Source organism: Dendrobates tinctorius, unplaced genomic scaffold (assembly GCF_039654945.1).
Source record: "Dendrobates tinctorius isolate UK_male_01 unplaced genomic scaffold, ASM3965494v1 ptg000029l, whole genome shotgun sequence".
NCBI classification, from domain to species: Eukaryota; Metazoa; Chordata; class Amphibia; order Anura; family Dendrobatidae; genus Dendrobates; species Dendrobates tinctorius.
Window position 1 is genome coordinate 18,647,241 of NW_027361697.1, and position 144,179 is coordinate 18,791,419.

The 144,179-nt window shown below is 46.4% G+C and overlaps 1 protein-coding gene across 1 annotated transcript; it reads right to left on the minus strand.

Moving 5' to 3' along the window:
* Window positions 1-33,409: 33,409 nt before the first annotated feature.
* On the minus strand, window positions 33,410-98,520 carry ABCD3 (ATP binding cassette subfamily D member 3). The gene is made up of 23 exons (XM_073571412.1): window positions 98,364-98,520; window positions 81,475-81,511; window positions 80,843-80,941; window positions 80,663-80,751; window positions 79,314-79,383; window positions 75,674-75,771; window positions 75,178-75,301; window positions 73,079-73,135; window positions 72,860-73,002; window positions 72,248-72,317; window positions 71,913-71,982; window positions 70,940-71,037; window positions 70,765-70,856; window positions 54,268-54,359; window positions 54,109-54,181; window positions 52,883-52,946; window positions 40,532-40,609; window positions 39,502-39,567; window positions 39,318-39,407; window positions 39,081-39,200; window positions 37,812-37,916; window positions 36,614-36,670; window positions 33,410-34,764 (listed from the first exon to the last, which is right to left on the minus strand). The coding sequence occupies exons 1-23, from the start codon at window positions 98,465-98,467 to the stop codon at window positions 34,687-34,689; spliced, it is 1,974 nt and encodes a 657-aa protein (XP_073427513.1). The 5' UTR covers window positions 98,468-98,520; the 3' UTR covers window positions 33,410-34,686.
* Between the last annotated feature and the right edge of the window lie 45,659 nt (window positions 98,521-144,179).

Consider the following 144,179-nt stretch of genomic DNA (forward strand, 5'->3'; position numbering starts at 1 on the left):
TATCAGTGGGCCTCACACAATCCACAAGTGTCCAGTGTCCAAAAGTGTGCGCAGAGATTCAAAATCTCCATTATCCTCTCGTCACTTTTGTCACAGGCAGCTGTGCCATCGAGCCTGTCACATAGCGCTCAGATATCAGTGGGCCTCACACAATCCACAAGTGTCCAGTGTCCAAAAGTGTGCGCAGAGATTCAAAATCTCCATTATCCTCTCGTCACTTTTGTCACAGGCAGCTGTGCCATCGAGCCTGTCACATAGCGCTCAGATATCAGTGGGCCTCACACAATCCACAAGTGTCCAGTGTCCAAAAGTGTGCGCAGAGATTCAAAATCTCCATTATCCTCTCGTCACTTTTGTCACAGGCAGCTGTGCCATCGAGCCTGTCACATAGCGCTCAGATATCAGTGGGCCTCACACAATCCACAAGTGTCCAGTGTCCAAAAGTGTGCGCAGAGATTCAAAACCTCCCTTATCCTCTCGTCACTTTGGTCACAGCTGTGCCATCGAGCCTGTCACATAGCGCTCAGATATCAGTGGGCCTCACACAATCCAAAAGTGTCCACTGTCCACAAGTGTGTGCAGAAATTCTAAATCTCCCCTTTCCTATAGACACCTTGTACCTTGTTTTACATTACTATATAGTTTGTTGGATTTTGTCTACATTTCTGCCAAAAATGAGGAAGGCTGGTGGAAGAGGCCGTGGAATTGGGCGGGGGTTGGCAGCTGGTAATGATGGTGTTGGTGGTGGATCTGATGGTAGTGGCAAGAGCAAAATAGGACCGAATGCAGGAGGTGCTGACCCTGCGTCATCGTCTGGCTACATAAGGCCTCGAACGCTTAGTTTTCTAGGAGTTGGCAAACCGCTTTTAAAGCCAGAGCATCAGGAAAAAGTTTTGTCTTACATTGCTGACTCAGCCTCCAGCTCTATCGCCTCCTCTTCTTCAGTTGTAAAAAGTAAAAGCACTGAGTCGTCATTGGAGGCTCATGTTCATGAACCACACCTTTCCTTGTGTCCTTCACCCCAACCAAGATTGAAGGATGACGCAGGCCATACTATTGATTACTCCATGGAGCTGTTTTCACATACCATGCCTGGATTATCAAGTGAAATGGTGAATTACCCAGGCCAAGATGAATCTGACATGGAGTGCACTGATGCACAGCCGCTGATGGATGATTCTGCTGGTACATTCACTCAGAGCACTACATTGTCCTCGCAGTGTACAGAGCCAGATTCTGACCCTGATGAGACTCAGGTGCCCCTTCCCGCACACTATACCACCATACACGGTGACACAGAGGAAGGTGCACATGACATAGAAGAGGAGGTGATGGATGACCCAGTTGTTGACCCAGATTGGCATCCATTGGGGGAAGAGGGTGCTGCTTCCAATAGCTCAGATGAGGAGCATCCACAGCAGACATCGACATCGCAACAGCTGTTATCTGGCAGGCCCGGAGCACTCCAAAGACAGGTTCCAAACATCAAAAGAGTTGCTGGACAGCTTGTCCAGAGGGTCAAAAGATCACAGCATGCTAGGCCACAAAATGTCTGCCAAAGTAGGAAGAGTGCAGTGTGGCACTTTTTTGAACAAAATCCTCATGATCAGGCCAAGGTTATCTGTAAGAAGTGCGCAAAGACCTTTAGCCGAGGGAAAAATCTGAAAAATTTGAATACCAGTTGCATGCTTAGACATTTAACCAGCATGCACTTGCAAGCGTGGACACAACACCAAACCTCAAGTGCCACATGTGCAACTGATCACAACGAAGGTAGTCAGCAACGCTACATTGTTTCCCCCACTGTAAGCCCACCGGTTAGCACAGCAGCAAATGTTGAGGTGTCGTTGCAAGACCACAGCAGTCAGGGAATCCCACTGTTATATCAACGAAAGACTGATTCTAGGCCATCAGAAAGAACACCAACTCCATCACCATCATCAACCCTCTCTCAGTCCGCCCTGTCCACCGCTACTTCCACCATATGCAGCTCTCAAGTCCAGCTCACCCTCCCAGACACTATGAGTAGGTCAAGAAAGTACTCAGTCTCTCATCCGCGTACACTGGGTTTGAACGCCCACATTGCCAAACTAATCTCGTTTGAGATGATGCCCTTTCGGTTGGTGGAAAGCACAGCTTTCCGCGAACTCATGGCCTATGCAGTACCACGCTATGACCTACCCAGTCGCCACTTCTTCTCTCGCAAAGCCATCCCAGCCCTCCACCATCATGTGAAAGACCGCATTGTCCATGCACTCAAGCAGTCAGTGAGCGGAAAGGTGCACCTCACAACTGATGCATGGTCCAGTCGGCATGGCCAGGGCCGTTACGTGTCCATCACTGCGCACTGGGTTAATGTGGTGGATGCAGGGTCCACAGGGGACAGCGGTGGTGGGACAGTGCTGCCTAGCCCACGGTATAGGAAACAGTTGGCTGTAGGTGTTCGACCCTCCTCCTCCAGAAGCGAAAGCTCGTCCACAGAGCGCAGTCGTACGAGCACTCCATCTGCAGCTGCCACTGTTGCACACGATGTGTCCCCCTATCGAGCAGCTAGTGGAAAGCGTCAGCAGGCTGTGTTGCAGATGATGTGTTTGGGCGACAGACACACCGCCGAGGTGCTGGCCGAGTACTTGAAGCGACAAACTGAGTCATGGCTGGGCAGTGTACATCTTGAGGCAGGCAAGGTAGTTAGTGATAACGGCCGTAATTTTGTGGCAGCCATAGCCCTTTCAAAACTCAGCCACATACCTTGCTTGGCTCACACCTTGAACCTGGTGGTGCAGTGCTTCCTCAAAAATTATCCGGAGTTAACAGCCCTGCTCCAGAAGGTGCGAAGACTGTGCGCGCACATCCGCCGGTCGCCTGTACACTCCGTTCGTATGCAGAAGCTGCAGCGATTGCTCCACCTTCCCAACCACCGCCTCATTATCGACATTGCAACAAGGTGGAACTCCACCCTGCACATGGTGGAGCGGCTGTGCGAGCAGAGGCAGGCCATAATGCATTTGTGGGAGGATACACGGCCAGGCACTTTGAGAGCAGACATGGAGTTGACAGGCGTGCAGTGGTCGAAGCTGAAAGACCTTTGTAAAGTCCTTCAGTGTTTTGAGGAATGCACACGGCTGGTAAGCGCAGACGACGCCATCCTAAGCATGAGCATCCCACTTATGCGTCTGCTCATGCAAACTTTGACGCACCTTAAGGAGCAGGCGTCTGCAGCCAATGTTGATGAGGAGGAAGAGGAGGAGGGAATCCTTGATGACATTCAGCCATTGTCTGCTCAGGGACCTCTCCTGGACGAGGTGGAGGAAGAAGAGGAGGAGGAGGAGGATGATGGGGATGATTACTTAGGGGAGGAGGATGCATCTCGTGGGGCAAGTGAAAATGTTGGCGTGGCAAGGTCTGGTACAGGGTTTGTGCGTGACTGGAGGGATGTGGATTTGCCAGAAAGTGCTCCTCCACCCAGCACTCGCAGTGCATCATTGACACGGGAACATTGGCCCACATGTCAGATTATGCCTTGCGGATCCTAAAAAGGGACCCCCGCATTGCCAAAATGATGAACGATGACGACTACTGGTTGGCCAGCATCCTGGATCCACGCTATAAAGGCAAATTACAAAACATCATGCCACAGGAGAACCTTGACCTAATATTGGCTAATAAACAAGCAACTCTGGTAAATCGGTTGCTTGAGGCATTCCCAGCACACAGCAGCGGTGATGGTTCTCACACGAGCCGTACGGGCCGGGGGCAGCTTGGCAGAGGTGTTCGTGGTGCACACAGCAGAAGTGGCGTTGGAGACAGGGGTTTCATGACAATGTTGTGGACTGATTTTTCAAATACCGCTCACACAACTGGTAATACTGCATCGATGGAAAGTGACAGGAGACAGCAGTTGTCAACTATGGTTACAAACTACTTTTCCTCCCATATCGATGTTCTCCCACACAGGTCATTCCCCTTTGACTATTGGGCCGCTAAACTGGACACCTGGCCTGAATTGGCCCAATATGCCTTACAGGAGCTCGCTTGCCCAGCTGCAAGTGTGCTATCGGAAAGAGTCTTCAGTGCAGCTGGATCAATCCTGACAGAAAAAAGGACCCGTCTGTCAACCCAAAATGTGGATGATCTAACCTTCATTAAAATGAACCACGCATGAGTTTCCAAGGATTTTGTCCCACCTTCCCCTGATGACACATAGGGTGACAGAAAAATGGCTTGCTTTGGTCCACCTCTTCCTGGTACTTCACTTATTTCGCCTTTTGCATCAGCTGAATGTCCAACATCAACATATGCCACTTTCTAAAACTCCCTAACTGTGCTGCCTCCCCCCCCATGGCCGGGGTCAACACCTAGCGCACGACACCGTGCGAGTGCCGTTGCCCTGGACAGGTGGGTAGGCCGACTCTTGGGCGCGGGCACTGGCACAGGGTCCCTCATAGTGCAATCAAGTGTCTCTGACGGTGGTGGTGCACACCCGCCGTCAGACACACCGCTGTACTATGAGGGGCCCAGTGCCAGTACCGACGCCCACGAGTGGGCCCCCCTTGCTTGGGCAGGGCCCCAGCATTTGCAATCTTTACCTCTCCCTGCTCCTCCGCTGTGTAATCTGGGCCGTCAAATCCATACTGGGCCTAACACCGTCTGAGCCTGCCTCCTGAGACATATATTTTGAATGTGTACGCTATCCATACATGTTATCCAGGGATACGGTACCCTTTCTAACCTTTGTGCAATCACGTGCAATCCATACTGGGCCTAACACCGTCTGAGCCTGCCTCATGCTGTATAGACATATATTTTGAATGTGTACGCTATCCATATATGTTATCCAGGGATACGGTACCCCTTCTAACCTTTGTGCAATCACGTGCAATCCATACTGGGCCTAACACCGTCTGAGCCTGCCTCCTGAGACATATATTTTGAATGTGTACGCTATCCATACATGTTATCCAGGGATACGGTACCCTTTCTAACCTTTGTGCAATCACGTGCAATCCATACTGGGCCTAACACCGTCTGAGCCTGCCTCCTGAGACATATATTTTGAATGTGTACGCTATCCATACATGTTATCCAGGGATACGGTACCCTTTCTAACCTTTGTGCAATCACGTGCAATCCATACTGGGCCTAACACCGTCTGAGCCTGCCTCCTGAGACATATATTTTGAATGTGTACGCTATCCATACATGTTATCCAGGGATACGGTACCCTTTCTAACCTTTGTGCAATCACGTGCAATCCATACTGGGCCTAACACCGTCTGAGCCTGCCTCCTGAGACATATATTTTGAATGTGTACACTATCCATACATGTTATCCAGGGACACGGTACCCTTTCTAACCTTTGTGCAATCACGTGCAATCCATACTGGGCCTAACACCGTCTGAGCCTGCCTCATGCTGTATAGACATATATTTTGAATGTGTACGCTATCCATACATGTTATCCAGGGATACGGTACCCTTTCTAACCTTTGTGCAATCACGTGCAATCCATACTGGGCCTAACACCGTCTGAGCCTGCCTCCTGAGACATATATTTTGAATGTGTACGCTATCCATACATGTTATCCAGGGATACGGTACCCTTTCTAACCTTTGTGCAATCACGTGCAATCCATACTGGGCCTAACACCGTCTGAGCCTGCCTCCTGAGACATATATTTTGAATGTGTACGCTATCCATACATGTTATCCAGGGATACGGTACCCTTTCTAACCTTTGTGCAATCACGTGCAATCCATACTGGGCCTAACACCGTCTGAGCCTGCCTCCTGAGACATATATTTTGAATGTGTACGCTATCCATACATGTTATCCAGGGATACGGTACCCTTTCTAACCTTTGTGCAATCACGTGCAATGCATACTGGGCCTAACACCGTCTGAGCCTGCCTCCTGAGACATATATTTTGAATGTGTACGCTATCCATACATGTTATCCAGGGATACGGTACCCTTTCTAACCTTTGTGCAATCACGTGCAATCCATACTGGGCCTAACACCGTCTGAGCCTGCCTCCTGAGACATATATTTTGAATGTGTACGCTATCCATACATGTTATCCAGGGATACGGTACCCTTTCTAACCTTTGTGCAATCACGTGCAATCCATACTGGGCCTAACACCGTCTGAGCCTGCCTCATGCTGTATAAACATATATTTTGAATGTGTACGCTATCCATACATGTTATCCAGGGATACGGTACCCTTTCTAACCTTTGTGCAATCACGTGCAATCCATACTGGGCCTAACACCGTCTGAGCCTGCCTCCTGAGACATATATTTTGAATGTGTACGCTATCCATACATGTTATCCAGGGATACGGTACCCTTTCTAACCTTTGTGCAATCACGTGCAATCCATACTGGGCGTGAGAACGGCTGGCGAGCTGTTAAGCAAGCTACAGCACCAGTCCAGACAAGTACAGGGATTCCCTAGCGAGGAGACTTATTTGATTGTTTTCAATGTTGGGACAGCAATTTTTGGGGAGCACTATACTCTGGAGAATGATAGATGGGGCCCACCATACACTGGAACATTCCAAAGGTGGACATCAGACACTGGAGCAGCATTTACAGGGCCCATTATACACTAGAGCATTAGAAATGGGGCCCATTATGTTTGGAGCATTATTTGGGCCCATAAGACAGTGGAGCTTCATCCATGGGGACCAACATATACTGTAGCATTATGTCGAGCTCATCATATACTGTTTCAAACATTATATGGGACCAATGATTCTGTATGGAGAAATAGATGGGCCTCGTCATGAGATGTAAAAAGTGAGGTATTTTTCATTGTACTATACCGCTATTTATCTGCCGTATCGGAGCATGATGAGTTGTGATATGTGTTAAAGGGGCGCTCTTTCGCCCAGGGCACATGAAAACCTGCAGCCAGCCCTCCCCCCCCACAACTTTAGCCAAATAACCCCCATTTTTCAGTGCGTAACTTGTATTATGAAGTTAATTAAGGTTGACAAGCTTAAGTAAGAAGAATTGATGCTTTTGGCATTCAAATGGGCACTGTAGGTGTGTTTCCTGTCCTCCTCTCACTGCCGACTTTTATTCCCCATTGACTTACATTGGGTTTCGTGTTTCGTGACGACCCCGACTTTTCCCTATAATCGGACGATCTTGCTCGACCCGACTTTTGGAAAAGTCGGGTTTCACGAAACGAAACGCGACCCTAAAAAACCAAAAGTCGCTCAACTCTAATAGGGACCTGATAGTACGCACTCTTCAGGTAAAGGGTGCACATGACAGCGTCCCTGTCTATTAGCTGTATTGCGGACCGAATTGATTCCATCCGCAACCTCTTGTACTTGACCCAGGCATTTAGAGGTTTTAAATTTATAATAGTCCGGGGCTCGCTGGTTTTGCAATGGAGAACAGGGAGGAGTAGTGTCCCTTTCCCCTTTCTGTCAGAGGAACCTGTATTATAACCTCTGACCTGATCATGTCCTGTATGTCCGACCACGTGGCAGAGTCCGCCCTCCGCTATGGTTCTGAGGACCCACTGGTTGTGGGTGATTCGGGCCCAATTTACTGTCAAGCAGAGAAGCCTTCCCCCGATAATTATGGCATCATTGCCTCCTAGACCTGGAGGTTGACGCAAAAAGGAAGCCTTTGCTTCTCCCAACCTGGCTGTGGGGGCTTCTATATGAGCCTCTATTGGACCTGGCTTGGGTCCTAGAGTCGGCCTGTCTCCTATAGAAGGGGCCTCTCCGAAAGGGCTGGGGCCGCTTAGGTTTTTCTTCCGGGAAACCTTTATTTTTGTCGGACACTAGCTCTAAGATATTATCTAGGGCTGGTCCGAATACCCTTAGGCCCGAGAAGGGGATGGAGCATAGCTTCGCCTTAGAAGCGTTATCTCCTGACCAAGATTTAAGACAGACTGCTTTTCGAGCCGCATTAGAAAGGGAGCTGTTTCTGGCTGCAAATCTTACTGATTCGGCCGACGTATCCACAGGGCCGTTTTTAGGGGGGGACGGGGAGTGCGATCGCCCAGGGCGCCACCCAAGCCAGGGGGCGCCTGCTTAGTGCCTAGTAGTGATGTGACGTTCATGAAGGATCCGATTCAAAGAGCCGGCTCCTTGCTGTGAATGAAATGAGCCGGCTCTGCACTGTGAACGAGCTGTTTTTTTTGTTTTTTTTTTCTGGCGCTAGGCACAGGCAGTGACTCATCTGGGAGGAGCTGTCAGGAGAGAGGGGGAAATGTGTGCTGTCTGTGCTGGAGTGGAAATATTAAGGCTATGTGCCCACGCTAGTGTTTTTAAACGCTCAGGAAAAGGATCCCCTTTCCCAGAAAACGCGCGGAAAAAGACGCACGTTTCTTGCGCGTTTTTGACGCGTTTTTTGACACGCGATTTTTGGGAACATTGGGGATGGCTAAAAATGCTCAGCAATGCGGAAAATAATGTGCATGCTGCGTTTTTAGCCGCTAAGCGATTCCTGAGCGGTTAAAAGCGCATGCATTGGCACAAAAAGGAAAAAACGCATGCAAATTAATTAGAAGCATCTTGTAAGCATTTCTGCAGCGTCTGAGCCGGCACAAACGCTGCGGAAACGCTTACAAAAATGCAACGTGGGCACACAGCCTTAAAGTGATATACTCCTCCTAGCTTCAGACATGCATGCATGGCATACAGTACATGGCATGTGACTGTAGAGGGGTTAAACTCAAGTGACTCAGCAAGTTGGTCTCATGTTCTCACATATACTATAGTATACTTTACTATTAGTTAATAGTCAGCTCAGCAGCATCAGCAGCAGTGCAGCACTGAGTGAGTGAGGAGGATTCAGGACAGTCACACAGGACAGGAAACCTACAGGGAGAAGCGTCAGTTCTTGCTGCGGGTAGGGTAAGCAATATAATAAAGTGATATCAGGCAAAAACCTGTGGAGAGATCTAGGTCCAGCCCCAATAATTAGGCCATGTGCACACATAAGTTTTGGTGCTGCGGATTTGGAAAAATCCGCAGGTAAAAAAGAGCTGCGGATTAGCCCTGCGGTTTCACACCCAATGGAGAAGGTGTGAAACCGCAGCGCATTCCGCACAAAGAATTGACATGCTGTGGATTTGAACTCGCAGCAAGTCCTCGCGGAAAAATCCGCAGCATGTGCACAGCGTTTTTCAGTTTACCATTGAAAACAATAGCACTGTACAATGCACCTAAAGCTGCTGCAGAGCCTGAAACGCTGCAGATCCGCAGCAGAATCCGCAACATGTGCACATAGCCTTATGAGGTTAAGCTGGTTTCACACTTGCATATTTTGGCTGCACACGGATCCATTTTCGTCTCCATTGACTTTCAGTGGTGATGGATGGGACTTGCATGTGCATCCAGTTGTCACCGTTTTCCCACGGATCCGTGTGTCTGTATATTTTATCAGATGCACAAAAGCGCAAGTTGTTGCAGTTTTGTGTCATCGGAAAAACACGCAGGCACATGGAGACGCACGGATCCGCGGCTACACGTCTGTAATTAAAATGGAGCTCTATGGAGCACGGATCCAGGACAACACGGGTCCGTGTGCAGGGATCCGTGTTGCGGCACTGATGCTCAGAAGTGAGGGATGTGCTATGGGAAAGTGATGAAACACTATGGGAACAGACTGCAGACATAATATAGACTATCTGCATGCTGCTCTGTCATACAGTGATCTCTCCCAGGGGCGTATCTAGGGGGGGGCAGCCGGGGCAGTTGCCCCGGGCGCAGCCAGCAGGGGGCGCAGTCCGGGCCGCCTAATGCAGCGGTCTGCAGTGTCCTCCCTGGCAGCTGCGTTCTGCCGCCCCCCCCCCCCCGGCCTGAGAGTCGGCGGTTCTCTGTGTCAGCTACATAATGTGTGGGGGGGATTTGGGAGTGGGGATGGGAGTTATTTAATGTGTGGGGGATTTGGAGTGGGGATGGGGGGTTATTTAATGTGTGTGAGGGATTTGGAGTGTGGATGGGGGTTACTTAATGTGTGTGAGGGATTTGGAGTGTGGATGGGGGGTATTTAATGTGTGTGGGGAGATTTGGAGTGGGGATGGGGGGATTTAATGTGTGTGGGGAGATTTGAGGACACAGAGTATGTATGAGGAAACAGTATGGGGGTTGGGTGCAGACAGTATGAGGAGCGAACGGGTTAATGTATGTTGACACAGTCTAGGGAGTCAGGGGTATGTGTGAGCAGACAGTATAGAGAGTGAGGGGGTAAATATATGATGAGACAGTATGGTGAACAGAGGGATGTTAGAGGAGGGAGGGGAATAGTGTGAGGCAACAGTATATTGCAGACATTTTTATTCAGGAGCATTATAATGACACTTCTATCTTTAAGGGCGTCTTGTGGAGATTTGCTGCAGAAGACCGGAGAAGATGGAAGTCTGCAGAGGCCACTGTGGATGAGAAAACTCATCATGGAGTCTGGACAAGAAGAAGAAAAGGAGAACAACTCCAGAGACGGCATCTATAAGGTACTTGGATGTAAATGTTATTTGTGACACTGACTAATTCTCATGTTTTTATTTGTTAGGAACATTAAAGGGGTTGTCCAGGTTTGTACGGAGTCTGCAGTCATTCTATGTGACTGCAGACTTCTGAATTCTCACAGTGCTCACTGAACGCTGTCAGGATTCTCTCATGCCGGTAATTTACATACATGCGGTCACATGCTGACTAGACATGTGTGGCCTCACTCAATGAAAATGAACGGAGCGAGGCCGGGCACGTCTAGTCGGAATGTGGCGAGAAGTATATAAATCACATACTTGTGCTGACATGACTGTACATCGGCAAGGGAGAATCCTAAATGTGTGCAGTGCATTAGTTGTGAGAATTCAGAAGATGCAATGTCAGGATTCAGCTCTGCAGGTTCCAGTAGTCATCACACGGACACTTCACTCATATGCGATTTTCATACTTGACAACGAGTTTCTCTTCCTGCTTTCAGTTTTTTACTGAACATTGAGAGCGTTAGGGAGAGCAACTCGTGGGTACATGGCTAAGTGTGCAAGTCGCATATGTACTTGGTGTGGGGGGGGCGCCAAACCAAATTCTTCCCCCTGGTGCCAGGAAGCATCTTTCCTGCTTCACTAGAAGGGCTTGTGCTCTATGTTACAGTGTGGTAATGATAATAAAATGTATTGGGAGCGTGCATATAACATGGGGGCTCCTGATTAGGGGCTGTACGAGTGGGGCTGCGTTCACACTAGCGTTGTGGTATGGTGCGTTGTGATGCGTAGCAATCCTGATCCAGATCACATCTCTATACTTAACATAGGGATGCACGGACCTGCGTTTGCATCAGGATCAGGATGCATCAGGATTTTCCATGTTCTCCCAAAACGCAGCTTGTTGCGAATTTTGGGTGTTAAAAAAAATCTGCAGACATCCTGATATGTGTCAGCAAAAACATATGATTGTCAATGTAAACGCACCTGAATCAGGATGCCTGCGTCCAATCTGCATGTGGATTTCATACTGCGCAGGCGTTTGGGGGCAATATCTGGGGTGCTTACCCTGCTGTTTGTGTTTGTTATATTGGAGGGGAGGGGATTTTGTGGTAATATCTGTGGTGCATAAGGTAAGACACGTTTATCTAAGTTTATCTAAAGTATTCAGCATGTTAATGTTCGGGGGGGGGCGCTTTTTCAATGTTCGCCCTGTTGGCAAAATTCCCTAGAAACTGCCCTGCGTCTCCGACAGGAACGCCGTGGCCGACTTCATGAGGGGAAGGGATGCTAGGTTCTCGGATCCAGTGGTCTTGTTGGTAAGGTGTTCCTCCAACTGCCTCATCCACAGAAACATAGACCTGGCCACCGAAGTGGCTGCTATGTTAGCCCTAATGAGAGCTGCCGAAGTCTCCCATGTCCTTTTTAATAGAACGTCCGCCTTTCTGTCCATCGGGTCCCGGAGACTTGATGAGTCCTCGAACGGGATGGCGGTCTTCTTGGTGATCTTGGCTACAGGAACGTCGATCTTCGGAACTTCCTCCCATGATCATGTTTCCTCAGGATCGAATGGCAGTCGACTTTTAAAGTCACGGGATAGTACAAGTCAGCGTTCCGCCTCCTTCCACTCCTCGAGGACCATTGTCTTGATGTGTTCACTTACAGGGAACACTGTCTGCAACCGAGCCACGAGTCCTCCAAACATCAGGTCCTGTCTAGATTGCGGCTTAGGAACTTCCTCAATCTGCATGGCATTCCTCACCGCCTGGACCAACTCGTCCGTGTCCTCTAGCCTAAACAGGTATTTCCTGCCTTGATCCTATCTGTCCACCGGGATCTCTCCTTCCTCCTCTGGATCCGAGTCCCGGAAGTCAGACCCCTCATTAGAGCTTGGTTCGGACACAGACTCTGCCTCCCACCTCGGACACTTTCGGCTTGGCCCTGGACTGGGGGACTGCCGCTGTGCGAGACTGACTCTGGAGGCCTGGACTTCCTCCCGTATCAAGGATCTCATCTCGGATAGGAGGGATGACTGCTCATCTCTTATGACTCTTGACGTGCAAGGTCCACAGAGGATTTTGCTATAGGTGTCTGGCAGCTTTACCCTGCATACCGGGCATCTGACCGACTTGGATGTAGTCACTGTCGGGGGGCTGCTGGGGTTCTCTTATTCTATTGATTAAAGATAGGGTAGTCAGATCCCTTGTGCTGGGCTGTGGAGGATGGTGTGGGGAGGGTGACCTGTGCCAGGCGCACTTACCCCTCCATTCGCCGGTTCAGTATCAATTCTCCCGCTGTACGCACTTCCAGAGAGACGCTGGGCTCCTGGAGCGCGTGCCGAGATTCAAACCCGGCGCGTGACGTCACCGGAAGTGACGCACATCCTCCCGCGATAGGCCAGGAATTGCTCCGGCCACTTCCACCTGCTTGGACGCTAGCCCTGCCTGCGCCTCCGACGTCGCTCTCATCCTGATGCCAGTGCCCACCCGGCCAGCTGCCTGCGGGGGACCGGCCTTCGCCTGCCATGGCGATCACCGACTGGAGCCGAGAGCCTCCCACCGGGAGGAGCAGCTCCCTCCAGGAGCTTCATCCTGCTCCTGGCCTTGGGCAGAGGGACTCCCCACCGGGAAGTATCGGGCCCGGGCGTCTTGACAGGGGGAAGGATTGGACTGGCTGCCCAATCCCCCTGGGCCCTCCGGTAAGCACTGCAGTGCTTCCTCTCGCATGTCCCTCCATGCAGGGACAGGAAAAACACTGAGGGAAATGGGGTGGGACGGAACATTTTAACCTCTCGTGTGCTTTTCCTGTCCCTGTAAGGAGGAGGAGGACGTCCTCCATGGTGCTGTCAGGGGGACGTCCTGGAAAACTATCCTCATCTAATTTCAGAGAAGTTTAAGAAAATTATGTTTGATACCTTCAGTACCAAGTAACAATGTATTGCTTAGTTCTTCTAGACTTACTGTGCTTTATGATAATGTTATCAGTATACAATTGCCAGTTGAATATATATTTAAAAGAATAGGTTAGTGATGTGATAGGCCTGCCTAAAAAGATTTGTTTGGGGGCATGCCTAAAACTGCGGACATTGAGAATTAATCAGTTTACCTGGGGTAGAATATTCCGGAGAACTAATGCAGCTTAAGAAAAGTTTTGGAGAGGAGGGTGGCAGATTCAGATAATGGAGGATGTTAGGAACATTAGCAGAATGGAGAACACAAATGGGGTAACCAGTTTACAGACGCAGTGACATACTTTGAAGTGCTTTGTGGGTAAGAGTGATACATTTATATGTACCATATTTATTTTACTCACTGACATAGCGCCATTAATTCCACAGCGCTTTACAGACATTATCGGTACTGTCCCCATTGGGGGCTCACAATCTAGATTCCCTATCACTATGTCTTTGGAGTGTGGGAGGAAACCCACACACACATGGGGAGAACACACAAACTTTTTGCAAATGTTGTCCTTGGTTGGATTGAAAAACAGGACTTCAGCACTGCAAATCAACAGTGCTAACCACTGAACCACCATGCTGCAATATTATATTCCATAGCAGAAAGGCAACTACAGTAATGACTGGCACAGGGTGGAGGCATCGCTGTAGTGGATGGATGGAAATATGACCCTGGCTACTGCATTTGGGAAATGTTGGAGAGGGAAGAGTTTAGTAAGAAGAGGGCTATATGCAGTACCTTAAATGAGAATTAATTTGAGAACCCATGTGTTGTCAGCCCAGAATATACAGCAAGTTATACAGGTGTTTGGACTTGAGCCATATCTCTGGTAGTGCCAAAGGCAGATGCTTATCCTGCTTATTCCCAAAGTCTGCCCTTACCTATGAGATGAGAGTTAGATGTTTCCCATGGATGTCAAGCGTTGTTTCATCTATCAGTAAAGACAAGCTGAGAACATAAGGTTACACCTTCTGTATATTTATCCAGGGCTTAATATGCCACTCTGTGGCTGAAACACTGCATTAAGGCATGATCAGTGATTAGTAGATTAATCAGCTAGTGGGGAAAATAAGTATTCTGTCTCTCACAGGTCAAGTGTACCTACAATAAATATCACAGACCTCTCCATTCTTTTTAGGTGGGAAAACTTGCAAAATCGGGAGTGTATCAAATACTTATTTTCCACACTGTACATGCATTAGTACCTTTTGGTTTTAAAATGAGGCTGCCTTCCGATATAAATCTGTAAAATCTGTAGATGCTCCAAAAATTATAAGGATGCTACTACTCATACTAAAGTCCACAAGCCTGCAAAGCACATGACCCCTCTGTAGAGCTTCTCAGCCATCCAAGGTTACATATAGTAGAAAAAAACAGAAAGGTGTTCAGACCAATCAATACTTAAACGTTGTCTGTCAGCAGCATAATATAGGGTGAGAGCCTGATTCCAGGGATATGTCACTTGTCCAGCAAATTCCTATAGTGTCACCATCTGATAAAACTTCTTTCCCAAGGTTGAAACGTATTAATTGGGTAATACTTCACGTTTCCAAACGTATTCTTGGGTGTCTGTGAGTATTACAGGTTACTTATCTTTCCAACCTTCATCGCAATCCAGGGCTACATGACAGGACGTGTTTCGCCCTCAGGCTGTTCTTCAGTTAGTTTCACAAGAGAAATGGGAAGCAGAAAGTATGGAAGGCAGAAATTAAAGGGGTTGCCTCAAGTTCTTAAATGGTTAAAATTGCAAAGTGCGCATAAAAACAAGCAACTTTGCAATTTATTAAAATTCCCTACAGGAGGAATTTTTCATTCTATAGTGCAGGGTTCCCCAACTCCAGTCCTCAAGGCCCACCAACAGATCAAGTTTTCAGGATTTCCTTTGTATTGCACAGGTGAAACAATTATCGAGCAATACTAAGGAAATCCTGAAAACATGATCTGTTGGTGGGCCTTGAGGATTGGCGTTGGGGAACCCTGCTATAGGGCACAGTTTTTTGGCTACGCTACCAACACGAGCCACCCCGCAGTCTCAGAGTGGTCAATTACCTAAATAAGGAGTGCTCGCTCCTAGCAGGGTCTATGCTTTGCAGCCCGCAAGTGCTGTTCTGAATCTGGTCAGATCGTTGGATCCAGCCAGCTTCAGTCACCCTGCGCCTCTCCCATGATGCAGAGGCAAAGCTAGCTCTGCTCGCCTCTTTGTAGAGTGAAACATTTGGACCAGGAGCCCAGTCATGCCACTGGTTGGAACTGCCAATCTTCAGGAGCGCATTGCCCCCAGGAACCAGAGGAATCTGGGAGGAAGAGGATGATCTAACTAATCATGTGGCAATCTCAGTACCATTAGGTGAATCTGGTGATTTATCAAACACTTTACAATATAACATGGTGTGTTACAGGATACATTTCAAGACGTCAGTTGTAAAGTGCTGTCGAATATATTAGAGCTATAGGAAAAAAATATTATACGAGACCCAATATCGTATTTAGGGCAGCTAGTATATACTAATAAAACATAGAGATGCAGATTTTCTGTTCCTACCATGCAAATTGCTTCTTCAGAGAGGGAGAGAACTAGAACTCTAGCGCCACTTATTGGAAGTAGCAATCCTAAAATTCAATATTGACCCTTTGACGAGCCTTTCCATATGACTTTGGCTTTTATCCTAACCATTTTCTCAACATGCTCGGGTGCTGAGTATCTTCACCGTGCTCGAATACTATGTTTGAGTCCCCGCGGCTGCATGTCTCCCGGCTGTTCGACAGCCACAACACATTGCAGGGATTGACTGTAAATCTGCACGCCGAAGACACTCTGTTAGCACCCGAAAATGCTTGGATAACACCTTTGCTCATCACTACTGTTCTCCAAATGAGTCCTTTTTGATACAAATGAAGCTAAAGGCAGGCAAGTTGATTGGGGAATAGCCAGGGTTTGGAAGCCACTTGGAATTTTTTTTTTTCATTATTATAGGAATGAAGACAATTTCCGCGATCAAGAGATTTGCAAAGTTTCAAAACTTTCCATGCTGGACAAAACAGAAAGAAAGTTTAGTTTCTCTTTCGATCATATGTTTCCAGTCCGGCTGTAGAAAAAGAAAAACAAAGTGATCTCGCAATTAATAAGCGTGTCCTAGTTACTGGCCGAAAAATAAACCATGAATAAACCCCGAGTACTTATGCCCCGGACAATCTGTCATAGTTCGGGTAAACCGTATCATAACAGTTTACGCAGCTTGTAATTAAATTTTGTGTCTTATTTTTTAGAACTTTAAAGCCTTTGACCCAGTCCTGACGATCTCTTGCATAGCTCAGAATGCCTATCCATCTGTGAAATACTCTGGAAATAGATGGCCATAGTGAGGAATGCAGTCAATATGTCACCGTCCAGTAACCGGCAAAAATGTTTCCCTGTGAGAAGACTTTCAGAATCTGCATAAAACGAAATATTACAGCAACTCCAGCTTCGTCTATTACGTGACCATAAAAAGGAAGTATCACCATAGTATCCAGTCATTGCTCTTCACTCTTAGCTTTTAGAAAAGAATATTAACCCATTTGGCCTTTACAACAGAATTTTGTCTCTGTTTTTTTTTTTATTGTGATATTCTAGCAGCCATAACATTTTTTATTTTTTCATTATTTTCAACAGGTTTTTAAGGGCTTTTTTCAGGATGAGTTGTTTTGTCAGTGGCATTATTTTGGGACATATATCACTTATTACACTTTTAAGGGACAAAAATAAACAAAGCTGCAATTCTGGCATTTTTTTGCATTTTAAATTTGACGATATTCGCTGTGCTGCACAAATAAAAAGGTAACTTTATTCTGTGGATCAGCATTCCAAATTTATATTGCTTTTATTTTTTTTTATTGCTCTCGCATAAGTAATAGTCTGTAAAAAAAAATCCTTTTTTGTGTCACCATATTCTGACAGCTCTAAATGTCACACTTTTCCATCAGCATGGGGGCATATTTTTTTTTGTAAGACAAGCTGTCATTTTAAATTCTGCCATTTCATGCTAGATGCGACAATTTGATCATTTTATTACACTCTTTGTGATGCATAAAGAAATAAAAACAGTAATTCTATGTATACAGATATATATATATATATATATAAATATATATATATATATATAATTGTGATGCAGTGACCCCTGTGACAGCTAGGGGGCACTGTATGGCCTTCCCAGGACATGCATGCAGGTGTTTCCTTTATTGTGATGGGGAAATGATGAGCGGCAGGGTTGTGAATGGCTGATATGTATCACAAGGGTGGGTGCCTTGTGGTGGAAGCTTGAATGTGTGTTGATCAGCATATAATACTGCTGAGGGTTTGTTGCTGTGTATTGGTAAAGCTTCCAGGTGACTTGGTGAGATGGGTGGGACCAGTCACCTACAAACCCACCCAGGGGCATGTGTCTGAACGCCAGGATAAAGCCTGCATGTGTGTGGCTGTGTGAAATAGGACCTTTAGTGAGGTCATAACCATGTGATCCATACCTCACCGGTGGGTGTGGTTATGGACCATATAATGTGCCTGAGGTCTGGTCACAAGGGGAGAGTGTATAGACCTGATTGGTTCATGTGGAAGGTCCTGGAAAACCTATGTTTTGGAAGATGTGCTACCTCCCTGAAGAGCACATGGAGGCTTTGGACCTGGTGGCCTGGCAGTGTTTCCAGAGTCAGTAACGGCTCTGCATTGGGAAGCTACCGCCCCCGGCTGAGGATCTGAAACTGTTAGGCGGCTTGTGAACAAGGCGTTGTCTGGGATGGTGATCCCAGTTTGGCAGCTTCCCTGACAAACGTGAGTGATACTGACCAAGGTCAGAAAGAGACTGGGTTCAGACTATGGAGCCAGCGTCTGGAGCAGGAGCTCCTAAGAGGTAACCCCGGACAGGGGGAAATAACTGTGTTGAGGCTATACAGCCTGTTTACTGGACATGGCACAGCCTGTGTGGCCACAGGCCTGAGAGAGCGGAGCCCTAATATGAACACTGACCTGTCTGATGTAAGACTGTTGCGTTTTATGCTGTATAATAAACCACATAGACTGTTTAAGTGGAAAGTGTTCCTGTGTGCCGTGAATCCGCTGCCAAGTGAGTGTTCCCCAACACTAACAATAAGTGCAACCTTACAATATATACATACACACAATAATATATATATAGTGTATATCACACAGTCATTGATGAAAGTGTTGGCACCCTTGAAATTGTTCCAGAAAATGAAGTATTTCTCCCAGAAAAATACTGCAGTTACACAAGTTTTGTTATGCACGTTTATTTCCTTTGTGTGTTTTGGAAAAACACAAAAGAGAAAAAAAAAGACAAATTGGACATAACTTCATACTAAACCCCAAAAATGGACAAAATTGTTGTCGCCTTTCTAAAATTGTGGGTGAAAAAACTTTGTCTCGATCATGTGGTGCTCATTCAAACTCACCTGTGGCAAGTAAAAGGTGTGGGCAATATGAAAATCACACCTGAAGCCGGATAAAAATGGGAGTTTACTCAGTCTTTGCGAGACCCAGGAATTGCTGAACTTTCAATGGTTGTAAAACGGGATTTTTCGGAGTTTATCAGCCAACCTAAGTGCTCTAGAGTGGACATAGACCTTTCTACTTGTGAAAGGCAATGATCAACAGAACTACCTATAATCAAGAAGTCGTCTAAGTAGGGGACAATCAGGATGTATGACTCCCGAAGGTGGGTCATGACCTCGGCAACTAACTTCGTGAAAACGCGAGGGGCGACTGAAATGCAAAAGGGGAGGGCCCTGAACTGGAAATGACGAACTAAGCCCCCTATGGATATTGCCACTCTCAGGAAATGCTGGACATCCACGTGGATAGGCACATGATAATACGCATCTTTTAAATCTACAACCGCCATGAAACAGTTTTGAAATAGCATCTTTATTGTTGAAGGACTATGTTATGTTCCCTCCACTTAGAACTTTCCCCTTGAGTCAGGGACTTTATAGACTCCCTCACTTCTGTTCTAATGATGTCCTTTAAACTTGCATCAAAGTTGAGTTTCTTCTGCAACCATTTGTTGGACACAGGGGGGACATAACTTTTTTTGGGCACAAGTCCGGTAGGGGGCATCCACAGAGGATGCATTCCCTGTGCTTTCCCTTAACCATGCACTACTTCCCTAGAAGATTGAAACATAAGGGGAAGGCTGCATCACCGAGTGAACATTCACAAAAATCACTTACCAGTGACTGCAGAGAACAGGTATCAGATCATGAGGGGGAATCTCTCAGCCAATGTTACCGACTCCCGTCTGGAAGAGCTCCTGCGGCTGGAACAGTCACTTAACTGGCCACGACCTGTACCCTCCCGGGACTTCTGTCCAGCCTGAGGCTTCTGCGTAGCGTGCTAGTCTGCAGCCTCTTCCTGCTGCAGATGTTGCTGCTCTTGCTCGCCTTCTTCCATTATGACAAATGGGAAAGAAGCGTGGGCATATAAGCATCCCCCTCAAACTGGGTCATCAGGTCATGCCACGCCCCTCCCCAGAATGCCCCCGCAGGTGCCCCAGCCCTCACAGAGATCTGTAGCTGTAGTGCAGCCCCCCCCCCCCCCCCCCCAAGTCTTACGGTACCCGGCAACAGCACGAACGCCCACCATCAGGTGCATATGCGCATTAGAGCCGGCGTCGGCAACCTGGACGTACTAACTGGCCCACCCCCCGACATCACCCACGACCCCGATGACGCAGAACGCATCAGATCTGCACAGGAACGTCCGGAAACGTGCCAACCGCACATCCAAGGCCTCAGGGGCGCTCAGACACCACTGGACCCAGCATGGAGCCCGCAACACACTGCTGGAGCAGCAGGGATTCAGGGAGATACCTCGGCACCGGCTTCTTCCTGGAGACGGCCATCCTCCAGACCCCGCTCCCTGCTGTTCGCTCACCGTCGTGAAGTCCAACTAGGACCACCGTGGCGCTTCCAGGAGCTCCGTACTGGCCGAGGTAGGAGACCCCCCCTGCTACCTGAGTCGACCTGCCGGGCCTTCGATCCGGTGTCTCCTGCAGGTAACTGTAGGACCTAGTCCCATCAGGAACAGGAAACCAACTGATGCATGGGAGAAGTGCCGCCCTTTTGTATCTGTATGTTTCTTGTTCCTGAAGGGTGGATCCCCTCTCGTGGTGCGGTCATGGGAGTTCAAATAAAATTAAACCTGCCCTCCTCCGAGTGCCACTAAGGACCAGACTGGATGACAGGGCAGGGGACATCTTTTTGCTCAACACTACACCTGAGACATTCATGTAGAGCGGTTTGTGGTTCAGTTGTCTGATCGTCCAGGCAAAGATGTGTTGGCCGACCATGTGCATTGGGCACATTACATAGCGTCTCCACCATAAATCCTGTTGCACCAGCTGGTTTCTGGTGGGCACTGTGCACTTGTAATAATTTACATGTAAGGCATTGTGCAAGAATTACCTGGAGCTGATGAACATATGATGCGACGGTATAGCTAGAAATGTACCTGTAAATTTTACTTGAGCTCCATGTGCTGGTGATGTATATATGTTGCTAAGGAGCAAACCAGATTTGGCATCATGAAGAAGCCACCGGTGACCACAGCAGTTACTGAAGTCAGTGCAGAAAGAATAAGGCTCAGGCTTAAAGGGTTTGTCTACTACTAGGACAAGCCCTTCTCGATCTGAATGTTTGCCCCCATGAAAATAAAGAAGCTTGTTTTAGTGTGCAAGTAACAGTGATAATACATCATCTCAGTCGTAAAGATGTTATCAGTCTACTCTGAAAAAAATATATATCTATATACACTTTTCCACAGACACTTATTCCGCCTGTGTATCTGGTACAGTCCATGGTTAGAGAACCAGAGGTCAAAATAAAATTGCTTATAAGTGCGCCATCTAGTGGCAGTAAAAGAATGTATGCAACAAATTCGGACCCACTAATTCCGGTAGTAATATCATTGTTTATTTAGGCCAGATTCATCATTTGCAGTCGTTTTTTGTTTTTTTAATTATGCAAATAGCATCTTTTGAAGTAAGACGACATGATCTTTTTTTTTTAAAGTCTCTTTTCCTTTTTTTGTCACGTATTTGTTGACGTTCTTTACCCCCAAATTCTTCATAAAGTTGGTTCATTCATTTTATGGAAAATCAAAAGCGCCTTTAAAGTTTTTTCTTCATTAACCATATAAAATTTACAATAAAATTCACAATTGACAAGTCAGCCAAAGGCATTTGGAAACCACAAAGCCTACACTCGAACGCCCACAAAACACATAAAATGTATGTAATGGACTATAAAAAAAAAAAAACTGGAAATTTAAAAAAAAGGGTCAAAATACACCAAAAATTAGATTAAAAAATGGATGCAAATGCATAAACTAATCCAGCCCTTTGTTTTTCAGCTTTTTTTTTTTTTACTTTCAACAAAAGATTTTTGCTTGTTTCATTGGTACAAAATTAATCCCTTTAGGACCCGCCCTTAGAAAGAAGCATTATTTTGTATGAATTTTTGTTGTTTCAATCCAAGAACCACAACCTTTTTTTTTTTTTTTCTCATTCGTGACCGGCTGAGTTTTCATTTTAGCGTGTTCATTTTTTCTCCTTTCTTCCATGAACAATGTCTGTTTTATTTTTTTTTTTCTTGTGTCGGGCTTGCTTTTTTTTCCTGCAGGAAGTTGTAGTTTTAAATGACACCATTCATTTTACTATACAATATATTGAAAAACTGGGATGTGTGTAAATTTTGGCGTCCGCTAACATCACCGGACGGACAATGCAACGTCTCTCTCTCTCTCTCTCCCTTCCCCATCCCGCGATATCCCGGCTCTCCTCGTCCAGATTTGGATTTCTGGATCACGGAGTGAATTACCTATACGATGGACTACTTGCTAGAGATGGGGTGCACCTTACGAAGACTGGAAAACATGCATTTGGAAGTCGCCTTGCTACACTTGTAAGGAGAGCTTTAAACTAGAACAATGTGGGAAGCGAAGCAAAAGACCAGAAAAAGCCATACACCTGACAAATGCTATTGAGAACTCTGCTATTAGAAGTGGAAAGGAAGAACAAAGACAAAAGAATCTAATAAAAATATTGGAGAAAGAGAAAACAATCACAAACTAAAATGTTTCTATACTAATGCACAAAGCATGGGCAACAAACAAGGAGAATTGGAACTACTAACACAGGAAAAGAAATATGATGTCATTGGAATCACTGAAACTTGGTGGGACAATACACATGATTGGAATACAAGACTAGAAGGATACAACTTATTTGCAAGGAACAGACTTGATAAACGAGGAGGAGGTGTCGCATTGTATGTTAGAAACGCGTATATCTGCACAGAGATTGAAGCTTCAGAGACTGGGAGTTCTGTGGAAACTGTTTAGGTAAGAATACAAGGACAGAACAATGGAAAGGACACCATTGTAGGCATTTACTACAGGCCGCCTGTGCAAGCTGAAGATATGGATGAACTCTTTATGCATCAAATGGCCAAGTTCTCCAAAAAATATGACATAGTTGTCATGGGAGATTTCAACTATCCAGACATTTGTTGGGAATCTCTCTCAGGCAAAACTAACAGGTCAAGGAAATTCTTATCCTCTCTTGCTGACAACTTTATCTTCCAAAACGTAGGGGAGAAAACAAGGGGAACTGCTACCTTGGATCTAATCCTTATAAACAGGGAGGAAATGGTTAAGGAGGTAAAAGTGGCTGGGACCCTAGGAGGTAGCGACCATGCTATTTTAGAATTTTGGATAACTAGAGGAGGAAGACCTGTGAAGACTCAGACGTCAAGGTTAGATTTCAGAAAGGCAGATTTTAAGGGATTCAGAAAGAGAATTGGAGGGATCCAATGGCTGGATATCCTTAAAGACAAAATGTCCAGGAAGGATGGGAAATCTTGAGAAATGAAATTCTCAAAGCACAATTAATTCCGAAAAGAGGGAAAAATAGGAAGCAATTAAGGAAGCCAGGATGGATTAACACAGAACTTAAGCACATGCTAAAAAGGAACAAAGAAATGTTTATAAAATGGAAAGAGGGAGGCATATCTAAAGAAGAATATAATGCTCTCTGCAGAACCTGCAGGGCACAAATCAGATTATCTAAAGCTGAAAATGAATTGAGGCTTGCAAGAGATGTCAAAAGCAATAATAAAGGATTCTGGAGATATGTCAAAATTAAAAGAAATGTCAAAGATGCTATAGGATTTTTACAGGATGAAAATGATGAAATGGTAAGACAGGATGTTGAGAAGGCCGAACTTTTAAATTCCTATTTTGCATCTGTTTTCTCTCAGAAAGGAAATGTAACATCAACTGTTCTTCACTGTCCTATTAAGGGAATAGAAGAATCCAGGATATCTATAGACAGATAGTGAGGAAACACTTAGCTAAACTAAATGAATTCAAGTCTCCAGGTCCAGATGAATTACACCCCAGAGTACAGAAGGAGATAGCAGAAGAAATTTTTGAACCCCTCTCCATAATCTTTGAAAATTCTTGGAGAACAGGAGAAGTCCCAGAAGACTGGAGAAGAGCAAATGTTGTTCCTATCTTCAAAAAGGGGAAGAAGGTGGACCCAGGCAACCATAGGCCGGTGAGTCTGACTTCTATATCAGGAAAGATCTTTGAACAAATTATTAAACAACATGTATGTCAGTACCTGGATAAGAATGAAGTGATTAAACAGAGTCAGCATGGGTTTGTAACTAACAAGTCATGTCAGACTAACTTAATTTCCTTCTATGACGGAATCACTGATTGGGTGGATCAAGGAAATGCTGTAGATATAGTATATCTTGACTTCAGCAAAGCATTTGACAAAGTATCCCATACAATCCTTATTGAAAAAATGACTAAGTATGGAATGGACAAGGCAACTGTTAGGTGGATTCATAACTGGCTTAGTGATCGGACCCAAAGAGTGGTCGTAAATGGCTGCACATCCAGTTGGAAGAATGTCTCAAGTGGGGTACCACAGGGCTTTGTCCTGGGCCCTGTATTGTTCAACATCTTTATCAAGGATTTAGATGAAGGAATTGAGGGTAAACTGATTAAATTTGCTGATGACACAAAGCTAGGAGGGATAGCTAATACTAGAGAAGAGAGAGAGAGGATTCAAAAAGATATAAATAAACTGGAGCAGTGGGCAGCAACTAACAGAATGGTTTTTAACAGGGAAAAATGCAAAGTACTACATCTGGGCAATAAAAATGAAAAAAGCATATACAGAATGGGAGGAATAGGGCTAAGCAACAGCACATGTGAATAAGACTTGTGTATACTAATAGATCACAGACTGAATATGAGTCATCAGTGTGATGCAGCAGCAAAAAAGGCAAATGCAATTCTAGGATGAATTAACAGAATCATACAGTCTAGATCACGTGAAGTCATTATTTCCCTCTACTCCTCTTTGGTCAGACCTCATCTGGAATATTGTGTCGTTTTGGGCACCACATTTTAAAAAAGACATCAACAAACTGGAGCAAGTTCAGAAAAGAGCGACCAGAATGGTGACCGGTCTGCAAACCCTGTCTTATGAGGAAAGGTTGCAGGATTTGGGAATGTTTAGTTTGCAAAAGAGAAGACTGAGAGGAGACTTAATAGCTGTCTACAAATATCTAAAGGGTTGTCACATTGTAGAAGGATCATCTTTATTCTCATTTGCACAAGGAAAGACTAGAAGCAATGGGATGAAACTGAATGGAAGGAGACACATTAGATATTAGAAAAAACTTTTTGACAGTTAGAGTGATCAATGAGTGGAACAGGCTGCCACGAGAAGTGGTGAGTTCTCCTTCAATGGAAGTCTTCAAACAGAGGCTGGACAGACATCTGACTGGGATGATTTAGCGAATCCTGCTTTGAACAGGGGGTTGGACCAGATGGCCCAGGAGGTCCCTTCCAACTCTACGATTCCTCGTCCCACGATATCCCGGCTCTCCTCGTCCCTGCAATATCCTGGCTCTCCTCATCCCGCATTATCCCGGCTCTCGTCTGCTACATCAGCAGTATTTTTTTTATTTTTAAGTGCGGCTCCCTTTAAATTTCCCAGATCGGCGGATCCCGGCGCACCAACGGTCCGGTGGCTCCCGTTGGCATTTCGACGCCTACGGATCCGTTCTCCGCCTTTTTGGCAGATTACAACTTACAAGAAAAACGTAAGTGTGAAACAGGCCTAACCGCCGAATGTGTTGCGGCTGTCGAAAAGCTTTGATACATGCAGCCGTGGATGCTCGACCGTATGATCTGAGCGCGCTGAAAATGCTCGGTTAGCACACGAGCATGCTCGGATAAGGTGGGCCAATTGGAGAAGTTTCTCTAGCGCACCGGCGAATGCGTCACTGAAATGGTTAAACAGCAGTGAACGGGGTAAGCTCTGGTCGCTGCTGCTGCTGCAGACAATTGCAGGCTATGTAACCACTACATTCACGCGCACCCTGTGATGTACACTTGCACCAGGGTTGCGAGGAGGAGTCAATTAAATACTGAGATTGTTTTATTTTCTGAGGAGGCAGCTGTAGGAGCTTGATTTTTGTACCTTTGTCGAGACCATATATGAATTCTTAATCACTTTTTATTACATTTTTGGGCAGTAAGAATGAACAAAAAACAAATGTGGATTTTTTTTTCATGCTGTATAATTGATATGTTAATTTTATTCGGGGGTAGCTACAATTAAGGCAACACCCAAGAGATTGATTTTAATTAAAAAAAAAAAAAAAAAACTCTTAAAATAAATTTTTGCACTTCTGAGAGCCATAACTTTTTACATTTACAATGTTTTTTTTTTTTATTTTAGCACCATTGTGGAGCTACCTTTTTTTTGCGCAAGGCAAGATGAGCAAAAACAGCAAGTCAAGCTTGGATTTTCATATTTTTTAATGTGGGATTAATAATAATAAAACTAGTTCTATAGCGCAGTGTATTATCCCAAGATGTCAATATTAGGGCTCATGCAGACAACCGTATAACCCGGCCTAGTGATATCCATTCCCATGTATGCACGTCCTCGGAAGACTCGGTCAGAGGAAAAAAAAAAAGTGCTGCATGTACGATTTGCCTCTGATAATCGGATACCACTTACCCATTCATATCTATGGGTCTGTGGAAAACATCGGACTGCACTCTGATGACATCCGAGTGGTGTGCCCGAATTTCAAGGACTGACATTACAGAGGAGATGGTGAAAGTGGGCTCAGCCTAATCGGACTGATTTCCAAGATGTGGGAAAAAGATGGATTTTTGGTTCTTACCGTAAAATCTTTTTCTTGGAGCCTTCAATGGGGGACAGATTACCATGGGTGTAAGCTGCTGCTGCTGCTAGGAGGCTGACACTATGCAAAACAAGAAAAATTAGCTCCTCCCCGGCAGTATACAGTTGGTGAAAAATCTGTAGGAAAAAAACCATGTAACTCTAAACATATGTACCAACCCAACAAGGGACTCAAAGGCCCAAAACGGTACAACGTAAACAGGAAGGGTGCTGTGTCCCCCAATGAAGGCTCTAAGAAAGAGATTTTACGGTAAGAACCAAAAATCCATCTTTATCGCCTTATTGGGGGACACAGATTACCATGGGATGTTCCAAAGCAGTCCCAAGGGTGGGAACAGCAAGAAGGAACGAAAGAACAGGAAGGGCTTAGGTCGGTCGGTGCATCACCGCCGCCTGCAGAACCTTCCTACCAACAACTGCATCAGACGAGGCCTGGGTATGAACCCTGTAGAACCTCGCAAACGTGTGCAAGGACGACCAGGTTGCGGCCCTGCAAATTTGCAGAGCCGAAGCCTGGTGTCGACCGGCCCACGAAGCTGCCACAGCCCGGGTGGAGTGAGCTCTCACTCCCGGAGGGGGCCGTTTTTCCTGAAGTCGGTATGCTTCCAGAATTGTAGAACGAATCCAGCGAGCGATCGTGGATATGGAAGCCGGAAGCCCTTTCCGGTGACCTTCAGAGATGACCAGCAATGAATCGGATTGACGAAGTGAAGCGGTCCTAGCGAGGTAGACACGCAAGGCTCTAAAAACATCCAGATTGTGGAGTGACTTCTCAAGAGGGTGAGAAGGAGCAGGACAAAATGATGGAAGAACGATATCCTCATTGATGTGGAAGGAGGATACCACCTTTGGAAGAAAGGAAGGAACGGGCCTGAAGACGACTTTATCCTGATGGAGCACCAGGTAAGGAGAACGACATGACAAGGCCGCTAGCTCAGAGACTCTTCTGATGGATGTAATGGCAATCAAAAAGGTTACCTTCCATGACAGACGTGACAAGGGAATGTCCTGGATGGGCTCAAACGGCGCCTTTTGGAGAGCGCTAAGAACGAGATTGAGATCCCACGGTTCTATCGGTGAATAATGAGGAGGAGCCACATGAGCGACCCCTTGGAGGAATGTCTTAACCTGCGGTAAGGAAGCGAGGTCTCTTTGGAAGAGGATAGACAAAGCGGAAACCTGGCCTTTAAGGGTACTGAGAGACAGACCCGAATCTAAACCAGACTGGAGAAACCCCGGTATGGACAGAATGGAAAAGGATATTGGAAAGACCTTTTTATCGTCGCATCAACGGAAAAAGGCCTTACAATGCCTATGGTAAATGCGGGAAGAGGCTGGTTTCCTGGCCTTGATCATCGTTTGAACCACCTGGTTGGACAAACCTGATTCTTTTAGGATTGCGGCCTCAACAGCCATGCCGTTAAATTCAGAGACCAAGAATTCTCGTGGTAAAGGGGGCCTTGCGAGAGAAGATACGGACGGTCTGGAAGCCTCCAGGGAATGTCCGTGAGCATGTTCACCAGTTCCGCATACCAGGGCCTTCTTGGCCAGTCTAGAGCCACAAGAATCACTGTAACGCCTTCTGATTTTATTTTCTTGACCACTCTTGGGATCAAGGCAAGAGGTGGAAACAGATAAGGGAGTTGGAACTGGGACCACGGAATTACCAGGGCGTCCCAAGCGACAGCTAGAGGATCCCTGGACCTGGCTACGAAGCGCGGAACTTTGTGGTTCATCCGAGATGCCATGAGATCGACATCCGGAGAACCCCAGCGATGGCATATCTGATCGAAGACTGTGGGATGAAGAGACCATTCGCCCGACGCCAGGCCTTGCCGACTCAAAGTCGGCTGCCCAGTTTTCCACCCCTGGAATGTGAACGGCGGAGAGAGCTGGAACGTAACGTTCTGCCCAGCGCAGTATCCTGGACACTTCTGACATCACTTGGTGGCTGCGCGTGCCGCCCTGATGGTTTATGTACGCCACAGCCGTGGCGTTGTCCGACTGAATGCGGATCGGCTTGCCGACGAGAAGGGATTGCCAACGAAGAAGGGCCAGGAAGATTGCTCTGATCTCGAGAAGATTGATAGGAAGAAGCGCTTCCTGTGGATTCCAGTGGCCTTGGGCCGTTCTGTGATGGAAAACCGCTCCCCAACCTAGCAGGCTGGCATCGGTGGTGATGACTTGCCACTGAAGCGGAAGGACCTCCCCTGGAGGACTGACGTAGGCATTGTCCACCAAGTCAGGGATTGCCTCACTTTGAGAGGGAGGAGAATGGGACGGTCTAAGGACAACGTCGTCTTGTCCCAGGCTGAAAGGAGGGACAGCTGAAGGGGCGAAAATGAAAATGCGCAAAGGGCACTGCTTCCATGGAAGCCACCATCTTCCCCAGAACTTTCATGCAGAACCGAAGGGGAATGGGCGATGGCCGTTTCAGGGCTCGAATCCCTTTGGACAGACGCGCAAATTTTTCCCTCGGAAGAAACACCCGGGCCAGATTCATGTCGAATTCCATGCCTAAAAAGGTCAGACGTTGAGTGGGATTGAGGATGGACTTTTCCTTGTTGACTAACCATCCGAGACGGTCGAGAGTATCTAGAGTTATCTGAAGACTTAGGAGACAGTCTTGACGGGACAAGCCCTTGATTAAGAGATCGTCCAGGTAAGGGATGATGAGAATCCCTCTGGATCGAAGGATGGCCAAGACCGTCGCCATCACTTTCGTGAAAACCCGAGGAGCGGAGACTAGGCCGAAAGGAAGAGCCGTGAACTGGTAGTGACTTTCCTGAATCGCAAACCGGAGATATTTCTGATGCTGTAAGCACACAGGAATGTGAAGATAGGCATCCCGTATGTCCACAGAACAGAGAAATTCTCCGGGTTCCATTGAGGCTATCACCGATCAGAGAGACTCCATTTTGAAGTGAAGAATCTACACGTGGCGAGTGAGCAATTTTAGGTCCAGGATTGGCCGTAGAGAGCAGTCTTTCTTCGGGACTATGAAGAGATTTGAGTAGAACCCTGAAAACCGTTCGTCTGAGGGAACGGGAACAATTACTCCGGCGGAAAGAAGGGAGGAGACGGCATGAAAGAACCCTAGAATATGGGACCGTTGTCTTGGAGGTCGAGACAGGAAAAAACGTCTGTTTGGCAGGGAAGAAAATTCGATCTTGTAGCCGGATGCGATGATCTCCCTGACCCAAGCGTTGTCGACAACCGACAGCCAAGCGTCCACGAAAAAGGAAAGTCTGCCTCCCACCCTGGAAAAACTTCCAGGTGGGGGTGCCCCGTCACTTGGAGGACAACCTACCGGAACGGGCACCTGAGGACCTGGAATACTGCCCTCTAGATCGCCAGCGGGGAGCAAGTTTGTAAGATGGTTTCTTCTGCTCTCGCTCCCTAGATGCGGAAGGCCGCTCTTGCTGGGTAGATCTCTCTGTAGACGAGAACGGACGAAAGGGCCTAAACGGGCGAAAACCTTTTCTGTTAAAAAGGCGTTTTGGTCGAGACTGGGGGAGAGAAGTGCTTTTCCCCCAGTGGCATCGGAAATTATTTGATCCAGCTTGGCCCCAAAGAGTCTAGAACCATGGAAAGGCAGATTGGTAAGCGACTTCTTAGAGGTGGTGTCCACATTCCATGACTTTAGCCAAAGAACTCAGCGTACAGCCACTATATTGCTGTCAGCCCTTGCTACGCACCCGGCCGCCTCTAAAGAGGCGGCTAAAAGGTATTTACCCGCATGATTAATTTGATCTGCTAGATCTGCCAGCTCGTCCTGGGGAGCTGCCGCTAAGATACCCCTGCGAAGAGTTTTTGCCCAAGCCGAAATGACTTTAGCCACCCAGGAGGAGGCGAAAATAGGGCAGAGGGAGGCGCCGGAGGCCTCAAAAATAGACTTCGCCAGAGATTCTATCTGCCTGTCTGTTGGATCCTTAAGTGATGCCCCGTCTGGAAGGGACAGAACAGTCTTAGAGGCTATGCGGGAAACGGGAGGGTCCACTTCAGGGGCTTTGGCCCATTTTGAAAGCAAATCTGCATCAAAGGGGTACAGGACATCTAAATACCTGCGGCCCGAAAACCGTTGCTCAGGGTGCTCCCAATGTTTGGTTAGAGTAGTATCGAATTCCTTGTGGTTTGGAAAAGTTTGGGATGGAGGCCTTGATCGTTTAAATGGAACAGAACATTCCTGAGGAAGGGGCTTGTTCTGCTTAATCTCCAGGCTTTGGAAGATAGCCGAAAGGAGACTATCGACCATATTCCGTGTTTTAGACATGTCATCTGCTTATGAACTAGATCCCGATTGGGGATCGTCGTCTGACCTAAGCTCGTCCTCTGAAGGAGACGGACACCTGGGTGAAGCAGACGGGCCTAGTGAACTGGAAGACGAGTCCGACAGAACACGCTTCCTAGCAATTCTACTCGGCCTGTCCCTCTGAAGGTCGCGGTCAGGTGCAGACGACTCACCTTGAGAGACGGTCGGTGCAGAGGTGGCTGTAGATAGCTGAGGCAAACGTTCTAGGACCTGGACCAGGGACTGAGAGACTTTGGTCAGATCGGAGACCGACTGAGACATTGCAACGGCCCATTCTGGGAGAGGGGAAGTACCCTCATCACGGGAATCTGTGTGCTCCTGAGAGGCCGACATAGCTGAAGGACTGCAGGAGGAAAGGAGACGACTGACCCGAAGCCCACTTCTTTTGACAGCACGCACAGGCGTAATGAGTAGCGGTGGGCCTGAAACAGAGATCCCTTGTAGAGTTGGGCATAAGGAAACTGCGCTGAATGGCCGCAGGAATTGGGGAAGAACTGCGGAGAGGAGCCAATATTTCTGCCTAGAGCAGAGCCTACCTAGTTCCGACGAGCAGCAGAACCGCTGCGTCCCCCAAGCAGCGCAGAAATCCAGGAGAGGAAAATCAGGAAATGCTTGATGAATGGAGTGGGGGGCGGAGCTTAGCGGCTGAGCCGTGATTGGAGTGACAAGAGAAAGAAGCCCTGTGATGGGCTAAGAAAGGCGCGAAGGAAAGCGCGCTCAGAAGGAGGAGGCGGCGCTCTGAGAGCGGGAGCTGAGATGAAAGTGAAAGTGAAAGAGACGGCACCGCAGCCCTGTGACTGGAATCGCTCAGAGGAAAGGAGGACAGAGAAAAAAAAAAAAAAAAAAAAAAAACACGGTAAGAAGGTACTGTGCTCGCAGAAACCTTTGAATACCCCTGCCCTGGCTGTGAAAGGGGGGAGAAAACCCTGTACTGAGCCCTCTTGAATATAGATGGGAGAGGCGCGCGGCTCACGAGAGCGGCGCCCGACAGGCAGGGAAGAAGGGCGGGAGATTCAAACCGAGAAGTCTGTGATGATATTGCTGATGGCTTGTCTGGTAATACCGCGGGGCTGGAGGGATCGTACAGGCACTTACCTGACGTCCCTTAAGAGGATGATCACAGGGGCCACACAAGGGTAGGGTAAGCCGCTGGGGACTGTCCTCTGTACCCGCATCCTGCAGAAGACGGCATTAACCTCTTGTTGGTGAGGAGCATCTTGCGATCGCCGTCTTCCTCTCAGCCCTGTCCCGAGAAAGGGGTGAGGAGGGGAATTTGGCAAGGACCAGCCACCTGTCCGCATCCCATAGCACCAGAAGTGATATGGAAAAAGTCCTGCCAGCGTACTGAGAGTTGCGATGTGGTATCAGCCACACTGCTCGCTCAGCCGCCTGATATGGGAAAGCAGGGTGAAACTTACACCCTGTTTCCCAACTTGAATCTGCAAAACAAAAGAGCAAGAATTAAAAACGTTCCACTAGAACACCTAAGGGAAAGAAAAGTTAATTGCGGATCTGGGGAGATCCCGGTCCGCCTCCTACAGACACTAAGCACAAACTGAGGTGCTTGGTGCCTGTCGGTGGGTGTATACTGCCGGGGAGGAGCTAATTTTTCTTGTTTTGCATAGTGTCAGCCTCCTAGCAGCAGCAGCATACACCCATGGTAATGTGTCCCCCAATAAGGCGATAAAGAAAACTATTGTGTGAGCTTAGCCCTTATACTGAAAAGCCATCAGATCTTACCTCTGTCAGGATCTAATAGGTTGCCAATGCAAAGCATGTGTGTGACTGCATGGCAGCATGGATGGGGACACTTTTCATGTCAGACTTTTTAGATGCTGCAGCAGCTATTAATTGCGGCATCTAAGGTGTTAACAGCTTGAAGTGCACATACTGTAGGTGCAATCTTAGTCGTTGCATTGGGAGCCCTGCTGTATGTGAATACTGAAGTATGAGTAATGGAATCCCACTTTTTCCCCAAACCTTTGTACGGTACCTCAATAATAAGCGTGCATTCACACTGCGTTCCGGCAACCGTTTGGTGGCCCTGTCGGTGATTATGTCAGAACCACCCGCATAATGGGATTCGGATATGTGCGCCAATGGGTTTCATAGACTAGAGCGAATATGGGCTCTGCCGTGCATCATTTTTGGGCATATGTGCCTACTGGAGACTGAGACCCAGATGAAGTCTACACGTTTGCTCTCCCGGCACCATTATACTCTACTCGTCAGCGCATTCATCTAAATCCAGTTTTCCGGAGTATTCGGACATAAGTCCCAAGCAGGCCACGGAACGGTGCGGGAACGCAACACGCACCCTGAGAAAGAAGTATATCTAGTACAAAATGTAAATTTAATTAAACAAAAAGCTCAGAAGACACAGCAAAGAGGATTTACACAGATCCCATTTATTGCATTACTCAGTGCATGCCATTATTATCATGTTCCAATGTTTATACATATCCAGTTAATGCCCTTACCTTCCTGGTCATGTGTACAATAAATGGTCTATTACCTTGCTCAGTGCTCTCCTGATAGACAGCTTAGAATTTAGCCACTTTGCTACTATCTTAAGTTAATAGGTTACAATAAATCACATGGAAAGTATCAGAAAAAATACACTGAAATCTGCATGTGGGACGTGTAAATCTGTTACATATAAAATTGGAGACAGAAAGCATCAGAGTAGACATACTCCATGGAATACAAGTATTCTACGCCTGCCCGACTTTTCCTGTATACTGGCCGAGTTCTCAGGGACTTGCAAAGCCTGCGTAGCAGACATTACAACCGGTGATGAGCGAGCGTGCTCGGATAAGGTGTTATCTCAGCATGCTCGGGTGCTAGTCGAGTGTCTTTGGCGTGCCAGAATAATATGTCTGAGTCCCCATGGCTGCATGTCTCGCAGCAGTTTGAAAGCCACAACACATGTACGAATCCTCTGTTAAGCAATCCCTGTGTGTTGCAGCTGTCGAAAAGCCGCAGGGACTTGGACATATTTTTTGAGCACGCTGAAGACACACTGTTGGCATGTGAGCATGCTCAGATAACGCCTTATCCGAGCACGCTCGCTCATCACTAGTTACAACCTGGCAAAGCAATAACCGCTCAGTGTGGAATCCCTATCCGCTGTTTTTTTGGCATCATAATAACAAGAAATATAGTAAATCCTATAATTAAGTGCATGTTGTCCATTTTTATCTGCATTATCTCAAAATATAACCTGAGATCAGTTTTAAACAATAAGAAAAAAAAGACGCTAAACGTTTTTTACTGCGATCACAAGAAACCCTTCCAGTCCCAGGCCACAGTGCAGTCAACGCTTAGAGAGGAAGCGCAGGAGCAGGCCCACCGTATCCCCCCCTTAGTCCTGCAGAACATGACAAGCTAAGGGGGGCAGATTTCTCACTCCTTCCTGGAAATTAGACGCATTTGTCACTAGCCGAGAAAGGCTGAGTAATTTATTTTTAGAAAGACTATTCAGTTCCACTGATTTGAACCTCATGGAGGACTTCATTGTACCTTCGTACAGTAGTGTTAATTACATTAACGTATTAGACTTAAATTGTGTAAAATTAGGCAAAAGAAAAAAAAAAATCACTAAGAGAAAGTAAACTAGGTCGTAGTTTTGTTTTCCCATAAAGTTGGCTCCGAATTACAAACTCTAGGATCCAAACTCAATTGTATCATCTGTAATTGGCTTGAAATCGTAGTTGCCTCGTCCGTCCATGTGCAGGTAGTACTGCAAAGAGAAGAGAAAACATACCCAAACACGTTACTTTATCATGACTAGGCACTGAAATATACTAGAACACAAAATATAGAGCAGGGGGCTAATTCAGACGTCTGTTCTTATCACATATGAGAAAAAACAGTCCTTGTTTCATCACTGTTTTGATCAGAGTGACCGCCACAGAGTGACCGCCACAGAGTGACCGCCACAGAGTGACCGCCACAGAGTGACCGCCACAGAGTGACCGCCACAGAGTGACCTGAGGTTATTTTCAGCTGAGACAATAAAAAAAGTTTCTCCAACTTCTCCCATCTAAGGGTCCATGAAAAATGGACGGCAATCAGATACTTGTCCGATTTTTTTAACGGACCAACAGGATTGCATTGCCGATTTTGAGCCAACATTCAGACTACGATATTGCACGGACCGCAGATAAATGAAAAAGAAAAAAAAAGTAAAGTGAACAGGATTATAGACTATATATACTATGTACAAGTTATATCCGTGAAAAACACGGATACAACTTGTATGCGAAAAACAGATGTCTGAATGAGCCCTAAAGTCTTTCAGGCATTAAAGGGAACATAAGAGGCACCACGTGCAGCATGAATCAGAGACCAGCTCCTTTATTGCAGCCATGTAGGTTTCACTCAACTCTGCATTTTAGAGAAAAGCCCAGCTTGAAACAGAAGACAGGATCCATGAGACTAGGGCGAGCTAGCTCTCCGCCGTGTCTCCTTACACTGACCGGTCTCTCTCTAAACACACACGTATGGAGAGACCCATCAGTCTATGACAACATGGCAGGGGAGGAGGCCACTGTCTCAAAGTAGGTTTTTTTCTGACGCAACATAGTGTTTCAGCGTGACACATACAAGGCTGCAATAACGGAGCCATGTGTCTGATCTATGCTGCCCGTAGTCTGGACAGTATGAATAAACTGACAGGTTCCCTTTAAAGTGGATTGCAATTGCCAAAGAGATTGGACGATCATTGTGGATTCACCTTCTCATGTCCTCTTGACTAACCGCTGTTTTTCCCAGAAAAAGTGGCTGTTGGCGTTCTATTTCACCAAGGGAAAACAGCATGAAAGGAATCTATCAGCAGATTTTTGCTACGTAATCTGAGAGCAGCATGATGCAGGGGCAGAAACCCTGATTCCAGATGTTGCTGGGCTTTGTTTTGCTGATTCAATAAAATCAATGTTTTATCAGCAGGAGATTATCACTACCTTATACAAGCAAATGCAGAGGTGCCACATGCCAGGGGTTCACCCCTACTAATCAAACCAGCCAATCAGTGCCAATAGCACATTATTTATTGAGGGTCTGCTGATAATGAGGAGGGTCAAGGACTAAAGGGCCCGTCACACTAAGCGATATCGCTAGCAATATTGCTATAACGTCACTGGTTTTGTCACGCAGCAGCGATATTGCTAGCGATATCGCTATGAGTGATACTTACCTCCGACCGGCTCCCCCGCTGGTTATCGCTGATCGCGCGAGGACGTCCTTGGGCCGTTTCTCGTCGTCTGCTTCCTGCTGGGCTTTCTGCTGTGGCGACGAGCGACGCGGGCGGGCGGACGTCTTCATCGCCGCGTCCGACAGGTAAGTAGCGACCGCCGACCGCTGCTATGTCGCTGATGAGATCTGCCTGTTTGGCAGCTCACCAGCGATCCTGACCGGGTCATATCGTTGTCGTGATCGCTAAGTGTGACGGTATCCTAACACTTCACCTGCTTTCCTGGAATGGAGGACCAGACGAGGACTGTACATTCTGCTAGATTCATACCATGTTTTATGTGGTCAGATATCACGGATGAATAGCGTTGACGCGAATAATTATTACTCGCACTTACCTCATGGTGTTTCCACAGGGACTTTCTGTGTGACACGGTGAAAAGGGTGATTCCAACCTAGGAAGAAATAGGGCTTGTTTATTGAAAACTAGAAAATTCGACACAAAGATGCTTCACTTTTTAAAGTTGAATGTCCCAGATAAAAACAATTGTTGATCCGGCACCAGATGACATAAAACAGCTACCGGGCGGTGAAGCCACGTGGGTGTAAGTCACCATGTGAGTGTTTGATGTGACCACTGACATCCTCCCAGCGGGAATCACAATTGTAGTAATTACCGCAAAACTCCAACTGATCCATTTAAGCCAGGAGACAGATCATTTGCTCTTATAACCCCAAACCCTAACCTTGTAAATCTTTATCTGATGTAAGAAGATTCGTCATGGCTTCCTTGCTACTAATACCCGGAATCACAGCAGGTTCATAGTGGACAAAAAGTTACTAATAATGACGTGCTGGAAATTCATGCGCAGAATATCTCCCAACTACAGGATAATACCCTAAAATTGTTTATAATGGTAGTAAAATAAAGGATAAAATGGAGGTTCCTTTTTATTAAATATTTGAATGCAGTGGCCCTGTTGGGGCTTACATCCGATTCCCCCCCCCTCAAAACAGGATTTGGATGTATGCGCCAACATGGGCCACAGGCTATATTGGTGTCAGCAGTGTGAATGTGGGCTTTGACATGCGTCGTTTTCGAGTGTGTACTCATATGTAGAAGAAAATGATGCATGTCATAGCGCACGTTCACTCTGTTGACGCCATTATAGCCAGTGGTCCCTGTTGGCACATACATCAGAATCCTGTTTTGCAGGAAGATCCGACGTATGCCCTACTGGGGTCGCTGAATAGATGCCTGAACGCAATGTGAAAGCACCCCAAGAGGTAAATTCAGAGTTACTTCTGATTATAATACTAATGAGTATCTCTTATTTAGTATCTTAATTATAGGTTGTTACTCTTTGTTTGGTATTAGTATAATAACTATAATACAGTTCCTCCATACGCGACCATAACAAGAACAGCAGCTTGTGTGCCAAGCTCACAGTGGCGGTAAAGGTATAAGGTAGTGGAGGCAATTAAGTGGACAATGAAGTGCTCATGGCCCGCCTCTGCCGATCTAATCTATATTCTGTGGTTCAGGGAGGAATGTTCCCCATCAGAATATCCCTCTGTGTCTCTACGGTCACTCACCTTCCTACAGTGGCTGTAAATGTAACCTTCAACATCTACGCTGACCGCGCTCGTGCACTCATCCAATATGGCAAACTGAGGTTTGTGGTAAAATAACCGAGCCATCTGAAAGCACAATTTGAATAATATAGTAAAAGCTTTAGATATTAACATGTTATTTTTTCATACAAGTAATGGAAACAGGACTTGGACATTTGGAGTGACAGTAATGGAATATCAGAATATCAGCGTTCAAGGGGACGGGCGTTTATAGCTTTACTTAGTTTCATGTTAAATTAGATATCATTGCAAGGTCAAAACGATCTTGTGTACATCTTTGGCTGCACTGATCAACAAGACGAGCAGTTATTTACTAGTTAGTAGTGATGAGCGAACATGCTGGGATAAGGTGTTATCAGAGCATGCTCTGTGCTGAGTGACTTTGGCGCGCTTGAAAAATAGGTTTTGAGTCCCCGTGCCTGCATGTCTTGCGGCTGTCAAACAGGGAGCACGTCAATTTATCTTGCGGAGACTCGAGTCTCTGCAAGAAAAATTGACATGCTGCGGTCTGGAAAGACGTGCCGCATGTCCGCCTCCGCAAGTAAGCTACGGGCGTCGGTGTACACATAGTGGGCATGGGAGTTCTTGAAATCCCATCCACTATGTTGTAACATCTGGCTGTTGCAAGTTGGACGCTGTGGATGTACGTAGCGTCCTACCCGCAGTGTTTAATGACCATTGGAACATACCCAGGCAATGAAAAAAACCAAAAACAGGCAGAGATGCTTACCTGTATAGACAGGCCTCAATACAAATGCACTATCAGGGTGCACTGGACCCAAGTAAAATGGCAACTGCACAGGTGCAATAATACCTAATGAAACAGCCAGCCTACACACCCAGGCAATCCCTGCATGTGTTGCGGCTAACAGCCAAGAGACAAGTATGTGCGGGGACTGAAAAACATATTTTTCGAGCATGCCCAACACACTTAGCAGACAAGCATGCTCGGATAACACCTTATCCGAGCATGTTCGCTCATCACTATTAGTCGGGTGATCAGATAAGACATGTTTGATTGTAGATCAGTCCAAGAAATACAAACTGAATATGGCCATCTCCAGGGACAACCTAATGATTTTGTCTTTCCTCCTCCATAATTTCCTCTGAAGATCAGAGGCGTCCATGAAATGCAGTAGATGATCCCAAACTTGAATGTTATCTATGATCACCTTTAAGGTGGCCCTTTAAAATAAAAACCATGGCAATGACCCATTATTTATTACATACCGCCATCCTTTGCTTCTCTCCTCCACTGAGAACATCCATCCAGTCCTGGACGCTGTCCCAGCCGCCCTCACGGTCCAGAATCTGTCCTAACTGGACATTATCCAGGTATTCTTTCAGGACCTGTGTTCAGTTATAAACAAAGAAACAATTTAGATCAAACTAAGGTTGTAACTTAACAAAAAAGAAAAAAAAATTGAGGTCTCAGAAAACTAAACCACCAATAATAATTCTTCTTACCTTATCAGATATGCCTTTGCGTTTCTGATCTTCTTGGGTGTCTGGATAGATTACTTGGTCCCGTAATGTCCCCAGAGTCATATATGGCCTCTGTTATGTAAATTATGGAGATAAAAATCACCACTCGTCTCCCCTTAATATTATCACACAATGGATTAAATCATACATGTGAGAAAAGCTTTACCTGAGGAACATAAAATAGTTTTCCCCGATCAGGTTTTGTAAGAGATCCACCGAAAAGTGGCCATAACTAAGAGAGAAAAAAGAAACACAACTTGAAAAACTAAAAAGAAATCAAGCAATAATATGCTGTATTTTTCACCGATTCCTAAAGATTACTTATTTTTAAATGAGAACACAAAGAAAAACTACATTAAAGCCCGATCAATGCATATGAGGCTGTGTGCACACGCTGCGGATCCGCAGCGGATTTGGCCCTGTGGATCCGCAGCAGTTTTTGCTGCGGTGTACAGTAGCATTCTAACCTATGGAAATCAAAAACCGCTGTGCAGATGCTGAGGAATTTTCTGTGCGGTTTTTGCTGCGGTTTCAAATCCGCAGAAAGAATTGCATGTCAATTCTTCTGCGGATTCCGCAGCGCTTTACCATCTGCTCCATTGTGGAGATGATAAACCGCAGGGCAAAACCGCAGGTTAGTCCGCAGATAAACCGCAGGTCTTTTGACCTGCCGATTTATCTGCAGATTTTGCAAAATCCGCGCGGATGAATCCGCAGCAGAATCCGCAGCGTGTGCACACAGCCTAAAGGTGTGCAATTCTTGAGAAAGTATCCCTGTGATAAGTGGGGCCTAAACAGTGACCGGTAACAAAAAAGGGAACTGAAAACACTACCTAGGCAACAAAAGACATACTCGCTTCCTGCACCAGCACCCTTCCAGCTCTGAGTGTCGCGTAACATTATGTCATGTGAGCCCTGCAGCCAATTAGCGGCTGGTTTTGGTCTAATTTATTCTGGATGTCCAAAGTTCATCCGAGGGAGGCATTTCGGAAAAAAATATACCAGGCCAATCGTGCAACCACACCCCGATTCATGCTGCCAGAAGTTTGGGTGGCTTGAATCAGGTGATAAGTTCCCTTTAAGTTTACCGATAGTAGCATTATTAAAACTAAGAATATAGGAGAAATGTATGTGTGTGAGCTTGTATTCCATCCAGAACCATAAGGAACTACAACCTCAGTTAGGTGGACACTTACCTCTCCCAATACACGAAACAGGGAACTCTTCCCGCATCCATTTGGCCCACAGACAAGAACATTGGTACCAGACTTCACCTATATAGAGGAATACGTGAAGTTCAACCTTTTTCATGTAACCAAATACGAATAATGATATTAAAACTGCCAAAACAAAAGCTAAGAAAATCAACACATAACATGATACTAATTGCAAAAGAGCCGCAGAGTAACGCCTGCAGAGAAGGAAGAAATGGAGAAGGTGCCAGGACAGCGGACATACATGCCAGCTCTCTAAGCTCCTGCATATACACACACTGGGCTCAGCCGAGTATATACGCATCTTCAACAGGGAGAGTGGAGTAAAACCCAGAACCCCTTTGGAGGCAGCTTATCTTAAAGGAATTGGGCTTTCTAAGGTAACAGGCCTAAAGCCCCAGTTACACACTGCGATATCGCTAGCAATATCGCTGTAAAGTCACCGATTTTGTGACGTTATAGCGATATTGCTAGCGATATCGCTCCATGTGATACCTCCGACCGGCTCCCCCGCTGGTTATCGCTGATCGCGCGAGAAGCTGCTGGACCATTCCTCGTCGGGCAGTTCCTGCGGCGCTTCCTGCTGTGACGAGCGACACGTGGAGCCGGGCGGGAGGACGCAGGATCGCCGCGTCTGACAGGTAAGTAGCGATCCTAGTCACCAGCGATGTCGCTGGTGAGATCTGCCTATGTGGCAGCTCACTAGCGACCACCTAGCGATGCACCAGCGATCCTGACTGCGTCATATCGCTAGTCGGGATCGCTGGTGCATCGCTAGGTGTAACGGTACCCTAATCCTTCCCCGGAAAAATTCTGTTGAAGGAGTCAGGAGGCTAATGAACACCTTAGATGGTTGGCAAGTGTGGCCATTAATAATGGGTAAAGGATCTTAACCTTTGGCAGATGTAGGATGTACTATTACACTCCATGTTTGGCAAGGGCACATGGAGTGGGCTCTGGAGCCAAGTCCCCTCCACACAAAAATGGGTGCCAGCTGTGCAATACAGCCACCAGCCCCTTCTGGACAGCAGCCACCAGAGCAATTTATCATCTCTGCAGTTTCATCACTTTAAGGGAACCTGTTACTGGCAAAAATGCGATTAATCTGCAGGTTACCAGAGTTCTTATGCTGTTCAGCGCCTACACTTAGCTGAACGCTGCAGGGAGAAAAACATGGATTTTTGTGAGTACTCACCGTAAAATCCTTTTCTCCGAGACGCTCATTGGGGGACACAGAGACTGTGGGTGTGTGCTTCTGCCGTCTGGAGGCTGACACTAAGTATACAAAAAAAGAGTTAGCTCCTCCTCCGCCGCATACACCCTCGCCCTCAGACCGGGCGTAACTCAGTTTAGTGCATAAGCAGTAGGAGAACGCGCCTTAAATTCAGGCAAGAAATTATACATCTGGAAAAGGGACCACCCTGATCCTTACATAAGGATTTGTATAACTTAAAATAAGCAAAAACCAACTGGCTAGTAGGGTGGGTGCTGTGTCCCCCAATGAGCGTCTCGGAGAAAAGGATTTTACGGTGAGTACTCACAAAAATCCATGTTTCTCCTTCGTCTCATTGGGGGACACAGAGACTGTGGGACGTTCTAAAGCAGTCCCTGGGCGGGATCTTAGCTCACCCAATCCATGCTATTTTGCGCCCCTGATTAGAGGTGCGCAACTGCTGCCTGGAGAATCTTTCTTCCCAGGCTTGCATCCGAGGATGCCTGGGTATGTACGTTATAATGTTTGACAAACGTATGCAAACTGGACCAGGTAGCTGCTTTGCACACCTGTTCCGCTGAAGCTTGGTGTCGCAGTGCCCATGAGGCACCCACTGCTCGAGCCGAGTGTGCCTTGATCCCTGCCGGAACCGGCGTGCCACTGATTTCATAAGAGTCTTGGATCGTCAGGCGAACCCATCTGGCCAAAGTCACTTTGGACGCAGCAAGCCCCTTCCGCCGCCCTTCTGGGATCACGAATAGAGAGTCTGTCCGGCGGAAAGGTGCTGTCCTTGTCACATACCTCCTAAGAGCTCTTACCAGATCCAGGGTGTGCAAAGCCTTTTCTACCCTGTGCACCGGTGCCGGGCAAAACGAGGGTAAGACAATGTCTTCGTTGATATGGAATGCAGAGACAACCTTCGGCAAGAAGGGAGGAGCTGGCCTTAAAACTACCTTATCCTTATAAAAAGTCAGGAACGGCGGTTTACAAGATAAAGCCGCCAATTCCGAAACCCGCCTAATAGACGTAATAGCTACCAGAAAAACGACCTTCCTGGACAGGTAAGGTAAGGAGACTTCTTGTAACGGTTCGAAGGGAGGCTCCTGAAGGGCCCTGAGCACCAAGTTCAGGTCCCATGATTCCGTCGGCGCCTTATAGGGGGGTACTAAATGTGCGACCCCCTGCATAAACGTCTTAACCTGCCAGACCGAAGCGACCTTTCGTTGAAAAAGGACCGACAGGGCCGAGATTTGCGTTCTGAGCGAACTCGGAGCCAATCCTGCGTCCAGCCCTGCCTGCAAAAAAGCCAGTACGTTGGGGATTGAAAAAAACAGAGGAGCCACTCCGCGATCCCTACACCAACGGAAAAAAACTTCCCAAGTCCGATGATATACTTTCGCCGAGGAAGGCTTTCGGGCACTCACCATCGTGGCCACCACCTCGCGCCTGAATCCTGCCTGTGTTAACAGCCAAGATTCAATGGCCACGCCGTCAAACACAGGGCCCCTAAGTTCGGATGGTAGATCGGCCCCTGGGACAGCAAGTCCGGCCGATCTGGTAGACGCCAGGGTACGTCCACCACTAGCTGAACCAGATCTGCATACCAGGCCCTCCGAGGCCAGTCTGGGGCTAGCAGAATTGCTGGAACCCTCTCTCTCCTTAACTTTCTGATGACTCTTGGAAGCAGAGGTAGCGGGGGGAACAAGTACGGGAGACGAAACTGGCTCCATGGAAGCACCAGAGCGTCTGCTGCGATCGCCTGCGGGTCGAGGGATCGAGCGACGAACCTTTGTACTTTGGCGTTCTCTCTGGATGCCATAAGGTCCACGTCTGGTGTCCCCCACCGTTGGCAGATCTGTTGAAAAACCTCGGGGTGCAGGGACCATTCCCCCGCCGTGACCCCCTGTCGGCTGAGAAAATCTGCCGCCCAGTTTTCGACTCCCGGAATGTGCACCGCTGAAATTACCACGTGGTTCTTTTCGGCCCAACGCAGTACCAGCCCAACCTCGCGCATGGCTGCTTGGCTGCGCGTGCCCCCTTGATGGTTGACATATGCTACTGCTGTAGCATTGTCCGACTGAATGCGCACCGGCCGGTGTCTCAGGAAACACTGAAAATGTTGCAGGGCCAATCGTATTGCCCGTATCTCCAGAATGTTGATCGGGAGAATTATCTCCTGAATGGACCACCGCCCCTGGGCTGTGTGACTCTGGAAAACTGCTCCCCAACCCTGCAGGCTTGCATCGGTCGTCACCACCAACCACTGTTCCGGGGGAAAGGGTTTCCCCTGGACCAGAGACGAGTCGCGAGTCCACCATCGGAGTGATCGTCGGACCAGCGGAGACAAAGTGCACCGATGACTGAGGGATAGCAGCCTTCGGTCCCATGCTGACAAAAGCGCATGCTGAAGCGGACGGAGATGGAACTGGGCAAACGGGATTGCCTCCATCGCCGCCACCATTCTGCCCAACACACTCATGCTGTACCGGATGGATCTGGAGCCTGGCTGTAGAAGGTTCCGTACCCCCTGTTTGATCTTTCGCGCCTTGTCCTGAGGGAGGATCACCAGCCCCCGGGAGGTGTTGAAAACCATGCCTAGGAATACGATTCTCTGGGCTGGAACCAAGGACGACTTGTTCCGATTGATCAACCAGCCTAGACGGGCCAGGGTATCCAGCGTGATACTGACATTCTCCTGGCACGCCTGAAACGACGGCCCCTTTACCAAAAGGTCGTCCCGTTATGCCCCGAGCATGCAGGATGGCCATAACCACCGCCATTATCTTCGTAAAGACTCTGGGAGCAGTGGCCAGACCGAAGGGCAGAGCAACAAATTGAAAATGTCGCCCTCCGATCGCAAAACGCAGGAACCTCTGGTGTGGAGGAAAAATCGGAACGTGCAGATATGCATCCTGCACATCGATCGAGGCCAGGAACTCCCCTGGATCCATGGCTGCAATGACCGAACGGAGGGATTCCATCCGAAACCGCCTGACTCTGATGAATTTGCTCAGGATTTTTAGATCTAATACTGGCCTTACTGTCCCGTCTTTTTTGGGGACCGAAAACAGGTTGGAGTAAAAACCTTGTGACTCTTCGCTTTTCAGCACTGGGACAATGACCCCGTTGCGCTGTAGCGTCATTATGGCCTGTAACAAACCCTCCGCCTGCGATTCTGTTCCGGAAAGCCGGGAACGGAAGAATCGCCGTGGCGGGAGTCCGAGAAACTCTGAGGTCCCCGGTAACTGTGCGCGCCCGCCGCTCTCCGCCCCCGGAAGTTAGTGGGCGGGGCTTCCGCTACCCCCGGAAGTCGGCGGGCGGCGCCTCGCGCGGCACTCACGGATCTCCCCATACAGCGGGGGCCGCCCGCGGGGCTCTGGCCGCACTCCACGTGCGGCGTTCGAGGGAGGGGGCGGGAGCTCCCTGGTAACTGTGTGCGCCCGCCGCTCTCCGCCCCCGGAAGTTAGAGGGCGGGGCTTCTGGCTACCCCCGGAAGTCGGCGGGCGGGGCCTCGCACGGCACTCACGGATCTCCCCATACAGCGGGGGCCGCGGCCGCCCGCGGGGCTCTGGCCGCACTCCGCGTGCGGCGTTACCCGCCGGGGGCAGCGCCGGGTGAGAGGCGGACTACCCGGTCCCGGTCTTCCTATTAACAAAGGTGAGCCGGGCCGCCGAGGGGGCTCTCTTGAGGTGCTTCTCAACCCCATCCCTGGGCAGGGAGGGGGAGGCTACTGCACCGCTCTCCGCCCCCGCTTCAATCCCTTGGCTCACCTGCGCCTCCAACTCCACCCCTGGTCTCACTACCTAGGGGTGGTAGGGGCATTAAAGCATTCCCACGTTGCAGGAGAGAACAACGTGGAGGATCACTCACACGTGCTCGCCCGTTGGGGTCGATGGGGAAACCGAATCCTCTTATCAGGATGCGTTGCCGCCTCTTTACAAAATAAAAAAGAAAAATGGTTGTCTGGGGAAAAGTCCCAGATGTGTCCCTCGGTGCGGGAGAGAAACACGTGGAGGGTTACTCACACGTGGTCGCCCGTTGATGATTTGGGGAGATCGGACCCTCTCTATAGGATCCGTCGCCCCTGTCTTATCTTCATAGAAAAGAAAAAAAAAAAAAAAAATCTAGTCTGGAGCTCCAGACTGCGTGTGCCTCCATCAGACACTAAGCAAAAAACTGAGTTACGCCCGGTCTGGGGGCGAGGGTGTATGCGGCGGAGGAGGAGCTAACTCTTTTTTTGTATACTTAGTGTCAGCCTCCAGACGGCAGAAGCACACACCCACAGTCTCTGTGTCCCCCAATGAGACGAAGGAGAAATTAACTTTATTCTTCCCCGGTTTCAGTTGCAGGGGCGGCGCCAATTCTGTCACCACTCTGAATACAAAGCGGCGGCTGTAACCGCGCCACCGGCCCTACCTGACAGCTGGCCCCAATGCAGAGGGAGTGTCAGTCACGGTCGGGGGCACGGTTACAGCCGCCGCTTTGTATTCAGAGTGGTTACTTAACTGGCGCGGCCCCCCCGTGACTGAAACCAGAGCAGAATAAAGTTAAAATCAGTAGAGCAAGGGTGTGTTGACCAATGTCATATAATTGGGTATATAGCAAATTGGTAGAAATTATATATTAAAACATAGCTTTTAATTAGCCCTTTAAAAACAACAAGTGTTGCAAAACAAAACACAAGCAAGTGCACAAAGTGCTAGTGTATAGTGCTCTATTAAAAACAAACCGTATTGTACTGCCTCAATGTCCTATAACAAAGGACAAAAATTGATTGTAAATCACATGCCTATGTGTCCCATTATATCACAGGTATCACAACCATACAGACACAAATAGACGACTTATTGGACCTATAGTCTAGCTGTGAACCACCTACAGCATTAGGTCTCTAATACGGATATATATCTTTCAGACATGCACATTGGACCTTAGATTATCCACCACGTCTCAGCATATATTCATGTGCGCTATTTATCAAAACGGCATAAATTGCATGTTGCCCATGGGCCACAATGTATCAAAGTAAAACTTCATCCACAGGACATTGTATCATTATGCTCTCATGGCAATCTTAATGGCACAGCCGCTGTACTTATCTTATCTTGCGCTCATTAAGGAGGGATATGAGAAGGTTCAGCATATTTCTTATTGCCCACACCAGTGGCTTAGGGTACAGTTATACTTATCGATGCACCAGCGATCCCGACAACGATATGGATCGCTGGTGCATCGCTAGGTGGTCACTAGTGAGCTGCCACACAGGCAGATCTCACCAGCGACATAGCAGCGGTCGGGGGTCGCTACTTACCTGTCAGATGCAGCGATCCGGACATCCGCCCGCCCGCGTCCACGCGTCGCTCGTCGGCGCCACAGGAAGCGCCTGACGAGAAATGGTCCAGGACGTTCTCACGCGACCAGCGATAATCAGCGGGGGAGCCGGTCAGAGGTAGTTATCAGACATAGCGATATCGCTAGCAATATCGCTGCTACGTCACAAAATCGGTGACGTTACAGCGATATTGCTAGCGATATCGCTATGTGTAACGGGGGATTTAGTCTCCACAAATGTCACCCAACGCGTTTCATCTGTACTAGAATCATCAGGGGTATCCTGCCATCTTATCTTGAGGCGAAGCACGCCCGTTCTGAATTTGTTACTTCTTATAGATCACGGCATACCGCGGCTTAACGCCGCTTCCGGTCGCCAAGAATAGTACTTTCGGTTTGTGCAGAACGCTGCAGACTGCGCCCATTACTTGCCCCACTTCCTGGGTACTTTGCAGATTGCTGCGCGTCATATCCGGGATGGACACCGCTGCTGCATATGCCCCACTTCCTGGGTGTCTACAGCGGTGAAAGTCTCCGGAAATTGTCAAATCGCGTCATAAAGATAGAAAATCACAAGACGCCCATGTATCTACGGAGACCTGCTGCATTATCATATTTAATATAATGCTACTATGTGGTCTACCATATACGATACTTGCATAATCAATAGTGCAGCCCTCATCAAAATCCATAATAACATTTATAATGCTTTCAGATGCACATTTTGGCTAACAGAAAAAGGCGCTATAAAATACAATTAACGCCAATTAACCCATTAAGTGGACATTTCCAGTGATTACCTAGTACATTCATATATGCACCATATCAGAGTTAAAAAGCAAAAATAGACTAGTTCAGAGTAGGGAAATACGACTATGATGATGTAAATTTGGTCAATTTAAAGTAAATGGTGGATGAAAGAGATAGGGCACCACAGACCTCCTGGTTTCAAAAGATCTAATGGAAATGGACAAGGTTAAAAAACGACGATTCCATAATTTAACTAAGACGAAAATGGATGGGCTTCTTGATCTTGAGAGAGATAACACCAGAATAATTAAACCCTCGGATAAAGGGGGGAATATAGTGGTGATGGACGTAGCTCAATACAAAACCCTGTGTTACTCATTATTGGATAGGTCTATGGGGTATGAAAGACTTGAACACAACCCCACAAATGTATTTCTAAATGATCTAAAAAAACTGGTTAATGAGGCTTTTCAGGCAAAACTATCGATAAAAACTAACAACATTTTTTGATTCCGTCCCACCCGGTCGTTGCAACATTCTATTCTTTACCTAAGGTCCATAAAGGTCTATCCCCACTGAAAGGGAGACCGATTGTATCCGGAATAGGTAGTTTGACCCAAAATTTGGGATTATATGTAGATAAAATTCTAAGACCATTTGTAACGTCATTGAGTTCCTATACGAGGGACACCACCGACCTTCTTTTGAAATTTGACAACATCGAATTGGACACCGATATGATTTTGGGTTCAATAGATGTGGAAGCCTTATACTCATCCATCCCCCATGAGAAAGGGTTGATGGCTGCGGACTATTACCTGAAAACCAGAGGTCTTCAATATGTGAAACATAACAGTTTTGTTATGAAGGCCTTAGAGTTTTGTCTCACAAAGAATTATTTTTTATTTGATGGCAAGTACTTCCACCAGCTCAGGGGCACCGCGATGGGTAGCCCTTGTGCACCTTCGTATGCTAATCTGCTCCTGGGCTGGTGGGAGGAAAATACCATCTTTGGTGAGCATGCTGATGTGGCGGAGGACAAGATTGTACTTTGGCTCCGCTACATCGATGATGTCTTTGTAATATGGAAGGGTGATGAGAATAGCTTTGAAAACTTTGTAAAAGGCCTGAATGTAAATGATATCGGCCTTAGTTTCACCTTTGAGGTTAATGCCAGCAGGTTACCTTTCCTGGACATAGTCATTGAAAGAGGAGAAAATGGTCGATTGGTAACTAAAACCTACAGGAAACCAACCTCCTCGAACTCTATTCTAAGATGGGAGTCTAGCCACCCCGTCCCCCTAAAAAAAGGCATCCCCAAAGGGCAATATATGCGCATGAAAAGGAACTGCACCGATCAGAGGGATTTAAAAAAAACAGGCGGATGACCTTAGATCCCGCTTTCATGAACGGGGGTACCCAGATGATTTCCTTAGGGGGGCCTACAAGACAACTGTAGCCAAAAGAGAGAAAAGAACTACTTGTGCCATATCAAAAGAACTCTGAGGATAATATCATTAGGTTCATCACCAAATTTTCAAACGGGGCAAATGACCTTAGAGGCATCACTGATCAACATTGGCCAATACTATGCATGGACCAGGACCTTGCAGGCGTGATATCAAAAACCCACAAATTACATACAGAAAGGGCCGTTCTCTAAAGAACAGGTTGGTCCGCAGCCATTTTACCCAGAATGTCTCATATAGCTCGACATGGCTAGACACACAACCGAAAGGCTGCTATAGATGCGACAGTTGTAAATGCTGTACTTCTGTTCAACAAAGCAGGGATTTCCATAGCAACGTTACAGGGAGAACGTACTCCATCTGCCAGGTCATCAATTGCAGATCAATAGGAGTCGTATAGAAAATCACCTGTAGATGTGGCCTAGAATACATCGGCAAAACCAAGAGAGAGCTCAGGGTTAGGGTAGGTGAGCATCACAGAGACGTCATAAACAAACGTGACACACCAGTAGCTAACCACATCAATCAAATTCATAAAGGGGATGTAAAGGCTGCCAGTTTCATGGGGATAGAGAAGATCCCTAAAAATCAAAGAGGAGGTGACTGGGACAAACGGATCCTTCAGAGAGAAACCTATTGGATCTTTTCCCTACAAACTACACACCCGAAGGGACTCAATGAAATACTCTCCTTTTCTTCCTTCTTGTAGGGAGTTTTTAACAGGGATAGGTAATCTAGGGAGAGCCGTCGACGAGTGGGGGCGCCACTTGCGCAGGATTTTAGGGTGCCAACCTCCGTGTGAGGTAGGGAACAGCCAGAGAGGGAATAGTAGGGCCAGATTGAGTGAGCACCCTTTCTATAATTCCTACTGATACTAAGGAGGTCTGTGGTGCCCTCTCTCTTTCATCCACCATTTACTTTAAATTGACCAAATTTACATCATAGTCGTATTTCCCTACTCTGAACTAGTCTATTTTTGCTTTTTAACTCTGATATGGTGCATATATGAATGTACTAGGTAATCACTGGAAATGTCCACTTAATGGGTTAATTGGCGTTAATTGTATTTTATAGCGCCTTTCTCTGTTAGTCAAAATGTGCATCTGAAAGCATTATAAATGTTCATAGAATCATAGAATCGTAGAGTTGGAAGGGACCTCCTGGGCCATCTGGTCCAACCCCCTGCTCAAAGCAGGATTCGCTAAATCATCCCAGTCAGATGTCTGTTATTATGGATTTTGATGAGGGCTGCACTATTGATTATGCAAGTATCGTATATGGTAGACCACATAGTAGCATTATATTAAATATGATAATGCAGCAGGTCTCCGTAGATACATGGGCGTCTTGTGATTTTCTATCTTTATGACGCGATTTGACAATTTCCGGAGACTTTCACCGCTGTAAACACCCAGGAAGTGGGGCATATGCAGCAGCGGTGTCCATCCCGGATATGACGCGCAGCAATCTGCAAAGTACCCAGGAAGTGGGCGCAGTCTGCAGCGTTCTGCACAAACCGGAAGTACTATTCTTGGCGACCGGAAGCGGCGTTAAGCCGCGGTATGCAGTGATCTATAAGTAACAAATTCAGAACGGGCGTGCTTCGCCTCAAGATAAGATGTCAGGATACCCCTGATGATTCTAGTACAGATGAAACGCGTTGGGTGACATTTGTGGAGACTAGGCCACTGGTGTGGGCAATAAGAAATATGCTGAACCTTCACATCTCGCTCCTTAATGAGCGCAAGATAAGATAAGTACAGCGGCTGTGCCATTAAGATTGCCATGAGAGCATAATGATACAATGTTCTGTGGATGAAGTTTTACTTTGATACATTGTGGCCCATGGGCAACATGCAATTTATGCCGTTTTGATAAATAGCGCACGTGAATATATGCTGAGACGTGGTGGACAATCTAAGGTCCAATGTGCATGTCTGAAAGATATATATCCGTATTAGAGACCTAATGCTGTAGGTGGTTCACAGCTAGACTATAGGTCCAATAAGTCGTCTATTTGTGTCTGTATGGTTGTGATACCTGTGATGTAATGGGACACATAGGCATGTGATTTACAATCAATTTTTGTCTTTTGTTATAGGACATTGAGGTAGTACAATACGGTTTGTTTATAATAGAGCACTATACACTAGCACTTTGTGCGCACTTGTTTGTGTTTTGTTTTGCAACACTTGTTGTTTTTAAAGGGCTAATTAAAAGCTATGTTTTAATAGATAATTTCTACCAATTTGCTATACACACAGAATACCCACCTCTTCTGACAAGCCTATAACCTATAGTAACCACCGATCGACCAAACCGCTGCATGACCAGCTCTACCCTCGCCTACTGTATTCTCACCCATCCCTTGTAGATTGTGAGCCCTCGTGGGCAGGGTCCTCTCTCCTCCTGGACTAGTTATGACTTGTATTGTTTAACATTATTGTACTTGTATGTATTATGTATACCCCTCCTTACATGTAAAGCGCCATGGAATAAATGGCGCTATAGCAATAAATAATAATAATAAAGTTAATTTTCTCCCGGCAGCATTCAGCTAAGTGCAGGTGCTGGGCAGGTTAGTAACACTATTAACCTGCAGATTAATAGCGTTTTTGCTGGTGACAGGTTCCCTTTAAATGCAATTATCTATCTAGGACAGAAGCAATTAAGTGACATGATCATGGAAAGTCTGGGTTTTCGGCACCAATAAAAAAAGTTACGGCCCTTGGAATAAGGAAAGGAAATATCGTAAGTGCAGAAAAGGAAATTGCGCGGATATGAAAGGGTAACACGCCAGAAACAGATATTCAGATTTAATGTCCAGAAAGATTAAAACATTAAAAACCATTTGCAGTACTTGGTGTGCAGAGACGCCATATGCCATCTGCTCTATTACAGAAATACGGTAATTTCCCTGACCAATTAAAGAAGTTGTCCACTACTTGGAAAACGTCTTGTCATACCCATTGTTTGGCCCCCATAAAATAATAAAGATTATACTCCCGTGCCAGCAGCGTTCCCGCGGTGTCGGCACTCGCTCTTCAGGGGCTCCAGTGTGGATGGTGTGACACGTGATTCCAGCGCCCAATTAGAGCTGGCATAACACTGTATCGGCCTCCTGTCAAATTGAGCATGAGGAGGAAGCCAGAGATCAGCTGTAGCCTGGACTTCCTCTTCACGTTTGAATTACCGGAAGGCAGAGACAGGGACGCCAGCCGGGGCCAGGTGTCGGAGCCCCAGGGAGAGCGAGATCTGACACCACGGGAACAGCACTGGCACGGGAGGAGCTTTATTATTTTATATAGCCAAACATTTTAATCAAGAAGGGGCTGTCCTAGTAGTAGACAACCCCTTTAAATGACTACGGCGAGTGTCAATGCCTCAGGAAGAAAAGCAACAAACCCTCAGATATAGAATTAAACTATATCAAAATGTAACTTTTATTAACAGAAATGTATTTTTTTTTTATTTACCTAAAATCATTTAGTTAACCAACATAAAATAGTTTTAATAAGATGGATAAACTGAACAAGTAACAATGTCGTGGGAAGAAAAACTCAACCTTACCTCAAAAGTAAGGTCTCGGATGAGCATATCTCCATTTGGTGTTGCAAGGGGGACGTGATCAAACCTAAAAAAGCAAAATAAAAAAGTGTGCAAATAGATAACTGCAGGATACTGGACAATTCACCTTGTACTTTTAACTAGATTTATGCTCCCCTGAAAATTCTCTCTCACTTCTAAGGGGTTACATGGTTTAAGCAAGTTATGATTAGAGGTGAGCGAAACCGAACTGTAAAGTTTGGGGTTTGTACCGGACACTTAGTGCCCAGTGCTGAACTCCGAACACGACTTTTTATTGGAAGTCCGTTTTAGATAGACAGACTGACAAAGACTCGTTGGGGGTACTCTGCGTCCTTTGGCAGCCCCCCTTAGCACGCACTATGACCCTTTTACAGCCAAAATTTCAGGGCCACATTGACATCAATGGGGTTTGGGTTCAAGTTCGGGTACAGTTCTGGTACCCAAACCGAACTTTGGACTAATGTTCAGTCAAACCTGATGAACCCAAACATCCACGGCTCCACTCGTCCCTACTTATGATCTGTCCTCATGACAGTTGATAAGTAGATTATCAGTGGGGGGTCCCACCATTAGATCTGCCAATTGGTACAGGTCCCATTACAAAATGGAGCATTAGGTCAGACGTCGGACCACCGTTCCATTCATTCTGTATGGGGCTGCCGAAAAAAGCCAAGCACAGCACATAGCAGTCCCATAAGGAACGAATGGAGCGGAGGTCATGCATGTGCAACGCGGATTCATTGTAACAGGGATAAAAGTGCCTGATCTGCTCTGGGATCGGACCCCACTGATTATCACATCTCCGGTGGATAGGTAACTTGATTTCGCTGGAGAACCCAGTTAACTACTACTGCTGATGGGAAATACAGGTTTGCTTCCAGCAATTCCCAGCTGTGCCAAGAGAGGATGTAAATGATTAAAATGCCCGACACTACACAGTTTATAGTAGTGATGTAATGTTAACAAGAATTATTCTGCAATGGAGGCGACGGCTCCGTTTTACAAGACCACTAAATAAAAAAAACAAAAAAAAAAAAACCACATGTCCGATTTTTCCAGTAAAATAACACTCTGCCTTTTCCTGTGCTGATTATGACATTTCGGCTTTTCCCACCCTTGGCTTACAGTGTGGTCTATGAACACGCCACGCCACTAATAAAATCGTATCTATGAAACCGGATTCATAAGAGGAGAATTCCCAAACTTACTTTATGATGTTGTCAGCGTTGATAACTGTTCCACTTCCAGGTATTAGGGGAACGCTGGGAAGACATTCTGTCTCTGCAATGTCAGAGGAGATTTGGTATTAATACATGTGTGTGTGTGCATGTGAGGTCGTGCAGCCATTACCACATTCATATAGTCACCTTTTTCCTGTTGAGAAACCATGGTTCGCTCATATTTCCCTTGATTGAGGTCTTTCAGCACTTGCATGAGTTCTGTAATCCGGGCTGTGAACCTACAAAAGACGACACAATAGGATTACAATTCAATCATGCGGCAAGTTGGTTCCTGAAGCCGCAGAGCAGCGGTTTACCTATTCAGAATTATCGGCGGTCCATGAACCCTGCAATGTTCTGAAGAAAATTTGTGGAAATTAACTCACTCATTTCTGTGGCAAACTTATTGCACATCAGTCAATGATCTGCCACACTATATGTCCGCTTACAAGAACCTACCGGCGGCACTAAACTGCCTCTGATCTGTAAATATTTTCTGATTGGCGGTCGTTCTATAGCCTAACAGCACCAAACGAGGCGCATAGAACTATCTGCAGTGATCGCTCAGTGCGTGTAGGCTGCCATGTCCTCCACAGCGCAAGGCCTGGTTACACAGGATTACGCGAGGCTGAGAACGATGATCTTTTGTGCAGCACAAAAGCTCATTCCACCTGACAGATGAGCGTTTTGCTCATTGATCGAGTGATCAGCTGTCTGTTTACACTGCAAGATTATCAAAGTAGTGAGCGTCCAGAGCAAACGCAGCATAAAGCGTGACTGTCATTAGACACTTTTAGGTAATGCATTATATTCAGTCCGGGTATTGACTGCACAAGATTCCGCTGATAAGTGCACAGCTCTGGTATGGCGCACCCACATACAGCAATGTACGGACTCAACAGTAAGTCTATGGGACCCGTCAATGCCCTGTGAGATGGCGTGCACAGATACACAGACTTACTATTGAGCCCGCACACTGTAGAGGTGTTAAGGATAAGTATTTGATTGAAGATATCCTAAATGAATGAATATATACAAAATGGACACTTATATGAACATTATAAATCAAGGAGACTGATTATGAGTCTATGTGCTAGAAGTCATACCGGTCTGTAGATTTAGAACACTTATATGGACTGTGATACAATAGCATGTCCACTATTTATTAAAGGGAACCTGTTAACAGGTTTGGCCTATACGAGTTACAGCTACCACCTTTCAGGGCTGATATACGCTATTCTATAAAGCTGTATATCTGCCCTCAAGCTGGAAGGGAAGAAAAATAAAAGTTATTATGCTCACCTGCAGGGCGGTCCTGTCCAAGGGCTGTCGTTCTTCTTGGTCTGGCTCCTCCCATCTTCTTACAATCGCTGTCCTCCTTGGTTTGTGTGGATGACTTGTCCCTGCATCATCCACAGTCGGCTCGGCATCTCACTCCTGCGCAGGCGTACTTATTTGTCCTGTTGAGGGCAGAGCAGAGTATTGCAGTGCGCAGGCGCCGGAAGAGGTCAGAGAGGCCCAGCACCTGCGCAGTGCAGTACTTTGCTCTGCCCTCAACAGGACAAATAAGTAAGCCTGCGCAGGAGTGAGATGCCGAGCCGACTGTGGATGATGCAGGGACGAGTCATCCACACAAACCAAGAAGGAGGACGGTGATCGTAAAAGAGGGATTTTTGGTTCTTACCGTAAAAGCTCTTTCTTGGAGCCTTCATTGGGGGACACAAATTACCATGGGTGTATGCTGCTGCTGCTAGGATGCTGACACTATGCAAAATAAGAAAACTAAGCTCCTCCCTGGCAGTATACACCCACCGACAGGCAGGAAGTACCTCAGTGGGTGAAAAAGCAGTAGGAGAAGAACAATAACTCTTAACATGTACCAACCCGGGTGCTGTGTCCCCCAATGAAGGCACCAAGAAAGATTTTACAGTAAGAACCAAAAATCCCTCTTTCTTTATCGCTTCATTGGGGGACACATATTACCATGGGACGTGCCAAAGCAGTCCCAAGGGTGGGAAAAGCACTTAGGGAACGAGAAGGAAGGACTTCGGTCGGTGTGCTACCGCCGCCTGCAGAGCCTTCCTACCCAAGCCTGCATCAGACGAGGCCTGGGTATGAACTTTGTAGAACCTTGCAAAAGTGTGCAAGGATGACCAGGTCGCGGCCTTGCAAAGTTGTAAAGCCGAAGCCTGGTGTCGGACAGCCCAAGAAGTCCCTACAGCTCGGGTGGAGTGAGCTCTCACTCCCGGAGGGGGAAGTTTTTTCTGAACGCGGTAAGCTTCCAGTATAGTAGAACGAATCCAGCGAGCTATTGTGGATTTGGATGCCGGGAGCCCTTTCCGGCGACCTTCAGAGATAACAAGCAGGGAATCGGATTGACGAAAGGAAGAGGTCCTGGTAAGATAGACACGCAAGGCTCTCACTACATCCAATTTGTGGAGCGACTTTTCCAGCGGGTGGACAGGCGAAGGGCAAAAGGAGGGGAGGACGATGTCCTCATTGATGTGGAAGGAAGATACCACCTTGGGAAAGGAGGGGGGAACGGGCCTGAGAACGACCTTATCCTGGTGAAGGATTAGGTACGGGGAACGACAGGATAAAGCCGCCAGCTCAGAAACTCTCCTAATGGATGTAATGGCAATCAGAAACACCAAGGTTACTTACCGCTAGCCAGTTTTTCCGGAGCCCATAACGGCACACATGAGAGAGGGGATTCGCCCAGTCAGGACAGGAACCCTACTGAAGATAAAAGGGCGGCACCTCTCCCTCGCTTCAGTTGGTTTACAGAGCATGAGAGGCCCCCCGGGTTAGTACACATGGTAAAACTATCACCACATTATATCTAACTAAAAAAGCACCCAAACTATAGTGCACACCAAAGGAGTGAAAAGGGGGGGGATATACAGGTGCCGTCATGGGCTCCAGAAAAACCGGCTACCGGTAAGTAACCTTGGTGTTTTCCCGTCTCCCATGACGGCACACATGAGAGACTTTTGTAGAATAAGACACCTTAGGGAGGGACCACCGCTTGCAGCACCCTTCTACCAAAGGTTAGATCAGTAGAGGAAGACAGATCAAGTCGGTAGTGCTTAAAAAAGGTGGAAGGTGAGGACCAAGTAGCAGCTTTACAAATTTGTTCAATTGATACCTCAGCCTTCTCTGCCCAGGAGGTAGCCACGGCTCTGGTGGAGTGAGCCTTGATGCCTTCTGGAACCGGAGCGCCACTTGCGGAGTAGGATAACATAATGGCCTCCCTGATCCATCTGGCAATGGTACTCTTAGCTACCCCGTGCCCTTTTCTACTACCCTGAAAGGCTACAAAAAGGGACTGATCTTTCCTCCACTGACTAGTTACTGACATATATTGTAATATGGCTCTTCTTACATCTAATGTATGGAACTTTTGCTCCCCAGGGTTTCTAGGATTGTTACAGAACGATGGCAAGGAGATCTCCTGAGTCCTATGAAACTTTTGGACTACCTTGGGGAGATAGGCCGGGTCTGGTCTTAGAACCACTCGGTCATCCAAGATCTGTGTATATGGAGGACATATAGACAGAGCTTGAAGGTCGCTGACTCTTCGGGCTGATGTTATGGCTACCAGTAAGACAGTTTTAAGTGTAAGTAGCTTTGGTGACAGTCCTAGTAGTGGTTCAAAGGGGTCTTTGGTTAAGGCCTCTAAGACTAGGTTGAGGTCCCAGGGTGGTATCTTTGGGATAATGACCGGCCTTGACCTGCCACAGGACTTTATGAATCGGGACACCCACCTATTGGCTGCTAAGTTGCAGTTATATAGGGCCCCCAAAGCTGAGACTTGAACTTTGAGTGTGTTAGTGGCTAACCCCAGTTGTAGCCCCGACTGTAAGAACTCTAGGAAAGGTCCCACTGGCACTACATCCCCCAAGGGTTCCCCCAGGAAGTCTAGGAACTTTTTCCACGTTCTACCGTAGATTTGGGATGTTATAGGTTTCCTACTTTTCAACAGGGTGGAGACTAACCCTGGAGAGAATCCCTGGCGACTCAGTAGCGCCCTCTCAAATTCCAGGCTGCTAGATGGAAGCCCTTCACCTGAGAGTGGACCACTGGTCCCTGAGAGAGCAGGTCTGGAATCTCCGGTAGTATCCATGGATCTGTCACTGACATAAGCCTCAGAAGGGAGAACCAAGGCCTTTTCGGCCAAAACGAAACTATAAGAATTATTCTCGCTCGATCCTCCCTGATTTTCCTGACCACTACTGGGATCATTGTTATCGGGGGAAATGCATAGGCCAGGATGAACTTCCAGGGTATTTGTAGGGCATCTACTGAGAAGGGGTTTTCCCTTGGGTTTAGTGAGCAGAACTTCCTGACCTTCCGTTTGTGTGCGGTAGCGAACAGGTCTATTTCTGGTTTGCCCCAGGCCTGAACTATTTGTTGGAAGACTTGGGAGTTTAGGGACCATTCCCCTTGTCTTAGGTGCCTGCGACTCAGGAAGTCTGCCTGTATATTTTCTGCCCCCTTTATGTGCAGTGAGGTGATGGATAACAGATGTTGTTATGCTAGCTGGAAGAGTAGATCTGATATTTGCATGAGGCCCCGAGATCTCGTTCCCCCCTGGTGATTGATGTAGGCTACTACTGCTTGATTGTCCGTCATGACCCGGGTGTGGCGGCCCCGAAGTAAGGGAAGGAAATGTTTCACGGCTTTTTCCACTGCCCATAGTTCTTTTACATTTGAACAGTGATCCCTTTCTAGCGAGGACCAGGTCCCCTGTATTGAGTGGGATCTCAGGTGTGATCCCCATCCTGTGGCACTCGCGTCTGTCGTAATGATGTCTTCGACTGGTTTTTGCCACGGGACCCCGGCTGTTAGATTCTTTTCTACAGTCCACCAGAGCAGGGAATCTCTTACAGCCACTGAGAGACATAGTTCGCCTTCTAAATGCCCTTTTAATTGTTTCTGTGCTGACAGAACTTCCCACTGTAGTTGCCTTAAGTGGTACTGCGCCCATGCTACTGCGGGTATGCATGATGTCAACGAGCCTAAAAGGGACATTGCGTTCCTCAGTGTCATATTTGGCCTTTGTATTGCTGTGCGAGCTAGGCCCCTTATCTTGGTCACTTTGCTCTCTGGTAGGAGGCAGCGTTGTTGCTCGGAGTCCAATATCAACCCTAGGAAGGATTGCTCTTTTACTGGGGTTATCCCTGACTTGGGGATGTTTACTATCCATCCTAGTCCTACTAGAATTGCTATCACTTCCTTCACTTGATGTGTGCAGTGGGACTCCGACCTCCCTATTACCAGAAAGTCGTCTAGGTATGGGACGATCACTATGTCCCGGGATCGAAGAAAAGACATTACTTCGGCCATCACTTTGGTGAATACTCTGGGGGCTGTAGACAGGCCAAATGGAAGGGCTGCGTACTGGTAGTGTTTCACCTGCCCCTGGACATAGAGCGCTACTCTCAAATATTTTTGATACTCCCGATGAATTGGGATGTGATAGTAGGCATCTTTTAAGTCTATCACTGCCATGAGGCAATGCTGGAACAGGATCTTTGTGGCCGTGTTGATTGACTCCATTTTGAAGGAGCAATTGTCTACCCACTGATTGAGTCTCCTCAGGTTGACAATGGTTCTCCAAGAGCCGTCTGGTTTTTGTATTAAGAAGAGGGGGGGGGGGGGGGGAGTAGAACCCCCTTTCTTCTTCTTGCACTGGGACTTCCCGTAGGACTTGTTTTTTCACTAGTCCCAAGACTTCCGTCTCCAGGGCCAGCTGTTGCTCTTGGGCTTTCCTTCTGGGTGTCACTATGAAGGTATGCCTGGGCGGACGGATGAATTTTATTTTTAAGCCGTCCTTGATTATATTTAGGACCCATGTACTGGGGGAGATATTTGCCCAGGCGGAAAGGAAGAGAGAAAGCCTTCCCCCTACCTCCGGCCCAATGTCATTGGGGAGATTTTTTGGAGGAAGTGGAGGGCCCTTTAAACATATAGCCCGATCCTCTTCTTTCTTTAAAGTCCCAGCTTTTTCTATCTCCCGGGGGACGACCCCTGTTAAATCTCCTCCTCCGAAAGGGCTGCTTTTTAGGTTCTCCCGGAAATCGGGGAAAGCTTTTCTTCCTATCCCCCGCATGTTCCAAAATCTCTTCTAGTTTTTTCCCGAAGAGGAATTGGCCATCGCATGGAATGGAACATAACCTATGCTTTGATGGTAAATCTCCAGGACACCCTTTAAGCCACAGGGCTCGTCTTACCGCGTTTGACAGGCTTGCTGCCCTAGCTGTCAATCTTGCGGAGTCTGCAGTGGAATCTGCTAGGAAAGCCGCTGCTCCAGCTCCGTGCACCAGTGTCAAATTAGCCAGAATTTCGTCCCTAGGAACTCTATCCTTGATCTGGTCCTCTATTTGTTGCAGCCAGACCATGAGGGCACGAGCGGTACAGGTACCAGCTATCGCTGGTTTCAATCCACCTGCTGAAGCTTCCCAGATGTGCTTCAGGAAACCATCTGCTTTTTTGTCAAGCGGGTCTTTCAACACGCCAGAGTCCTCTAATGGTAGGGATTCCTTTTTTGAGGATCTGGCTACGGCCCCATCAATTTTTGGGACTTTTTCCCAGGCTTCTGAATCCTTCTGCTCAAAAGGGTACCTCCTCTTTGATGCGGAAGGTAAGCCCCCTGACCGCTCCGGTTTTTTCCATTCCCTGTCAATTAGCGCTTTTATTTTATCATTTACAGGGAAGGTACGTTTTCGTTTTTCCTCCAGTCCTCCAAACATTACATCCTCTAATGATTTGGGAGCGTTTTCCTCTTTAAGGCCCATTGTAGCCCTAATCGCTCTGACCAGTTTTTCCACATCCTCTGTTGGGAAACATGGACGGCCGCCTATATCGCTGTCCGAGGAGGATTCTGAGGACTGAGTAGAGGAAGAGGAGGTGGAGGGGGACAAGGATCTATCTCGCCCCTTCTGCCTTGGCGAGGCCTCTGAATCGCAGCTTCTTTTACGATCTCTTTTATCTTTCTTTTTAAGGGCTGCCTTTAGGGAACTTTTCACCTCCTGTTGAATTAACTGTTTAAGGCTAGTCACCAAATCAAGGGTCTCCTCCTGTATAGTTTTATTTATACAGTCAGCGCAGAGGTCTTTCTGCCACTGATCTGCCAGCGGGTGTTTACATAGGGCGCATTCTCTATTTTTGGATTTGCTGCTGGCCTTCCTCGACCCCTAGTGATCAAACAGAGAAAATGGAACCCCGTTACCTTAAGGGTGACATTCACGTAGATCACTCACCACCGCTGTCAATCAGGGGTACCGATCTCGGAGGCTCCTCAGATGCACTCGTGACGTTCCTCTTGGACGTCTCAGGGTCATGCCGGTCGCGTTTACGACTGCCGCTCCCACCACTCGAGCGACTGCTCCTGGTATGTTGGCGGCTCGGCCTGGCATCTGGCGAGAGGTCTTGCTGCTGACGCTGCTCGTCTTGCCCCACTTCCATCATGAAGTCTTGGGCATGAGTGCGTCTTGTGTGGTCATCCCCCTTTTGTAAGGGGGATCCACTGCACTCTCCGCCTCCTCCGTTTACCCCACAGCCCCTCCCCCCCCCCGCCATGCCGCCGGGATCTCCTTTCGCCGGCCGGCGTTATTTGCTATGGGCGCCATCTTGGATTACCGGCGCCGCCTCCCGACGTCACGCAGGCACGCCCCCTCCCAGCGTGCCCTGCGTGTGACGTCAGGGGAGCGCGACCCGGAAGTGGCCGTTCCCTAACGCTCCTGGATGCGGCAGAGGGGGAGAGGGCGGCGCGGCAGCCACGGCAGAGCCCCAGGACCCCAGGCCGTGCTGCTCCTGCGCCTGCTCGGACGCTGAGCCCCCGGGGGACCCGCGGACGGCGCTTCCCTCCCCCGACGCACAGCGCCCAGGACCCTGCCTGTTCTTCCACACCGGCACGAGAGAGGGGCAGGTACGTCTTCAGTACACGGGTCCCTGTCAGGACAGGAAACCCAACTGAAGCGAGGTAGAGGTACCGCCCTTTTATCTTCAGTAGGCTTCCTGTCCTGACTGGGCGGATCCCCTCTCTCATGTGTGCCGTCATGGGAGACGGGAAAAAGTCACCTTCCATGAGAGAAGGGAAAGAGAAATGTCCTGGATAGGCTCGAAAGGCGCACTTTGGAGAGCGCCGAGAACGAGATTAAGATCCCACAGATCTATGGGAGAATGGTGAGCAGGGACAACGTGGTCAACTCCCTAGATAAAGGTCTTGACTTGATGCAAGGGGGCCAGATCCTTCTGGAAAAGAATTGCCAGAGCTGAAACCAGGCCTTTGAGAGTACTGAGGGACAGGCCTGCATCTAGGCCGGATTGAAGGAAACCAAGTATGGATGGAATAGAGAACGACATTGGAAAAACATTGTTGTCGTCGCACCAACGGAAAAAGGCCTTCCAGTACCTATGGTAAATGCGGGAAGATGCTGGTTTTCTAGCTCTAATCATGGTCTGAATGACCTGGTTGGAAAAACCTGATTGTCTAGAATCGCGGCCTCAACAGCCATGCCGTTAAACTCAGAGACTGAGAACTCTGGTGGTAAAGGGGGCCTTATGAGAGAAGATCCGGACGGTCTGGAAGTCTCCAGGGGACGTCCAAAAGCATGTTCACCAGCTCTGCATGCCAAGGACGTCTTGGCCAGTCTGGGGCTACCCGAATTACTGGGATGCCTTCTGATTGTATTTTCCTGACCACCCTTGGAATCAAGGCCAGTGGAGGAAACAAGTAAGGGAGTCGGAACTGAGACCACGGGATTACCAGAGCGTCGCAACCGACGGCCAGAGGGTCCCTGGACCTGGCTACAAAGAGGGGAAATTTGGCATATCTGATTGAAGACCGTGGGGTGGAGAGACCATTCGCCTGATGCTAGGCCCTGGCGACTTAGGATGTCAGCTGCTCAATTTTCCACCCCTGGAATGTGAACAGCGGAGATTGCCGGAACGTAACGCTCTGCCCAATGTAGAATCTTTGCAACTTCTGCCATTACTTATTTGCTGTGAGTACCGCCCTGGTGGTTTATGTACGCCACAGCCGTGGCGTTGTCTGATTGGATTCGGACTGGTTTGTCCGCGAGAAGAGGCTGCCAGATGAGGAGAGCAAGATCGCTCTGATTTCCAGCAGGTTGATGGGGAGCAGAGACTCTTGGGCGTTCCACCGCTGGAAAATCGCTCCCCACCCGAGAAGACTGGCATCGGTGGTGATGATTTGCCACTGAAGAGGAAGAAAGGACCTCCCTTGCAGGACTGACGAAGGCATTGTCCACCAAGTTAGGGATTGCCTCACTCTGGGAGGCAGGAGTATGGGGGGATGTGGAGGTAGGCATCTTGTATGTCTACAGAGCAGAGAAACTCCCCGGGCTCCATTGATGCGATTACCGAGTGAAGGGACTCCATCTTGAAGTGAAGGATCCTCACGTGGCGATTGAGTAGTTTGAGGTCCAAGATTGGACGAAGCGAGCCGTCTTTTTTCGGGACTACTAAGAGATTTGAGTAGAACCCCGAAATCCGTTCGTTTGGAGGAACGGGAACAATTACTCTGGTGGATAGGAGGGAAGAGACGGCCTGGAGGAACTCTGGGGTGAGGGACGGTTGTTTGGGAGGATGAGACAGAAAGAAGCGTCTCTTTGGGAGGGAAGAAAATTCGATTTTGTAGCCGGATGTGATGATTTCCCTGACCCATGCGTCGTTGACAACAGACAGCCACGGGTCTTTGAAAGTAGAAAGCCTGCCTCCCACCATGGAAGAACTTCCAGGTGGGGGTGACCCGTCACTTGGAGGAAAATCTCCAGGAGCGGGATCCTGAGGGCTTGGAGGGTCAGCTCTTTGGTCTCCAGTGGGGTGCGGGTTTATACAATGGTTTTCTCCATTCCCCGGAGGTAGAGTGCCGGTCCTACTGGGAGGAGTTTTCCGAGGAAGGAAAGGGGCGAAAGGACCTAAACTGACGAGGAGCTTTTCAGTTGAAAAAAAAACGTCTAGGCCGAGACTGAGGAAGGGAGGTACTTTTACCTCCGGTGGCATCAGAAATTATCTGATCCAGCCTGGCGCCAAAGAGCCTAGAACCCTGAAAGGCTAGGTAAGGCTGGTTTCACATTTGCGTTTTTTTTCGCGGTAATTTAGCGCTAAATAGCGCATGCGTTTTTTTTTCCTATACTTTGCATGGGATGCGCTTATGTGCGCATACACATGCGTTTGTACGCGTTTTACCGCGCATGCGTTTTTTTGCGGTATGCGCTCGGGCGCACAAAATGCAACTTGTTGCATTTTTTGTGCGTCCGATTTGCCTCAAAAAAACGCATGCGCGCGCAATGCGTTTTTTTACAGCAAGACACCCATTATAAGTCTATGGTGAGCATATGTACGCATTGGCATGCTTATGTATGCGTTTTTTTGCACATGCGTTTTTTTTTTTACCATTAGTTTAGACAATGGAATTTAGGGGTTTGGGTAAAGTTAGGGTTAGTTAAGGGGGTTTAGGGTTAGGGTTAGGGTCAGGGTTAGGGTTAAGTATGGTTTGGTTAAGGGTTAGGGTCAGGGTTAGGGTTAAGTATGGTTTGGTTAAGGGTTAGGGTCAGGGTCAGGGTTAGTAAAGTCATGGTTTGGGTTAGTGTGAGTGGCCACCTAATGTTGGAAAAAAACGCAAACGCGGTAAAAACGCACTAAAAACGCATACAAACGCTTAAAAACGCTGCGTTTTTTTCATGCATGCTCATAAAAATGCTTGAAAAAAACGCAGCAGTTGTATGCTTTTGTATGCGTTTTTTTGCGGGAAAAACGCGCTGCAAAAAAAAGCAAGTGTGAAACAGGCCTTAGTGAGTGATTTCTTAGAGGTAGAGTCCGCACTCCATGTCTTCAACCAAAGGATACGGCGTATGGCAACTATGTTGCTGTTAGCTCTTGCTGAACACCCGGCTGCATCCAGAGAGGCGGCCAAGAGATATTTACCAGCATGATTAATTTGGTCAGCCAACTCCACTAGCTCGTCCTGAGGAGCTGACGCTAAAATGCCCTTGCGAAGAATTTTTGTCCAGGCTGAAATGGCTTTCACTACCCCCATGCGAAGGCGAAACTGGGACAGAGAGAGGCGCCAGTTGCCTCAAAAATCGATTTGGCCAGCGATTCAATCTGCCTGTCCGTTGAATCCTTAAGTGATGCGCCGTCTGGAAGGGATAGAACCGTTATTGAGGAAAGACGGGAGACTGGTGGGTCCACCTCGGGAGCTTTGGCCCATTTTTTGAGAAAGTCCGCATTAAAGGGATATAGCACGTCTAGGTGCCTGCGTCCAGGGAACCGCTTTTCAGGATGCTCCCAGTGTTTGATTAACGTAGTCTCGAACTCCTTGTGATTAGGAAAGGTTCGGGAGGGAGGTTTCGCTCGTTTGAAGGGGACAGAGCATTCTTGTAGGGGCGTCTTGTCCTCCTTTATTTTGAGGGTTTGGGTAATCGTTGATATGAGACTATCTACCATGTCCTGTGTTTTGGACATGTGGTCTGAATCTGAGTCAGACCCCGATTGGGAGTCTATGTTTGACCCAATGTCGTCCTCTGAAGAAGGGGACGGAGGCGAGGAGAGCAGCCTGGATGATGCGGAGAGGCCTTGTGAGCTGGAAGAAAGGCCAGACAGGGCCCGCTTCCTGGAACTCCTACCCGGTCTGTCCCTCTGGAGGTCGCGGTCAGATGCGGACGACTCACCGTGAGAGGCGGTCGGAGCACAGGTGGCTGTAGATAGCTGAGGTAATCGTTCTAAGACCTGGACCAGGGACTGAGACACTTTAGTCAGGTCCGCGACCGACAGACATTGCAACAGCCCACTCTGGGGGCGGGGGGGAGCTCTCATCCCGGGGTTCGGTGTGCTCCTGAGGGGCAGACATAGTAGACTGCAGGACGGGCAGAAAGGTGACGACTGACCAGATGCCCACTTCTTTTTACAGAGCGCGCAGGCGTAGTGAGTAGAGGTGGGACTAGAATAGGGAGCCCTTGCAGGGTCGGGCACATGTGGAGTCTGCGGCAGTATAGCAGAACGTATCTCCTGAAAGTACTGCAGGGAAGGGAGTGAGTACTGCCGAGGGGAGCAAATTAGAGCCCCAGGAAAAGCAGAGCCTACCGTAGCCTTATGCTGTAGTCTTATGCGCAGGAGAGCCGAGTAGATGTGTCCCCCAGCAGAGCTCCTTGCAAAGAGGAACGCGAGATTCCATCATAAGGACCTGAACGGTGGGCGGAGCTTAGCGGCCGTGCGAGTGGGCGGCGCTTAGCTGGTTGCCTCACAAGTGGGCGGGGCTTATTGGGTGTGGCTCAAAAGTGGGCGGCGCTTAGCTGTCGTGGTGCACAAGTGGGCGGAGCTTAGCGGCAAAGTGAAAGCAGCTCTGTGATAGGCTAGAAAGAAGCGTGAAAAGAGCGCGCGCAGAGCGGGGGGCGTGAGCCGATGACGCTGCCCGCCAACTAAAGTGAAAGTGCCAAACCGCCCGGAGACTGGCTTGCTGCCCTTGATGCCCGTGACGCTGCCGATAACAGTAGGTACTGGCAGTAGCTGCGGGGGACCCTTGCTGAGCTCCCGGCTGTGGCCGGTGAACAAAGAACCTGGCGAGGCGCGCGCCTGGGAGAAGGGCGCAAATTTTTTTTTTTTTTTTTTTAAAGGAGTGCGGGCATTGAGGGGTTAACAGCGGCGCCGATGGCTACTATGTGAAGGAGCACGGGGCCGGTGGGGGCAGTCAGACCACTTACCTGACGCCCACTTCTTGATCGCGAAGAGGATGACCACAGGGGCCCCATGAATAGGGGAAAGGCTGCTGGGAAGGAAGATCCTCTATACCCGCACTGCGTCCAAGCAGTGCAGAAGACGGCATCAACCCCTTGCTAGAAGGGGTAAGGCCACCGCCGGTGACCACCGTCTTCCTCTCAGCCCTCTCCTGGGAGAGGGGTGAGGAGGGGAATTGGCTAGGACCAGCCACCTGACACCAGCCCGTAGCACCCGAATGGTGATAGGGAAAAGGTCCTGCCTGCGGTACTGAGAGGTGCGATGTGGGCGACACCACATTGCTCACTCAGCCACCTGATATGGGAAGGCAGGGTGAGAAATTACACCCCGTTTTCCACGCTATATCTGGAAAACAAATGGAAAAGATTAATAACACAACTAAAACCTGTAAGGAAAAAAGGATAGTTAACTGCAGATCTGGGGAGATCCCGGTCCGCCTCCTACAGACACTAAGCACAAACTGAGGTACTTCCTGCCTGTCGGTGGGGGTATACTGCCGGGGAGGAGCTAAGTTTTCTTATTTTATATAGTGTCAGCCTCCTAGCAGCAGCAGCAGCATACACCCATGGTAACCTGTGTCCCCCAATGAGGCGATAAAGAAAAGATGGGAGGCGCCGGACCAAGAAGAGCGACAGCCCTCGGACAGGACCGCCCCGCAGGCGAGTATAATAAAAGTTATTTTTCAGTTCTTGTAGGTCTGGTTGGGGGCAGATATACAGCTTTATAGAATGCTGTATATGAGCCCTGAAAGGTGGTGACCGGAACTCGTATAGGCCAAACCTGATGACAGGTTCCCTTTAATAAAGAATGAAGTAATGCTAAGGAGAAATCAGAATCATAAAAGCTAATGAATATTGATTAAAGTCCTCCTGAGGGAGGGGAAATTAGAAGGTTTCACCAATGATCAATATGATAAGTGATAATCTATATAAGGATGTACCCTTCGTTCAATAAATCATATTTTCTGCTCATGACAGTGGTCAATCACTAGTAGTCTTTCTCCGTGTACACTCTCTTGGAGATACAATTTGGCAATAGACAATTAAGATGATCACACAGCTTTAGTGTGACTCTAACAGTGGAATTATCCCGTGCAGTCCATAGACACACATCCATCACAGATCACATAACTAGAAATGAGGGAACCCAAATTTAAAAGATCAGGTTCTGGTTCAGGATTGGGTACAGTTCTAGTATCTGAACCAAACTCTGGACGCCCCATGTACAAGATGAGCCGGATGATGGAACTGTGCTGCAGAGGATGTGACATTACCAATGGAAGAACAGCAGGGGGCGCCAAAACATGTACCTAACAGCAAAAGTCGAATCAAACTTGTGTTTTGCACAATCCAAGAGTGACATAATGATGTATTCACAGGACAAGAGCTGATTATGCAGTGCTCTGTACTGAACCCTGCATCTAATAAGATTTATCACTCCTACTCACACACACCTCGCAGCTATGGGACCATAGTCTGTATACTGTGTCCACACACATCAATAACAGCTGCATGTATAGTCATATTTAAGGAGATAGATCAGCTCACAAACATTTTTAAAATAGTAATCTTGCAATTTTCACAGTGGCCACTGGGGATTTTTTTAAACTCAAACTTCTTGTCCTTTCAGAAGGCGTTTTCAGCAGTCTCTTTATCATCAGTGGCAGGATTACACTGACAGAACCCCTCTATGCACAGCTGATAACACAGCATCCACCAATCACAATCCGTAATGTCACAAGCTGACCCTGCTACCTTCACAATGACATTTGCATACTATTATTACATGCTTCAATACAAAAGAGACAGTCATGGTTTGTTCACTGCAGTTAATGTACACGGGTGATTTCCAGAAACAACAGGAAGACAAGGTCTAAAAAAAGCCTCAGTGTGCAGTGAAAAAAAATGCAAGATTGCCATTTTATTTTCTTTTAAAGGGTTGTTCACTACTCAGACACTACTGTCTGATTTAATCAGAAATCCAGTGTCTAACAGCCGCCGGTGGAATGGTGCTATGGCCGCGGCTGTTAACCTGTTAAATACCGCTGTCAATCACTGTAAGCGAGAGCACCGGAAATGATCAGCTGATGAACTCCGGTGAACTCTCTGGCAGCTCAGTGATACACTGACTGATAGGAGGTAACTGCTCCTGTAGTGTATCGCCGGCGGCCAGGTAGAGCGGTCACACTACGCAGTAGACCACAGCAGACAGGTGAGTATATGTCGGTTTATTATTTTACATTTTTTCCAGGAGAAGAGGGCATCAGGGATTTAGTGTTGAGAGTATAATTTTTTTAAAATTTTCATATGTATGTAATTAATGTACTTTTTTTTTTCGTTAACTGGTAGCACAGTCGCCATCAGTGGCTCATGCTGTCACTGTTATCAGTGACACCACACATAGCCCGATGGGAGCAGTAGTCTTATCAGCCCAAGCCTGCTGACCTGCATTAAGCTTTTAACTGAAGGTCACTGCTGAGGGTCACGCTGACATCTGACAGCATGACCCCGCAGCCCTCTGCCCAACGGTCTTAATGGAGGTAGCGTTACCGCTAAGAAAAACCACCGCACCGGTGTTTCCTACGCTGTCACACAGATGACAGCGTGAGAAACACCATAGGAAGTACGTAAAAACGCAAAACAAAAACCCAGCAAATCCGCAAACATTTTTATAGCTGCGCTTTTGATGCGGATTTGACTGACTAATTTTATGTCAATGGGTCAAAAACGCTGCAAAAACGCTGCAAAAACGCACAAAGAATTGACATGCTGCAAAAAAAAAAAAAAAAAACACTGCAAATACTCAAAGGAAATTTACTGATCATGTGCACAACACTTCAATATCGTCATTGAATTAGCTTGCATAAGGATTCCACAGTGTTTTTGGCCCATTTCCAGGCTGCGAAAACCCATAAAAAACGCACTGTGCTCACACAGCCTTAAGGGTTCCAGAAAATAGTGCCATAAGACACTAAAAAAAAAAAAAAAAAAAAACAGTATTTTCTGGACTATAAGAAGCAACCCAAATTTGGGGGAGGAAAATAAAGTTTTAAATAAAAAGACAGTGCGTTTTAATAATTTTCTCAATATGTGAATGCGCTGACTCCGGTGGCAGTTTTCTGAAGCCCACCGAAAGGAAATCAATGGGAAGGAGACACCGCTCTGTGCCGACATCTTCATAAAGCCCAAGGCCTGGAGCTTCGCAGCGCCGTGACACCCCTTGCTCCCCAGCCCAGGGCCCGCAGCATCGCCCCACTCCTGCCGCCGCCAGCTTCCTGAAGCAGCGACCCTGCCTTCTGTGACCCCGCTCCGCCACCGACTCCCACGGTAAGCTACCTTCGGATTATAATACACACCCCATTTTGCCTCCCATATTTGGGGGGAAAAAGTGGGTCTTATAATTAGAAAAATACGATTTTTTTCCCCAACATTAAAGAAAGAAAATTAATACAAGTTTAGAATCCCAATCATACTGACCTGGAGAGTCGGGTTATCAGGTCAGTTATACCATGCAATGAACACCGGAAACAAAACTACCTCATTCCACCTCCTTCATCTCAGCTTAAGCCTGAGCATGATTTTACAGGATTATTGGAGTAAGGAGGAGGGGGTTCAAATTGGTCAACTGCCCAGGGTCCTCACTCTATTAGGGGGCCCCCTTCATTTTTATTGAGGTCAAGACGCTTAATAACCCTTGGCGACCATGATATCACCAAGGGTCCTTTAAATGCAGGAGCTCAGAGAGGAAATGATGAGGAGACATGCTGGTATGTACCGTGGTGTATATGTGTGTGTCACCTACCGTCACCTAATGTCACCAACAAGAATAGTTTTCCAGTAGTTCTGTGAGCCGTAGCTTTTACTATAGCAGTACACTTACCCTGCCAGCCTGGTCATTTCACGTCCTGCTAGGACAATCCTTCCGAGTGCTTGAGACATCCTTAGTAACATCCTTCCACTCTGGTAGTAATCCTTTGAGAGAAAGACAAGTGATCAGTCAGAGGAATATTCACACAGATGGAAAAGTCTCTATGCACTAATGACATTCATCTCACCTCCAGGAGCTCGGAGTGGCTGCTGGTCAGATGTCTTGGGTGATTTATTGCAAGGAAAGGACGGCTGACAACCAGATAACCGACAACTGTCGCCAGATCTGCAATACATAAATATGTACAATAATCATTAGTCTATAGACTGAGATCAGCAAATGGGATGCGATTGTGACACTTATTTTCATGAATTTTAGTGCTAAAAGAAAAAGCCGTTACACTGTGCTGCGGTGGAGAAATCTTCTGCACTCCAGCTGATGTGAAACTACCACTCCCAGCATTTCCTGACTGCCACAGGGACTCAGACAATCAGGGCATGTAGGAAGTTGTAGAGAGCCACAGTTTGCAGATCCCGGCTACAATGTGCACACAAGGAGTGTACATTGACTATTAAAGGGAGCCAGATAAGGGAAGGGATAGATAGAAAACAAGTATGTGACACAACAAGGGTGCACAGAGTGCCTGAGCTTGGATCGAGCAGTCATTTCCCTTTAAAGGGCTTTCCCATCTATAAAACATCTAGCCCCATCGGCTTGCTGTATTTAAAATAAAAATCAGTGTTACTTGCCTTCCAGCTGCTCCGGAGCTGCCTCTCTGCCGCTGCGCACAATACTTGTTCACAGGCTGCTGACTGCAGTGCAAGTGGCCTCCGCAGCCAATCATAGCATAAGCTGTAGAGCTCACTGACAGACTGCAGCGGTCATGTGCGCTGTAGTCCGGAGATCACCACTGAAGCCACCGGGAGAAGAACCAACGTTGGAGGCGGGAAAGGAAAGTATAGACGATCTAATATGTTTAACTACAGAAAGCTGATGGGGTTAAAAATAATTATAGAAAAACCCCTTTAAAACATTCACATAAGTGAAAGATTAAATAAATCTCAATCCACCGGTATGTGAGCAGTCATTAAAATTGCAGCAAAATTTCTAGGAGTTACCCATTCAGTACAACACAAGACCAAGAGCAGATTAGGACTTACATTTGGCGACAATGTTGTCTACAAAACCCATGGAAAAGCGGAAAACAATAAATTTATGTAAGTGCTCCACCTGTGGAATACAAAGCAACAGGAATCGGATTAGGAAGCATTTCACAATCCGCCAGCCTGCACTAAGCGCACACAAATGAATGAAGGCTTCCAGATTCCACTGCGCTTATTTTATCCAATTCCATTTTTCGACCTATCATCATCACTGAACACGTTCTAAAGTCATTAATGTGCAATTTTTTCTTTTCACAAAATCAGAAATGAAATTTTGAAAATTCTCTCTAAATCTACTGTAAACTAAAGAAATATGAAACTGGTTTTCTTACCAACTTGTTAAACGCAGAATGAATGGTGAGTTTTTCCCTTTTGTTTCCATTGTAAAAGGCAATTTCTTCACTAAAGCAAAAAAAAAAAAAGTCAAATATAAGTTTTCACTGATGGAAAGTATGTAGAAGCCAAGTCCTCCAAGGCTGCTCGAAGGGCGAGATCACACTGCCGAAAACGACCACCGGTCAGCTAGAGGTTTGCTGATCGATTGTTAATTAATGGGTTTGTCCACGACCTGGACAACCCCTTTTAAAATGAAAATACCATATACTCACCCTCCCATACCAGCGACGTCCCGGCATTGTTATACCATGTGAGCCCTGCAGTCAATCAGCGGCCGCTGACGGATGACAGGGGTCACACGGCATAAAAATTTCACAAGAGCCCCTGGCATTGAAATCACTGGACTGGCGAGTACAGGGTGTTTTTATTTTACAAGGAAGACTACTACAGGTATATAATTGCCGCGTTCTTGTTACATATTTCTCCCCACTCGTTCGTATAATAAAAATCATGAATAAAATGCCCTAGCTTTTATAATATGAGTACTGGAAGTCTTTACAGGGTTAACTACCCAAATAGCTTTTCCTGGCAACAAAAATCACCATTACCTATTGGTAATGAGCCGTGAGTTGACATATCTGTATTCGCCTTCATATCTCTGCTCAGTAATAGTCATTTTACCAATAGGTCTCCTGAGGCGTGTAAGGAAAAGTCCTGAGACAAGCAGATAAGCCATCATGCTCGCTGGCCCCTGGGAAAGATAACAGTAATGTGAGTGAGAGAGCACGTGAGAAGCGGCTCGCCAGGAAACATCTGCGCTTTCTTACCTGCGCTCCGATGGCACTGGTTAGCTTGAAGATGTACAAGACTATATCCAGAAATGGCTGCAACACAGAACAATGTATGTATTAATATTAACGCGTGAACCAATTAAAAAAAAAAAAAAAAATCAAAATATAGGATTATCTGAGTAAACGCAATTTTAATGTTTGTCCCATAAATCAGTAGTACACATGAAAATAAGCAACTATAATATATCTTATCAGAAAAATCTGCTTCTTGCTCCTCCTGATCTTTCACGCAAAATTCAGGGGTAAAATATGTATTCAGTGAACACGAATTTTACCATTATGGAAAAAGAAAATGACAGTTGGTGCTTATAAGATTCTACAGAGAGGGAAGGGGGAGAAGCTAAAAGCAGACACAGATATTCTGCTGCAAGTTCTCCTGAAATGACAGTTACACTTCCCCCATAGAATTTTATAAGCACCAACTGTCATCTCAGTAATAAGAAAATCTATATTCACTAAAGACAGATTTAATGCATGATTTGAGAATTTTTAGAACAATCCGCCAGCTCAGGAAGAGAAAGAAGCAGATTTCTCTAATAAGATATATTACAAAGTACACTATTGACTTAAAGAAACAAAAATTAAAACAATTGTTGCTCTAAAATCTGACTAACAATGTATACAATGATCACATTATTTAAGTCCTATCAATAGAGGATACATTTTGTTTATACCAACACATATCTAAGAATATCAGCCTGTTCATTTTAAGTTGCTTTTTAAGATTATACCATCGCCTTCCCTACTTTTATAATATCACAACAAAGTTGCCCCACTGAGCGAATTGCATCTGACAGGCCAGACCTTTTACCAGTTTGAGCAGGTTAAACTGGCCACATCATGACATAGTTGATGCAAAGTTAAGTAAAACTATAATTTCATTCACAACAAAGGGGGTGATAGCCTCTGGGGGGGGCGTGTATTTTTTCCCCTGTATGAATTTGACCAATCATAAGCAGGATGCATCTTACTGGGGTGGGGACCCCAGAGAAGGTCAGACCAGGCTGTCTCTATGTGATATAATAAGACATGTAATAACCTTCAGCAATGCTCTCCTCCCCTGGTTACACACATCTCACTGTTGGCACCTACCGCAATTACAAGTGAAGTAGAGGTGGAAAAGAGCAGAGCTGTGTGTCAATACAAACACTTCTCTGCAGCTTTTCCAAACATAAAAAAATAGATCCAGAAGTGTATATGACATGCTGCAGCGCTCATCTCATATGACTGTCAGCTCTGCTCTTCTCCTAATCCCCAAACACTGTCAGTTCTGTGAAATGAGAGCTGCAGTGTATCACACACACCACTCTGCATTTATTCCAGATTTCAGAACATTATTCCCTGAAACCTGGGATGGATGCAGAAGTGTTTGTAATGACACACCCTGCTCTCTTCCCCTTGTAGGTGCCTGCAATGAAATCTGTGTGACCTGGGGAGAAGAGCAGAGACAGCTGGCTGGATTGCTGGATACAACCAGCATCAGTGCCCCTGCATTCCTCCGAGGCTACAGAGGCAAAGTTTTCTGTGCTTACAACACTGGAGAGCGTACAGTCCGGAGCAGAGATGATATCATGCCGCTCGTCTGCACTGTCAATCATCAGGATCATCCCCCCCATCTCCCCTACAATAAGCAGGAAAACCTAGAGAGAACATGTTTTCCTGCACATCTAAGGGTACCGTTACACTAAGCGATGCACCAGCGATCCCGACAGCGATATGACGCGGTCAGGATCGCTGGTACATCGCTAAGTGGTCGCTAGTGAGCTGCCACACAGGCAGATCTCACCAGCGACATAGCAGCGGTCGGGGGTCGCTACTTACCTGTCAGACGCGGTGATCCTGACGTCCTCCCGCCCGCGTCCACGCGTCGCTCGTCGGCGCCAAAGGAAGCGCCCAACGAGAAATGGTCCAGGACCTTCTCGCGCGATCAGCGATAACCAGCGGGGGAGCCGGTCGCAGGTAAGTATCAGACATAGCGATATCGCTAGCAATATCGCTGCTGCGTCACAAAACCAGTGACGTTTCAGCGATATTGCTAGCGATCTCGCTGTGTGTAACGGGGGCTTAAGACTCACCTTGCTCAGGTTGGAGTACAAGTCCACCACGCTGTTACAGAATCTCTCCACATCCTGTGTGAGAAGCTGGTCAGCATTTGCTATCCGATTATCCAGGTTGCCCATTTTGTAATAAGTAAAGGATCTAATGCAAAAAATATATATTATTCTGATAAATATTATACTCATTCAGACTGTTCTGCTTATATGGCTCCTCAGTGTGTGGTGTCAGGGCACATGGATAAATGATGAATTGTCAGCTTGGATCGTGTGCGTTTTATGAAAGGAGTAGTGCTGTAATATTTGGGCAGATAATTGAATGTATCGGTGTCTCCATGTAAGCAATTAATCAAGTTAATGTAAACGTTTACAGAATGTAGGCAACGCACAATTTACATACAGGACCCAAAACCGCTTCCCTTATAACAAATGGTAATCTACATATAAGTGTATGTTATTCCATATAGCCCTTTCCACTTCATCGTTCCCCTAGAAATGAATTCACGTTGGTACTTACTTCAGATATTCATCATACAGGTGCTTGGTCAGCCGTTCTCGGAAACACAGCTTCAGCTCATTCAGACCGTATTTTAAGAAGTTATTCACTAATGAGATCTGCAAACAAGCAGCACATGCATCAATACACGGCAAACCCCGCGGATCACAACCAGACACATTTCTGAGGAAATTCACACCTTGCTGATTTGCTGCAGAAATGTCATGGCTGAACCGGTCATGTGAATTGGAATTACTGATATGAATCTGCCTGATCCATATACAGACCAACCCCCATTCACACAAAGAAAAGGAATTTCAGTCAAAGACATTTTTGCAACGAATGGGCCACGTGTGAGTAAATCTTTCACATGCTCAATTTTAGTGGCACGGCTGTTTTAGTCACATTGTTCTTTTGCAAGCATTTGCTTTTATATCCGCATTAGATTCTGCCCCTTTTCGCCCAGACATCGGATGATTCATAGTCCTTCTAATATCATATTCATGCCATCTCATGACAGTCTTCAGACCGCATCGTCCCGACTCCGTACACAGGAGACACGTGCAGATACTAGAAGCCAGGAAGATGCTATAGAAGGACAGAAGAGCGGTTTACTGTTACTTAGGAGGAATATATAGGAAAACAGCATCTGTATTCAAATTATACCTTCTTAGCGACATTGCTAGCCTATACATTCAGTGTAAAAGGGCCAGCGAGGCAATATTCTGACTTGTACATTGTAGTTTAAAGGGAACCCGACAGGGAATATATGCTGCCTGATCCACGCGCTGCATGTGTCCGACCCTGGGTGTAAGATTTCAGCCAGGTATGTTTTACAAAAACATACTTTAAAAGCCGGACAGACTAAGCTGCACGGGAGCCTAGTCAGACAGGTCGGTCCTCGGCAGCTTCTCCCCGCCTGCTCCCCTACAGATACAGGTCTCTCCTTGCGTATGTGTACGGGAAGAGACGCGCCACGCCGGGAAGAGACGCGCCACGCCGGGAAGAGACGCGCCACGCCACGCCGGGAAGAGACTCGTTATTCCCGGGGAGAGGGAGGAGAGATGGCACTGGGGAGCGGACTTCTCGACTAAATCTCCAGCTATGCGTGGTCTCCAGCAACATCTAAAGTACATTTTTCTCCAAAATGAAGCAGCGCTTCAGAGTCTAACATAATTGGCTGAAACCACACATGTATCAGTGATCAGGTACCCATTAAGCTAGGTTTTTTTCCCCTATACACAACCCCTTTAGCATATGAGAGTTGATCACAATTACTTTCAGTGATATTTGTGCAAGTTAAAGGGTATTTCCGGCTCTTCTCACTTCTGTGTCAGGAGGTGAGCGGTGCAAGTGATGTCACATCTGACACATGTGCAATCTGCCCCGTTCATAAATAGGAAAAGTGCACGATATTTGCCGCATTCTGATATAGAAGTGAACAAAGCCAGAATTAACTTTTTAAGGCAGGCACGAGATTTTCCAAACGTTGCATACTAGATTATTCATAGGAGCCATATACAAACTTAATGCCTTGTGACTTGGAGAACTGTTATAAAAGGTATATGGACATTTTATCACATCCTAATTGCTGGGGTGAGCCCCCAGAATCATAGGACCACACAGCGGTTCTTTGAGGTCCTAAAAAGTTGCTCACCTGTTAAAATCAGCCACCTTCTATGTCTTGTTTATCGATGACTTCCCATCTACCCACATGACAACAGCAGCCAATCACTAGCCTCAGTGATGAGCGGCGTGAGATAATGGAGGCCAGTGATTGGCTGCTGGAGTCACGTGTGCAGAAGGGAGGTCACACTAAACAACGACTGGCTTCATTGCATCGGTGCTGCTGCGGAGGGCGATTTATCAGGTTATTAAATAAGTGACTTTATGCCATTCCCTCCTTCTGGAAACTATTTTACCGTATATGCTCGTGTATAAGCAGACCCGTGTATAAGCCGACCTCCCTTATTTTGTCACAAAAAAACTGGGAAAACTTATTGACTCGTGTATAAGCCTAGGGTTGCCCCGTGAGTGGCCCCAGATAATGCTGCACAGTGTGTGGCCCCAGATAATGCTGCACAGTGAGTGGCCCCAGATAATGCTGCACAGTGTGTGGCCCCAGATAATGCTGCACAGTGAGTGGCCCCAGATAATGCTGCACAGTGAGTGGCCCCAGATAATGCTGCACAGTGAGTGGCCCCAGATAATGCTGCACAGTGAGTGGCCCCAGATAATGCTGCACAGTGTGTGGCCCCAGATAATGCTGCACAGTGAGTGGCCCCAGATAATGCTGCACAGTGTGTGGCCCCAGATAATGCTGCACAGTGAGTGGCCCCAGATAATGCTGCACAGTGAGTGGCCCCAGATAATGCTGCACAGTGAGTGGCCCCAGATAATGCTGCACAGTGAGTGGCCCCAGATAATGCTGCACAGTGAGTGGCCCCAGATAATGCTGCACAGTGTGTGGCCCCAGATAATGCTGCACAGTGTGTGGCCCCAGATAATGCTGCACAGTGTGTGGCCCCAGATAATGCTGCACAGTGTGTGGCCCCAGATAATGCTGCACAGTGTGTGGCCCCAGATAATGCTGCACAGTGTGTGGCCCCAGATAATGCTGCACAGTGTGTGGCCCCAGATAATGCTGCACAGTGTGTGGCCCCAGATAATGCTGCACAGTGTGTGGCCCCAGATAATGCTGCACAGTGTGTGGCCCCAGATAATGCTGCACAGTGTGTGGCCCCAGATAATGTTGCACAGTGTGTGGCCCCAGATAATGCTGCACAGTGAGTGGCCCCAGATAATGCTGCACAGTGTGAGGCCCCATCATGTTGCTGCTGCTGCCGCCTCCGTTACCCAAAAAAAAAAAAAAAAACTGTATACTCACCTCCATCGCTGCCCCCTGCTCATCAGCGTTGCGGGCTCTGCAGTGACTGTGCAAGGTAGGGCACAATCGCGCCCTCTGACCTGAATGTCACTGCAGAGGACGCAAGACAGCAGAGCGACATGCAGGGACAGGTGAATATGCCTCCCCCCGTTCATACTCACCCCTGTCCTGGCGCTTGTCTCTGCAGCGCAGCCCCCCTGCTTATTCCTTGTTCTCGGCGCTACTCTTCCTGCTTCAGCGGTCACGTGGTACCGCTCATTAAACTCATGTATATGCGCCTATTCATGAGTTTAATGAGCGGTACCACATGACAGCTGAAGCAGGAAGAACAGGGGGCGCCGAGAACATGGAACAAGCAGGGGGGCTGCAGAGAAGGGTGAGTATGATCTCTGACACCCCCGCTCCCCCGCCGATCCCCCCCAGTATATGATCGTGTATAAGCCGAGAGGGGGGACTTTCAGCCCCAAAAAATGGGCTGAAAATCTCAGCTTATACACGCGTATATATGGTATTTATCTTTGAAAACTCATTTAAGTGATGTGAACTGTTTACTTCTTTACTCAAATGGATGCACCTCACCAGGAATGGAGTTGCGCTGCAGGTTTCTGTGTGACATAAGGCTAAGTAAGATATCAAGGTGTCCAAGAGATTAGATTCCAGTTGATCATAAAGTTGTGACATATCTCTAAGATACGGCATAACAGAAAATGCAAACAAACTTCACAAATCAATTTTTGTGCAATAAAATCAATACTGAAGTAAAAGCAAACTTACGGCTGGCATGGCGGCGATAAAGTTGAGAAGGTATTTCTTAAAATCTTTTGTGCTGCGGCCAATGATTGCACTAGAAACCATCACATGCACAGTGTTAACATATAGATCACAGGAAACAATAGCAAAAGCTCTACAGTCATACAATTGACAGATACGTAGCATTAACCATGCTAAGATTATTACAAGATCCATTGTCCCATATGGATCATAGCATGTGGCATACTTTATTACTTAGTGAAGTTTACAAGAGCTTTTTGGCTCCACTTCATCCCATCTCTGACCATTTTGGAGGAGATGGTAGAACTTGGAAAAAGTCGCACAATTTTTGCACAACTACAAGATGTTCAAAATTGTTGCAACCTTTCAAAGCAATTTACTCTAGAAGTCTGGTGAAATTGCTTTGTTGAATCGCGACCATAGCTTCTGCAGGAAGCAAAGCCATTTATGTAATATGGGTTTACTACATGAGACTAAAGCACCGGGCTCAAAAAAAAAAAAAAACACATACTGTTAAAATGATACAAAAAAAAAACCTGTGTCAATTGAGCTTTGAAATTATATTTTATGCAATTATTTTATTAGACGTGTTAATATTTAATAATCGGAAAAGCAACGACTTTTAAAAACACAACTGTCTTTCGACACGTCGCATGCTGCGCGGTTTTGCAGCAGTCCACAAAGCATATGCCATGCTCTCAAAGCACGGGGTATTTTCCCAGAGTGTTACCAGTGGAATTGCAGCCATATACTGCAAAAAGTACTTCCTGAAAACGTCTCTGTTCCTGCTAATGATTCCGCTGCAACAAAAGCAACATAAATATTTTACAGGTCGGGAGAGAAAACGCCGTCAGAAAATGAGCTATTGTGTAAATCAGGGTTATAACCATTTTAAATCATGAACTTAAAAAAAAAAAATTAGTACAATAATTATTAGTACCTGTAATGTTAAAAAAGATAAGTGTTAGATTTCCTTCAAGAGGTTAAAAAAAAAAAAAAATAGATATATACAATTTGTGACCTAAGAGGTTACTTCCAGCATTTATTGATATAACCTTTCAAAAGGATAGGTGTTAACTTGTGTATTTGAGCACTGGGACCCCAATGATCCCAAGAGCAGGGCTCCGAATAGCCCCGTCCAAATCAAGAGTTGCCCGCGCAAGCATGCCACGCAATTATTCATGATTTATGGGAGATGAGGGGCTGATCGGTGGCAGTGCTGGATGTCGCACACTACCGATCTGATATTAATGACCTATGCCATGGGTAGGCCATCAGGTAGACAACCACATTAACAGCCTCCTGAAAAAAAGACCATGAAACTATGGAGCGTAACGTTGGCTCGGTAATACCTTTCAATAAAAGTTCCATTCTGAATCATCCAGATGTCACAGTATGTGCGTGCGACCAGCATGATTGCGATCAGCGTCAGATATCCACCCTGTAAAAAAAAAAAAAAAAAAACACACAAATTCAGTAACAAGTAGCAATGGTGAAAGACACAAATGGAAAATGAAACATCTAATGCTCACTTCTTTGCAGAAAGTTTTGGGAACCAATATTCTCAAGATGCGGCCAATCCTGGCAAAGAAGACCCGGTCCACCACGGCTTTTTCTTTTTTTCCATCTTTCTGTAGAAACATGAGATTGTACATTCAAAACCAATGGAAGAAGTAATGAAGGTAAAGCGGTCACATAGTTCATTGCTGCAGGCAGAAGAATACTAAAGATGAGCAGATTGTTATATAGTTTTCTGAGAAAAGTGTCAGTAACTTCTCATTTACTGGGGCATATGTCAGGACCAAAGTGATCGCCAACCCTGGCCAGTTTTAGTCATAATGATCACTTGGGTACAAATGTTATGCCCACGTGATTCACAGTGGCATGAACGGGTCCCTGTGCTTAGTACCCGGGGCCACACAAAAAACATTTACTGCAAACGGCACCTAGGGGGTTTAAATACCTCAAAAGTTTTTTTTTGTTTTTTTTTTACCCCATCCATGTCTGTGAGGAGTCATGGGTCAGCTATTTGGTGTTGCTAGTGCTGATCAGCTACTGATGATTTTGCCCCCCACCTCCAGGCACAGGCAGAAAGAGGCCTCAATGACAGGTGACAACTAGTCTATTCCCCTTGGGCAGCAACAAGTCAGACAGCAGACTCTACCTCATTGTTCTGGACTGGTGTTCTTCCACTTCTCTTCCTACAGAAGAAGGAGCAAAAGGTTAGTTACACAGTCGCACAGACTGAAACAAGACCTAGGTCCATCAAGTTCAAGTTATGAAATGTCCTATAAATGGCTGTTATATTCCTGATCTAAGGCTACATTCACACACAGCGTTTTTCCTGTGTTTTTTGAGGATACGTTTTTCAGCTGCAAAAGCTGATCATCTTTTTAAAAAACTGCATCACCTGAAAGGTTTTTGAGCTCATAGATAATGTTTTCAATAGCAAAAGCAGATTAGAAATCTGCTCTATCTATCCATTTATCCATATCTGTCTATCCATATCGTATCTGTACCAAAAAGAATGAAAACAGGATAGTACACCAATATATATTCTGTTCTATCTAAACATCTTGATTATTGGATCATAAAAATGATTAAATGTCTGAGATTCACATTGTACTACAATAAATTTTTCACTTAAATATAAGCAATATGTGTGGGAGTCGGAGTCGGAGTCGTGGAGTCGGAGTCGGAGTTGGAGTCGGAGTCGGTGTAAGGGAAATTGAGGAGTCGGAGTCGGAGTCGCAGGTTTGGCTTACCGACTCCACAGCCCTGGTGAAAACTTCTGCAATTTGCGGCAGACTCAGTCGCTTCTTGTATGGATGACCTAAGTCACTTTTGCTATAATGATCCATCTGGGTTGGATCATTGTTGGTCACCCAGCAAATAAGGTGAGGGCAAGAATTCACGGGCAGGCAGTGGCTAAATGCCTGCCTGTTCTGCCCGATGGCGTCTTGCAGTGGTCCATCCGACAATTATGCTCCTTCATGTGACCTCAAGTCAACAGAGCAACTCTTCTGCTTCCGCTCTGTCGACAGTGCGTGACTGCCGCTGTCATGCTGATTGACAGCCGGCTCCCTGCGGTCAGGCAACGTGGAGCCAGGTGTCAATCAGCATGACACTGGCAGAAATACCCTAGTGATGGAGAAGAGGACGTGGCGTCATCGTAAGACGTAGAATCCAGGGCTGTGGAGTCGTTAAGCCAAACCTGCGACTCCGACTCCTCAATTTCCCTTACACCGACTCCAACTCCCACATATATTGCTTATATTTAAGTGAAAAATTTATTCTAGTACAATGTGAACATCAGACATTAAATCATTTTTATGATACAATAATCAAGATATTTAGATAGAACATAATATCTATTCATTGGAATACAACTTTAGAACACAAAAAACTGTAATAAATTGCAAACATGTAATACACTATGTAATATCGATTACACATATATATATATATATATATATATATATATATATATATATATATATATATATATATATAACACTATGTAATAAACTATAAGTGGCAAAAAACAGTTTTCAAAAAAAAGATACTAAATAACATTTGTGCAGTCTATGAATTTGTTCTAAGAAATAGAATTGCCTCCATCAGATCCTCCTTCATAGTTGACCTAAAATCTGACCTAATAATTTTAAGGCTAGAGAACACCTCTCTACATTAACTTGGGTTGGAGGCAAAGCCGTAACCACATGGGCAACATCTCTAACAATTTCCGGGTGTAAAGGAATTGCCTCATGCACAGTCAGTTTTGATGAACGGTTGAATTTTTCTATTTCTTTGAGAACAAGTGAAACATTTTGCTGAAATATGGTCAATCTCCTGCTATAGGAGACAGAGTGAAATCTTTTTCCTTGCGGCAACACTTTGCCTGCTCCATGTCATCCAAATACTTGTCAAAGTCAAACTCCTCATCTGATGAGGATGAAGATATGGCAGCAGTAGCACTGTCAGGACCAGAGTCCTCTTGCACCTGGCAGTACTCCTGCAGGCCACTCATCCTAACTGCTACCTCAGTCAGAGTTTCTTTTCCTTTAGTAAGCTGTTAATCATCAAGCAGTATACGATGACTTGGGTCCACATAAACAGCTGCCAGAAAAATGTTATTTTCCAATAGCTGTGTCTCTCTCCGCTTCATTGAAGCAGAAATGCGATCTGCGATTAAACAGCAAAATAGCAAGTTCTTCCGCTCCCTCGTGAAAATGCCAGGAGTTAAATCCTCAGCTTGTAATTTTTTAGTCACGGTAAATGGGTGATTAAGCAATTCCTTCAATTCAGCCACCTGTGTCCACTGACCTTCATTTAGGGTTACCTGAGGGTTCGCCATATCTATAAGAAACGGTTTTAGTTGATCAACAATTGCCCTTTTCCAGCACATCTCTTCAAGATGGAATCAATTTTAGGGGTTCTGGCAGCAATAACCAATTTCCTCACTTTTCCAATCAGATTTCCAGCATGTCCCTCTTGCAGACCAACTCTTATTGCCAACTGCAGCGTGTGCACAACGCAGCGCATGTGATGAATAGGAAAGTGTTTTGAAGCAGCTTCAACAAGATCATCTATTTCTACAATATAATTTTGCTGTTCTTCTGTAGTAATATCTGTTTGTTCCTCAGATACATGAACAGCACTGTGGCCTTCCATCTCAAACATACTGAATCCTAAATGTTCCTCTAGCTGTTGTTCATTACTCTCATTCATCAGTGTAATTGTACTTATGTGTGAAGCATTGTCCATTACAACAGCAAGAACCTGTTCTTTTTTGAGTTCGTAATCTTGCAGAACTTTTTCCACTACGGCCTGGAGAAACTGGCTGCTGTGATGAGCTTTAGTATCTTTTACTGCCAGCGTGTTGGTAACAATTTTTGTTGTCACAAACATATCGAACATTGATGGCAAAATAGTTCACTCTGTGACGTGTGCAGGCATCCATTTTAAGAAACATGAAGCGTCTTTTGAGAGTCTTTTTAAGATCTTCCCTTTGTTTAAGGGCTTCTTCAATCACTAATTTTCTAATACTTTCTCTTTCCAGAGAAACACCAAGTTTGCGGGCCATTTCTCCATTAAGAGCTGTAAAAGCTGGTAGTGCAAATAATGTTAATGGTACACCGTCCTTCACAACAAGCTGGAGGAGCTGTCTTTTAGACATATCTGCTGTCATTGTTACAGTAACTTTGTCACTTACAAAATATCTTGTTAATGATGTTTGAGACGCTCTTTCCTCCTCCTTTGCCTGGCAAGAAGTGTTAGTCTGTGTGCTACCCGGCTTTCATTCTTTTTGGTACAGATAAGATATGGAGACAGATATGGATAAATGGATAGAGCAGATTTCTAATCTGCTTTTGATATTGAAAACATTATCTATGAGCTCAAAAACCTTTCAGGTGATGCGTTTTTTTAAAAATCTGATCAGCTTTTGCAGCTGAAAAACGTATCCACAAAAAACGCAGCAAAAACGCTGTGTGTGAATGTAGCCTTAGATCAGGAATAGAACAGCCATTTATAGGGCATTTCATAACTTTCCCAAATTCCTATGAAAAAATATTCAGCACATTCTGCATTGAACTACTGTACCCAATTTATTTTATATTTTAGGAGTCGGAATCGGTCGATTTTATACCGACTCCGACTCCACCAAAATGAGCACCGACTCCACAGCCCTGGTGGAATCGCTGGCTGAAGTGGTCTGTGACCAGATAGTTAGCAACTACTGGCTTGTGGATTCTTAGGCCCGTAGGAAAAAAATATAATAGTTCTGGATAACCCATTTAAATCCAACCATATCTGCAATTACTATACTGAGGAGTGGATATGCTCACACAGATTTTGTTTTCCTTTTTTAACACAGCTTCTATTTCTATGTATGTACTGCAGTCACTACTTGCACCTGTTCACATTTGCTTCACTTTCTTAGGATGTGAATTTGTTTCAGACCCATTATGTTCACTTTAAAGTAGTGGGAGAAATACTGCATAAATGACACAAACAGGTCTCCAAGAAAAAAAAAAAAGCTAAGAAAGATGGCGTGTCTGGTGCGTTCTAGGAAACACGGTAATCACCTCCAGGGCAAATTCTTTCACCTAGTTTCACACCGACATGTCAAAGAACCTTTGGCCTCCTCTGAACACACCCGTCATGGAGCAAAGTTTACCTACCATGACGAAGATTGTACAGGAACGCTGCCACCGCATCCAACTCTAGCGCAGCCATCCAAGCCAACACTATGAATGTTATGTCGCCCTTTGTCTAAAAGGAGCCGTCACCAGGTGGTGTAAAGTGGGCGCTTCTACTCTTATTTGACTTCCACTACTCCCCTGAGTGCGCCTTTTCTCTGATAAGAGGTTCAACGACATTTGGGTGTTAATATCAATAGTTCTTACTAAAGGGGCAATGCTCAGAGTAAAAATGCAGGGAAGTCTAAAGACCTGCCCCAGATAATCCAGAGCCACGGCACTCCACCAGATAATAGAGAGCCACATCCCCCCCAGATAATCCAGAGCCACGTCCCCCCAGATAATCCAGTGCCACGTCCCCCCAGATAATCCAGAGCCACGGCACTCCACCAGATAATAGAGAGCCACATCCCCCCCAGATAATCCAGAGCCACGTCCCCCCAGATAATCCAGTGCCACGTCCCCCCAGATAATCCAGTGCCACGTCCCCCCCCAGATAACAGAGCTACATCCCCCCAGATAATCCAGTGCCACATCCCCCCCAGAACATCCAGTGCCACGGCCTCCCCCCCCCCCCCCGATAAGGCCTGTTTCACATTTCCGTTTTTTGACGTCAGTCAAAATCCGTCTCTCTCTCTTCCCAGAAAGAGAGCTACTTCCCCCTAGATAATAGAGAGACATGTCTTCCCCGATAATCCAGTGCCACGGCCCCCCCGAACATCCAGTGCCACGGCCCCCCCCCCCCCGAACATCCAGTGCCACGGCCTCCCCCCCCCCCCAGATAAGGCCTGTTTCACATTTCCGTTTTTTGACGTCAGTCAAAATCCGTGTCTCTCTCTTCCCAGATAGAGAGCTACTTCCCCCTAGATAATAGAGAGACATGTCTTCCCCGATAATCCAGTGCCACGGCCCCCCCGAAAATCCAGTGCCACGGCCCCCCCGAAACATCCAGTGCCACGGCCCCCCCGAAACATCCAGTGCCACGGCCCCCCCCCGAACATCCAGTGCCACGGCCCCCCCCCGAACATCCAGTGCCACGGCCTCCCCCCCCCCCAGATAAGGCCTGTTTCACATTTCTGTTTTTTGACGTCAGTCAAAATCCGTCTCTCTCTCTTCCCAGATAGAGAGCTACTTCCCCCTAGATAATAGAGAGACATGTCTTCCCCGATAATCCAGTGCCACGGCCCCCCCCGAACATCCAGTGCCACGGCCCCCCCCCGAAACATCCAGTGCCACGCCCCCCCCGAAACATCCAGTGCCACGCCCCCCCCGAAACATCCAGTGCCACGCCCCCCCCCCCGAACATCCAGAGCCACGGCCCCCCCCCCGAACATCCAGAGCCACGGCCCCCCCCGAACATCCGGCACCTAGATATTCCTAAGCCATGAACCCCCCAGATAATGCTAAAACATGTTAAAAAGATGCTAAAAAAAATTAAGTACTTAGGGGAGCAGTGGGAATAATATTAGCACAAAAACTGCCACTTTTGTCATGGTGACAGATCCCCTTTATCTTCATTTAATACATAGTTTCTCATTTTACAGAGATATTCTCCCCCACAAGTAATAATTTTAGAGAATACTTCATGCAGTGCTGACCAGAATCATCTCACAGTGCCGTCTTGAGCATGATGCCTTATCTGCCATGCACATGGTCACATTACAGCTCAGTTTGGTATGGAGCCATGATAGGGCTCATATTCAAGTGCACTGGGCCTCTCCTGTCCCTCCAAATTTATATAAAAAGTTATATTTAAGTTTTTTGCTGTTGCATTCTGCTCCGAGCATTCTCTATCACATGCCGTATGTACACAGCCTGTGATGGCGCCCCGCAGGGTTATGCCCCGGGCACTGGAGTACTGCTTCTCTGCAAACAGTTCTGCCATGTGAATACTGCCTTAGGGAGCCGACACTGAAGAGGAGGTTGATCACAAGTGACTTTCTTTTTTCCCACAAAGGAAATGTATAATCTATCCACAGGATCAATGTCTGCTCCCTCGGACCCCATTAGAATGGGAGCGCTGAGCCCCCTGCTCCCTCTCACTGTATAACAGCACTGCTGCCATGGAGAAGGGGTCGAGCATGCGTCCTGCTTCTCCATTCAATGCCACAGACCCTGATAAGAGCAGCACGGTGCACGCTCCATACAATCGGTGGTGGTCCGAGAAACCAGATGGCTATACTAAATAAGCAGGGTCTTTGCAGAGTCAGAAACAGACACATCTGAGCTTTCAAGTCAGCAAATCTGTGCACCCAGGCGCTAAGATTTATCAGTAAGGCTAGAATAAGAAACGCAACCCTTCATTATTAGGTGTGGCAAGGAAAATACAGGTTTACTGTGGACGAATTGAACATTTTGGAGCTTACTTTGGAAAGTGTAAGTCATCACTCCCGGGACCGGGGATCGATGTCCAGAGAATGAGCTATAGACTGTGTGTAGGGGACATGTACCGCTTACTATGGAAACCACGAGGTTGGAGTGGTCAAGGTGTTTCCAACCCAGTGAAATGTGCAAAATAAGTGAAGAGGTGAGGGCAAAGTGGCAGGAAACCAGGCAATCACTAGATACAACAAAGGGTTACAGCCAGCCCACGTTACCGAGCCAAGTGTGAAGCCGCACCTTACATGATTCACGTATAATCTCATGCTTTACACACTTCCATGGAATGGATCCACATAAGTACAACATGTACTTCACCCGTCACATGGGAGAGAAGCGTCTGCTGGAGGGTATGTGCGACCCCGCACCGTTCATTGTCTATGGGACTGATAACAGTACAGCGCACCATCATGATCAGTCCCATAAACCATGAATGGAGCATTACTATATGTGCGGCCGTCGCTCTAAGCGGGGGCTACAGGATCCTTGTTCTCATCATCTCTGGGATCTCCAGAGATCAGGCGCCTATCATGTAGGCAGAACCTAGTATAATAACAAAATAAGCAAATACCCTGCAGTAAGTAAATAGTACATATAAATGATATCGGGTGCTTACATAACACTGTTTAAATAAAAAAAAGCGCAAACATCATTCCCCAGTGACAAGGTGTACGGGATCAGGAGGATCCCTAACTCTTTATAGTTCACCTCGCTACATGCCTAGAAGGTGGCAGATCAGGGGCCTGGCTGCCCCATTTTGGGCTGGGCATATAGTCTATCTAGCACCTGATGGCCAGGCGTTGAGACAGTCAGGTCTGGGTCCCGCTCTCTATTTTGAGACTTTCATCTTTAAAGGATCATTACAAAAAAAACGCCAAGATCAAAAACGCTGTATGTAAACTTTTCACTATCTATCCACAGACACTATGTGACTGCAGACGGCCAAATCGCGACAGTGTGCAATGTGCGCTTCGTCACAATTCCCCAGTATCCCCCCGGGCGAGAGGGTGGTCACATGATCGCATGCATGCCATTTGAATTTCCAGTGGTTTTTAACAAAAAAAAATTCCAAAAGTATCAGATAATAGTTTTAGCGTCATTTCCGTGCTACCGTTTATAGCAGATTTGGATGACGATATTATCGATCAGGAAGTTGAAAGTATATTGAAATAATGTTACAATGTAATCTTTTCCTAATTGCAGAATATTTATTCTTTATCCTCAAATAAAGTATGTTTCTTTCAAAATAAGCATAGTAAACTGTCTTGTGTGCATTGCACCTGTTATCTTGGCAGGCTGCAGGTAAAAGCCCTGAATTATTAATGCGGAGCGCGGGGTGACACAACACTGCCATATGCTACCAATGAGTCATCAGGCTCCATCCATAAAGCTGTAGGTAACAGGCAGAAGTCAAGGATTTACCGGATCTCCAGTTCCTTCCTAAGGAATACACTTGCTTCTTAAATGACAGATTTCTATTTAGTGACCCTTCAAAAATATATTGGGGGTAATGGCATAAATAACAATTCCCCTTTGGTCACTGGAACATTCATTTGCCCTACAAAATCCCCTTTAAATCTTAGAAATCGGTGTAAAGGTAGTAGGATTATGCTTGGTTCAAATCTGCGATACGAGATTGTGCGGACTAGCTTTGCATCACGGCTGATCCAAGTGATTGGCTGCAGCGGTCCTGTATGCTGTCATCGTGAGATCAAAGCCTGTAAACAGCGGATTTAATTATTTTAAACCAAGGGAGTTAAAATACTTCTAGAAGGGACAGCCATTAATAAATGTGGGCTGAACGCTGCACAATCAGGCGGACAACCACAGAGACGGTATACGCCAGTGCCGTCCATAGTGTGATGTAAACAAACCCTATGACTGTCATCTCACCTTTATACACACTACGGCGGTACAGAAACTTTATGAACGCTCACGCGGTTGTAACCTTTGCCTTACTGAGGCCATGCCGTCTCCTCCGTCACACCTAGTTAGCAACATAAGGCGACATCAGCACGTTGAACAGGCTCAGATAAAAAGGCCTTGATAACGTCTCGCCCCTGGTTGAGAAATGAGGTCAGAAATAGGAGACCGTCACCTCCTCGTCGTGCGGTTTACACTACTGGTTTCGGACCATTGACTCGGGAGAGCTGTGTGGCGCCCATATATTTTTTTTTATATATACCCACTGTATATTGCAGTGGTGACATTATATAGCACTGTGTACTTACAATTTTCCTTTCTACCCAGATAATTCTTCTCTTTTCCATTAGATCTATAATATCACATGATTAAATACTGACTATCTGAATCCTTCTAAGCTCTATGTAGAAACAGGAGGTCAATTTTCCCTGCATGAGTCATCACTGAAAATGTCCCCAGTAGGGGTGAGGAGGGAGCAGCTGGGTCAGGTGCTGAAGAAGGGAATGCTGGGAAGACGACTTCCTGTTTCTACATACAGCAGAGAAAAGAGAAGAATTAGCTGCGTAGAAAGGCTAAATGAGCAATTGTAAGTACACAGTACTATATAACATAATATGATGACTGCAATATATTATGATAAAAACTTTGATAGGAGGAGTTCTTCTTTAATCAACAGCTCTTGGAACCATAATTTCCATAAATGCATAGGTTTAAACAAAAAAATGTTCCTGTGTTGAGATAATCTTATAAATGTGCCTCTACTGTGTAATGGCTGTGTCTGACCGTGCAGAGCTGCTCTAGTTTATGGTCAGCACTACTACAGCTCCTAAGGAGATAGCAGAAGCGACTTGCGCTAAGTGACTATACAGACAAAAAAAAAAAACAGGGACTTGCAGCTGATGAGGTGACACATTTCCCTGCCTGTTATATCACAGGAGTGATTGCTTCTGCGCATGACCAGTCCTGTGAGCTCATCATAAATCAAGTCAGTGATGTAGAAGGCTCCACCAGTTGCTGAGGTTATATGTCACGGATTTGATTTATAATGAGCACAAAAGGATGCTGATGCAGCAGATATTCACTCCTGTGATAAACAGGCAGGGAAATGTGTTACCTCAAAGTAGAATACTCACTTATCATATGTGACATGCTATCTCCTTTGGCCAGGAGCTGTAGTATATGCTGACCATTAGCTTGTGCAGCTCTGAATGGTCCGACACAGCCATTACACAGTACATAGGGGCACATTCATAAGATTATCAGCACAGGAACATTCTTTTTTAAACACATCCAAATGTTGAACTTATTATTCCAAGATCCATTAATTAAAATGTACTTTATTCATAGGACAACATTTAATTCCTTAATAACCAAGCCTGAAAAAGCCTTGAGGAGCTTTCAAAGATTAAAAAAAATTGCTTCAATCACTTAGACGTAGCCACACGGTACTCCCGCCATTCTCTAAAAAATGTAGTGATGTCTATTATGGGCCCTGTGTGTTCTATGTGTCATTTTTATGACTTTTAATGTTTTTATCTATGGTGTTGTCTTTCTGCAATAAAATTTGTACTTGATGTGGTGATCCCTGTGTGTGTGTGTGATCAGTAGCTTTTTCTACCTATTTCTTAGAACCAATAACAGCCGACCACAAAAAAATTAAAAAAAATGCTTCCAACAAAGTTTATCACGAAAGTAAAAAATTACATAATAGAATAAAAACATTATGGAATAAATAAGGTGGTTGTTTGGTCAATGTCACCCATGTTATTGGGGGGTAACCTGTACCTATAACCAACTCCAAAAAAGCCTGAAACCTTCACAGGGAGAACTTCTCATGAACAATTGTTGAGTCCTCAGATTTCACGTCTCCAAGAAAACACAATGGGAACTGTTCTTTCTCGCATAGTGGATCCTTTGTCCTAGTCTCCAGCACTGGGTTAGGAATTCTACTTTTTGTAAATCAGCTTATTTCTTAAAAAGACATGAATGGCTACTGTAATTATCCACAAAGCAAAATAAAAATCCACCGCCATGCTGTACAATCCAAAGGAAGAAAACGAAAACTGATTTCACTGACGACCTTTGACACTCTCAATGCTGGAATGAATGTGTCGCATGGATTTATGTCTTTTTACATCAATTAAGGAATTTGCTCCTAAGACCTTGTGGGGGCATCACAACACATTAGGAGACCCCAATCAGAGGACAATAAAACATCCAGACTCCTTATCTATGAACTGGTCCAATATTTATGTTTATCCCTCTCCCATAATGACAATTCTGCTTCACATCACTTGTCTTATCTATTGCGTTATTTCTGTGCTGTTTTGTGTATAAATATGTGATTGTTCAGATGTTGTATTAGTCTTTGCCTGATGAAGAGACCTGAGTAGTCTCGAAAGCTTGCAATGTGTTACCATCTTTTCAGTTAGCCATTAAAAGGTATCAACCTTCGAGGACTCTCAATTCTGAATACTTTTATCTACAAGTTCCCATGTCATAAAAAATTACCTATTTTTATTATGATCAACTTTAAGAAGTTTGCACACAATAGAACAATATTACACTGTTCTAGATATACCGCAGTCTACACAAAAATACAAACACCCATCAAGAAATGGAGTGAAATCCCGCAAAGCAGAAAAATACCCCATGAGCCTTCTAAAAAAAAGAATTAAAAAATACTGTATATAATATATACTAAACAGTGATGTATTTTAAGAGATCAAAAAAGATCCCTAAGGCCGGTTTCACATTTGCGTTAAAGGCCGCAGCGTCGGCTTGCGCTCGGCCACCGCTAAGCCCCGCCCCCTGCCGCGCCTCCGCCGGTAGCTCCGCCTCCGGGCACATGACGCTGCATGCGTTCCCTATCTTTATCACTCAGGACGCAGGCCGTGCGCAGTATGCGTTTTGGCGGCACCTGCGTCCTGCCAAACGCAACCTTTTGCAATTTGGTTGTGCTCGGCGCACCGTCAAACGCATACTGCGCACGGCCTGCGTCCTCAGTGATAAAGATAGGGGACGCATGCAGCGTCATGTGCCCGGAGGCGGAGCTACCGGCGGAGGCGCGACAGGGGGCGGGGCTTAGCGGCGGCCGTTGTTACATAATTATAATAATGTATGATAAATACCCAAGAGAAAATACAACTAGCACCAAAATCTATGTGGAACAGGTTAATAAAAATTACTATACCACCGGAAGGGAGTCTACACATAGCATCCCCCATAAAAAGTGAAAGTCTCACTCACCACTAACGCGTTTCGCTTTAGCTTCTTCATGGGGCTTATGTATCCGGAGTTAGACCTTTTACTCTAGGAAGGAGCATTCACAATTCCACACTTTACTTTTGAAAATATATTACCGAACTGACAAGACTGATCTGTACAGATATTAGGCCGTCAAGGTACAATGTCAGCGCTCCAACGCTGAAGCCAGCAGAATTATGAATTCAGCTCAGAATAACGCCAGACGTAAATTGGCAGAATTACAAAATAAGTAGACTGTAACTACAGGGCGGGCCATTTATATGGATACACCGAAATAACATGGGGACGGTCAGTGATATCAACTTCCTGTTTGTGGCACATTAGTATATGGGAGGGGGGAAACTTTTCGAGACGGGTGGTGACCATGGCGGCCATTTTGGATCCAGCTCTATAAATGACCCACCCAGGTCTATCCATATAAATGGCCCACCCTGTGCAAACTTGCCCAGGTAGATGGAGTGACATTATTGTATCACACGACTTCAGAAGAACGGACGTCCGCTCAGACAGAACATTGATGATCACCATCTGATTCATCAGTGGACAATCTTTTAAACTACCCGAGCATATAGTTTTCTTATGGAAGCATAGCCTCCACCTCGAGGGTGCCCTTTTGGGAACCTTAGAGCTCATTGTGGTCTACCACTTCTGGGCCTCCAGTTTTTGCAAATCTACAACTCAGCAGGTTGTAAAAAAAAATTTAAGAAAATAATAAAATACAGGTCAAGACGCAGTAACAGCTGGAAACGGTTCCTTCGTGGTTTTGCCCAATATTAAAACTAATTTAAAAAAAAAAAAAATCAATATTTAGGAAACCCACCCTACATACCAGCTTATGTTTATTTATGGTGACCCAATGTCTTTAAAATGTAATAAAGTAGTGTCTCTTACCCCAGAAAGTCTGCCTCACCCCTTCCATACGTGTATTCACCTTCACTGTTTCACAACCCGACCAAAGCCTTATTAGTAATAACTTATACAACTTATTACCATACAATTCCTAGGGCCTGTGACTTCCGATGGGGGCATCGGAGTTCTAGTCCTCTTCCTCTCTGCAGAGACATTTTGCACACAATTCCTGTTGTGCCACAAGGGTGTCAGCAGAGGAAACCGAGGCGAGCGCATGATGTAACGTCGACGTGGTCCCTATTGTGAGATCGCCAGTGCTTTTGGATTCTTTGCACGTGTAATCCCATAATTACAGACTATGCTGTGTATACAGGCAGCGGGCACAGAAACCTGTGATAATGAGCGGTTATGTCCTGCCAAGGTTCCCAGGGAGGTCAGGAACCATGCATGGATATCATGCGGTGGATCTCACGACCGCAGTGCTGGGCAACAAACACTGCGGACACACGTCACAGAGATCGATTAATGCACGTTCACTGCTGCGTCTGCAAAACGCAGCGCATTTTAATGCGGCGGATCTTCCATCAGAATATCAGCGGAATGACCGGTAAAGTTGCCGTTATGATCAGCGGATCCCCATGGGGGGGGGGGATCACTACCGGCAGGTGAAATGTAGCATTACATGGTGGCCAAGTAACATGAAAGAAAATCCATTAAAGGGGATTTCTGGTTTCAATTCTGTTTTATGGCAAAGGCTTCCTGTAAATTAAAAAAAAAATCAGAAACACAACCCCCCTGCTGCACCAAATGTAAGTATTTTTAATATGGCTGCAAAAGGGGAAGATGTAACGACATCACATGACCGGTGCAGCCGATCAACTGAGCTCAGCGATTGGCTGCAGCAGTCACGAGATATCATCCACTTAGCAGAAAAAAAAACAGCAGATACCATAAATGTGAACATGGCCTCAACCGGCTTCGGTTCGGCTGCTGTTCCTGTTACTTGGCTTTGATAAAACTTTACTCATAAAGTCAGGTGCGGATTACAAGCGTTTCCGCTACAGAACGGTATAGGCTTTTATTTTTTTTCTTAAACCTGTAGCTTTTCCACTTCTCGCTCAAGTCTATTGGGAAAATCCACATTCATCAACTGCATAATTACCGCAAGAGAAATCGACATTTTACGGAGTTCGAGAACTCTCGCAGGTCAGAGTCTGCAGCTAAAAAAAAAGGCCCAATGAGGAGAACGACATTACGCGCCCAACGGAGCCACGCAGAGGGGAAAAAGCAGCAAATCCTCCTGGTGAGAATGTGGCTTTCTGGTACGTGCACACCCTGCGGGTCTGCTGGGGGGGATGTCCATGTACAATTTCCGCAGGGTGACGCCGCGCCGGATACACCGATCACGAACCGGCTACACGGGACAAGAACTGCCAAGTGCTGACACAGTAGAAACGTGCCATCAGGGGCAATGTGCAGAGATTATCACACGACACCTGGATATCGCTGGCAAGATACAAAGGTTACAATAAAGGATTCAGCACAACTACTTATCAGGGGAAGAATCTCTCCAGCACTGCCCTATGGATACACTACACAGCCGCCACTCTGTATACCCGCTGTCAGTGCCACCACCTGCCACCTATATACCAGCTGTCAGTGCTGCCACCACCTATATACCAGCTGTCAGTCCCACCGCCACCATCTATATACCCGCTGTCAATGCCATCACCTACAGTTTATACCCGATGTCAGTGCCACCTCCTGCCACGCATATAACAGCTGTCAGTCCCACCGCCACCACCTATATACCCGCTGTCAGTGTCATCACCACCTATATATCCGCTGTCAGTGCCACCACCACCTATATACCTGCTGTCAGTGCCACCACCACCTATATACCTACCCGCTGTCAGTGCCACCACCACCTATATACTTGCTGCCAGTGTCACCACCTATATACCCACTGTCAGTGCCACCACCACCTATATACCCGCTGTCAGTGCCACCACCACCTATATACCCGCTGTCAGTGCCACCACCACCTATATACTTGCTGCCAGTGTCACCACCTATATACCCACTGTCAGTGCCACCACCACCTATATAACCACTGTCAGTGCCACCACCACCTATATACCCGCTGTCAGTGCCGTCACCTATATACCCGCTGCAGGTACAACCACCTATATACCCGCTGTCAGTGTTATCACCTATATACCTGCTGTCAGTGCCACCATCTATATACCCACTGTCCGTGCCAGCATCACCTATATACCGACTGTCAGTGCCGCCACCTATATACCCGCTGTCAGTGCCGCCACCTATATACCCGCTGTCAGTGCCGCCACCTATATACCCGCTGTCAGTGCCGCCACCTATATACCCGCTGTCAGTGCCGCCACCTATATACCCGCTGTCAGTGCCGCCACCTATATACCCGCTGTCAGTGCCGCCACCTATATACCCGCTGTCAGTGCCGCCACCTATATACCCGCTGTCAGTGCCGCCACCTATATACCCGCTGTCAGTGCCGCCACCTATATACCCGCTGTCAGTGCCGCCACCTATATACCCGCTGTCAGTGCCGCCACCTATATACCCGCTGTCAGTGCCGCCACCTATATACCCGCTGTCAGTGCCGCCACCTATATACCCGCTGTCAGTGCCGCCACCTATATACCCGCTGTCAGTGCCGCCACCTATATACCCGCTGTCAGTGCCGCCACCTATATACCCGCTGTCAGTGCCGCCACCTATATACCCGCTGTCAGTGCCGCCACCTATAGACCCGCTGTCAGTGTTATCACCTATAGACCCGCTGTCAGTGCCGCCACCTATAGACCCGCTGTCAGTGCCGCCACCTATAGACCCGCTGTCAGTGCCGCCACCTAGACCCGCTGTCAGTGCCGCCGCCACCTATAGACCCGCTGTCAGTGTCGCCACCTATAGACCCGCTGTCAGTGCCGCCACCTATATACCCGCTGTCAGTGCCGCCACCTATATACCCGCTGTCAGTGCCGCCACCTATATACCCGCTGTCAGTGTTATCACCTATAGACCCGCTGTCAGTGTTATCACCTATAGACCCGCTGTCAGTGTTATCACCTATAGACCCGCTGTCAGTGCCGCCACCTATATACCCGCTGTCAGTGCCGCCACCACCTATAGACCCGCTGTCAGTGCCGCCACCTATAGACCCGCTGTCAGTGCCGCCACCTATAGACCCGCTGTCAGTGCCGCCACCTATAGACCCGCTGTCAGTGCCGCCACCTATAGACCCGCTGTCAGTGCCGCCACCTATAGACCCGCTGTCAGTGCCGCCACCTATAGACCCGCTGTCAGTGCCGCCACCTATAGACCCGCTGTCAGTATCGCCGCCACCTATAGACCCGCTGTCAGTATCGCCGCCACCTATAGACCCGCTGTCAGTATCGCCGCCACCTATATACCCGCTGTCAGTATCGCCGCCACCTATAGACCCGCTGTCAGTATCGCCGCCACCTATAGACCCGCTGTCAGTGCCATCACCTATATACCCGCTGTCAGTGCCGCCACCTATATACCCGCTGTCAGTATCACCACCACCTATATACCCGCTGTCAGTATCGCCGCCACCTATATACCCGCTGTCAGTGCCATCACCTATATACCCGCTGTCAGTGCCGCCACCTATAGACCAGCTGTCAGTGCCGCCACCTATAGACCCGCTGTCAGTGTTATCACCTATATACCCGCTGTCAGTATCGCCGCCACCTATATACCCGCTGTCAGTATCGCCGCCACCTATATACCCGCTGTCAGTGCCGCCACCTATATACCCGCTGTCAGTGCCGCCACCTATATACCCGCTGTCAGTGCCGCCACCTATATACCCGCTGTCAGTATCACCACCACCTATATACCCGCTGTCAGTGCCGCCACCTATATACCCGCTGTCAGTGCAGTCACCTATATACCCGCTGTCAGTGCAGCCACCTATATACCCGCTGTCAGTGCAGTCACCTATATACCCGCTGTCAGTGCCGCCACCTGCACATCAGGAATCTCAGCTCCTCCTCTCCTATCTGTACAGGTGACTCCTCATAGCCCCCGACAACTCATCACTGGATCCGCTCGTCCCCAGGTTGTCGGGACCTTTCCCGGGCAGCAGCTGAGCGGTTTTGGCTGCACTGTGGTCACTGACATATTGATAAGGACATCTCCGGGGGCTTCTTACAATTCAGGGGGAACACACACTATTAGAGGGGTGCATGAGGACTGCACGCCCCAGCAGTACACGGGAAGCACTACAAATCCCAGCAATACGCGGAGGAGCAGCCGGGGCTCTCAATGACACAGACAGGAGACCCTCGGCCTGAGCCTGCTCCGTGCCCGCAGCTGTCAGCCTCTCTCCCGCCCGCCTCAGGCCTCGCCTCCCCGCCGTTCTCACCCGTTCGCTCTCCGCCGCTTGCTCAGCAGGTACAGCAGGAATAGCGCCGCCCCGGCAGCGGAGGAGTTGCGGACAGTCAGGTACTTGCTGTACACCGGCGCCATGGTCACTGTCAGAAGAGGAGGCGGGGCCGCCGGCCGAAGAGCTGCGGCATGCCGGGAACGTCGCGAGGCTCCACCCACAGTGTCATCACCTTGGTAACGGCGTCCTCCCTGCACAGCTCGGGCGTGTGCGGCCTCGTGTATTGTTATTGTCATCAGTAATAGCCCTGAACTAGCACTGTGTAGGGATGAGCACTGCGCCTGCGCCACGTGTGGGACTACAGATCACAGGCAGGCAGGCTCAGTACAGTATGACCTGCACAGAATGATTCCCTCTCAGTGACCCCTGCACAGTATGATTCCCTCTCAGTGACCCCTGCACAGTATGATTCCCTCTCAGTGACCCCTGCACAGTATGATTCCCTCTCAGTGACCCCTGCACAGTATGATTCCCTCTCAGTGACCCCCGCACAGAATGATTCCCTCTCAGTGACCCCTGCACAGTATGATTCCCTCTCACTGACCCCTGCACAGTATGATTCCCTCTCAGTGACCCCTGCACAGTATGATTCCCTCTCAGTGACCCCTGCACAGTATGATTCCCTCTCAGTGACCCCTGCACAGTATGATTCCCTCTCAGTGACCCCTGCACAGTATGATTCCCTCTCAGTGACCCCTGCACAGTATGATTCCCTCTCACTGACCCCTGCACAGTATGATTCCCTCTCAGTGACCCCTGCACAGTATGATTCCCTCTCACTGACCCCTGCACAGTATGATTCCCTCTCACTGACCCCTGCACAGTATGATTCCCTCTCAGTGACCCCTGCACAGTATGATTCCCTCTCAGTGACCCCTGCACAGTATGATTCCCTCTCAGTGACCCCCGCACAGTATACAGCACAGCCCCACATGGTATATAGCACAGCACCACATAGTATTTAGCACAGCCACACATGGTATATAGCACAGCACCATAGTATTTAGCACAGCACCACATGGTATATAGCACAGCACCACATGGTATATAGCACAGCACCATGGTAGATAGCAAAGCACCACATGGTATACAGCACAGCACCACATAGTATATACACAGCCACACATGGTATACAGCACAGCCCCACATGGTATATAGCACAGCCCCACATGGTATATAGCACAGCACCATGGTAGATAGCACAGCACCATGGTAGATAGCAAAGCACCACATGGTATACAGCACAGCACCATGTTATACAGCACAGCCCCACATGGTATATAGCACAGCACCACATGGTATATAGCACAGCACCATGGTAGATAGCAAAGCACCACATGGTAGATAGCACAGCCGCACATGATATATAGCACAGCACCACATGGTATATAGCACAGCACCACGTGGTATTCAGCACAGCACCATGGTATACAGCACAGCCCCACATGGTATACAGCACAGCCCCATGGTATGCAGCACAGCCCCACATGGTATTCAGCACAGCACCATGGTATATAGCACAGCACCACATGGTATTCAGTACAGCACCATGGTATACAGCACAGCACCATGGTATACAGCACAGCACTATATGGTATACAGCACAGCACCATGGTATACAGCACAGCACCATGGTATACAGCACAGCACCACATAGTATATAGCCCAGCCCCACATGGTATATAGCACAGTACCACATGGTATATAGCACAGCATCACATGGTATTCAGCACAGCCCCACATGGTATATAGCACAGCACCATGGTATACAGTACAGCCCCACATGGTATATAGCACAACACCAGGGTATACAGCACAGCCCCACATGGTATTCAGCACAGCACCATGGTATATAGCACAGCACCACATGGTATTCAGCACAGCACCATGGTATATAGCACAGCACCACATGGTATACAGCACAGCACCATGGTATACAGCACAGCACCACATGGTATACAGAACAGCACCATGGTATACAGCACAGCCCCACATGGTATACAGCACAGCCCCACATGGTAATCAGCTCAGCCCCACATGATATACAGCGCCCCACATGGTGTACTGCACAGCCCCACATGGTATTCAGCACAGCCCCACATGGTATTCAGCACAGCCCCACATAGTATACAGCACAACAGCATGGTATATAGCACTGCCCGCATCTCTTCCCCCCAGAGAATGGCCCCACAGTCCAGTACTGATTGTTACATTTAAAAAAAACACACTCCTCACCTCTCCTCGTGCCTGCGCTGCTCCCGGCTGTCTCCTGCTCTGCCTGGTACACATTGAGTGCACGATGTCATCGTGCACCCGCAGTGTGAGAGGCAGAGCGGGGAATGATGGGAGCGGAAGCGTCAGCTGACGCTCTCTCCTCCATCATTGCTTTGAACTTTACTGGCATCTATGACGCCAGTATAGTTCAATGTGGCGGCGGGTGGAGTCGGCACTGGCGGCAGGCGTGCCCCCCTGCCTCACGGGCCCCATAGCGGCTGCGTGATGCGCTAGCTGGGGGGCCCCTGGGGGAGTGGGGGCCCTAGACAGCTGCCTGGCTGCCTGCTCCTAACACCAGCCCTGCTTATAATGTACGTAACTCAAGGCAAGAATGTGCAAACAAACCCTGGTAGAGTGAAGGATATTGAAAATTTACACCCCCCCCCCAAATAAGCTGAGGATAAGCCTTACTTACAAATAGTTGGATGACTGGACTTTTCTTTGGTTTTTATTGTTATACCATCTCTTGCACCCTTTTCTGCTGTATTGGGGGTGCATAGGCGGCTGGAGGGTCCTACAACATCAGCATGGACTGAGCTGCATCTATCAAAGGACTGTCGTACTTTACGGACTGTTATCAAGTTCAAGAATTGTGATACTGTTGTGGGATCCTTACAGAGAAGGACCTGGTCAATTCCAAAGACTGCTGTTGACTTCAAGGACTGTGTTTGTTCCTGTTCCAGAAGGTCCGGATCAAGTGTAAGGACTGTTGTACCGTAATAAAGACCATGTTACAGATTCTGGGTTTATTGTATGGCTGCTTTATTGTCTTGCGCATGTGTGCTGAAATAAGCGGCACACATGCGCGAGATTTGCAGGGGTTGGCGATGACGCCTTTCCTGCTAATTATGTTATCATGGAAAGAGCACTGACTAGACTGGGGGCAACTAACGCCCCATTGACTACTCAATGCCCTCATTAGCATAGAAAACAAGGACAATATAAATGCTTTATTAAACCTAATATTTCATAAAAACATTATACAGGACTGGTTAGGCAGGGAACTTACTGATACATAAGTGAATGATGCTGGGTTATAGGGCATGGGGGACATGACAGGTTCTCTTTAAATGTTTGTCCAAGTAGTGGACAATCCCTGTAATCCAACAAACAAGTGATTTGCTCATACGTAGGTGATTGATGGCATATTCCTAGGAACACTTGTTCCCAATATGTGACCAGTGTATACGGCAGATATGTAATGCATGCCTACTTCTACAACCACCTGTTATAATATCACTCATTAACAATTAGTAGGCATGCTCCAACTGCAGAAATACTACAACCTCCAGCAAGCCCTGGGCGCACTCTTAGACATCACTCCTACCAACTTTCTCAAATGCAGTGCGACATTGCTGGATATTGGAAGCTGTTCTGGCAGGTCGGAGGTATGTCTTGATTTCATGAGTGCTGTCTCCTCAGGACACCGATACAGTTGAATAATGGCTCCATAAATCAGTTTCTGCATTTCAGTTTCGGTGCAGTAGGTGCGATTATGTTATTAGATTGAGCCAACTGTGCAAGGCCTCATACAGCACACACCGGAGCAGCCAATCGCGCAAAGGGAGATAGACGTGATTTTTTTTTTTTTTTAATTCAGCGAGTGCACAATTCTAAGTGGAGAGAAGCGGCACCATAATGTGCAGACGGTTACTGAGAGGGAATCATACAGTGCGGGGATCACTGAGAGGGAATCATACTGTGCGGAGGGGTCACTGAGAGAAAATTGTACTGTGTAAAGGGGGTTTTACACATAGCGATATCGCTATAACGTCACCGATTTTGCGCTGTCCATCGCTGATCGCGCGAGAATGTCCGGCTCCATTTCTCGTCATCAGCGTCCTGCTGGGGCTTCCTGCTGGCGCCGACAAGCGACGCTGGAGGCGGACGGGAGGACGTCAGGATCGCTGTGTGTGAAAGGTGAGTATCGTGCGCTGCGTCGCTGCTGCATCGCTGTGAGATCTGCCTGTGTGACAGCTCACTAGCGATCATTTAGCGATGCACCGGCAATCCTGACCGGGTCGGATCGCTGGTCGGATTGCTGGTGCATCGCTAAATGTAAAGAGGGCTTAAGGGTCCCTGAGAGGGAATCATACTGTGCAGGGGTCACTGAGAGGGAATCATACTGTGCGGGGGTCACTGAGAGGGAATCATACTGTGCAGGGGTCACTGAGAGGGAATCATACTGTGCGGGGGTTACTGAGAGGGAATCATACTGTGGGGGGGCACTGAGAGGGAATCATACTGTGCAGGGGTCACTGAGAGGGAATCATACTGTGCGGGGGTCACTGAGAGGGAATCATACTGTGCGGGGGTCACTGAGAGGGAATCATTCTGTGCGGGGGTCACTGAGAGGGAATCATACTGTGCGGGGGTCACTGAGAGGGAATCATACTGTGCAGGGGTCACTGAGAGGGAATCATACTGTGCGGGGGTTACTGAGAGGGAATCATACTGTGGGGGGGGCACTGAGAGGGAATCATACTGTGCAGGGGTCACTGAGAGGGAATCATACTGTGCGGGGGTCACTGAGAGGGAATCATACTGTGCGGGGGTCACTGAGAGGGAATCATACTGTGTGGGGGTTACTGAGAGGGAATCATACTGTGGGGGGGGCACTGAGAGGGAATCATACTGTGCGGGGGTCACTGAGAGGGAATCATACTGTGCGGGGGGGGGCACTGAGAGGGAATCATACTGTGTGGGGGGCACTGAGAGGAAATCATACTGTGTGGGGGTTACTCAGAGGGAATCATACTGTGGGGGGGGCACTGAGAGGGAATCATACTGTGCAGGGGTCACTGAGAGGGAATCATACTGTGCAGGGGTCACTGAGAGGGAATCATACTGTGCGGGGGTCACTGAGAGGGAATCATACTGTGTGGGGGTTACTGAGAGGGAATCATACTGTGGGGGGGGCACTGAGAGGGAATCATACTGTGTGGGGGGCACTGAGAGGAAATCATACTGTGCGTGGGTCACTGAAAATGAATCATACTGTGTGGGGGTCACTGACAATCATACTGTGCGGGGGTCACTGAGAGGGAATCATTCAGTGCAGGGGTCACTGTCATGTCCCACGACTTGGGAAATCATTTAATATTTGCATTGCTTGTGTTGTATCCTTGTTGCTAGGCAGAAGTTTGCCTTTCCCTGTATTTTGTCCCAACTCTCTCCCTGTAGTCCTGTGATGTATGTTTGTTCCCTCCCTTATTCTCCATTTTGTGATCGCCCCTCCATCTGTATGCATCCTGTTACATGTCCTCTGAAGAATATTCCTTTTTACCTGCTGCTTTCATCATAATACAAGAATTTCAGTTAAAGCATCCCTCTTTTCCTGGAGTCTTCTTACATGAGATCGTGGCTGAGTTAAGCTGTCTGATTAATCGGTATGAACGTGAGTACAGGTCGATACGGAAGAGGCCCAGAAAGAGAGGTCTATCCAGGCACCATACGTTCTACATATCCATGAGTCAGAATAGTAAAAAGGAATAACCTGCCTTCAGAGACAGTAACTCAAGGTCTGTGCTAAATCTCAGTGGAAAAGGACATTTCCCAGATAGACTGTAACCCAGTTCCAGCCAGACCCCAGCGTGCATAGAAGCCACACACTGCAGCTGAAAAGAGAGGAATATAACTCCCATCATTACACAGGACCCTGCAGCTGCTCCAGCATTAGATACAAAGTATCAACTCTGTGCAGAGTCTGTGTATTTCCTGTTGCTGAACAGTGGGAAGTATAACCCCCATCATCAACTCTTCCTGCCTGCAATCTAATCATGTCTGAAGCAAGGAATACAATGTCCGTACCAGACTTACAAGCACAGGAAAGAGACCCAGACCCCCATCCACCATCTAGCGAAAGGGGAAAACGTACAGTCAAACCCACATGGAAAGTCATGGAGAATTTAGAGACTGCAAAATGTGAATTATATAGTGATGTGTCTTCAGTATGGAAGAAAGTGCTGAGTCATATAGACACTGCATCAAGGCCTGCTTCTCATGAGTTACCACCAGAGGGAGTCCTAGAACAATTATGCACAGCATACAAAATGTATATGGAGAAGAGTGACCAATATATTATTCTCCTGAAGAAACTGAATCTCCCAGAGACTTTAAACGAATTGCAAGGTTTCCAGCAGCTTAATTCTGAAAGAGACTGCGCTGTATGTGACATTAAAGCCAAGATAGAGGCTAGAATCGCACGAACACCAGATGCATCAACTCGCACATCCAAATCGTGTAAGCACTCAAAACGTTCATCTAGGTCAAGTTCATCAAAATATTCTACTCTTACTGAGCAGCTTATAAGAGCACGTGCTAAGGCTGAAACTACTAAGGTACAAGCTGCCTTTGCACAAAAGAGAGCAGAAATGGATGCAGCTGTTGCACAAAAGAGAGCAGAAATGGATGCAGCTGCTGCACAAAAGAGAGCAGAAATGGATGCTGAAGCGGCACGCATGGAAGCTCTAAAGAAGGAATGTGAGCATGCAACAGCCATGGCAGAATTAAAGGTACTCGAGCAGGCTATCAGTGGGAGTCAAAGAGACAGCGTCAGTTTGTGTGAAATGGAGGCAGAAGACCCTATCGAACGCACAAGAGACTACGTGCTAAGCCAAGATGGCGAACCGCAGATCATCACTAACACTCCTGATGGTGTTGACGCTTCTCCAGAGCACCAGGATGCCGATCCACTTACAGAATCCTGCATTCAAGGTCAGTACAATGCTCCCAAACTTGAACTTCCTTCATATTCCAGTATGCGCCAAAACCCTGCATCTCACCAAACTCCACAGGCTAATACCTACATGCAACCCAATATGCCGGCAGGTCATTATACCCTCGACAACCACACAGTGCCACCTCCACATGTAGCAGAAACTATACCCACCAAACCAGTTGCTGGACTAAATGCATATGCCACTCCATACTTCCCCATGTTTCAAGGCCAAGACGTCTCCACCTCTATGTACAACACCGCTCAGCCTACAATTGTGCATCCTAAGTCAGAAAGAACAGACATGTCCGACTTCGCAAGGTACATGATTCGCCGTGAACTTACTAAAACCGGTCTCACAAGGTTCGACGACCAACCTGAAAATTACAGAGGTTGGAAAAGTGCCTTTAGAACCGTAACTAGTGACCTCGGCATCACTGCTGCGGAAGAGCTGGACCTGCTGATCAGATGGTTAGGACCACAATCCACAGAGCGTGTCAAGAGACTCAGATCTGTACATATCAGTAATCCAACGGCTGGTCTCATGGCTGCATGGGAAAGACTAGAGAGAAACTTTGGCAGTCCAGAAGCCATAGAGGATGCACTGTTCAAGCGACTACAGAGTTTTCCAAAGATATCAAGCAAGGACAGTTCAAAGTTCCTAGAGCTCAGTGACCTGCTGTTAGAGCTCCAGCTGGCCAAGGCAGACACCCACCTACTTGGCCTCAGCTACCTGGACACTGCTCGTGGAGTAAACCCCATTATCTCCAAGCTACCATACAATGTACAAAAGAAGTGGACTGCAATAGGGTCAAAATACAAGAAAGACCATCAAGTGTCATTTCCTCCGTTCTCCTACTTCTGTGAGTTTATAAAAGACATTGCAGAGCGTAAGAACGACCCAAGCTTTTCCTACGGAGAATCCAGTGGCCCAGCTTCACCTCCCTCTAAATACGTGAGCACACGCTCGAATGACAGAAACCGCAGGAGTCCAGTTTCAGTGAAGAAGACGGATATTCTTCCCTTACCAACATCAGCCCCAGGCAAGAGCAACAAGGGTGAAAAGATAGAGAACCCAAATCATGAGTGTCCCATCCACAAGAAGCCACATCCCTTAAAAAAGTGCATCGGCTTCAGGAAGAAACCGCTCCAAGAACGCAAGGAACTTCTAAAGAAGTTTGGGGTATGCTACAGATGTTGTGCTTCTACGGAACACCTTGCTAAAGACTGTAAAACTACAATTAAGTGTATGGAGTGTGACAGTGAGGATCACGTACAAGCACTCCACCCATACCGTCCAGACTCTACACGTACTCCTTCCCCCACCACGAGCCATGGCGGGGAGGACGCAGCTCAAACTGCAAGTCATACCACAATATCTTCTTCATGCACAGAAGTCTGCGGAGAAGGTCTCTGGGACAAGTCCTGTGCGAAGATTTGTCTGGTGAACGTATATCCCAACGGTCACCCAGAGAAAGCCGTGAAGGTGTACGTCCTCTTGGATGATCAGAGCAACCGATCACTTGCAAGGTCAGAACTCTTTGATATGTTTAACTTAAAGGGAAATGCTTACCCTTACACCTTAAGTACCTGCAGCGGTGTTACAGAGGTCTCTGGGAGAAGGGCCAGTGGTCTTATAGCGACATCCCTCGAAAACACCGTAGAGATACCCTTACCTACACTTGTCGAGTGCAACCAGATTCCATCCAATCGAGAAGAGATCCCAACGCCAGAGGCTGCTCTTCATCACCCACATCTCAAGGGGATAGCAAACAAGATACCAGCCCTCAACAACAGCGCAGATATCCTGATTCTGCTTGGCAGAGACATTCTCCGGCTGCACAAGGTACGTCAGCAAATTAACGGACCACACGACGCACCATTTGCCCAACGCTTTGATCTAGGCTGGGTAATTATAGGCGATGTTTGCATACTCAAGATGAAGAGACCTAATAACATCTCCTCTTACAAAACACACATCTTGCCAAATGGTCGCAGCACTCATTTTCAGCCATGCCCACATCATTACTGGGTGAAAGAGAAAGTGAGCAACACCAAGAGGCAACAGGAATCCTTCAACAACATGAACATGCTCCAGCCCTGGGACGAAAACCTCGGGTCAACAGTGTTCGATTCCACAAGTGAAGACAAGTTAGCACCCACAAGGGAAGATAAAGAATTCATAAAGGTTATGGACAAAGAATTTGTTCAAGATGACTCCAACAGTTGGGTAGCTTCTTTACCCTTTCGTTTCCCAAGAGCGAGGTTGCCAAACAACCTGCAGCAAGCAACTGCAAGGTTCTCATCCTTAAAACGTACCCTAAAGAGGAAACCAGAAATGGAGAAGCATTTCATTGACTTTATGCAGAACATCTTTGACAAAGATCATGCTGAACCTGCGCCACCACTGAAGGAAGGAGAAGAATGTTGGTACCTTCCATCCTTTGGTGTCTATCACCCTCGCAAGCCTAACCAGATCAGAGTGGTGTTTGACTCCAGTGCTCAGTATGAAGGCCTCTCTCTCAACAACCTGCTACTAACTGGACCCAACCTGAACAACAGCCTCCTTGGAGTATTGATCCGCTTCAGACAAGAACCTGTTGCTATAATGGCCGAGATCCAGCAGATGTTTCATTGCTTCATCATGAAGGAAGACAGCAGAAACTATCTCAGGTTCCTATGGCACAAAGACAACAATGTCAACAATCAAGTCATAGACTACCGGATGAAGGTCCATGTCTTCGGCAACAGTCCTTCACCTGCTGTGGTGATCTACGGACTGAGACGGACAGCCCAGGAAGGTGAGAGAGAGTACGGATCCGATGCTCGTCAATTCGTAGAGAAGAACTTCTACGTAGACGACGGGCTCAAGTCCTTGCCCACAAGTGAAGAGGCAATTGACCTACTCTCCAGGACACAGGAAATGCTATCCACATCAAACCTCAGACTCCACAAGATCATCTCTAACAGTCAAGAAGTAATGAGCGCGTTTCCATCTGAGGACCATGCCATGAACCTAAAGGACCTCAACCTAGGTTCTGATGTTCCTCCCACACAGTGCAGCCTTGGTCTACTGTGGGATATCAAACAGGACACCTTCACCTTCCAAGTGTTGCCCTGTGACAAACCCTTTACCAAACGAGGAGTCCTATCTGTCATAAACAGCATCTACGATCCTCTCGGGTTTGTAGCATCCATCACTATTCAAGGCAAGATACTGTTAAGACAGCTCACTGCCGAGAACACTGATTGGGACACCCCGCTTCCGACTCAGAAACAGCAAAGGTGGGAGACATGGAAGAAGTCCTTGAAGTTCTTAGAGCAACTCCAAGTCCCACGTTGTTATTCTCCAATGATTCTTACCCCAGCTACACTTCTTACACAGAAGATTGGAGCTGCTACAGTTCCTCCCGGGAATTTCGATAACAAGGACATTTACAAACGTCAGTGGAAGCAAGTACAACACATAGCTAACGTGTTTTGGCACCGTTGGAAGACCGAATACTTGCACCTGCTTCAAAACCGTCACAAATGGCAGACACCCAGTCCCAATCTCCAAGAAGGAGACCTTGTCCTCTTAAAAGACAAAGAGGCACATTGTAACGACTGGCCAATGGGTCTTATCACCAAGGTCATGCCCAGCGAGGACGGAAAGACTCGTAAGAAAGAAGTTAAGGTGACAAAAGGGGGCTCTACCCGAACCTTCCTCCGTCCGGTCACCGATCTCGTGCTGCTACTGCCAAAGGAGGACGTCACATGAACTGAACATTGCTCCTGGAAGTTGCTCACGGCGGGGAGCATACCTACTCATTCCCCAGTTTTATTGAACATTGACATTTTCCATTGGATTGAACTTTGAACATTGCCATTGGATTGCTGGGTTGGTGGAAGAGTTGGCATGTTTGCGGCTTCCCCAATCCGAAGATGGGTTTAATAGACTTGGACTTATCTTCCGGTGTGATCTACGGGTCAACAACAACGAGTTGGACTTTAAAAATGTTTATTATTGCATGCATGTTTTTCTTTTCTCTTGTTTTTCAGGTTCGAACGACTTCGAAGAATTACGGACATCGTGAAATCCAAGGATTTCAGACGGGGAGTGTCATGTCCCACGACTTGGGAAATCGTTTAATATTTGCATTGCTTGTGTTGTATCCTTGTTGCTAGGCAGAAGTTTGCCTTTCCCTGTATTTTGTCCCAACTCTCTCCCTGTAGTCCTGTGATGTATGTTTGTTCCCTCCCTTATTCTCCATTTTGTGATCGTCCCTCCATCTGTATGCATCCTGTTACATGTTCTCTGAAGAATATTCCTTTTTACCTGCTGCTTTCATCATAATACAAGAATTTCAGTTAAAGCATCCCTCTTTTCCTGGAGTCTTCTTACATGAGATCGTGGCTGAGTTAAGCTGTCTGATTAATCGGTATGAACGTGAGTACAGGTCGATACGGAAGGGGCCCAGAAAGAGAGGTCTATCCAGGCACCATACGTTCTACATATCCATGAGTCAGAATAGTCACTGAGAGGGAATCATACTGTGCGGGGGTCACTGACAATCATACTGTGTGGGGGTCACTGAGAGGGAATCATTCAGTGCAGGGGTCACTGAGAGGGAATCATACTGTGCGGGGGTCACTGAGAGGGAATCATACCGTGCGGGGGGTCACTGAGAGGGAATCATACTGTGTGGGGGTCACTGAGAGGGAATCATACTGTGCGGGGGGGCACTGAGAGAAAATTGTACTATACAGGGGTCCCTGAGAGGGAATCATACTGTGCAGGGGTCACTGAGAGGGAATCATACTGTGCGGTGGTCACTGAGAGGGAATCATTCTGTGCGGGGGTCACTGAGAGGGAATCATACAGTGTGGGGGGCACTGAGAGGAAATCATACTGTGTGGGGGTCACTGAGAGGGAATCATACTGTGTGGGGGGCACTGAGAGGGAATCATACTGTGTGGGGGGCACTGAGAGGAAATCATACTGTGCGTGGGTCACTGAAAATGAATCATACTGTGTGGGGGTCACTGAGAATCATACATTGTGGGGGTCACTGAGAGAAAATCACACTGTACGGGGGCCACTGAGAAGGAATCATACTGTGCGGGGGCACTGACAGGGAATCATACTGTGTGGGGGGAACTGAGAGGAAATCAAACTGTGGGGCTCACTGAAAAGGAATCATACTATGTGGGGGTCACTGAGAGGGAATCATACTACACGAGTATCAAAGAGAGGGAATCATACTGTGCGGGGGTCACTTAGAGGAAATCATACTGTGTGGGGGTACTGAGAGGGAATCATACTGTGCAGGGGTCACTGAGAATCATACTTTGGGGGTCACTGAGATGGAATCATACAGTGCGGGGGTCACTGAGAGGGAATCATACAGTGCGGGGAGCACTGAGAGGGAATCATACTGTGCAGGGGTCATTGAAAGAGAATGATACTACACGAGGGTCACTGAGAGGGAATCATACTGTGTGGGGATCACTGAAAGGGAATCATACTGTGCAGGGGTCACTGAGAGGGAATCATACAGTGCGGGGAGCACTGAGAGGAAATCATACTGTGTGAGGCTCACTGACAATAAATCATACTGTGCGGGGGTCACTGTTAATCATACTTTTTGGGGGTCACTGAGAAGGAATCATACTGTGTGGGGGTCACTGAGAGGGAATCTTACTGTGTGAGGCTCACTGTCAATGAATCATACTGTGCGGGGGTCACTGCTAATCATACTTTTTGGGGGTCACTGAGAAGGAATCATACTGTGCGGGGGGCACTGAGAGGGAATCATATTATGCAGGGGTCACTGAGAGGGAATCATACTATGCGGGGGGCACATGAGAGGGAATCATACTATGCGGGGGGCACATGAGAGGGAATCATACTGTGCGGGGGTCACTGTGAGGTTGAATCATATTGTGCGGGGGTCACTGAGATGGAATCATACTGTGTGTGGGGGGCGCTGAGAGGGAATCATACTGTGCGGGGGGTCACTCAGAGGGGATCATACTGTGCGGGGGGCACTGAGAGGGAATCATACTGCATACCTCCCAACTTTTGAAGAACAGAAAGAGGGACAAATCATGCAGTGCACAAATTTTCTCCACACCCCGAGCCACACCCATTTACCATTTCTTTCTACCCTGGCTACAGTCGTCAGAGGGGTGGTGGCAGTGAGGGACATTCAGAAGATGCACGTGACTGCAGGGTGTAGACCAAAATTCAGGACTTTCCGCTGTATCCAGGACAGTTAGGACTAGAGGTGAGCGAATCGATTCACGGGACTCTGGTCCAGTTGGTCCAGTGTCCAGGTAGTGGTACCTGGCGTCTGGACGGGATGCCTACAAATCTCTCACCTGCGTCCTCAGTGCAGCTTTTAATTAGCCAGGACTGACACATTGTCATCTGTGTGTCCTGCTCATCTCTACTCGGGACCTGTGGATTTATTTTATTTCATTCACAGTCAGAGTCGCCAGAACTTTCTCATTTTTATGTAGCGTCACTATACGGCTTCTGGTGTCTGTAAGGCCGTGTTCACACGTTGTGTAAATACTGTTTTTGTTTTCTGCAGGTATCCGCACCAAACTGCACAATAACAATCTTCTCTGATTATTGCATTTCTGCTGCATTTTTTTCTGCACTTTCCCCCTTCTTAGATGCGTTTTTGGTGCAGATGTGAAGGCGCCTTTTGTATTATGTTTTTATTGTGCAGAAAAGCTATGATTCTGCACTTAAAAAAGTAACAGCTTTTTTTTCATGCCTTTTTGGACTCCGTATAGAGGCCTCTAGATAGAAAAAAAACACCAAAGCTGCGCAACTGCACACTTCAATAGCTTTCATGAAATCACATCCGATTCGCCTGGACAGTTAAACGCAGCAAAAATTTCTGTAAAAAAAAAAAACAGCAAAAAAAACCCGTAGCATTTAAGCTACATGTGAACGCAGCCTGAATGTCCAAGCAAAGTGGATGTGATTTCATGAAAATTCCTGCTCTCTGTGTGTCTAGAGACGCTCTTGTCTTGTCAGAATCAGTAGCCAATATCTCTATACAGATCTATTCATCCTGTGATCTGCCATGTCTGGGGGGGGACTACGCAGTCTTCGCAAGATCCACAGCCAGATGAACAAAGTGTAGATCATAATCCAGAGAGACTGCACGGTATGTGATATTAACTCCAAGCCAGAGGCAAGAATTCAACAAACACTAGGTGTCATCTTGCATTTCTGGGTTCACCAAGTTGTCAAAATACTTAAGTAACGGTCTTCAAAATATTCAACTCTCTGAGCAGCTGATGACACATGCAGAAGCCAAAGCTGCTAAGATAAAAGCCACCTTTTCGCAAAAGAAAACTAAGATGGAAGCGGAAGCAGAAAGCAAGAAGGCAGAAATGAATGCATTGGAAGCAAGGGCAGGAGTCGAAGCAGCAGGCAAGAAGGCAGAAATGGAAGCCGAAGCAGCGTTCGAGAAGGAAGAAATTAAAACGGAAGGTTTTCATCAGTAAAATGCACCTTAAAAAAGAAACCAAAGATGTAAAAACATTTCATCAATCTCATGCAGAATATCTTTGACGGAGATCATGCAGAGCCTGCACCACCACTGAAGGAAGGAGAAGAATACTGATACCGTCCATCTTTTGGTATCTATCATCCTCACAAACATAATCAAATTAGAGTGGTGTTTGACTCCCGTGCTCAGTATGAAGACTTCTATCTCGATAACCTTTGTGTCGCGCTATGATGGTCTTTGGTAAGGAAGTGGGGCCTCAAACTGTCCCTGGAACTGGGATCCCAACTATCCCTGTCCCGGTGGTACTCTTGAAGGTAGAGAGGCCCGAGTCTCCGGCCTTACTATGCTCCTGTTATCCCCTGATCTTTCGCCTCCGCCATACCAGGAGTCCTGGACAGAAATATAAGGAGAACAAGACCAAAGCGATGACAGAAAGCAACAAATATACAAACACCAAAGGTAAAGAGGTATATAGAGAAGGATAAGAATGTACCAGCCAAATGGGAATAGGGACCAGGAGATAAACACACACGTACTACAGCAAACTAAAGATCACTACTATAACAACTCCACTCCAGCCACTTAGCGTTATCACTCAGCATAGGAAGACAAATCTCCAGTAGCAACAATTAACTCCTATTCAGCACAGTGTCTCCAAGGAGCAAGGAAGCAAAGCTTTTACTGACAAGACAGAGAGGGTCTGGCCAGGTTTTATAAGGAGAGGTAATAACAGATCAGAATAGTCTGAGAATGGAGCTACAAATTTCTGACCAGCATAGAAAGGGTTGTTAACCTCTTCAGCACCAAAAGAAACCAAATCCATTTAGTATGGTACACAAATACGCAGGCTAAATGGAAGATCTGCGATTAACAATACGTAATGATCTTCTACCCCCAGATCTCCTAGGAGGAGGTGACACACTCAGGACAGCTGGGCCGAACCTAACTAACAGCATTGGAGTACAGATTTGCTTTAGACTAGAACCTGTAGCAGTAATGGCCGACATCCAGCAAATGTTTCATTGTGAGGAAAGATAGCACAAACTACCTTAGGTTCCTATGGCAGAAGGACTATGACGTCCACAATGATGTCATAGATTACCAGTTGAAGGTACATCTTCTGCAATAGCCCTTACCTGCTGTGGCAATCTATGGACTGAAACGGACAGCCCAGGAAGGTGAGAGGGAGTACGAATCTGATGTTCATCAATGTGTGTGGTTCAAGTTGCTCACCACCAGACATCTAGATACATTCCTTGAGGGGTCTAGTTTCCAAAATGGGGTCACTTGTGGGAAGATTCCACTTTTTAGGCACATCAGGGGATCATTCCATCCTTTCTGAGCCCTGCCGTGCACCCAAACAGTAGTTTTCCGCACTTATAAGGTATCTGCGTACATAGGATAAATTGCACAACAAATTTTTGATTCAATTTTCTCCTGGTACCCTTGTGAAAATAAAGAAATTTGGGGCTAACAGAACATTTTCGTGCTAAAAATTTGATTTTTTTATTTTCACTGCTCTTTATTATAAATGTCTGTAAAGCAGCTGTGGGTTCAGTGTGCTCACCACACATCTAGATACATTCTTTGAGGTGTCTTGTTTCCAAAATGAGATCACTTGTGGGGGTTTCCACTGTTTAGGCACACAGGGGTTTTCCAAACGCGACATGGCGTCCGCTTTCGATTCCAGCCAATTTTGCATTTAAGAAGTCAAACGGTGCTTTTTCCCTTCCAATCCCTGCTGTGCGACAAACTGTACTTTTCCCACTCATATGGGGTATCGGCATATACAGGAGAAATTGCACATTAATTGTTTGGGCCTATTTTCTCCTATTACCCTTGTGAAAATAAAAAAAAATGTGTCTAAAAGAACATAGTTGTGAAAAAAAGTAAAATCTTCATTTTTTTCCTTTCACATTGCTTCAGTTCCTGTGAAGCACCTGAAGGGTTAATAAATCTCTTGAATATGGTTTTGAGCACCTTAAGAGGTGCAGATTTTAAAATGGTGTCACTTTTTGTTTTTGTGACAATCAGGGACCAGGCACCTGACGGCGGAGGGGGGGAAGGATCCACATACAGCGTTAGGGGAGTTTAGATACAGGCACAGGTTGGAGTCAGGAGGTGCCCCATTCCTCGCCCCCTACTGTTAGGGCCTTCCTCTCCCTTTTTCACCCTGTCGTTGGTGTATGTTGTGCCATCCGCCAGACTTACCTGCACTGAGCATGACAGGTTGTGGCTTATCGCTTTAGCTACTGCCTGCAAAAGTAGAGGTTGTATGTTAAATTTCTATAGAGACCAGAGAAGAAGTGATTGTTTGTTTGTTAAGTTATTATTGTAAGTGTGTGCAGAGCAGAAATTCCGGCCCTGCCCCCCAAGGAGGAACTACCGAGCGTTGCCGTCGCACAGAGAGAAGAGAGTGAGAGAAAGTCAGGGCAAAGCCCTGACGTGCCGAGACACCGGGACTGACCCCTCAAATCGGGTCAGTCCTGCTGAATCTGGGTTGGTTGGAGGCTATGGTTTCACAATATTAGAAATCGTCACTGTTATGTGATAGCACTTGGTGCGTAAGAATTGTAGTTTCTAATCAAAAAATGGGCAGTCACATACCAAACTTTACTAAACTGCCTTTATTCCTCTCCCACTACTAGTGAAATAAGGAATAAGTGAAAATAAAAAAAGAACAAAACAAGATATGTGTTTTCTAATAACATAATTAGTTTAGGTACCAAGAGTTAATAAAGTTTGGAAAAAAAGCCTCATGGTGGGATTTCCCCTTTCATTGGTTACCATACTGTAAGCCAGTGGTCCCCAAACTTTGTGACCTTGAGAGCCATATTCAGCTCTGATAGAGGGTCGCGAGCCACATATTGGTACTGCCCCTCTCACATTAGTGGTAACAAAAGCCCCCATTATGGGTGAAATTATAACCAAAGCTTTTCCACAGAAATCATCCCGAAGCAAAATACCAAGATCCAAGGGTTCCCACAATACCCCTGTCACGGACGGGGGTACGTTACCTTTGGCCGCACATGGCTATCACAGGCACAGGGGGCTTATCTTAGTTAGCCCACCGCTCGCACCATGTGATAAAAGCAGCAAGCTAGTCTTGCCCTCACAATTTACCGCAGGGGGGTTTATTTTGGTTATCCCACCTCTGCCAAAATAGGTTACAAGGTATGGGATTTTATGTATATCCAACTTTTCAGTTCCACTTTGAACTCGCAGCTCTCCGGCACCTCCGTTACCCTCAGGTCAGTCAGGGAACTACACCTAGGATAATTGGTCGCCGGATGGGCTATTTGTTGTGCAATGTCTATTAGGCCCGCTTGCATTGAGGGAGTTATAACTAGTCCTGGCCGCAGCCAGGCAAATCAGCTTGTAAAACCCGCTCAGTCACTGCCAACGCTACCAACCTAGCCAGAACACACTTCATTGCCACCAGCTTCAGATTTCTCTGATTAATATTTACAATTAATAGAGGGGTTAGAAACAAACCCAAATCAGTAGCGTAATTAGCTTATAGGCGCGTGAATTTGTCACAGAGCAAGGAGGCAGAACTAATAAATTTTATAGTTTATTCCCAAAAGATGGGCAGTGTATACAGAAGATAAAAAGGTTTTACAATGGGAGACAATTAAAATGTGTACAATGCAATTAGAAATAAAAGGGATTTAAAAGCAGAGATAAACTTACATATTGCTTAGATCATTTCAGGCAGAACCATGCTGGGGGAGGAGGAGGGGCAGCCAAACATCACCATTCATTTGAGATGCTATTGGCACAGCATCCCAGGCTAGAATGAAGGAGGGGATAGGGGAAAATACCTTATACCTTTGGACTGGTGACATCACTAAAGGGGCTGTCTTGTGATGGTCCTCCCCCTTCTCAAAGTACAGATTTGGGTTCTGAAAACTTATAACCATCATATATCGCAGAGGGTACCTCGTATAGATATGCACATAGTATCATCTTTTCCAGCCTGTTGATGGCATTCATCCAAAACCAAACTCAAACAAGTTATTCCCCACCGCTTAGGAGAAATGTATTTCTCGGGTTCGGTTGGCTCTGGAACCGTGAAAAACATGGGCCAGAAAGCTGAGTCGGCACACGTCGCAGAAATGTAATTTTCATATTTCTGTCACTGACGGAGCCAGAGCTATGGCCTCTTTAATATTTCCCACACTTACATCCATGCACATGTTGAGGATAAAGGAAAATTCCCTCCTGGCTAATTAACATTCCTTGCAGTGAGGAGGGGAGGGGGCAGGAAAGAGCGAAGGTAGTGTTACAAGCTGTGAAGCTGCAGGCAGAGGCTGCATTGTGTGACAAGTTGAGGAAAGGAAGGGGGGTCAAATCTACAGTGTGTGTGAGGGGGGAGTAGAAGAGTCTGGAATGTCCCAGAAATAGTGATAATCAGGGGAATCTTACATCATATTTTACATTACCATTACAACCCCATTCAGTTTTCTCTCAACACACTGTCACATCCAGCTTTGAGCACCTCCTCTTACAGGTAGTACCATCCTCCAGCGTTCCATACTCAAATTATCTCTAAACCCCTAAGACCAGTAGATGTGCATCCAGATCTGCTCTTCTGTGCTGAACTACTCACAAAATTCACCATTTTGAGATGTTCTCTTCATACCTGTTTCCTAGACCTGGAGGTAATGCACCAAGCTGGCAGACAGTCGCGAGCCACAATTCATGGGACCGCGAGCCACATGAGGTTCCTGAGCTACAGATTGGGGAGCCCTGCTGTAAGTGGTGGCTACAATCACGCCCCAGTATTTTGATTGAAAGATCACCAATAGGATTTGGCTCTGCTTGCCGGTAGTTGTCACGTGATGGCAGGTATGTGATTTGCATTCTTCTGGTCCCGTACTGACAAGTCTCAGCTACCTAGATCATTGTCCTACTCTAGTCACCACGTGACTGCAAATGTGCAAATAACATACTTGTGATTATGTGACAACTGGCAAGGGGAGCCAAAACCTAATGCTGCGTATATTACAATTTACCCAGGAGTCTACAACTCTTTTAACAAATATGACTGTACCAAGACCAATATTAGCATCAATGCTGCAATATAATAAACAAATAATACCACCAGCCCATTGCCAAATATTACCAGCATATACATTAGTGATACTACCACCATACTAATCATTAACTAAACCCACTGCATTAGCACTGATACTACCACCGTACAGTGACCAAAAACCATACCATACCATATGTAATATTTTTTTGGCACCAGTGCTCTGCATACCACATATGTATGTACAGTGCAGATCCTCACCAGCAAAGCTCTCGATGATAGGAGTCATGCATTTTGCCTTTTTTTGCTTTTTGTCCCAGACCATCATCACTACTTCTACCATCCATAACAGGTTCCTGCTAAATGTATTACAGAGACATCTTTGGCTTCTGGCTTTTCCGCCACCCTCATTCCCCCACCTCTACACAAACCACATAGTGCTATAACCAGTGCCCTAGATACCCAGTTTGATGCCGATATCCCCCATGTATACAGTATCTTGGCTACCGGAGTACATTCCTCCATATGATGCCACCACATTCCCTTCACAACGCCCTTACCCCATAATAAAAAAGCTTATGGTCACCCAATCCTGGTTACCGTCCACAGCAGCCTCTGCCTTCTCTTCTCTTTTCTACTACATTTATTAGCAATATTGCGCCAATAAAGTATTTCATGCTGATGCAGGTCTCTGCCAGACCCGCCCATATGGCATTTCCCAAATTTGCCCAATGGTCATTCCGGCTCTGTCTTTTATAGCAATATTATCCTATTGAACAGACTATATCCAATTTGTACAAACAACCGCACTTCTTTCTTAGGGCTGAAACATTGAACTGCACTTGGACATCATCCGAATGCAGTGCGATTCCCGCGGACCGCCAACGCCAGCAATGGAGAAGATGGAAAAATTAATTTGTCCACCTCTTTCACAGCTGTGCTCCGATTCTATGATGCGAGAGGACGGAGCACTGACACTCGGATCAGGATCGCAGCAGAGCAGGAGCTGCGTGTCATTAGCATATCGCATCTGATGCTCTTGCTTCGAATGTGATTCTCTAGTGGGACCCCGACCTTGGGGTATGTTCAGAGATTTTTTTTTTATTCTAATCTTGAAACGGAATCTGGTTCAAAATCCACTGGCAAAATCCCTTTAGATGCTACCATGTGGATTGTGAAGGTGCTTTGAAACCACATAGAAAAAAACTTGTGAGAAAACAGTGCTAGTAGGGAAACCTGCGCCACCTGGTGGTCAACAAATCAGTATAGCAACATTTTACAGTAGAGTGAACCTGTCATAGGTTTCCTTTAAAATATGTCATTCATGTCATCACAAAAAAGACAAAAACATACCCTTGTATAGGAAAAGAAAAAACAGTATCCAGTACTGTGTTTGTAATGGCAAAAAGATGAATGATCGAACAATTCTTTGGCAAACAGTCATTTAAGTTATAAATATGTAGAAGAGCTAAAGGGGACCAGGCACTTCAAGAGACACTATTTACCTGCATATATAGTGGTAATCTGCAGGTAAATATATATAAACCATGTCTGGCTGACTTAGTAGCGCAGTAGCTGCAGGGAGAAAATGAGGTTTTATTTTCCCTGCAGCCGCTTGCTTCCAATCATCGGGGTGGTGCAGGATACTGGTACAGTCAGCGCTCACTATGCAGTCTGCTCTGCACATATGATACACACACTGTAGCGCAGGCTGTCAATTTGCAAGGGACTGATTACAGTGCGCTCACTGTGTGGTGAGCACCGCCGCCGATAAAAAAATGTCCATTTAAAGATCCCGCCACAATAACAGACCTACTAAAATTGGGAAATCGGTGTGATACCTTAGTAGAGACACTGTACACTAGTTATTGTATATTAGGTATGTGCTTTAGCTACTGAATTCACATGCCGATAGTTTTAATCTATGCATAGTCTAATGTATTATTCTATGGCAAGTCTATTGTATCTTTCTTAGAAAGATGAATGAAAGAGAGCGCTCAAATGCAGGTTTCTTAAAAAGCATTGTGGCAAATTTCTCAAAAACCTCTTTGTCCCTCATAGCAGCTTATAACGTCAGAGCTTTCATTTTACCAGTACAATTTAAGAAATAAAAGCTGTGCTCTGATTGGTTGCTGTCGTTGACTCTGACAGATTTTTCTGCTAGAAACTTTTGAGAAATCTGCCCCGATGTGCAGGATATTGCAAAAAAAGCAACACCGACATTTTGTCATTTTATTATTTTTCATCTAATGGATCCTGATTAGACAATGATTGTTTGTCCCCAATATGGTGCACTAGGGGAATAGCCTAATTTAGGAAACTTCTTTTTCAAATACCCCATTAGGTTACTATTATTAATGTCCTTCAGCTCGATCTTGAGCCATGGAGACTTGATGGATGAGCGATCTGTAGGAAGAGCGATCTTGTGCAAGCTTAGATACATGTAATAAAGTGCAGGTGTTGGGTTTGTCACCACGGAACAGACGGACCAACAGCTAAAGGGGGGTTTATTTACAGGGATTAACACTATAATATAACAGTGCGAATATATGCAGAGTGATACAGAATCTCGAACAGGCAAACAGTGTAAATAGTAATCGTCGTCTTCTCCAACCTAGGCGCCGATCACAAGCGGCACTTGTCGTCTCTAGTCTCTGTGAGCTCCATCGTCTCTAGTAACCCACAGCCAGGGTATTAGGGGTTACTGCAAGAGGCAGAGGGGGTACTAGGCAAACAGAGTCCCCTCTGACCTGAGTCTTTTGTTTACACACAACAGTCTCTCCCAGGGGAACAAAACTCCGTCTCTTATTAGGTCTCTCAGCAGGAATCAGGGGCTCTGCACCAGCACCGCGGGTACCGGGGCTACGCGTGGGGGGCACAGTCTCAACACGAGCCATGGTATCTGCACGGGGGTCAGGACACACCTTTATTATCACTGCAGACTCCGGCTCCACGTAGTCACGAGATGCAGTCTTTCTGTGCAGTCCCCCGGTATTTGCCCTCAGAATGGAAGTTCTCTCTCCTCCACGGTGCGCGGCTGCGTCTTGTCCTGACCACTACCCAGGCTGCTCTCTGCTCAGTGTGCCCTGTCTTCCCGCTCTCTGACCTGCTTCCTTCCTGTGCAGCACAATCTTCCTCCCCACTACTACTGACAGGCCCATGATGAAGTCGGTCCAGGTCCAAGAGTCTTCCCTCTGGCAACCCTACTGCGCAGCTAAATGCTTCCAGCCCAGGCATGGAGCAGAGGAGGTAAACCCTTTCTTGTCCTTCTTGTGCTTCACCCCCTTACACACGTGGTCAAAATTGTTGGTACCTTTCGTTTAATGAGAGAAAAACCCACAGTGGTCACAGAAATAACTTGAATCTGACAAAAGTAATAACTAAAAAAATCTATGAAAATGAACAAATAAAAGTCAGACATTGCTTTCCAACCAGGTTTCCACAGAAAGTTTTAAAAATAAAGCTCATGAAATAGGCCTGGACAGCAATGATGGCTCCCCTGAAATAATGTGACAAGAGGGACATGTTAAATCACGGTGTGTCCACTAATTAGCATCACAGGTGTCTACAATCTTGGAATCAGTGAGTGGCCTATATAGAGGCTACAGATCCTCACTGTGCTGTGTGGTGACATGGGGTGTATCACACTCAGCATGGAAAGCATAGGTACATTTGTGGATAAGGGTAATGTAATATTTGCACGTTGCTGAACAGTGAGAAAAAATGAATGTAGTGCGCAGCAATGTCAAAACAACATTGCTGTGCGCATGTTCTGTCATATATATTGAAGCTTCGAGTGGCATCGTTTGTAAGCCGCCCGCTGCATTCACTTAGAAGTAAAGAACAAATAACTGAAAAGACACTGCAGAAAAATGATGGCCATCTTTATCCTGGAATGTTTTTGCAATGAAAAGCTCATCGGTTCCACTGTTATCTTAATGACGCAGTGTGAACACGCCCCAAGGGTGCAGCCACATTGGTTATTTTTGGAGCTGAAACTCTCCAACTTTCTAATCAAAACTCTGGTTTTTGACTCTTTGTGGTTTTAGGGGAGCTTTTGCTCCAAGAACCTTAGTACAAAAACGTTAGTATGAGCAAACTCTGAGGGTACGTGCACACGACATCATTTAGCCACTGGCGCAACCTGCAAGTTTCCCCTGGTGAAGTCGCTTCAGGAAAACACCAGTGGTCAATTTCCAGAGGCAGTAACACCAGTGGCTTTGCGGTCGTTCTTGCAACATTTCCACCACCGACATCTTTCTCTCTATACTGTATAAGGGTGGCTGCTTTTAAAGTGGAAGCCGCTCGAAGAATGAGCATGTCGCTTCTTTTAACCACTGCAGAGTTTCCGAACCCTGAAGCAATTAAAAGAAGTGACATAAGGCGGAACATGTGCACAGCACGGTCGCCATGACTGCTGTTCTCTATGTACATTTCATGGGGCGCTTCTGTGGTCCTATATCTGGCGGATTCCGGGCAGAATACACTTGTGCACTTACCTTGAAAAAGTTTTTTCCTGAAACGTTTTTTTTTTTTTTTTTTTTTTGACCCGTTTGCAAAGTGTTTAGTTTGGGGTGGACACCATCAGGAGACACTTCAAAGAAATGACCTGCACTTTATTTTTCCCACCAGGAATTTTTCAAAACCTGAAGTTGAAAAAACACCGAACAGAAAAATGGTTTCACAATACAAATAGGAAGAGTCCTTCAAGCGTTTTTCAAGTGATTTTTCAGATGAGTTTTTGGAGTGGACCTGCTAAAAAAAACAACAAAATTTAAATAACTCCTTAATAACTCAGTGTGCTCATAGACACATACACAACCCAAGGCTTCAGCTACTGCCCATGTTGCCACTAGAGGGCAGTAGTGGACTGTAATACTGCCAGGAATGTGGTAGTGGCTAATTAGTGCTACTGCACTTCTGGAAGAAAAGCAGACAAACTGCAGCTAATGAGCTCTAACATCATATCTATTTACATCTTAGTTCTAGCGCATAGGTAATGGTCACTTCTATGTAGGAGACTCCCTCTGTCGCTGATTCTGTTATACTTCATGGGGGAAAAAAACAACTGCAAAATTTTCCTAGTTAAATGAATAATGTTTGAAATTGAGAGTCCTCACTGGTTGACACCTTTTAACCCCTTTCCACCATATGACGTACTATCCCGTCCATGTGCCCTGGGACTTAATTCCCAAGGACGGGATAGTACATCATAGCGATCAGCGGCGCTCACAGAGTGAGCGCCGCTAATCGCGGCCGGGTGTCAGCTGATTATCACAGCTGACACCCGGCACTATGTGTCAGCGGCGGTCACGGACCGCCCCCGACACATTAAGCCCTGGCACACTGTGATCAAACACGATCGCGGTGTACCGAGGGTTTAGGGAAGCATCGGCAGGGAGGGGGCTCCCTCCGTGCTTCCCTGTGCCCCCCGGAGCTTTGCGATGTGCAGCGCTGTTCCGGGGGTCTCCTTCCCTGCAGGTCCCCGGATCAAATATGGCGGCGGGGGCCTGCAGGGAGGCAACTTCCTCATACCTGCAAAGCGCAGGCATGAGGAAGCCTCCAGCACTGCCTGTGTCAGATCGCTGATCTGTCACAGCAATCTGTGATGTGACAGATCAGCGATCTGTCACATGACAGTGATGTCCCCCGTGGGACAGTATAATAAAGTAACAAAAAAAAAGGGTAAAAATAATTTATAAAAAATCGCTAAATAAATTTTAAAAAAAAATATTCCCTAATAAATTCATTTTTTGGAAATAAAAAAATAAATAAATAAATAAAAGTACACATATTTGGTATCGCCGCGTCCGTAACAACCTGCCCTATAAAACTGTCCCATTAGTTAACCCCTTTAGCGAACCCCTTAAAAAATAAAAATAAAAAACAAAGCAAAAAATAATGATTTATTATCATACCGCCAAACAAAAAGTGCAAAAACGCGCGATATAAAGACAGATATAAATAACCATGGTACCGCTGAAAACGTCATCTTGTCCCGCAAAAAACAAGCCACCACACAGCGTCATCAGTGAAAAAATAAAGTTATAGCTCACAGAATAAAGTGATGCAAAAATAATTATTTCTTATATAAAATTGTTATCATTGCATAAAAGCGCAAAAACATAACAAAATGACATAAATGAGATATCACTGTAACTGTACTGACCCGAAGAATGAAACTGACTTTTCAATTATACTACACGTGGAGCGGTGTAAACGCACCCCCCAAAAGAAATTTTTGAAATGCTGGTTTTTGTTCATTCCGCGCCCCAAAAATTGGAATAAAAAGCGATCAAAAAATGTCACGTGCCCGAAAATGGTACCAATAAAAACGTCAACGCGTCCCGCAAAAAAGAAGACCTCACATGACTCGGTGGGTCAAAATACGGAAAAATTATAGCTCTCAAAATGTGGTGATGCAAAAACTATTTTTACAATAAAAAGCGTCTTTTAGCGTGTGACAGCTGCCAAACATAAAAACCGCCATAAATAGTAAATCAAACCCCCCGTTATCACCCCCTTAGTTAGGGAAAAATAAGAAAATTTAAAAAATGTATTTATTTCAATGTTCCCATTAGGTTTAGAGCTAGGGCTAGGGTTAGGGCTGAGATTAGGGTTAGGGGGGTGTTTGGGATAGGGTTGGAGTTAGAATTGGGGGTTTCCACTGTTTGGGCACATCAGGGGCTCTCCAAACGCAACATGGCGTCTGATCTCAATTCCAGCCAATTCTGCGTTGAAAAAGTCAAATGGTGCTCCTTCCCTTCCAAGGTCTGCCATGCGCCCAAGCAGTGTTTTACCCCCACATATGGGGTTTCAGCCTACACAGGACAAATTGCAAAACAACTTTTGGGGTCCAATTTCTCCTGTTACCCTTAGGAAAATAAAAAATTTGGGGCAAAAATATAATTTTTGTGGAAAAAAATATGATTTTTTTATTTTCACGCCCAGGCGTTATAAACTTCTGTGAAGCACTTGGGGGTTCAAAGTGATCACCACACATCTTGATAAGTTCCGTGGGGGGTCTAATTTCCAAAATGGGGTCACTTGTGGGTAGTTTCAACAGTTTAGGCACATCAGAGGCTCTCCAAACACGACATGACACCCGCAGACCATTCCATCAAAGTCTGCATCCTTTCCGAGTTTTCTCCCACATATGGGGTATCAGCGTACTCAAGATAAATTGGACAACAACTTTTGGGGTCCAATTTTTCCTGTTACCCTTGGGAAAATAAAAAAATTGGGGACTAAGAGATCATGTTTGTGGAAAAAATATGATTTTTTTATTTTCATGCTCGGGCGTTATAAACTTCTGTGAAGCACTGGCTGGGGGGTTCAAAGTGCTCACAACACATCTAAATAAGTTCCTTAGGGAACAGGCAGATTATTATACTGCCTGTATGTGTGGCGCCCCTGAGGCTCAGTCGCCACAGAGGTACTACACCTCCTCCTGAGGTGTGGTGCCCCACCATCCAGGTAAGGTGGAAACACCTGACCACGCTCCAACACCTGCACCCCACACCACAAAGTAGTGTAGCAAAGCACCTTTGGCGGCTCCCTGCTTGGAGTATAGCAAAGCATCCCTTGGTGGCTCCCTGCTTGGAACACGAAACGTGCTGGGAGGTGGGTGGAGTTTAGTTCCCACAAAAGAGCGGGAAGAGTTGAGTCAGTCAGTCTTTCATTCAGTCAGTGAGTGAGGATGTAGAAGGACAGAGTGTGAGACAGAGAAGATCCCCGGGAGAAGGATGGAAGAAGGAAGTGCTGCAGCAGGCCACAGTGATCTGGGTCTGCTGGCACAGGAAAGAGTCAGAGAAAGGAAGCTTGATTCTCCAGAGGAAAGAAGGATTAGCACGTGAGGAGAATAAGAGAACAAGGACCAGGGTTAGAGGAGAACTCTTTTCAAGTTCTAAGCACAAGGCCGTGGTCCGGTCCCCGATGTTGTACGGATACTAATGGTCCTGCAGCAGACACCGGAGGAATAGAAGTAGTGACCACTTTATTCCCACTCAAGACTTGGGGGCACAACAGCAACATATTAGTGAGCCGGGACTTAGTAGCAAGGAGTCCCTGAAGCAGGCTACAGCTGTCTGCCGTACAAGTAGAGTTCATAGGAACATCTGACAGGAGGCACTCCAGTGTAACTCAGTACTAGGAGTACTTCACTCAAAGGCGCTAAGAGGGAGACGTTCAGAAAAGGCACATATGTTGGCAGAGTGTTGGAAAGGAGTGTTCCATCTGGCCTGGAGGTTGACTGAGTCCCTAACCCGGAGGACACGGCACGGAAGCAGGCACCTGTTTGTACAACAGACTGTGAGTAAAGCTTTGGAACTACATGCACTGGTGTCCTCCACTTATTCCTGCGCCAACCTGCCCAGCACTGCTACATCCCTCGCGCCTGACACTACATCATCTAAGTGTCACTTCACCTACACTGCCCTGGGACTACAGCCCTGCCTGTGGAGGGCTATAACATCACTGCTGCACCACACCATCTGTCCCAGAGGATCTGTCTGCAGCTTCGGCTTACATCTCTATTGCTGAATACCACAGGTGGCGTCACGAATCACTTATAAACTTTCACTACCATCAGCACACTGAACATTCGCCTTTTACAATGGGCGCCCAGGGCCACGGGCCGGGTCCCAGCCGCTGTGACATCTCCCATTAGAGCTCATCGGTACCGAGTACCCCACAGCCCTGGGTGTGAGGGCGTCCCATATGCAGCGTGCCCCCCATGGAGCCTGTTTTCAGAGTATCCCCTAAAAAAAAAAAGTGTTGGCTACCTCCTCCTCTGTCTTTTTCACCTATGCCGTCATGTCCACCTCCTCCTCTACTAGTACCTCCGCCTCCTGGTTCAAGACTTTTTTTTATTCTATGTTATTTAAGTCAATTTCCGATCCACATTTGTTTGCAGGGCAATTGTCCTACTCTTACCCCCATTTTGCTTCCTTTTGAATTCCCCAATCCTTACTATGACCATTTTACAGCACCAAAGTTCTATTGGGTTCAGGTTCTGGGTCAAGTTTGTGTCAAGTTCTGATGCCGGAACTGAACTCTGGACTACAGATCAACTGAACCCAAGAAACCTGAACGTCCTCGGGTCCACTCATACCTAGTTATAATGTTACATTGGCCCTGTGTCTTTGTAACAGTATATTATAGTAGAGCTCTATTTATATTGCATACCATTTTATATTTTTTAACTATATTGGATCATATTCATTGGAATACATTTGTTCTCTCATTTCTTTTTGCTAGACCTCTAATGTAATGTAAGAACTTTTAAGGATAATTTTAAATAAAGAAACTGTTCGATATAGCTTTGGTAGCTTTCAGTGGCACCCTGTCTTTGTAGGTTGATAAGGATATCAGAGTAATCCAGAGGCGGACATGTCATCAATGCAGCGGCATAGGGGCCCAGAAGTGGCGGTGCTTTATGCCAGCCTTGCCAGGGTAGATTAAATTGAGGGCCTGCCACTTGGGATCCGAGGCTTCAGGAGGCCCATGGCCAAACTGCCCTCATCATTAGTTGCACGCCAGGCAACTAATGATGGCATGATGATGTCAGCACGCCGCTTGAATAATTCAAAATGTACACAGCCAGAAGAGGAAGGAAGCAATGCTGCGGGGGATCGTCTGAAGACGTGAGTGATTCTTTTATTAAACACAGTGGGTGAGATCACGATGGGAGGGGAATGGGATAGGATGCTATACAGGGACGTATAATAAATTGGAGATAGAGAAGGCTATACAGGGACTTATAGTGAATTGAGGGTGGAAAATAAAGCTGTATAGGGACTAATAGTGAATTGGGAGGGAGAGAAGTCTATACACAGACTTATAGTGAATTGGAGAGCACACAATATAGTGACTTATAATGAATTGGCAGGTGGGAGAAAAGGTACAGGGATTTAAAATGAATTGGAATTGGTAGAAAATGCTATACCAGGTTCATAATTAACGGGGAGTGCGAGGACACTATACAGGGACTTATAATGAATTGGAGGGTGGAAGAGGATGCCATACAAGAACTTATAATGAATGGGGAGAGAGAACACCATACAGCGACTTATAATGAAGTGGGAGATATCACTATACAGGGACTAGTAATGAATTGGAGGTGGGACTTATAATGATTGGGGGGCGCTCCATCCCATTACTACATATAGTGACTTGTGAAAATATTCACCCCCTTGGCTTTTTACCTTTTTTTTACATTACAATCTGTATTTAAATATTTTTGTAATCCTATTTGTATGTGATGCATTAGCAGCACTACATAATCTGTTAGTGAAGTGAGGAAAATATAGGCATAAATTAAATTTCTGGGATCAAATAACTAAAAATTATCACGTGCATATGTATTCACCCCTTTTGTAATGCAGCCCCTAAAAGATTCAGATGCAAGCAACTACCTTCATAAGTCACATCCTTAGTGAAAGGAAATCCGCCTATGTGCAATCTTAGTGTCACAAGGTCTGTAAGTATAAGGCTATGTGCCCATGTAGCGTTTTAAAACGCTCACTAAAAACCGGACTCCTTCCCAGAAATCGCGCGTTTTTTTCCGCGCGATTTCACCGCGATTATGATCGCGATTTTGCCCCGATTTTCGCGTGCGATATTCAAGCACTTTCCAAGCGATTTGAAGCATCACTTGGAAAGTGATTGACAGGTTGTTCACACTCGTGAAACATAGTGTTTGACAAGTGTGACCAGGTTTTTACTATTGAGGCCGCCTATGCGGCATCAATAGTAAAAGATAGAATGTTAAAATGCTAAAAAAAAATAAAAAATCGGGGTATATTTACCTTCCGGCGTCCCGCGCTGCATTCCCGGGCCACAGCGTTCCCAGCGATGCCTTGCGAGACCTGTGATGACGTAGTCTCGCGTTGCTATAGCGATCTCGCGAGACCGCTAGAGTCACGCGAGACTACGTCATTACAGGACCTTGCCGCAAGGCATCGCTGGGAACGCTAGGCCGGGAATGCAGCGCCGGACGCCGGAAGGTAAATATACCCCGATTTTTTATTTTTATTCTTTTTTTTTACAGGGGTTTGGTACGCAGGGCCTGGAGGACAGTCTCCTCTCCTCCACACCGTGGGTACCAACCGCACATGAGACGCTTAACTTCCCGCATGGTGGGCATAGCCACATGCGGGAAGTAAGCGATTCTCATGCATTCCTATGGGTGCGGAATCACGGCAATTCTTTGCGATTCCGCACAAAAGAATGAGCATGCTGCGATTTTTTCAGCGATGCGATTCCGCCGCGGAAAAAAACGCAGAATTAGCACAGCATGTGCGGAATGCTATAGGAATGCATGGGGGGCGTTCTGTACAAGATTTTTAAACGTTTTCACAGCGTTTTCACGCTGAAAATCGCAGCAAAAACGCTTAAAAATCGCTACGTGGGCACACAGCCTTAACACACCTTTTCTGAAACGCCACTGAGGCTGCAACACCATTAATAAGAGATACCACTAACCAAACACCATGAAGACCAAGGAGACCTCCAAACAAGTCAGGGATAAAGTTTAGTAGTACAAGTCAGGGTTGGTGTTATAAAAAAAAAATCACGATCGCTGATGATCCCCCGGAGCACTGTCAAATCCATTATCATCAAATGGAAAGAACATGGTACCACAACAAACCTGCCAAGAGAGGGCTGTCCACCAAAACTCTCAGCCTGGGCAAGGAGGGCATTAATGAGAGAGGTAGCACAGAGGTCAAAGGTAACCCTAAAGGAGCTGCAGAGTTCTCAGGCAGAGACTGGAGTATCTGACCACAATAAGTATACACTTCATAGAGGTGGCCTTTATGATAGAGTGACAGGAATGAAACCTGTACCTGCACACAAAAATTGTAAGGCTTATTTTCAGTTTGCCAAAAAATATATAGGCCACCAAGGTAAATGCTAAGTCTGGAACCAAACACAGCTCATCACCTCAAGAACACCATCCCAACAGTTAAACATGGTGATGGCGGTATCATACTGTGGCAATGTTTTTCAGCAGCGAAAGGGAAATTGGTCTGAGTCGATGGGAAGATAGATGGTTCGAAATACAAAGATATTCCTGTTTCAGTCTGTCAGTGATTTGAGGCTGGAATGGGGGTTCATTTTCCAATAAGACAATGACCCAAAGCATAATGCAAAAGCAAAACTCAAGTGGTTTAAGGGGAAATGTTTAAAGATTTTAGAGTAGCCTTGTCTTAATGCAACTGAGAATTTGTGGTAAGAGTTGAAGATCACTGTTCACCAGAGGAAACCATGTAACTTGAAGTAGCTGGAGCAGTTTTGCCTTGAGGAATGGGCAAAACTCCCAGTGGCAAGATGTGGAATGCTCATAGATACTTATATAAAGCGACTTACAGCTGTAATTGCCACAAAATGAGGCTCTACAAAGTACTGATTTTAGGAGGATGAATAGTTATTCACACTGAAGTTTTCAGTTATTTTTTCTTATTTGTTGTTTGCTTCCTTCACAGTAGAAAGAAAAACAAATGTTCACAGTTCTAATTATAGACATGTTCTTTACATGAACTGATGCAAACCCTCAAAAAACTGTGAACGTTCCAGGTTGTGATGTAGCAAAACACGGAAAATGCCAGGGAGGGGGGGGGGGTAATGTTAAATGACACAGGGAGAAGTATTGAACCATGATGTTCCCACCTCCAAACTTCAGTGTTGTCATGTTTTTGGGGTGATATGTAGTGCCTTTTGGCCTCCAAACGTGTGTTATGGCAACCGAAGAGTTCAATTTTTGTCTCGTCTGACCAGACTATATTCTCCCAGGATTTCACAGGCTTATATGAATATTGTTGAGCAAACTTTAAACGCACTTGAACATGCGTTTTGCTCAGCAATGGAGTCTTGCGTGGTGAGCGTGCATATAAACCATGTGTGACGCTAAGTCACTTCTCATGGACTCGCCGTGAGTCGGAATAGTCAAGGAGTCCAAGGTCAATAGGCAGGAGGGTGTGTGATCAACAGAGGGAAGAAACAAAGTTGCAGTCAGGTAACGGTATCAGAGCAAAAGGGTTAATACAAACAGGTAGTCAATAGGAAAGTACACGGTCTGGCAACAAAGTATCAGAAAATCAGAATTCTGACAACAAGGCACAGAGGAACAAGGCATACAGAGCTGAAAGCTACATCTGGAAGATATCTGGGCCAGAAAGCTAAGTTAAATAGCTAAGTAATCACTGGAACTGTCACGGGTTTACCGTGACGGAGAGGGGCCAGAAGACCGTAGCGTCTGATTTCTCATACTCCTTCATAGATTATAAGCACTTCACTGTCATATTAAGCAGTGCAGGTTTCTGTTAACAGTTCAGGGGTTAATCTGTTTATCTTGAGTGTTGCTGGAGCCTTCTAGCTTTGATAGTCTCATCTGTTCAGTATTGGACACTCCCCTTTCCTATATATACTCGCCTTTGGCGATATATACTCGCCTCAGAATTGCCAGTGTTAGGTTAATTCTGCCCTGGTTCAGGAGCATGAAGGAGCTTGTTGTTTGAAGAGGCGTTTGGAGTGTTGTTCTAAAGAATGTTGGTTGAAGTTTTGTCTGTATGCTTACCCTGATCCTCTCCCATTTGTTTTTCTTCTACTTTCCTTCACACCCGCACTTAAGTTTATGAGTTCATATTTGTGTGGTTGGTATTTTCCTTTATCTTTGTATTATGCCCTTTGTTAGTCTGTGATGTGTATTCTTATACGCTACTACTCCACACTTCCCTGGATGGGGGAGGTTACAGTTTAAGTTTGATCTAAGAGCTCAGCAAAGTACGTGGCTCCTGCGTCTTCACCTTTAGAAGTAATCTGGGGAGCAGGGATAGCTAGGGCACCCCTTAGCTTAAGGGATAGGGAAGGAGCCCCTAGCACCGGGATGTCTGAGCCATGACAGGAACAGGCAATACCTGAATGGAGATCAGCACCTCCCAGACTCAGAATGGACAGCCGAGCTGTCAATCACTGCACAGACAGATCAGCACTCCCCTGCACCAGACAGGATGACTTAGCTGTCAATCTCTGCACAGACAGCTGATCACGCCCCTGCACCAGACTGAATAACTAAGCTGTAAATCACTGCATCCTAATCCATCCTGGCGGGTGGAATGGAGGTTGAGTGCATTACTTATAGTGTTTTTTAAAAAAACAATTTTACCTGCTGATTCCAGCTCTTTCTGTAGCTCTCCACAGGTGGTCTTTGGCTCTTGGACAACTCTCCTGATAATTCTTTTCACTCCTGTGTCTGAAATCTTGTGGGGAGCGCCTGGTTGTGGCCCATGAAAAGTGAAATTATGTTTTTTCCACTTCCAGATTATGGCCCTAACAGTGCTCACTGAAACCTTCAGTAGTTTAGAAATTCTATTGTAGCCAAAGTCATCAGTATGTTTTGCAACAATAAGGTTGGAAAGGTCTTGAGACAGCTCACTGGTTTTACCCTTTTACCCATCCTGAGATGTTTCTTGTGTGGCAACTTGGTAATGAGACCTTATTATAGGCCTTCAGTTGAACCAGTTGACATAATTATTCACTAAGTGGCATGATTGCTTTCTAATTACTGATAGATTTCAGCTGGTGTACCATATACTGAACGGTGGCACTGCATCTCGTTCGATCCGGTGCCAGCAGCTCTTCTGGCCGAGCGATCACGTTGCGCCGCTCATTAAGGTAATGAATATGCATGTCTCTCCACTCCCATAGGTATGGAGTGCATATTCATAACCTTAATGAGTGGGGCCGGAACAAACCAGATGCAGTACCACCAAGGGCGCGTAGGTAGGTAAATAGGATGGGTTTTTTTAACAGTAATCCTGCATAGGATAGGGGATAAATAGCCATACATACAAGGACAGCGACGGGGGAGCCATGCATACAGGGACAGCGACGGGGGAGCCATGCATACCAGGATAGGGATGAAGGGACAATGCATACCCGGTATATATATATATATATATATATATTATTGTCTGTGGTTGTGCATAGGAGGATCTGTACACTTGGCTATGTTCCAGACCTGGACATTTTTTGATGTTCCACTCATAATTTGTAGAAGTAATGTTCCACAAGACAGACTACATTCTGCAGAGAATAAATCAAGTAAAAGAAGTGAAAACTGCTGACTGGCCACAGGATTCCTTTCATATATTAGTCCAAACAGTTGAAACACAATCCAGCTTATTGCATTTCAAATGCCAGCTCCATATTGAATAGGACCAGCATTGAAACTAATTCTTCCTTTTCTGCGGGGTTTATAGCACAGCTCAAACTCAATACCATGCAGCAGGCATGAGGCTATTTCTGATTCTGTAGCTGCTGAATTGGACAAAAATAAGGTCCTGGGGTGTTTGTTCAGTTAAATCTGCTGATGCATCACACGGCAGCCTACAAGGGCTTTGCAGCAACGAACAATACTGTAATCCCTTTCTTATATTAATCAAAGAGCAATGGCGTGGTTATGTATGTGCCCGGCGGAGCCAAACAATAACTGTTTACTGTCTCATCTGATGTTTTGGGCATGTTATAGTTAAATGGCCAATGTTTTCAGAAACAATGTTAAGATAGAAACCATGGCGCAGGAATATACATGAAATCTCTCTGGAGTATAATTATCTCCCGTAATCACAAACGCACAATATCAAAACACACACTATCAAAACACATAAAAGCACACAGTTTATTGCCCTCGAAAACAAATATTTAATTTGTCATGGGCTCCCAAAGACAAGTAGTGAAAGCGCTACAGAAGAGAGCAACGATTGAGAGTTATGTTGGAGGAACCAATGGAAAAGGGTGCCACAAATGGAGAGATGGTGTCACGGGCTTACAGCGACAGAGAGGAGCTAAAACACAGCAGTGTCTGATTTCTCCTATCCTGCACTGATTAGAAGTACTTCACCTTCTTATTAATCGGTGCAGGGGTTAATCTGCTCTGTTGAGAGCTCCTGGAGTGTTGAGGCTCTCAGCCACTCCCATCTCCTATATAATCTGGGCCCTGGCTGGCACTCATTGTCAGAGGTAGCTTTTGCTGCATGGCTGGAGGTTGTTAGTGGTTTTTATTGGAGAAAGGCGTTTGCTGGATTTATGTGTGACTGTTGCTAGGTTTTGAGTGTGTGATAATTCCCTTTCTTCTCCTTCTTTGGTTTAATCCCATCCTCCACTCCCTGATGCATTCATCTGTTATATATGTGAACATATTTGTATGTTTGGTATTTTTTCGTTACCCCTGTTTGTACTACCATTTTAGTCTGGTTTAGTGTGCACGTCTATACTTTTACTCCTCTCTTCCCTGGATGGGGGAAGGATACAGACTGAGGGCGGATTCAGGAGCTAAGGCAAGATACGTGGCCCCGGCATCTTCACCATCAGTATCAGAAGTAATCTGGGGAACAGGGTGAGCTAAGGCCCCCTCTAGAGTTAGGGACGGGGAAGGAGCCTCTAGTCCCGTGACTCCCAACAGAGTCGAGACAGATGCTCTCCAGCGGAGGATTTTTCAGAGAACAGGATGAAGGTGGTGCAATTAAAAAGTCATGGTCCTTTGTGTTGTCAGGCTTCTGCATGGGAGTCTGAGCAGAGAATAGTTTGATATGGACTAGCCAGAGGAGACGTAAATAGACAAGTGATGAAAGGTCATAGAGTTAGAGCAGAACCAGTGAAAATGATGTATCCTTTTTATGGTCCATCCCCAAAACAACCAAAAGTGTCAAAGATGGAGTATTAGCAGCGACACCCCCAAGTTGACCAAATCTCTGCAAATTCCCTCCAGGTCAGAAGCAGTGAAGGGTTTCAGACCCCTACCGGTCTGATATCGACGACATAGCTCATAGACATGCATAATGCATCAGCACACTGCGACTAATAAATAAATGCGTTAACTCCAATATTGCTGTAAGCGTTACTAAAACGTAAGGTACTTAGGTATGGTTTTTAATCAAAAAGTGCAAGAGCCATCCAACCATGTCAATTTATACCTAAATATGGATGTTCACTATTACTAATTTCCTACCTCTCCATGTGCCAAACCAGGGCTCATCAGAATGGGGAGCTTAAAATTAAAACTTTGTATGGGAAAGATGGGTGGATAAGGGTGCTGCTTCTGCTTTTAACAATTACAGCAATATTGGAGTTTAATTATGTATTAATTCGTATATAGGCCACATAGAGTATTTGTGCGTCTGTGCATTAATTTAATGCTAAAGGTGCATGGGCCCCATTTTATATCTCAGATATAGGTCACCACTATCATGTGATCAGACAATCTGCCACAACACAGCCATGTCCTACCCATATGGAGCGGCTCAGCTTCTGAACCTGCTCCATACACCGCAGCCAATATGTGATGCATTTAATCACAAAAATATGCCCCAACTGTAAATTTATACCCCTAAACGGGTGATACTCCACAGAACATGAATAACACTATTGCGGTAAAGAAAAAATATGTACCAAACAAAATTCAATACCACACAATGGCGTATCAATAAAAACAATCATACTTTATAGAAGTTCTTAAAACAAAGTGCACAAAAAAGGTACTGGAATAAAAGAGGGACTGTAGGCCATGAAACCTCCCACCACAACACAGCAAAATATTGGATTAAAAACACACATGTGACATGCACAAGTGTGAACACGTCGATCAGACAATGCTCACACCACCCACTAACTCAGATACAACAAGAAAACACAGAATGACAGATTTACAAAAATACTCTGCAATAAAAAATGGCAGTAATCAGCAAGTGCTGGATAACAAATACAGGTTATTTAGTCAATACATTTTTTTGCGCAAAAAAATGTACACCAAGCTGCTCCACCATGTTAAGGTAACCCCTATCGAAGCAGTCCCTATCTAATGTATTAAAAACCTGAACATGTGAACAGTGTCTAATATGAACAGGATTCAGACAGGCCGCTCCCTAGTATGGGCTTGTGGTCTGAGACAGCTCTTATGTGCACGTCACACAAGAGAGGGGTGGGGTCTCCCAAACCATGCTAAGCAAGGGAAAAAAAATGGATTAAAAACACACATGTGACATGCACAAGTGTGAACACGTCGATCAGACAATGCTCACACCACCCACTAACTGAGATACAAGAAGAAAACACAGAATGACAGATTTACAAAAATACTCTGCAATTAAAAATGGCAGTAATCAGCAAGTGCTGGATAACAAATACAGGGTATTTAGTCAATACATTTTTTTACACAAAAAAATGTACACCAAGCTGCTCCACCACGTCAAGGTAACCCCTATCGAAGCAGTCCCTATCTAATGTATTGAAAACCTGAACATGTGATCAGTGTCTAATGTGAACAGGATTCAGACAGGCCGCTCCCTAGTATGGGCTTGTGGTCTGAGACAGCTCTTATGTGCACGTCACACAAGAGAGGGGTGGGGTCTCCCAAACCATGCTAAGAAAGGAAAAAAAATGGATTAAAAACACACATGTGACATGCACAAGTGTGAATACGTCGATCAGACAATGCTCACACCACCCACTAACTGAGATACAAGAAGAAAACACAGAATGACAGATTTACAAAAATACTCTGCAATAAAAACACAGCAAAATATGTCTGATGTAATCCATATACCAATGCAAAAAATGACAAATCCACTAAAAGAACAGGGCAAAAAGTTTTACCACCAAATATATACTTAGATAAGCCATGTGCCCATAACGGGTATACATACAATGCTCTAGAGATGTAAAACGTGTAGTGGACTAACTCTAACCTCATGACAGGCGTTACCTCGGACAAAGTGGACAAAACATGTAAAAGTGTTTATATGGTTACATATCAGTATGTGCTGGTGGGGGAGTCCTGACCGTCACCTCTGCCCCGACGCGCGTTTCGCTCAGCTTCTTCGGGAGGCGCAATAGTGTTATCAATATGTGATGCAGTAGTATATCCTATGCCAGGATAGGATTACAGCACAATTTATGTTATTCCATGCTCCTATATTACACTGAAACATGTCTGTCAGCAGTCGGCATCATCCATCCAGATCCTAAATTAGTCTATATTACATAATTATAGCATACAGTGATTAGGAAGTAAAGAGTAATAATGACTTAACAGGAGACTTTAATTTTACCATGAGTCACAGTACGGGGAGTTTCATTTGCTCTTGATCTATATTCCATTCTTACCTTGGCAGTATTGGTGTCAAAAAGATGAATATTTGCTCATTAACAGATAAAAGGATTTATATTATTGTCTCAAAACAATAAGCCTAATGATGTAGTAGGCACAAATTGGCATTGCACATCTCCGAAAGCATCCACGTTTTAATTATTACTTTGGTTATCAAAGGCCTTGTCATTTACTATACCACATTGCTGCCAGAGAAAGGGAAATAATTAAAGGGTCACTGAAGTTAAAACACAAGTTAGACTTTAGATATTAAAAAAAAATCTTTGTTTTTAAATTCTTTATTATACAGTAATTGAAGGGTTAGGAAAAGGAGATAGACAGTGACTACCGTCCAGCTAAAAATCATATCCACATTCGGTTTTATTGAGCAACAGCCAGTAGTAGTAGCTTTACCTTAAAGCATAGGTGTTAAACTCAAGGCCCATGGGCCGAAACTGGCCCGCCATGTCATATTATGCGGCCTGCTCCAACCATCTTTCCGTACGGGGAAAGTGGAGAGCCGGTCAGAGCAGTGTTGAATTGTGCACTGGAGCTCAAAATCTACGATGGCAGCTGCCCCCTGTGCTGGCGTCACTCCCTCTACTAACTTCTGACTGCGTTCTACATTGACTTAGCCAGCACATAGCTGAGGAGGTCGAGCCGGCATAGGGAGCTGATGAGCTCTTTGAATCCTAGTGGATGCAGCAAAATGTAAAAAGAGGTAACATAGTTATTAAGGTTGAAGGGAGACTTTAAGTCCATCTAGTTCAACCCATATCCTATCCTAACTTGCCCTAACATGTTGATCCAGAAGAATGCAAAAAACCCCATGTGGCAAACAGTAAGCTTCACATTGGGGAAAAAAATTCCTTCCCGACTCCACTTACGGCAATCAGACTAGCTCCCTTGATCCACACAATATTAAGGAAACTAGTGTATATACCCTGTAATATTATACTTTTCAAGAAAGGCATCCATTCCCTTCTTAAATTTTAGTAGGGAATCACTCATTACAACATCATATGGCAGAGAGTTCCATAGTCTCACTGCTCTTACAGTAAAGAATCCACGTCTGTGAGTATGCTTAAACCTTCTTTCCTCCAGACGTAGAGGATGCCCCCTTGTCCCCGTCACAGGTCTAAGAGTAAAAATATCATTAGAAAGGTCTTTGTACTGTCCCCGTAAATATTTATACATTGTAATAAGATCACCCCTAAGCCTTCGATTTTCCAAACTAAATAACCCCAAGTGTAATAACCTGTCTTGGTATTGCAGACCCTCTAGTTCCCTAATAACCTTGGTCGCTCTTCTCTGCACCCGCTCCAGTTCAGCTATGTCTTTCTTATACACCGAAGACCAGAACTGTACACAGTATTCTAAGTGTGGTCGCACTAGTGACTTGTATAGAGGTAAAATTATGTTCTCCTCATGAGCATCTATGCCTCTTTTAATGCATCCCATTATTTTATTTGCCTTTGCAGCAGCAGCCTGACACTGGCCACTAAATGTGAGTTTGTCGTCCACCCATACACCCAGGTCTTTTTCAGTGACTGTTTTGCCCAGTGTTTTACAATTAAGCACATAATTATACATCTTGTTCGTTCTACCCAAGTGCATGACCTTACATTTATCCCCATTAATGCTCATTTGCCATTTATCAGCCCAAGCTTCTAGTTTACATGAATCCTCCTGTAATATAAAATTGTCCTCCTCTGTATTGATTACCCCGCAGAGTTTAGTGTCATCTGCAAATATTGAAATTCTACTCTCTATGCCCCCTACAAGGTCATTAATAAATATGTTAAAAAGAAGCGGGCCCAAAACTGACCCCTGTGTTACCCCACTGCTAACCATGACCCAGTCCGAGTGTGCTCCATTAATAATCACCCTTTGTTTCCTATCCCTGAGCCAGCTCTTAACCTACCTACACATATTTTCCCCTATCCCCATTGTTCTCATTTTATGTATCAACCTTTTGAGTGGCACCTTATCAAAAGCTTTTGAAAAGTCCATGTACACCACATCCACTGCATTCCCTTGGTCCAGTCCGGAACTTACCTCTTCATAAAAACTTATCAGATTAGTCTGACAGGAACAGTCCCTTGTAAACCCATGTTGATATTGGGTCATAAGGTTATTCTTCTCCAGATACTCCAGTATAGTATCTCTTAGAAAACCCTCCAGGATTTTACCCACAGCTGAGGTTAAACTTACTGGCCTATAATTTCCAAGTTCAGTTTTTTGTCCCCTTTTTGAATATTGGCACCACATTTGCTATACGCCAGTCCTGTGGTACAGACCCTGTTATTATGGAATCTTTAAAGATTAAAAATAATGGTCTATCTATGACTGTGCTTAATTCCTGCAGTACTCGGGGGTGTATCCCATCCGGGCTCGGGGATTTGTCAATTTTAGTGATTTTTAGACGCCGCCGTACTTCCTGCTGGGTTACGCAGGTGACATTTAATGGAGAATTTTATCCCTGATCATGTTATCCGTCATGGGGTTTTCTTGTGTAAATACTGTTGAAAAAAAGTCATTTAGCATATTGGCTTTTTCCTCATCCTCATCCACCATTTCACCCAGACTATTTTTAAGGGGACCAACACTATCATTTTTTAGTTTCTTACTATTTATGTAGTTAAAGAATATTTTGGGATTATTTTTACTTTCTCTGGCAATGAGTCTCTCTGTCTCAATCTTTGCTGTCTTGATTTGCTTTTTACAGAATTTATTTAATCTTCTGTATTTAGTTAATGCCTCATCACTACCTACTTGCTTTAATTCTCTAAATGCTTTATTTTTATCTCTTATTGCACCCCTTACAACTCTATTTAGCCATAGTGGTTTCCTCCTATTTCTAGCATGTTTATTCCCATACGGTATATATTGTGCACAGGTCCTATTCAGGATGCTAATAAACGTCTCCCATTTTCTTTGTGTATTTTTATGTCTCAGGATATCGTCCCAGTTAATTGCACCAAGATCATCTCTCATCCGTTGGAAATTTGCCTTCCTGAAGTTTAATGTCCTTGTAACCCACACATCTTATTAAAGGATACATGAAAACGTATTAATTTGTGATCACTATTACCCAAGTGACCCTCAACCCTTACATTTGATATGCGGTCTGGCCTGTTGGTTAATATTAGGTCTAGCAGTGCCTCCCTCTTGTTGGGTCCTGAACCAGTTGTGAAAGGTAATTGTCTCTCATAGTTGTCAACAACCTATTACCTTTGCTGGAACTGCAGGTTTCAGTTCCCCAATGTATTTCAGGGTAGTTGAAGTCCCCCATAATAATGACTTCTACTTGAGTCGCTGCTTCATCTATTTGCTTTATGAGGATATTCTCTGTTGCGGTGCCAACACAAGGGGCAGGTGCCATCTTTGTCAGAGTGAAGAGTGCACACTGTAATCCCAGTCAGACTGCACCACAAAAAATAAACAAAGTGATTCCAGTGAGCCAGAAACAAAACATGAACGCAGTCAGTAAATCACTTTTGCATGGTTCCATCTTTGAATCAGAACAAACACAGTCAGTACTTAGCATAGGGAACAGTCCATCTTGGACTCTCAGTTCTGGCACCGCTTTCTTAGCCTACTACCCAGGAATAACTTTCATAGCCCTACTATTCAGGGACAGTGCTCTTAGCCCTACTACACAGGAACAGCTCTCGTAGACCTATTACCCAGGGACAGCTGTCTTAGCTTTACTACCCAGGGACAGCTCTCTTAGGCTACTTTCACATTTCCGGATTTTAAATCCGGCGGGCTGCGGCGAAAAGTTGTCAAACCTGATCCGGTAGGAGCCGCAGCCCGCCGGATCATCTGTTTTTGCCGGATATGGTGCAGGAGAGGGAGAGGGAAAGAGAGTCTTCGCGCATGCGCTCTGCAAAAAAGCGGTCCGGCGCTGTCAAAAAACGTTGCATGGAACTTTTTTTGCAGACGCCGGACAGGCATTTTTTGCCGTTTCCGGCTAAAGCCGGACACGCCGCATGGCCATCAGGCGCAATGCGGCGATAATGTAAGTCTATGGGAAAAAAGCCGGATCCGGTGGCAGCAGGCGCCGGGTCCGGTTTTTCCATTTTTCGCCGCATCACGCCTGATGCTTCAAAACGGAAATGTGAAAGTAGCCTTAGGGCCCCGTCACACATAGCAACTCACCAGCGATCCCGACAATGATATGAACTTGGGTAACAAGTAACGCACGTCGCTTAGTTACCCACAGTGTACGTTAGATACCAGTGCGCTGGTGCAGGGAGCTGGTAACCAAGGTAAACATCGGGTTTCTAAGCGCCGCGCGGTGCTTAGAAACCCGATGTTTACCTTGGTTACCAGCTCCAACTTGCTGATCGCTGGTCTCCCGCCTGCCACACGCAGCGATGCGTGCTGGCCAACGGGAGACCAACGACCAAAAAAAAGGCCAGGCCGTTCGTGCACGATCAGCGATGCCCTGCAGGGGGGCCGGTCGCTGACACGTGTCAAACACAGCAATCTCGCTGGTGAGATCGCTGTTGCATCACAAAACTTGTGACTCAGCAGCGATCTCGCTAGCGAGATCGCTGTGTGTGATGGAGGCTTTAGACCTACTACCCAGAGAAAGCTCTCCTAGCCCTACTACCCAGGCACAGGTCATTCAGCCCTACTATCCAGGGCAGCTCTCTTAGCCCCACTATCTAGGGACAGCTCTCTTAGACCTATTGTAAGGGCGAGAGATGTAATGTCTTTCTTGCCTCCCTTCTTTGGATTACCCTTTGTATGTTAATGTGTACATATTGTTAATTGATAATGTCTATGATAAATGCCTGCGGTACTTCTACATAGAAATATGTATTATTGCTCATCTCTTATGGTATTGCCACAAGTATATCTGTGTTACCATTCTGTAGAGGACTGTTTTATATTACCTTGTGTTCATTTAATATAATATAATATGTGTGACCAATATTCATGTACAGTTAGGGTAAGTCAGTGCATTCTTTTGGGGGGACATTAGAGGAGGGCACTTTAGCGTATAGTTTCTATAGATACAGGTAAGTGTAGTTCTGTTGCGGGCCACTAGATGCTGGGCATACTAGTGGACCTTATAGGTATAGCTGATAGGATGTTTAGAGGGTTAATTGTAGGCGGGGTTGCTGTTTTGTAAGAGGGAAGCTTGTAGGAAGTTAGGTCAGACGGAGCCAGGGTGCCCTAGTGTCCACATGGGCTACAGGCCCGGACAGCTTGGCAGCCACGCAACGTTCAAGCGCTATAGCCCACGTTACCCACAGCCACTGTGCGTCATAGCAGTGGGTCAGTGCAGGAAAGGAAAGGCCTGGGCCGATGCTTTTAGGGCAGGAGTTGGTTGGACAGCTGAGATGAAGGAAGTTGGAGCTTCAACAAGATCGGTACAGACGGGCCAGATGCTTTACCAGATGCAACCAAACATGGTGACTGGTGATTTTGAGTCTGGTGCGAAACAGGCAGAAGGAATTGTCATCATGGCGAGGTCAGGCCAGGAAGGAATTGGGGAGCAGTCTAGGACAGTCCGGTCCGTGCATGTACTACACAAAAGCGACAGCCAGAAAGGGAAAGATGAGGAAACCATTAAATGTCACGATGTACCAACTGTGGATGTAACGTGTGAAGTACTCAGTAAAGAAAGTGTTAAAGTTAACTTGGACCGTGTCTCCATTGCTGGGGGTCACCTAAAAGAGGAATCATCATTGCCTGGGAAGTGCCCAGAGGAAGCTGAATCTGGAGATACAGGTATGCTGGAGAGAAGAGTAAAGTTTTCTGTAGGGGAAGGAATGGACTTGGATATTGCGGTTATTCAGGTCACAACTACAGTCCTGTCCTTCCCTTACACTATTACCCAAGAACAGCTCTTTTTGCCCTACTATCCCAGGGACAGGTCTCTTATCTCTACTAACCAGGGACAGCTCTTAGACCTACTACCCAGGAACAGTTCTCTTAGTCCTACTACCCAGTGACAGCTCTCCTAGCCTTACTACCCAGGGACAGCTCTCTTAGCCCTACTATCTAGGGACAGCTCTCTTAGACCTATTACCCAAGAACAGCTCTTTTTGCCCTACTTTCCCAGGGACAGCTGTCATAATCAAGGGTGCCACCAGGAATTTCAAGGTCCCATACTGCCAAAATTTTCAAGACAACTTGAAACTCCGCCTAGGCTTCCCCCAGCTCTGCCTCCACCCCTCAAACCTTCCACAGTGCCACCACCCACTCTTGGAAAAACATCACTTCTACATCACGTCCTCATCAATCACGCGTTAACAGTCCCATCGAACACCATATTGTCATGATCCATGCTGGATCAGGACTGATAAAAAGCACAGGTAACCTTTTTTTCTAAGCTGTGCTTAAGGTTGGTTTGCCCCCGGTGGCCATTAGGATTATTGTACTGTGGTGTCGTTTGTTCTAAGTTTGCCCCCGGTGGTGGTGAGCATCATTGCACTCTAGTTTCTTTAGTTAAGTGCACATGATTATAATGCAGGTGTGATTGCTGGCTCTGCTATAAAAGAGTCACAGGTGTTGCAATCAGTGTTGGTCATAATGTTCATTTCAACCATCCTTGGTGGAGGAAGGAGCTGGAAAGCGTTCCTTGCAGCACTGTCTTAGCCCTGGTGTGGAAGGAGTCATAGGGGATTTCCTTGTAGCTCTGACGGCTTGGTGGCAGCTATTCAGGAGGAGAGCTGCATTCTGGTGGTGGACTCTGTTGCCAGGAGCAAGTGCAACAGAGTAAAGCTAAGTTTTGTTTCCCCGTTTGTGTTTTTCCTTAGTGTGTATTAGTACAGCGGTGGGGCCAGTGCCTGCACCACCCAGCTCCCTAGCAAGGGATAGGTGTAGGGTGTGCTAGGGCGACAGGTTCCTGATCGGTGCCCGGTGCGGAACCGGCATAGGGAAAGTTAGGAGTGTTAGGGACACTAACTCAGGGGAGTGCAGGAGGTCTCCATGTCCCCTGTCCCTATTGCAGGGCCCACCGTTGTAACTGTTTCCCTTCCCTTGTCTTGTTGTTTTAGTTACCGACCTGCGAGCCGTGTCACACAGGACAGTATCACATGCCGCGCCTTGTTGTTTTAGTTACCGGCCTGCTGGTCGCGTCACACAG

Coding starts and splice junctions, on each gene's coding strand:
- ABCD3 (XM_073571412.1), bottom strand. CDS start 98,467: ATGGCGCCGGTGTACAGCAAGTACCTGACTGTCCGCAACTCCTCCGCT. Junction 75,302..75,673: donor CTGTATGATGAATATCTGAA/GTAAGTACCAAC, acceptor TTTTTGCATTAG/ATCCTTTACTTATTACAAAA. Junction 73,136..75,177: donor TGTACTCCAACCTGAGCAAG/GTGAGTCTTAAG, acceptor TCTGTGTTGCAG/CCATTTCTGGATATAGTCTT.